Genomic DNA, 142,212 nt, shown 5'->3' on the forward strand with positions numbered 1-142,212 from the left:
TAAGGAAAATATGCTGCTGAACAACTGATAGCAGGAAAGGAAGTAAAGGTGAGTAACTAAAGGATTACTTTAGAAAATAAGAATTGTGACGTTACTATACCATACAGCACAATGCAAAACAGCTGTGATTTTAGATGAAAATGGAATAATGCTGAACAGATTTAGGGAGCTAAAAGAGTTAACTGATTACACATTTGGAAAAGAAAACACCTACACATCATTAAAACTAACTGCTGGATGATTAAGTCACATTAGAAGTACTATAAGAAGTATTTTGAGATTGTGGCTGCAAACATATTTTACAGCTTTTAAATAATGTGGTTGATTTTGTTTAATGATGAACAGTTGATGTCTGTATCTTATATATACAGACAGGTGACAAATTAAAGGAAAAACTGGTACAGGTCTGAATGTTTGACCCCTACAGTAAAGGGATCCGGTGGCTCTGTTATGCTTTGAGGGGCATTTTGCTGGCATGGTTTGGGTCACCTTGTCCCCTTATAGGGAAGGGTCACTGCAAATCAATAAAGTTGTTCTGAGTCATCACCTTCATCCTATGATGAAACATTTCTATCCTGATGGGAGTGGTCTCTTCCAGGATGACCAAGCCTCAATTCACAGGGCATGAGGGGTCACTGAATGGTTTGATGAGTATGAAAATGATGTGAATCATATGCTATGACCTTCACAGTCACCAGATCTTAATCCAATTGAACACCATGTGAGATTTTAAACTGACGTGTTTGACAGCGCTCTCCACCACCATCATCATCAAAACGTCAAATGAGGGAATATCTTTTTGAAGAACGGTGTTCATCACTGTAGTAGAGTTGAGAGACTTGCGGACTAACACACTTTATGTTGGTTTTTCCTTTAATTTCTCACCTGTTTGTGTATATTTATTTATTTATTACTGCTCCATATTACCGTAAACTGTAGTGGCTCATAATTAGAATACACGATGCACATAATTCAAACTATACTCTATACTTGATGTTTATGCAGCTCCTACATACTGAGAAAGGAAAAGGACAGAAACTACTCATTGAACTGACCTACACTGTATAAAGACCTTATTATTACATCTGCACTTATTTCCACAGGTGATATGATTTCAACTAAATTATAAACATCTCATCACTGGATTTCAGTCCATATCTGTAATGCTTTTTAACTAAACCATGGTTATATATAAAGATATATATTTTTAAAAAAACCCAAAGATTCAGTGATTAGCCCATATAAATCTCCCAGGTTCTATTCTCAAACCCTACTGTGCCTTCATGTGCTTAACCGCGCTGTCACCCAATACATCATAAACAAGCAAACCAGGTGGAGTAGAGATTTTCTAAAGAGGTGAGGTCTTGTGTTAAGTCAGTCATGGCAGAATAATCTGTCTGGAGTGTTTTCCCTAAATTCCACTTCATGTATGGTGTGATGGGATGCAGCTCTGCGCTACAGCAAGTGAAAGAGGTGGATGCATGACTATATGTTTGGAAATTATCCTGAATTTATGACAATCCTGCCCCCTGTTGGGCACCGAGGTGCACTCCAGTAAATGCCACACTCGCTGAAAGAAACTTCTTATAGTAAACAATCAAATAAAACAAACGACATGCCCCGGTTCAAAGATTGATCCAAAGTGGATGTTTTAATGACGTCAGAAAAACAATGGTACAAAGTATTACTTCTGAAAACACCCGGTAATACCTGTGACCACACATTGACGCACACATTTAGTACAGGATCTTGTTAGGCACAAAGTGGGTGGAAGGTGTACAGTGTGTGAGACTAACAGCTTCTGTCAGTACCATTGATTTAATCCGTTACCACACCCTTGTCTTTACAGTCCTCTCATGCTTCCTCCCTTGCAAAAAGTTCCCTTAGAATCTCTTTGTTGTACAAAAGCAGAATGGCAGAGACAAATACTCTTATGTTACTATAACCGTCAACCACCAATTGCTTCTACTGAGTCTTTGTCAGTTCTGTGATATACTACAGTAAGGAGGGAAGCATTAGAAGTCGTTCCAGACATGGCTTGGATATTTTAATATTCTAATGCCCTTCTCTCACTTTGCTTGGGTAAGACACCCTTCTGATGTCTGGCTCAGGGACAGCCCCGGTCACTGCAGAAGTAGTTTGGCAGGTCCAAAGTGGCCCAGGTTATCGCAGGATTTGAGCCAGCGTTGGACGTTAGTGGGAGTGGACGAGGCTGGGCCGCTTTGCAGCACGCAGCAATAGCAGGCGATATCAGCCAGGGAGAACTCCGGCCCAGCCAGCCAGGGGTTGCGGCCCAGAGTGGCGTTGAGAGCACGCAGGACAGCGGCCTTCTCCTTGGAACTGCCCTCTGCCAGCTGGAAGAAAGCAGTGTCCACCCAGCCGTCCACCAGCGTGGCAAGAGCAGGGTCGGAGGGGTAGGGAGCGAGCAGCTTGAAGAGGAAGCGCGCCACGTTGGCCTCACCTTCGATGGGGCACATGTTCTGAACGCTGAACTTCATCTGCAGTTTGGGGACTGAACAGGGCAGAGGAGAAACGGGCCTCATGGTTAACAAGAACACAACTTATAAAGCATTTCAAGCATCAAGATCATGTCAATACGCTGATTATTTTAGAATGTCAAGTTATAAATAGCATCCCCAAAACTCAATGGTATGTGTACTTAATTTCATGTAATTTAAAAGGCTTTATTGTGCAAAAGGGATACAAGATTTGTTCTTGATAATTACATCACTGTCATTTTTCAGAAAAGAAATGATATCCACCTCTTGGTCACATCCAGTAAAATAGCAGTGCCACCTCTCAAATGGCTTTATGTTTACAGTTGTTACTGTAATTACGATGACAGAGTGAGAGGCATTTTAATTAGTTTAATAATCGTAGAACAAGCATGTAGCGAAACACCTACTCAGTTTCTCAATAAATTACTTCCAAATTAAACAGCACAGTACAGTTTTTTTCATGGATTGTGTTGCTCTAGCATAAACAACTGAGCAAAAACTGGTTCAAGTATAGTGTAGATACAGAATATTTTGCCTTGTTAATTTGATTTACGAATGGCTTTGTACATGTTAATGTTTTTGTATTGCAGTCCCTATAGCATTATTTTTTAACCACTCTTCCATCTTACTTTGAGTCTTCCTACATTCCATGTCCTGTGTCCTTATTAACGTAACAAAATCCTGCCTCTCTCACTGTGCCTTACCATCTTTCCATATGAGGGTGAAGCCCAGCTGGAACAGCTGGCGGGCGTAGCTGTCCGCATGGCGTGGACCCAGGCAGGACATAAGCTGTGGTGACACACTGCTAACTGAGGAGTGGACGTGGACGGTGGAGAGCACCCGATAGCGCTGACACAGCAGGCTGTGGAGCACCAGCAAGGTCAGAGGTGGCTGTGCCGGGTTGGCGTTGATGACGATGTCACGGAGAGCACCGAGGTCCTTGTGACATGAACAAGATAAAAGAGATAAGTGCGTGTAGAATTTAAAACAAATACTGTATGAAGACATTTGTTGACTATAACTAGGCCAAGTCTGCACAAACAGGCTGTAATCAATGATAAGCAAGGTCTTCAGTAATGCCTGGATCCAGAGAACACTAGTGTTTCCTACCTTGCCCAATAGTGTGTCCAGGTTTGCGGTGCCTTTGAAGGTTGTGGAGCTGGAGCTTTGGGGGGAGAGGCTGCTGCTGACTGTCAGGTCCAGATCGGCATCTGGCGTGGTCACCGTCTTGGCCAGGCCCTCAACAGCTGCTTTCAGCTCATACAGTTTTTGCATAATCTCATCCTGTCGGGCCTCCAGAGCTTTGACTGCTGGGTCCACCTCGCCATTCTGTGGAGACAGAGAGAAGATAGCACATTTTGGCTGAAACCACAAGTGGAAATTTGAGAGCATGATGGTTTTGAGACTGGTTTTGAGATCCCCGGCAGTTTTACAACCTGGGTGAGAGTCCCAAATTGAAACTCTCCATGCACATATAACATCAAGTGCATCATCAGTATTGACAACTTATTAAACATATTCCCATTTATATGGTGTAGAACTACAGCACATATATAAATAATGAAAGCAGGACATTTCAATCTTAAAGATCCCTGCAGGCAACTATTAAGAGATGAAAACACTCTCCTTGGAACAATAATGCGTGTCTGATATGGTTTTTCCACAAAAAAAAAAAAAGGTATAATTACCATATTAAAATACTTAAAATTGCATCTGTCATTTAAAATTCAGTCTCTATGAATGTGCAAATATATTTCATTTAATTTGTTTAACTGCTGGATACAAGATGTCTCTTACTTCACTGAAAAGTCCATTCTCAGTGTATGTGCACTGGAGGCTTCACGTTGTTTGTACTGAACCATGATGGGTTTCCAAAAATCATGCTTGCAGGCCCACTCCTTAAAATCTGATTTTCAACTTTCAGTAGATGAATGTGAAAACAGCCTTCTAGTGTCAAACTCTGTATATACATCATTCTGCACAGCTCAAACATCCATCTGAAGGAACAAGAAACACAACATATTTTTGAGTGATGGAAGACTAAGTCTACTGAGACTTTATAAGACTATACCTTATGCAGATAGCTGAAGTTTGGTACCGTCAGATTAGGTTATATACTAGTAATATGTGCCAACTGTCTGACCGGAAGTGAACCCCACACTGCTGAAGCAAGGGTCTCCTATGTACCATCATTATGTGCACTTAAATAAATAATTATAACGACAGTGTCAGCAAATGCAACACAGGGTGGAGACAAGCTACTCAACAAGTGCCACCAATTAATTTTGTTTAATAATATGTTAATGTTAATGGAACAGAGGAGACGTGCAGTGATTGTTAACAGTTGCATCACCCAGAAGTGAGGTTACTCATTGCACTGACAAGCTAAATTAGCTAGCCAGCTAGCTGGGCTAAAGACAGCTCATGCTAACACACCGTAAGAAATGCGCATGTATCAACATGTGAGAAACAAAAAATGAAGTGCGGGCTACTGGAAGCGGGGGTAAAATACAAGCTAACCGGTTAAAAAAAAGATGAGGCTTGTCGAAATGAAATGAGTTAACAGTTACCTGAAACGCGTGCTCGGAGGTGCAGCTGTTCCCTTGCTGCGCGTGGATATTTGGTACCTTGTACATGCAGGTTGGCAAATCAATCTTTATGTCACCCCCACTGATGGGCTTTACCTGGTACATGGGCATGGTGGAGGACAGTTAAGTGTACTGTCAGAGACAAACTGTTAAAAACAAAATCCTGGACACAGATATCTTCTGGAGCTGTATGTTGACAGGCAGCAGCAGCTATCGGCGCTCCCGACCCGGTCACACAGGAAAGAGGCCGCAGTGACGTCACATCCGGGGAAAGTAACATGGATTAAAGCAATATAAGTACCTCTTAATTAACTGTTTAAAGGACCTCTTCTAGACATGTTTTAAGATGTATATAAAACACTCTACTTTGACTAATAATGTGTGTCTGATTTATTTTTTCCACAAAAAAGAGTAAATTATTTTGTTTAAATCCTTAAAATTACATCTCCTCCGTCTCCCTCATTAAAAATTGCAGAATCTATAAATATTCAAATATATTTCATTTCAAATGTTTAACTGCTGAACACAAGATGTCTCCTACTTCACTCAGTGTATGTGCACTGGAGGCTTCAAGTTTCCACATCATACTTGTGTAAGTTGAATATTGGACCAGGATTGGCTCCAAACTATTTGTGATGTCACAAATCATGCTCGTAGGCCCAACCCTTAAATTTTGGATTTTCAATGAGCACAGAGAAACTTTCCACTTTCAGCAGATGAATGTGAAAACAGCCTTCTAGTGTCAAACTCTGCACATATATCATTCTGCACAGTCAAGCTCAAACATCAATCTGAGGGAACAAGAAGAAAATCATATTTTTGAGTGGAGTGGGACTTAAAATATTCACACAGTGATGCTGAAATCATCCACATTCACAATATTACATCCTCTGCGTGTATTCTCCTAAATACACTAGGGGGCGCCAGAGTATCATTTCTCACATCCCGTCTTTGCAAGAGCATTAACTTTAACAAAAGTAAGAGGTCAGAAGTCAACAGAAGAGTTCACACTGGTATGAACTTCACCATAACTAAACAAAGATAGGCAATTTAAACATGATGATGTAAACTAAGATTAAGCTTAATGTCTTACAATGGCAACAAACTCAAACTGACATTATTGTTTGCATTCACCTCCATGAAAGATTAATTTAATGTTTCTGTTTTCCGATCTTGAAACTTGCTGGTGTAAAATTTACATTCACTTCTACTTTGCTGTCAGTACAATTCAACATTATGTAATTTAATCCCAGATGACAAAAGGAAAGATCCTGCATTGAGGTTTTACAACTCTTATCAGGGCAGCAAGACAGGTGACGTCACTAAATGCAATTTGCTGGGAAGTTTCAGTCCAGAAAGAGAAGTGCTGCTGCAGTTTTGTGTCCGACATCATTCAGTGAAGATTGACGTTTTGTTAAAATGATTTGGTAAAATCAACATGTTTGCAGTGAGTCAAGCATACTCCATAGTACTCAACAATTTGCTGTAAAATGAATCCAGCACTTTCCTAATATTTTGACCAAATATAAGAAAAAATGTAGTGAATTTTGAGTGCAGTCAACTTCTGCTTCCCAAATACAGTCATAGCATGGTGTAACTAAGCCATTTTATGAGCAGGTGTTTCTTACACATGAAGATTACTCTCTGTGATTTGATATCTACATTTTAAAATTTTAAATCAAGTGCAAAACTTAACATATTAGGGTTTTTTTTTTACAGAGAATAATGGATCAAAAATTGTGTATTTTTCAATAAAAATCAGGTAGACATGACTGTCCCGCATGGCAGTCAGTCTGCTTTCTGTTTTCTTGCGTGTAACCTGGCATCAACATATCTGTGATGCATTGTAGCCTAATAGATAAACAAAGCATTTCAGATCTGTCTGCTTCAGTTCTACAGCAGTCAACCTATTACGCCAAATGAAATCAGTTAGCTCAGTGTAGCTACTGTTTCAATCACAAGTGATCTTTGCACTCAATCAAACCTGGCAACACAATCCTTTACCAGGAAGCAATTAAATGAGGCCGTGACTTCGCCTGATGCAAGGCTCTCCTTTGACATGTCCCCCTTGCAGTCACCTTCTTCTCTGTCACCTCTCTGTCAGTGGAGTCAGCTTAGCATGGTTTCACACTCGAGCCACATCCTCTCCTCTTTAGTCACCACAGCAAGAGAGGTTTAATGAAAATGTGTAATTGAGTTAGTTGTTCCTACAGCTTGTTAACCCTGAATAATTCACTGTTTGCTGAAATCTGGCAAGAGAGAGGGGAGGAGGAGTAAGGTAGGGGCTGCTGGGACCAACCTGGCAGCTCTGCTGAGGTAACAGTCAGATCTGATGGCCAGACTAAAGCCTGGGATAGAAATTGAGACTGGAGAGGAGCTGAAACCTGACAGGTGGCAGTAGTTCTTTAAATCATGCAGGAACAAGGAACATGGAGCAGGGGCTGATACAGACCTTGTAAGTGCTATCATACTCAGGTACAGTACAGTGTTACTGGGTCACTCACGTAGACGGCAAGGAATAGTTTGCTTAGAGTTTCTTATGGTGCCTTAAACACAGCTTTTAAACAGCATATGGTGCACAGGTTCACTGTAGTTAACTTTGGAGATTAATATTTAAGATGCATAGTTAAGGTGCATTAAAGAGTAGGTTCACAAATTTTCAAGTCTGTCTTAAAACAAGTCAGGTGCCCCTATGAACACTGAGAGAGGTTTTCCTCGCTGTAATCATTCCTCCTGTTATTACTGGCTGTTAAAAGATCCCCTTCAAATTCACTTTCAATGTAAGTGATGGGGGTCAAAATCCACAGTCTGTCCACACAGTCATTTTGTGCAAAAATGCATTTAAAAGTTGATCTGAAGCTCATATCAGGCTTCAGCAGCCTGAATTAGTCATATCAAGTCAATATCTGTCTTTTTAGCGTCAAATTCCCTCTTTGTGTTTCAGACAGTGTTTCCCTGGAAGTATAATAACTTGGGCTTTGGCACTAAAAAGACTGTAATGTTAAAAGATATCTACTTGATTTGATTCATTTGGATGGCTGAAGCTTCATATTAGCTTTGCACATAAGGAGGACTGTGGATTTTGGCTTCTATCACTTACAATGTAATTGCATTATGAAGGGATCTTCTAATGGCCAGTATGAACAGGAGGAATGATTATGACAAGAAGAAAAAACTGTTTCAATGTGCTTTTGGGCACCTGACTGTTGTTTCAAGACTTGAAAAATTGTGATCCCATCGTTAAGGTCATTGAAGAGTTTTAACCAGGGAAGGAATTGATCAGTTTATGTTTGTGCTGGAGACGCATAATAGAGTCTGTACTGCTGTAAGGAGATTAAAGGTACATCCTTATTTGTCATATAACCCATAAAGTATACTATTAAAACATGAGGGAACGTAAACAGACAAACCAATGCAAAAGAAAAAGTATTAATTAAAGACTGTAGCAGTAGTATCAGTAGCAGTAGTAATATGGTTTATGTTGAAATGACATACATAACATAAACCATCATTTTTAGAAGCAGACACTTGTAATTTAATGTTGTCTGAGTTTCTGAATGCACCATGTGTGTAATCCAAGCTTCTTTTGAGCTGCAAGACAGCAAACACAGACCCTACGTATGTATCGGCTTTAACAGTTATGGATGTTGTAAGATGTTTACCACCAACCAAACTTCACCTAGACACAAACATTATTTAGTTGTCCTCTCCAACCAGACAGTTTGCCTCCATTATTCAGCTACTCAAACTAGTCTTACATGACTCTTGCCATCTTATCTGATTGTGCCTTCTCATTTGGAAAAGTCTGCAAAGTACCTGTTTACCTCTCCATGACAGCCATTTATCAGTCTGAGTGTGAGTCAGCACATGTAACAGCTGCTCGGGGCATTAAGCAGGGTGTGGCTTTTTAGTTCAAATAGCAAACCTGCATTAGTCCAGTTAATAGACACAGATCAATAAAAATCTATCAATTAGCAGACAAGTAAGTTTATAGGTTTGACGCAGGGTGGAAATAAATTTTGAAAAATCGCCTTCCGCAGATGCCCTGTGTGCGTGTATCAGCAATGGCCATTGATACGTGCATGGCCTATCATTCATTAATGAAGGGAAGCTGCACGCAGACATCATAAGTAGAGGCCCAGGACTAATGCTTGTTGGGGAACAGAGGCAGTGCTGTCATCCCCTGCATTATGAATAGAGTTCCTGCACAGAGCTCACAAAGCCCATTCAGTTATCCTAACACACCAGTTAAATCTTTTACGACGTTCCTCCCTGTTCAGACTATCAGGTAGCAACATCTCTGATACCTACAGGCCACTAAAGACACAGGAATGACTCAAAATATAACGGGTGTTTGTTAAAGGCAGACGCTGGCTGCGCAGTGGACGTCCAAATGGTTTCGCTTCCCTTTTCCTCGTTTGCACATCCGTTTGTTATCAGTTGAAGATGGGGTGCACATTAAAGTTTCACACAGACTTAATCAGTAAGGTGAGCCTGACACTCCTTTCTTGATATGAGTTTTTGGTGACAATGAAGTGAAGGCATTAATTATTGAAGTGCCAAGCAGACAAGCAGGCCAGGCCTATGTGTCCATCCCAAAGAGCCTATCCACATGTGTTACAAGGTATTAGCAGTGACAGACAATTTTTTCATATACATGTAAAGAAAAACTTAAGCTTGCTTACTGTATTTCTTCTAATTGTTAGTCATTTGTTTGTCATGACTAGTGATGTGCAGAGACCCAACAAAATTATTTGTATTTGTATTCGAATAAAAGTTGAAAGAGGCTTAAAAATCCTGTTTTTATTACATTTTTAATTTTAGAAAATTAAAGTGGTACAATAAGTGTTCATGAATAAACTACCTTACAAAGGAGGTCCTCACACCGGGTCTTGAACTGCAGTCTCCCAGATCATCATGAGATGACTGCGCTGACTACTGAGCTCAAACTTTACTCATCACCTCATTGCAGACAGTCCACGTTTCCAAATATGCATCATGTAGCAGGTGGATGTGACTCCCCTCATTGAGAACTGCTGACAGACATAACGGCGGAGCAGAGGAGAGAGACTGAGATAGCAATGTAACCAACCTGTGCGCTGGTATTTGACATGGCATTGACATTTTTTTCTTCCTGAAAACAAATAATTTTGTCCCCCCCACCCCCAACTACCATTGCTATTACCTGTACTACTGACTTCTGCCTTGTTAACATTTTTATTTGTAACCTCTCTCTTTAATTCTTAGAGTACAAAATTATACCTTCACTGGTCATTTATATTTATATTACAAGCATATGTTATAAGGATTATTTGTCCTGCCCAAAATGTATTTATTTCTCATGGCATGACCCCTTCTCTTTTTCTCCAAAATGTAATTATTTTGAGGGTACATGATTTACCATACCATATCTGAATTTACCTTACCCTACTGAAAATGAGTCAACAGAATTAACATATAAACATACATTTGTAGGTTGCATCTAAATTGCTGTTTTTGCCTCTTGACAGTTAATAGAGCTGCATTTTAAGATCAGTTATTTGGAAGAATTTCAGGACCTTGTCCATGTTCACCTTGCGGTCCAAAAACTGCTGTTGTTCATATTTTTTCTCACATTGTCGGCCCATCAGGACCGGTGGACACTCTTATTACACTATCATAGCCGTGCTCTCCTCACGAAAAATACTGTACAGCTACAGACTCATGCTCTCTCTCTCTCTCTCTCTCTCTCTCTCTCTCTCTCTCTCCCTCTCTCTGTGTCTCTCTCTCTCCCTCCTCTGCCCTTGAGTCCAGGTAATCTTCTGGTCACATTAGCTCATATACTGCTGCCCCGCAGCAGCACATCCAGCAGTCAGTGTCGACCTGTTGGCTCACATTTCCTTCCTGTTTACTGCTCGCCACTTCTGACCCACAGGGGTCACAGCTCCATTGCGTGTCCCCTGGCTTGTGTTACCTACTGGCTTCCCCAACCTTGTCCCGCTTTCAGCTGTGCTACCAGCATCCCCCCTGCCCCCACCCATGTCAGCATGTCTGCAGAACAGAGGGTCAAAAACTGATAACAGCAGATGTGGATATGATAATGATCTCATTAGTGCTGTCTCTGCACATGTCCCGTGTTTGTGTCTTGATACATAAAAGTGTTTAAGTAATGTGCTCAAATATGCATATAAGAGCAGCAGGAATGTTGATATTATAATAAAAGGCGTTTTTGATTTAGTTCATGATTTATTAATGGGATACGTTTTAAGAAAAACAACCAGGTTCACACTCTGGATCTTCACCTTGGTTAAAAAAAAGTTTTTATTTTCTTATGAGCAATCCATGCAAGCAATAATGGTTTTTAATTAGAATCTTGACATTACTCCTGCTCCTCCAGTATATGTATAGATGCTTGAAGCTTGCTTTTACATATTTAAACCTATTTTTTCCCCAGCAGTTCAACCTAAGAATAAATCGTCAGCACACCACTATCATTTACACATACATATGCTCAAATATACATCATCACTTTTGAATCTACACTTAACTCTCGCAGGTTGTCTCTTACTCTGTCTTAGCTCATACACACATACATAGACATTGTACTTATAACTTGCGGGAATTCAACTGCTTGTTTCACTATTGAACGCTTGAAGGTTGAAGTTGAACGGGAAGTTGCTCAACATCCTCCTGATCAGATTCTTCGCATATCTTATCAATCTATCTATAATTTTGGCATCCTGTTTCACCATGCTGTATCTTTGCAGTTTCGCTCTCTGCTGTATTCTGTACACACCGCAGCTATTTCAGTTCTGTCCATCTTGGAAGATGGACAGAACTTCACAGAAGTGTTTTACTGTGAATGTCTCTGACTGATTTATCATCTGAAATGGTTGCTCCTGTAAGTGTAACATATCAAATTGCTAATGAATCAGTGTGGTTTTATCACCTTGTTATCACTTCATAGTGACAGTAAACTGTCTAATACAATAAGACACATAAAGGTCTCTCATAAGCAGTGCAGGCTTGGACTGAGAAGGAAAACATTTAAAACCTCTATCGTCACAGCACATGATATGAATCAAGTAGTAATTGGTATGACGATACATCCTACATCTGTGACCAGGACCTCATACTAATACCAGTGTTTGCCTCATAGTTCTGAGTAGCAGGTATCTGCTGTAATAGTCAGGTTCTCCCTGTAATATACAGATAATTGAAATGACACTAAGGTGGAACCACTGAAAGAACTTGTGGCACTCTGTATTTTGGTGCCTCTAGCAGGGGGGTGAATGTTGAGGTGGTTGTTAATTTTAATCCCATGAATCCTGTAAATGCAGAGGATGAAAACGCTGTGTGCTATTTAAATTCTCTTGTTTGGGGGGAGTTTCAGAGTTGTGAGACATCTTCTGTCTGAGAATTTGGGCAAGCGTATTAAAATGGTTCCTCTTTAATATATCCTCAGCAAGATCTATCAGACAGACCTGGCAAAGGAGCACATGAAAGGCTAGCATTCTGAGCTATAGCATTCTGCAGAGTTTGCATTTATTTCCCACTGTGCATCACACACACACACAGACACACACACACACACACACACACACACACACACACACACACACACACACACACACACACACCACCTCAACTGGATGGATATATTAACAAGTTCCCTGACGTGTGTGTGTGTGTGTGTGTGTGTTTATGTGCATATTTAAGAGTCTGTGTCTGATCTCAGATTTGATTTTTTGCAAATGCATTGGGTTTTGTTGCACACGCGCACGTGTGTGTGTGCGTGTGTGTGTGTGTGTGTGTGTGTGTGTGTGTGTGTGTGTGTGTTTGTGCGTGTGTGTGTTTTGTTGCCCTATCCCAAGCAGCACCAAGGTTCAGCTGGGTTTATTTACAAAGCTGAGGTCAGGTGTCACTCGATCCAGCCGCGGTGACACTCAGGTGGCCATCAAGGTCAACTCCTCTGCTTTCTCTATAGCTCGATGGCTATAAACTCATTGACACACACACACACACACACACACAGACTTATACTGTAATGTATATACACTAAATCAGAAACCCTTTGTTTGTAGGACATGTCTCTCTCATATACCTGACATTAGCTCTCTTTTAACACTATGTTAGATAATATTAAGTGAAGATTTAAGGACACCTCTGAAGTGTAAACGGTGTGACTGTGTGTCTGCACAGGTGTGTTTATTTTGTGCATAGGCACATCTCGATCATTGTGTGCATATATAGATTCCCACCTCTTAAGGGTTAATTAGACCTTCACTTTATGCATTTATGCAACATTTCAATAACCCCCTTAAAAGCTAGATTTCCAACATACAGTATTTTGGGGGTTGTGGTGTTGTCATGTTATCCTGTGACATACAAGATCATATACAGACATACACTTGAATGGAAATAATGAAAAGAGCAAGGGGACTTGGGTTTTATTATTTTATTTTCTCATTAATTTTGGTAAATTGTACATTTATTTTTGCAATACAGCTTTACGATCTGTCTAAAATATATGGAAAAAGAGAAAAAAAACATGATGAGAATGTGGATCTGTGGACCGGGGCGAGTCTTGTAAAATAAAAATAATCTAACAAGTTTTATCTAACCAGATGGAAAATGATTGACTAAACTAAGACAGCCCTTGAAGCAGTGGAACAGGGGCAGGTAGAGGAGGTCTCAAGATGATTTGGAGAAAGGGAGGTCAGTTGTTTAGGACAAGACCATGGCCTGGAACTCTGTGGAGAAAAGAAACGGCATTAGAGAGATGTGACACCTGCTTACTGCTCTCATCTGTCTGACACCTGCCCCATTGCAACTATAAAATTTTTGCATTTTATGTAAAGTAACAATAATGACATGAAACCATAAGAAAGAAAGAAAGCAGATATGCGCTCTTATGTTTACATTATGTCAGTGACTAATCTGAATCACAAATGCTCTTTAAAACATTGTGTATGTTTCAATTTTAAGTGCCTACTGCATTTCTCTGTATTCTTTCTTAGTCAAGAGACTTGATTGGTGTCTTTTTGATTATTTAATACTTGTTACTGTCTCTCTTTCTAGCATTACTTACAGACCATGAACAACCATGCAGCAAATTTTGCATCAATTTGCATTCAAATTAAAAATGTATTTGTGGAAATTGTTTTGCTCCATAAGCACAAATGCACACGTATGTCTTTGGTTTAACGGGTTTATCAAATAGGCATGGATCCTCTCACCCTCTGCTCCAATCCGGCCATCACTATCGTCATCAGCAGCACACAGGAAGGCTTTGGTCTCTGTGTCTGTCAGAACGCGAGCCCCAGGATTAAACCTCTGGAGGAAAAACCTGGCAAACACAGAGTCACAGACAATTACAGACAAAGCTTATAGTTAGAGGCACTCCTTAGTAACTACTGGGTACTGTGCATAGCAATAACCACAAAAGCAGTAATCAGGATCCGACACTGAGGTTCAATAAGTCCTAATAGAGAATCTTCTAAATGTGCACAGGTAATGTGTGATGCAAAACAAGTAAAGAGGATGTTCAGTCAGTCAAGCAGTTGCCTTCAGATATCAGGTTGTGCTACTTAAATGTGTTCTGCTGTACAGCCAGAGAACAGCACTCTTACAATAGTTTCAATGGTTTACATTATCCCACTAGTGTTATTAGACTTGCATTTTGCTTCTGTCATCTTTCTTGAGTGAGCTGTGACCATAGATGATCGTCATAAGTCAAAGAAGCACCAGTATATGCAAAAAGCTATTCGAATCTCATAAAAGTGTTTACAGTAGTATTTTAAGGCTTTGTTGTTTTAATGTAGATCAGTTAGTGTCATAGAAAATGTGAGTTTGTGTCAAGAATTTCATGTCAGCCTTAAAAAGTTGGATGAACTAATGACAGATGGTCCTCTTCTCTACATCTCAAAAATTTCATGAAAACCATGAATGGAATTTTTAATTATTTTCCAGCAAGACATCTTATCTCTTCACCCGCTGGACTGAACCAGACTGGCAAAAGAAGCTGCTAACCCCATTGGATCCTGGGCACGACAAAAAATTTGTAGTTTGTAGAACCAGCTGCTCACTCACTTCAGCTCTTCCTCCTCAATGAAACCACTGCCATCATTGTCCAGGATCGCAAAAACTTTCTTCACGTCCTGGGGGGTCTTCTTGGTGAGGCCACACATCTGGAAGAACTTCTTGGGGCAGAAGGAGTCTGGTGCTTGAGAAGAAATAGGGAGCAGAGTCAGGAGCAGAACAAGGTGACTAAATCTTCCCATCAGCTAACCATATTCCAATTTAATTTCAATATTTAGTGTAAGTATAGTGTAGTGTGGAGTTTTTTTACCCACTAAACTAGAATTAAGACAAAGTCTCAGTATTATCAGCGAATCCCCAAAATGTTAATGTTGAATTTTGGAGACAAGTGGATTGATGACTCATAACTGAATAGGTATTATTAAGTGTGATGTAAGTCACTTAATGTTCTTGCTCAGAGGCACATAGCTTGGAGAAGATATTGGTCCTAAATTACCTGTAGAATTGTATATATTTTACAGGTTTTAGAAGCCAATTTGCTTTAATCTCTTTGTCTAATGGCTAATGCCCAATTGATGCTCACAAAATCATTGTATTCTAGGTTACATTGTACTTAACTTAGCCCTTTATGTCTTTATGCATCTTTTAATTTCTTAATCTAATAATTAAGCATGGTGACTGCAGGGGCTCCAGCAGAAATACTGTATAGAATAAAAAAAAACACACACAATGAAGAAAGCAATAATGATATTGGTGGAAGACGATACCTTGGCAGTCCTTGATAGCACTGTCGATGGCATCAGCGGAAAGGATAGATGAGAGCGACATTTTATTCCTGTAGGAGGAACAACCGTGGTGAATTATTAACACATTTAGCCAGGTACAGCAGCAAACCTTCTAACTAGGCACTGATGGAGAGCAAAAGGTATCCAAGTGAAGATACTGTCACTGACAAGTCAGCGCAATAACGGGCCAGGAGAGAGCGACCCGGTAATGCAAGTCCTTAAATCTTAATAGTAAGGGTTTTTTTTATGAAAGAATGTAAAACAATGCCATCATTTCAAAGCATACAAAGCATTAACCCCAACCGTTGTCACATCCCAAAGATTTAACAGAATAGAAAGAACTTTTCCGTTCTTGCTTCCTTTTAAGCCTTACCTAACAATTACTTCACCTGTCATTGAACTAGGCAGCCACTAAAGTGCATTAAAGTGCGCTGAATACAATCTATAGGAGCCAGAGGATCCGTCCCTGCACAATCTTTTTAGATACATTTTTTAAAAAAAGCAAACACTTTCTATCATAAGCGACTTCCTGGAATCCACAGAGCAACTTACCGTGTTAAGGGTTCTCGCCCGGTCGGTGATGCAGCAGAGAGGTTAAGGCTATGTGGTGATGCTGTCCGTCAAGGCGGATTTATATAGGTCTGATTGCAGTGACAATGGGGATTGCTTGAGTTACCTGTCTATGGATCAAATTCTAACTGCCCGCCCCTGATCCAATTTCTCAGCTAACTAATTAACCTTTACTATTTATAACGCCCAGGGGCAGAGAGACCGGACCGTGGACATCTGTAACGCCCTTGTAAATAGCAAATTAAGTTAAAAAGCGCATTCTTCCCCCCTCGTCCACCACTCCCTCCTTTCACCCCAGCACCCCTCCTCTCGCCTTTAGAATTATAGCCTACAGTACAGTAAATGCAGGTAGACTCTAATGTAACTGCAATCTCTCTCTCTCTCCTTTTTCTCCCTCTCTTGCTGTTTTTGCCCCTCACCCCTACCCTTTCATGCAGATATCCTTTTACAGGCAGCAGTCCCAAAACGAGCACATCTGAGCACTGCAAAATGCTTCTATCATTGCATTTGAGGTGAGAAACATAATGTCAACTGACATTGAAGCTTTCCATGTTAGTTTTGATGTAGTCTTGCAGGAAGAACATATGTCTTATGTCACCTTTTTCTTGGTTAAAACAAAACAGCATGTGCACCATTATTGGGTGATCTACTCTAAAAGGTGAGACCATACACGACCTCTTTGTACCTGGTGCACAGGCATACCTGCCCCAATCTACCTCTTGCCTTGGACTTAAGATATCTACCTGCCCTAGTTGATCAGCTGCAGACTCACAGCAGATGGGGTTCAGATTATCTTCAATATAAAACCAAATACACATTATATCTGCTTATCACTGAATGTCAGGGACGTCGGTGCTTTGTAACCTTCTCACCGTCTCACGCTGACAGGGGGACAGCCTCGCTAAAATGCTTTGTCAACTGTGCTGATAAAGGGACCCGAGGTCACCCTCTCCTGTCGCTGTCCTGTCCCGCCATGATGGTGATGATGATGCATAATAATGTACAGTGTCCCCGGTATTCACACGGGCCATTTAGATAAAGGTATGGCAGAGGTCAGGCTTCGTTCGTTTGTCCCATTTGGTCACTCTGTTTCTTTCTGGAGACCAGGAGCTGCACACTGAGCTCTTTTGTCTGTCTGTCCATTAGTCCAAGTTGCAAAATGATCAATTCTGCTGTTGCTCAGGACATTTGTGGCCCCCAGCGAGTCTGACACACAAACAAATTCAGGGATCATTGAGCACATTCCTAGGAGAGTGTTCACTGCAGCACACGGAAAAAGAAGGTCACTTCTCTCCATAATACAGCATGCAGTTGCACTGTGTGGGGTGGAGAAAGACATATGCCCTGGTGGAAATGGTATTTCTTACGAAAAATACCTCTTAATCAATTTACACACAACAAAAACTGATAGATTAGGCCCCACTAAGCTTTGAACCAGGCTTGCTAGAATCAGAGTCTAAGCACTACACCATCAACGCGTCCAATGACATGTATTTCCCCAATGTGTCTCCAGAAATATCATCTGCAACCGGACACTGAGGGATATCCTTCAATATAGCCAAAGGCAGGGGCACCGCAGCACCTTTCTCACATTAGAAGTCAGTCACTCCGTGCGCACGAGCGCCTCTTGGCAGCTCTCTCGCGCGCGTCAGCTGGCGACCGAGAACAACAGGTAAAGTCGGGGTGATGAGGTGTCATGACATGTGTGTAAAGGTCCTCTTAAACATTATTTAAAGGTCGTAGGACAGAAAACTTTCGTAAGCAGTAGAAATGCGATACGGTGCACAGAATTCCACTGTGGCCTGGGAAAAAGGAACCAACACATTACTTTATTTTATCTTATTATATTTATTCATAAGTTATTTCTAAAGAAACTGTGTTATGTAACAATCACGAACAGGCGCTTTGGGCATGAGTTTTACGCACAGGTGACGCACAGTGGCTTTTGTATAATGCTTTGGCAGCGACCTGCCGTCTTTCATTATTGAATAAAAGCTTGTAGTACGTCCGGTGGTTTGTCATTGTCAACCTTTCCTAAACCTAATCCCGGTGCCAACTTGTTAATGGGGCCCTTCAACAAGTGATGTCCGATAGTCTTCTGTGAGGTTCCAGTGGAGCTGGACTCCTGAGGCAAAGAGAAACTCAATCATCTCCTCCAGACTTGTGTGTGAAAAAGAGACTAAGGACACCGGATCGAGAGCAGTGGTGCGACTTTACCCACATACCCGGTGCATGATGTCATGCGCCATGTTGATACCTCGCAGACTATACTGTTACTTGGCGATCATTTATTCATTTACATTTGCTAATGTTCTTTACGAGTGTCACTCCCGGACATATAGGCCTAGATCGGTCAGGAACAATCGGACTGAACTTGCAGCTGTTAGGCTACTGTTTTATTTTTGTATATAACACACGATTTTATTCTGTCCCCTCTGACATCACATCATGTTTATATGTCAGTGTCACAAATCATTTTAAAACAATATTTTTGTTCAATGAGATTAAACGAAACTACATTTAAAATCAAACAGAAATCTCATTTGCTTTTGTTTAATCTCTACAGAATTATAGCAGTAATCAGTTTCAAGAAAATAAAGCAGTTGAGTTGAACTGGAAATAAATGATTTTATTTAACGAACGATATTTTTTTTTCAGTAATAGTTTCACGAAAATGTGAAGACTCGAGCATGTGAAACATGTTCTTTTGATTTCGTCTTTATGTATGGATGTATGATGAGTATCCCACTTTCGTGAATAGATAAATAGATAAGTTCCCCATGACTTAAAGTCAGGCTCTTCTGACTGGAGGGAATCAAATGTCTGAACAATTGTTTTCATCTCCAGATGATTTAACGCATCTGGTCTCTGTCCGCTGCCCCAACTCCCACTGTTAGTGGACGTGACTCCATCTAGTGGCTACTGAATGGAGCTGCGTGACTACTTAGTTACAGTGTTTGTGTGTGTGTGTGTGTGTGTGAGAGAGAGAGAGAGAGAGAGAGAGAGAGAGAGAGAGAGAGAGAGAGAGAGAGCATGAGTCTAATATGCAACTGATAAAATATGGGGCCTAATTGATTGTTATGATGATATGATTCAATAGCCTAACATGCCTGTAATTTAGTCTTGGCAATAATGTAACTTCAACATTAAAGCTTATTTTGTAAAGCTTATTTAGCCCATTTGAATTTTGGGGAGAGAGAGTATTAATAGTAATGGGTCTACATCGTTTTGATTATAATTGCTTTCTTGTTATTTATCCACTATTATATTCTTACGTAGGCCTATTTGGCTACATGTCATGCTAAAACAGCAAACTGTAATTGTGTGTATGTGTGTGTTAGAGAGAGAGAGAGAGAGAGAGAGAGAGAGAGAGAGAGAGAGAGAGAGAGAGAGAGAGAGAGAGCAGGAATTTGCCCTACACAATTAGTCAGATGATGTTCATGAATTAAACAGACACGGGTCATTCATAAAGAATAAACAGCCAATAAGACCGTAGCAAAAGAATAATTTATTCTTTTTTTACCGTCCGTTCCTGGAAAGTGCATCATAGATTTTACAGTAAGCAAAATTCATATTTAAGACATGAACACAACCGAGCGACATTCACAATCATCATTTCTGGACAGTGTGTTGCATAGGAGGAAAGGTCTCTTAAGCAAATGTATAAAAATTATTTATATTCAGATGAAAAGGGGGGAGGTCGACGTGGGCATTGTTGTTCCATCAGAGCGGGTGTTGGTCAGTTGCCGCTTAATGCTTAACCAAGGCAGCGAACTCTACAAGGAGGGAGAGACAGAGAAAAAAAACGAACAGCTGGCATGAGTTTCACCAATAAATATTTAAACAATGTCTTTGCAATCTCAAAGAGCAGATGAGAGCCCGTACCGTCAACGCCAATCTTGCCGTCACCGTCGGTGTCACCGGCCTTGAGGAAAGCCTTGGTCTCGGCGTCGGACAGTGCGCGTGCACCTGCCTTGAAGTTCTGCAGAAACAGTCTGCGCGAGGACAGAGGCGGTGGTTAGTTCACGGTCCCCAGCTCCCATTGGCTGAGACACACTTATGCAAACTGGCCGCACAACGGATCATTTTCTACACTGATGCAGACGTTATCTATCTATTGAAAAGCATTCATCACTTATTGGACGATTAATTAAAAATGATCAAAGATCGAGGGTATTCAGCAATTTGGAATATTTGATCACTGTTTAGTTCCCTCCATTAGATGATATTAGTGCTAAATTAGTAGCTGATGGGACAAAAGATGCAATAATGTCTTTTTTTATGGTATGGAAATCTGTGCCAAATCATTTCATCAAAAATCTAAAAACTATAGCTATGTTCTGTTGTTCAGGACAGAAGAAGACACCCTCTGCTGTTGTAGTTGGTGCGTAGCCGCAGGTGTATGTCTTACTTCAGCTCCTCCTCCTCAATGAAACCGCTCTTATCCTGGTCAATGATGGCGAAGGCCTTCTTGACGTCATCGGAGGACTTGCCGGACAGACCGCAGGAGTGGAAGAACTTCTTGTGGTCGAATGTACCAGCGTCTGAAATCACAGCGGGTTGTTAACAAACATCCACATACAGTAGCAGGATTTAAAAAAAAAAAAAAAAAAAAAAAAAAGCACTATTGCGCTGTGATTGTCTCTTAAGGAGTCACCTTTGCACGCATCCAGGGCTGCAGCGATCTCAGCATCTTTCAGACCTGCGAAGGCCATTGTGATCTGCTGAAACAAAATACAGACGTAATATTAAATGTTTAAGACAGAGTATCGCTAAGTAATAATCACGGGGGAGCCCCAGGGGAACTTTGGGGATATTGTGGATCATGATTCCCTATATAAATATTTCTTGATTTGATCTTTTAGGATAAGAACTGAATCCCATTAAATAGACACTGCATATCGATCACATCATCATTAAAACAAAAGAAATTCACTCCATAATTTGTATAACAGTCGCCAAAAAATGCAATAGAGAAAGAGTTTAGAAAGATTTATTTAAGACAAATTATTCCTTTCACTTCTTCCTGAATGGGAAGTCCCATTCAAGAGGCTGATATTGTTCCCTGCTACAACGCTATAGATGCTGGGAGGTCTGACTAGTAATCCATGTCTTCTTCAAGCAGCTGACGCTGGTCCCTCCCGCAAAAAAACCCGCAAAACTCATTTCTTTCTTTAGATGGCTTCAATGCGGTGCGAAGTCCTTGTTAAGTGTTAAAAACCATTAAAGATGCCAAACGTGATGCTGTGTCTTTGTCTGCATGGATCCCGGGTTTCTTTTCTCCTTTTCCTTCAAACTCACCTCTGATGTCTTGGTTTTGTAGGGTACAGATGATACAGACAAGACTCGAGTCGACTGCAGTGAAATTCCCGGTGCTCCCGGTGACCTTTTATAGTTTCACTCCATCGAAATCCGAGGCAAAAGATAACTGACACCGTTGAGAAGGGGGTGGTGAGAATTCGTCCCGCAGCCAGAGAGCGGTCTATTTTAAGTTTCACAAATGAAGACGCTTAAAAGGTGCGTTTGAAGAAGTCTTGCATATCCCCCCCAATGCTAAGAATAGGTCTACCCACGGCTGAGGAGGACGAATTGAAAGTGCTGCTGGCAACACACAACCATATCCAAGAGGGTGGATACTGAGCATGCATACATTAGAGCTGGAGTAAGTGGCAATAATTGGTTGTTTTCCCTCTTTTCGTGTGACAATGTTGATTTGGATGGCATGGACTATCCCATTCATAAATGTACTTCAAGTCTACTTGGCGAGTTTGGAGGAAACAGTCGTTTTTATTATTTAGAAAATCGATTTATGTCTTGAAAATGTGTGCACATCGGTCTTGGAATGTGCAAAATTAAATTGTAGTTCAAGCTGCTTTTGTTGTCGACATGTTTAACATTGGAATAGTCTACCTGTTATTGTCACCTCATAGTCATAATGAGTATGGGCGATATTGTATTTGGCAAGTGCAATAATTTGTGTTTTGTCAAATTTAGGCTGTACATTTTTTTCCAATATAAAAATCAAATCAAGCATACAGTAGTTATAATTATGATGCATGGAAAGAGTACAACTTTTCCAAATTTCAATCAGTCCCATTTTAACTGGAAAGTCAATTTTCTTTAATTTCGTATTGCACAAAGCCCCTTTTCTTTGTAAGTCCATGTACCATTCATGTTATTCTAACATGTTACTACGCTTAAAAGCACCAGGTAATGTTCATGCTGTTAGGTAATAAAGTTTAAAAAAGGGAGGAATTCTGAATAGTTTTGTCTTGCTTATAGAATAGCTTTAACCTGTAGGTGGCAGCACTGTCTTGTGCGGTATCAAATCACTTTGCCTCTTTCTGTTTTGACCACCAGTTGATGGTAACAAGCCCTGGATGTCATTTGACAGGGGTTTTACATATTGCTGACTTGCAGCTCCCATAACATTCATAAGCTCCCCTGGAATTGTAATTTGACTTTAATATGACTGATGAGCTCTTCAAATTTCTTACTAGGCCAATACATGTCTACAAGAAAATTGAATAAATAAATTGATTGATTTGTAGAACCCCTCAGACCAATAAATATCTATATCTTTGCACCAGTTTTAACTTGCTGAAAGATCCTGCTGATGCAACAGTGGCTGTTAATAGCTTTCCTGTTGCCACAGCACATCATCTAATTGACTACACAGCAGTTGTTGGAGAGGAAAAAAAAACCTTGGAGCAGACAACCTAATTACACTATGTGTGACAGCTATCCCTTTGCAAACCTCCCTGTATCCAGGAAGTATGCAAGCATAGACCGAGGGCCATTCCCAACATGTTTGCCAGCTTCTGGCCTGAGTCCAGCTAATCTCCCCTTCTCATTAACCAATTATCAAAACAAGTGCTGGGCAGGTCAGTTCAACCATCTCTCAGCACCTCCCCAGTATTTAACAACCCTGGCAGGTGCATCACTTCATTCCCAACCCACTGTGTTGACATAACCACTATGTGAAGTACAGTGGGCTGTGCACAGTTAACCAATACAAAGACGACTGACCTGAAGGAGTTCACTTTACACCAAAAGAGTATTTATTCCTGGTTTTTCACTCTTCCTCAAAAGTGCAGATGGTTTTGTACAATTTGCACAAGTCATTTTTCATAACATTTAACACATCCGAATACCATTAACAGTAAAAAAAAATGTGTTCCATGTTGAGAAATAGTCCGCAGGCAACTCATAAATAAGGTATAAAAAATATTCTTTCAGCTGATGGTTACTGAATCTTGCAAGGAGCTCGCAGTTCCATGAAAAGAAGTGGATCTTGGTCAATGGAAATTTATGCCTTTACAAGGGCAGCGAACTCTGTGAAAGGAGAATAAAACTGCCATTAGTAGTGAACAAAATGTATTCAGATTCTCATGTCATTACAGTGGTATGATCTAGTCTAATTGGACTCACTCTCTGACCAAAAGTCTTTGCAGACATTCACTTTTTGAAGTATGTGAATGGGTGTTAATAATTTAACTGTGGTGCAGATTAGTTTCGAGTCTGCTGTTAACAGCCTCAGAGTGAAATGAATATATGTGTTCTGATACATTCAGAGATATCAAGGAAAGTGAAAGAATTCTTACCTTCGATTCCGATCTTGCCATCACCATCACTGTCACCAGCGGCGAGGAAAGCCTTGGTCTCCTTGTCAGTGAGTGCTCTGGCGGTAGCAGAGAAGTTCTGCAGGAAGAGCCTGATAGGTGGACAAAACAGCAGGAGTTAAAATCATGTAGATCTCAGTTTGTGTCAATTGGTCTGTAGTAAATCACTATGCAGAGTGGGTTTCTTACAGATATTCTTGGTGTTTCTAATTGTACAGTTTGACAAGCCTGTCCATAAGGTTTCAAATGTACAAAGTCCTAAAAACCATCTAGCTTCATTAAACATTTATTTAGCTCCTTTAGTGCAGTCAGTGTGTTGTTTGACCCTCAGATTTTCAAGCTAAGACAGAAAATCCAATCCTGTTTACAAGACTGATTTTGACCTAGCTGGCACACAGGCTGTAATATTAGATCTGGTATATATTTTGGACTAGATGGGCAAAAGCACTTAGTGTCAGTTTTAAGTGTCCATTGCTTGAATGTCTTACTTCAGCTCCTCCTCCTCAATGAAGCCGCTGTTGTCCTGGTCAATGATTTTGAAGGCGTTCTTGACATCATCTGCAGACTTGCCGGCCAGTCCGCATGCCTTGAAAAACTTCTTGTAGTCAAAGGAGTCAGCACCTGGAACACATAGTTAACACCATTAGCACCCTGCATGAGCACAACACAGGACTTATGATAAGTACCAGTGTATAAAGTGAGAATTTAGAGCATTGTGATATAGGTCAAAATTCCATTTGCAATGAAATTTAATCATATGTAAATAATAGTAATAGCTATGAAAAGAGAAGTAGGTGCAGCATATTGCATCCTAATTCTGAAACGTAGTTTCATTACTATATCCTAAACGAAAAGAAGTCAAGCTCACTTGCGCAGCCATCCAGAGCTGCTTTCATGTCAGCATCACTGAGAACACCAGCGAAGGCCATTTTTTATTCTATGAGAGGAGAGAAAACAGGGTTATTATCAGCTTTACAGATATTATATAGGGGTCATATTGGTACATTGCAACTAGCCTTCTTTGAAACAAGCAAGTCTGAATCACTGATATATTGCATCTGAGAGATTCTGAAGGTCTAATATAGAGTGAGAGTTGTGTTCAGAGGATTTGATGTGCTCATCAGTGGTTACCAGTGTTTACTTTATCAAACAGAGCCAGGTCAACAGTGGACAGTCATTATCTTCAAAGTAAATTCATTATTCTATTCTTTCTATTCCTTGTCTCTAGTTTGACAAGTGAATAAAAGTTCACCCATTATTAACACTGTATTGCAAAGCGTCTAGAAATATAAAAGTGTCAGTATTTTCAGCCATTTTAAATTCCACCTGTTTATTTTGGCCACGGTTGAACAAATTTACTGATTTAATTAGCAAAGGCTGACACACAGCGTCTCCACTACTGTTTTTTATGGGCCTCAAGATATCTGATCTCAGCGCAGGCCAGACTCTGTTTATCCCAACACGTTACGCTGCTATGGCACTAAATAGATGATGCTCCCACTTGAGAGGCCAAACCACAGCACCACGAATCACTGCCATGCAATGCAGCTGAAGGGGGAAAGCAGTGGTGTCAGACGCGTCGACAGTTTTAGGTGTAATGTATTTCTTTGTCATCCGGTTAAAAGAGTATTGTAAAATAGCGCAATTATCATCCACAAAATGCTGATCCTCTGAAACCAAGTGGCCACATTTGGCCTCCTCTGACACTGATTGCATCGTCCTGCGGTCCGCGTTGTCAGCTACGTTGTTTCCATTTCTCTCTACAGTTATAGTCCACGGAAAACTCCTTGTCTGAAGCCCTTCCTCCCAGTGCAATCTGCCAGAAATCAGCGTGGGCTTTTTGCGCGGCGCACTTCCCACTCACCTTTGCGTTGCGTTGAGGCGAGTGAAAACCAAGGCGGACTCGAGTGAATGTCTCAAGCCCCTTTCCCTCTCTCTTATATATGCTTCAGCAACACCATTTACAGAGCTTTGAGTCTCAGTATCGGGTACCAAGATGCATGGGTTTCGAAAAAATGTGTCTAGTAGTCGCGACCTATTTTTAGGTGAACAAATGAGGCTACCTCCATGTGTGCGGGGGGCCTAGGCCTATAGCTAGAGGTGTGGAAACCCGAGCGCACTGACTTCAAGGGCCATGTTGCACTCCTATGATTTAGAGCCAACATTCAAAATGCTGATTTTGACGTTGCATGTTTCATCCAAGAATATAGCCTAAATTAAGTGGACAGAAATGTGTGAAAGTGCTTATAGGCCATAGTTCATATTTCCTGTTTAGAAAAACTCGGAGCCAAGTGCCATTTGATATGTTCACTTGAGGACTCGTAGCCAATTTCACTGCTGCTCACGGTCTCAATTAACGAAGGATGGTTCATTCACATAACGTTAAAGAGAAATGACCTCTTAAAAGATAAATGACGGTGTAGATCGGTGCAAGGAAGGACTGCTTAAATACCATTTTTAAAACCACTTCAACCCAAAAAAATCTCAACCCAACCGGTCAAGTCAGATGGCCGCCCACCTAGAGCTTGCTTGAGGTTTCTTCCCGTCGAAGGGGATTTTTTCTTACTAAAATGAAATAAAAATAAAAGAAAGAGTACGGTCTAGACCTGCTCTATGTGAAAAGTGCCCTGAGATAACTTCTGTTGTGATTATATAAATAAAATTGAATTGAATTGAATTACAGAATTACAGAATTGAAAACAGTTTTGCTTTTTATCTTCTTTGTGTTTTCACTATGTGCTTGTTATAATGTATATAGTGTGATTTTAATTTTACCTTCCCTGGATGTCATAAAGTCCATTCTTGTGCATTATGAACGTTTAGTGCGTCTGTCCAACTCAGCCTATGTTATGGTATACTTTTTATGTTTTTATAATACCAGCATAATATTTGATAGCCTACTCTTTTATGTGTAGCCTGCTCAGTAGTGAATTTGCCTGGTAATCTCCTATCATGTTTCTTATATAGTTAGTATTCTTCTCAGTTTCATCATGACATCATTATAGGTTATTGGAGTCAGGCTTTCAGTATTTCTGTTCTTGCAGCAGGGATTAGATTTGGAGCAATACATCCCCAAGATATGTGCGGCCTATATGCTGTCATTGACATTAACCAGCTGTAGTTTACTTAAGGCGTATAGGCTCTAGTATACTTTCATGAGGTTCGTCTGATCTTTACATGCAATGAGCTGAGTTTCAGATGAACGAGGCGCCCAAACTGGGACAAGACTGTAGAATTCCTGTCCTTAATAGGCAGTGCACTGATCATTCAGACTATTTTTTGTGTGCTATGTGAACACATGAACAAGTTAGTAAAATGTTGACAATGCATACTCTGTATTCCATGGCCCAGCTGACACATTACTAACTTAATCAAGGATGAAGCCAGTTTTTTTCAGGTTTTTTGTCAGCCTTGTGACTGATGAATGTGTTTTTGTGGCCCATATGACCTCTTCATGAAATGTAAGCCCTGTAGGCTGTTTTTGTGTACTGTTTTATTATTTAAATTGCTCATCACAGAAGCTCATCTCAGTCATCTCAGTTATAAATAACCTGTTTTTTCATTATTATGTTGGATATTTTCAGTCACTTACTACCAGTGTAGTTTTTGTATGTAAAATCTGTCTAGCAGAAGGCAGTGCTACTATAGTCCTAATAAGATGCTCTGGTTTTTATTAATAAACTTGAGAACATTAATTGCCAGATGTCACTTTAATGAAGCACATCAGTGGCCCACTCAAAGCTGGCGCTGTCTCTTTATGCCACAAGATAATTTGGTAAAAAGGCTGTAATGATTTATCATATCTGTCATCTCTAACTTTTCTTTAAAACATAGGCAGCATAAACAGGTTTGAGTAAATTAAGTGATGACAGGGAGACTTTAGTGAATATAAATTCCTGAATACCTTGGATGTCTCTACATACAGCAGTTTACATTTTTAGAAAATGTAAAAGGCCCATATACCCTGGTCTCAGCTTATCTTTATATTATGAACAAAATGAGACACTTTATGTATTGTTCATAACAAGCAGATGAAAAAAACAAGACAACAGATAGTGATATCACATCTTAAGTACATTTATTAATCAATTCCAATTACCTTATTGATTAAACACACATGACTAATAGCCAGCTTTTGCTGTCTTTCCACCAAACATCTTACTCATTATTGTATCATCAACAGGGAGAGCAGCAGGCAGATACAGGACATCTGAGGTTTCTGGTTTTTTGCATCAAACAATCTGGAATATCAGGATTTCCATAAAAAATCCATAGTTAGAAATAGGGAAATCCAGTTGTGGCCGTACATGTTTATTCTCTTTATTTCATGAGTTCACAGAATTCTGTGGGGGGGAAAAAGAAACAGTCAGTGATCCTATTAAGCACAATGGTATTCTCCAAGCAAGACGTCACTGTCATTCAGCATCATGGTCCAGCAAGATGACTAAACACACTATAAATGTTAGTTTTGGTTTGAGTGCATACTTATTTAGTTTTTTTGTATTCGCTTTACATAGAATGCAATTTCAGCACTAAGTAGTGGACAGCTCCCCTGTACAGATGGCTCTTTTTCCCATGTGCTTACAGATATTTTTTAGATGCACCCACCTTCCATCCCAATCTTGCCATCACCATCTTTATCTCCTGCAGCCATCAGAGCCTTGGTCTCAGCCACAGTCAGCTCCCTCGCCCCTGGAGAGAAATTCTGAAGGAACCGTCTGATGAGTGGAAGAAAGTATTTGCAATAAGTTACGACTTACATCATCATAGAATTGAACTTTTCTGATGGCATTTTCCCCATTTCAAGATCTGAACTTATTCTTATTCCCTATGTCCATCGTTCACTCACTAGCCCTCCCCTCTGAATACATTCATAGCCCGAATGCTGCACCATTCACGCAGTGACCTCTGCCTGAGGGCCATCACAAGGGAGTTACAACATAGATGTAGCACACATGCACAAAGCCCCCCACCCACCCACCACCACCACCACCACCACACACACACACACACACACACACACACACACACACACACACACACACTCCAACCTTACTTTAGCTCCTCCTCCTCAATGTATCCACTCTTGTCCTGGTCCAGGACTGTAAACACTTTTCTCCCCTCTACTTCAGATAAGCTGGCCAGTCCCACTTGCGCAAAGAATGACTTGTGGTTGAATGTGCCTGGAGCTACGTACGCACAGAGAGGGAGAGAGATGAGGAGAGGCAGACAGACATGGGAGTGGGAGGTCAATCAAAGAATGACAAGAAAGCAATAATGGCAAGGGGCTGAATAGGGATGTCGCATTTACTCATTCGCTCAGATGACTTTCATTCTTCAACCGGTGACATTTACCAATACACACCCTGTAGCGCATCACTGTCTTATACCATTATAGGCTATGTCATTATGCCATTGAAACAGTCAAAGCACACTGACTATTGCCCATCGGTCTAATGCAAACCTAAATGTTAAGAGCCCTTTATTTATCAAGCCATTGAGAGTGGAAATTCTGATCTAGGATGAGTTTAAGTAATTTTCTGTCACAAGTGTGCAATCACAGTATGACAAATTAAAACATAGTTGCTACCCCCACTTTTATTAAACATTTAAGTTTTGTATGGCTTCTTTAAAAAAAATCATTGCTACATGCAAAAAGAGAGTTTTGAATGTTATTTTGCCGGAAACATTGCTAACATGGGTGTTTTCTGAAATAAAGGGCATATAAGCGCTGGCATTTGATTTTTATCTGAGCATTTGAGCTGTGTCTGCTTTGTCATGCAGACATAATTGCTAGAGATAAATAATTAAGTGCTTTGGGATGTGAGGGCTGTATAGCTTGTGTGATTTGGTCTTCTCTGTGTGAATGCTCAACATAAACAATTTGGTATCTGGGTGGTAACTGCTCTCCTGTCACATGGCTGCCTGGTTACCTGCAGACTCCCTGTTCCCACTGTGTACAACACATCATACAGGTATCCCCTCTGGGAGTGGGGAGTGGGCTTATCAGAGCCTGCTCTCTCTGTAATATGAGTGTGGATGTCTATTTATTATAAGTATGTGCTCTTGTGTTAATGATGAGTGTGTGAAAGTATGTGTCTCCCTGCGTGCGAGAGTGTGTGTTTGCTGTCTGACTCACCTTGACAAGCCTGGACCGCAGTCTTGATGTCCTCGTCGCTCAGCATCCCTGCAAATGCCATGGTCCTCTGTGGCTGCCCGAGGGACACACATACACACATGCACGGAAGAAATGTAAAGTGACAGTAAATGAAACTGGTGCAGGTGTTTTGTGCTGTCAGATAAAAACAGTCTGTGTCAGATAAAAACACTCAGAACTTGTAGACTGATTAATTATTCATCATTCCTGTGTGGGTAGTCTTCAGGTACATCAGCACTGTCAAAAAAACAAGGTGCTGAGTTGTGCCTTCTATCAGTAGCGCTGTACCATTTTAACAGTAAAGTACAATAACATTAACAATAACTCAATTGCTTTCTCAGAGAGAAGGAGGGTGAGATTTCATCAGGCATGGATTCAGTTTTATGAGATGATGATGCTTTGTTTCTCAAAGCAAAAGAATTTTCTTTTCCTCAGAGAAAGTTATTGCAACTCAAAGGAGAAAACACAAAAACATCCTATTTTTCCCTCCTACATGATAACAGTTATTCTCTACTTACATAGCAAAAGAACTTTGATGCACCAAGGCACAAACATATTCACACAGAACTGCCAGCTACCACCACACAAGCATTGCCGTGCACATGAATTTACAAAAAGGTTGGTACTCACCGTGCTTCGGGTGAGGTTTTCACTCTCTGAGCCTATGATGTGCAGATCTCTGCCTCTCTTGCTTTGCGCCTAGAAGCCACCAACACTCTCTCGCAGCTTCACGATCCAGAGTGCAAGAAGCAACCTGACGTATCTGTCTTCAAACCCAGGGAGATTTCCTCCATGCCACAGAAAGCCTCCTCCTCCTTCATCAGTTAATCAGAGCGGATAATTTTTCATTCATATTGTTTTGCAAACTTGCAGGCATGAAAATATACACAAAAAATAATGACACTCAAACCTGATAATCATAAATATAAATGCATTTTTACCAGTGCTAAATGTTCATTAAAGAATTATCCTACTACTTCTGCTACAACTACCTCTACTAATGCTATTACTATTGTTTCTATTAATATCAAAAAAGAATAATATAAAATATAGAGGACAATATATTTCAGTTGCAAACATTTTCAGTAGCTGAAATGAATGTGATTTTTTATTAGTTGTTAATTATGTCTGATAATATTAAGAAAGACACTGTGTAAACACATGGAAGTGTAACCGTCATATTGTAAATTTTTAGCTATGTATAACAAAGAGGACATGTGTGGTTTTGTTTTGTTAACAAACACACAGGGAGTCACACCTCCAACCACGCCTGCTAAAAAGTAAATTATCAGGTGTTACCTGTTTGGGTGGGAAAGTCCTTAAAATAACATTTCTGTCAGGAAACACTCACAGAATTATAGTATAATGTATAGAGGTGTGGCTGCCTTCCTAGGATCAACAACATATCGCATCTTGACTTCTAGAGCATCATTCCTTTATTTGGGAATACTGCGATAAAAAACAGTGTGTTTTATTTTTGCTATATTTATTGAATCGAGCTTCCCTACGAATCTGATGCCCAACCAAAAATTCATATGAAATCACTACAGAGAAAATGAACACCTATCCATAAGAAATAGATCCCGATACCCAAGACAGCATCAGTGCACCTGTCATATTACCCTGTCCACCTCTAAAATGAGACTGCTTGGTAGTTTACGGTTGGCCATAAAGCCAAGAATAGACATCCAATAAAGACGAGTCGGATCGTCTTTCCAAATCAGTATTGCGTGTCTCACATGATTGGCAAGTGACTGATGTAAAAAAAGCTTTCTTCAGTTCTGATACAAAGCACTGGATTTACATGACTGATAATAAAGCTCGATGGTGATTGGCTGTGTGTATTTAATATGAGGCTATGTTTCGTTGTGATTGGCTGTAGTGCCCATCAATCACTTGAAGTTGACCGCCTCATTCCGTGACGTGTCGTTGTACAGGAACATGGCGCTTTGGAGGAGATGTGTTTCATGATAGCCAGGGCTTTTGATTTATTTCTTTTAGCTGTGTTCACTTAAATAACGTCAAGGCACATGAACCGAATATGATAGGTCGCGAAAGGTGATCGCTCCTTTTGTCTGTATGGACAACGGAACATTACATTTCGTAGCGGTGTTTGCTGTCGTCAGCTGAAACTGTTATCCTTGACATGCTAGCTGAAGCTAGTTAGCTAGCTAGCTGGCTAACAGTAAGTCGCTAAACAGTAAGAAAATATGCTTGTTTGTGTAGCCTACACTGACGTTAAACTAATTATCAATGATTAAAAGGCATTATTTAGCGCCATATCAGCCATTTGTTGTTTAGGACGACGATTCCCATTTAGCTAACAGCTTGTTAGCTAAGCTAGGAGGATGGAGAGCCGTCATGGATGTGTTTTGTTGCTGGCCAGTGCGATTTTTATGTCGGTGTTTTGGCTGTCTGAAGGTGCCCCTCTCCAGTATCATCACAGATCAGGTGAGACAGCTGACTGCTATCTGATACACAGCTGACTGTTTGTTTATTTACTATGACGCCTGTCTACAAGCTAATGCTTACTGGCTCGGGTGGCAGCTAAAAGCAAACAAAACAAGCCTGGCTGTATTTCCTGCTAACCAATGAACACTGTTGTCACTATATGTATATTTGTAGTGTATGGCATTTTATAATGACAAGTAATAACATATCAGGAGACTGGTAGAAATACACTTTCGACTTTTCGTCCACCAGTGCTCATAAAAAAATCCACACCGTAATCTATTCTAGTTTGATTCTGATTGAAAAGTAACACACATAAATCTGTCCCCAGGTACCAGTGTGTCTCAGTTAATGTAATACAGGTTATTGTAACTGCGGGTACAGGCAAGTTAACCTTTCAATAGGGTTGGTTTAGTCACTGACATATTACCAAGTTTATGGGACAACAGAATAGATGTTGGCCTACCAGCACGGAAACATTGGTTTCCCTTTTGTTTTCAGGTGCACCTTGAATAACAACTTTGATGTTGATCACAGTGCCATCGCACTGTGATCAACATCATAAGTCTTGTCATGGGTTTGATCATTTGTATGATGAATGAAAACTTATTCCTGGAAGAAAATGACTTGCCATTTTGTTAGTCGCCAGTGGGGTGAAATCATTTGGTAATAGACACACACTATTAATTAGTATCCAGTCTTAGTGATCAAATTAGACTGCCTTCATACATTTTAAACTAGGTGGAACATACATTGAAATGATCCTTGTTGGTGTGTTGACTTACCTTGTTCAGGTAAAAATGACAGAGACAGGAGGGAACTGATTGTATGAAAACAATTCATTTCCAGCAGTTACACAGCAGCTCTAGCAGTTCCCCAAGGGATACTGATGCGAGAGTACTGTTGTGTAACTGATTATGGATCAGCTGAACATTCTATTATGGCAATATTGATAATCAGTTGGTATTTTAAGTCCTTTATCAAGTACATTTGGTGGCTACAGCTTCTCAAATATGAGTATTTTCTTGCTTTGCTCAATTTCACGCCACTGTAAATTGCACTCTTGTGAATACTAGACAAAATTAGGAATTTCAGGATTTCACATATCTTTTTTTAGAATAATGAAGAATTTACAGCAGATGAAGTAGTTTCCGAAAATAATCTTAACTTGCAAACTTAATGTTGTGGATGCCATAAATCCACTTGGAGGCAAGGGGATAGTTTCAGTGTTTTCTTTTTGTTTTTGCAGCTTCACACAGCAAAAGGCTCAGTCAGTGTCGTCTGTCTTGGTGCAACCTGCTTCCTGACAAGAAATGAATAGACGCAAAAGTGAATATTGTGTAGCCGGGGTCGGTAATGTGTAACTGTAACACATTCCAATCTTATCAGCCCCAGTCAATGATTAGCAACAGTACTGTTTACTTAATTATAATAGGTCATACAGAAAACTGATGTAGCAATATGAGCATGCTTTTTATGCTTTTATTACATAGCAACCTGTCCTCTGCCCCACTTCCCCAGTCTTTACTTTGGAGTCATTTATCAGTGTCTACAGATATGGTACATTAATACTTGATGTTTAAAAGTTTAGATTTAAGTTAAGAGTTGTGGGTGAGAAAGAGAGAAGAAACTCCTTAAGTGACTTGCTCCGTTTTCACACATCAAACATGGGTAAATGTTGAAAGGTGAGCTTTAACAGTGGTGTTAATGTTTTAACTGTAGTAACAGTCAGCTGACAGGAACATGTCTAGACTGACACTATGGACATTGGTCTTAACCTTCCACCAAGTTGGCCAGTGATTCAGTGACTACCAACCCAGGTTACTTTTACAAACCAGCCTATCCTATATTGTCAGGGGCCAAGGATTGGAGCTCCTGTACTCCAGTTCAGTGAGCTGCTTCAGAATCCAAACAATTGCATTTTGCATTGTTACAGTGTGTTACAAATAATGCATGCAAATGTTGCCATGAAGCAGGCAAATGACAGATATATATAGTGTTGTTTTCTATTGTTTTAATAGTGAGAAGATGATGCTGATTTGTAATTGAAAATGACACAGTCTTGTAAATATGGATCCTCACAAAGGCCCGACGGCCATAATTATTGGCTGCTTCAGATACCTTGGCTGTTCATTCGACGAGGCTTGGTGCTTCTTATCTTAGCAGACGGACAAATCGTATCAGAACCCAAACATGTCAGCCCGACAATGCCATCCTCCATCCTTTATGTAACTGGAAGTACAGACATCCACTGTTGTAAACACTGGTGGGTGAAATCTGCAAAAATGGGTCAGCTCCTCCTCTGCGTGAATGCCTACTGAAATATGCAGTGGAACCGAAATAAGACCTGGCAGCTCCCTGCCGTATTGGTCCCAAAAACCAGTTGAGTCATTTGGTGGGCCCTGCCAAGTCATAATATGAACCCATGACTCAGATAAGGCCTTACCAAGGAGAACTGATCCCATGTAGAGCTGTCGTGACCCAGCTCCTGTTTTTTTCTATAATGCTGCTGCTGCAGACTCTCTGGGAGTCCTGCACTGCCTGGAACCCTGTTGCTCCACAGAAACAGACCGAGGGTGTTTTAAAAGATGTTTTTCACAGGATTGTCTTGAAGTTAAGCTTTGACTTTAATAAAGCTAATTATACTATTTACTGAACTATTTGTTGTTTCAGATAATATATGCTGCATATAATTTAGTAGGCTGTCATCATTGATGGAGGAAGCGTTTTGTGAAAAACAGCCACTCGTGACATATTATGGAGCTTACTGAAACGGGGCTGTTGAGTTTTGGTTTATGATTAGCTCGCTCCTGGTTTCATGATGCTGGACATTTTTACTAGTGCTCATTATGAAACACATTTTTTATGATAGGATTGCATTATACCAATTTCAGACAATATTGTATCAATTTGATAATTGCTTGATCTGGCAGTTGTGTGGTTTTGGGAAATAAATAAAGCTTTGGTAAAGAGATTCCTCTTCAGCATTCAGGGGTTTCCTGGTCTCAGTATGAGGCTGTGGTTGTAACTACCTGGGTGTAGTGGTGAGGTGGTGGGGGCTGTTTGCTGACATAGCAACAGTACAGTAATGCATGCAGTAGATGTTGTTGCCTGTTATTAATTTCTATGATTTGATGTTTGCTTAAACCGTACTTGCTTACAGTAAACTCTTACTGAAGCACGTAATCTTACATTTAGATTTATCAGGGAAGACCAGGCCAGTGCTGGGACAACTCAATTTAAAAAAATTTTTTTTTGCCTTTGTTCACCCTTTGTGACATTTTCTTCCCTCCAGATAATGTTAATTTCTCTGGATTGCTCCCTCCACCCCTTTTCCTCTTCGTAGGACGTGGATGTGTCATTTGGTATTTTGTGTTTTATTCAGAGAAAATGGTGATCAAATCAAGCGCTGATTGTATAGTCTGACATCCAACAATCTTAAGCAATTTAAAATATTACGTAGTCTTTTTTCACACACGTTAACGATAGACACTAGTTTGAGGTATGAGGTGGCTTCTCACATGAAGAGAAATTCTTTGGCGTCCTCATCAGTCACATTTTGTGCACTCAGTAGTTTTGACTGATTTGCATGTTAAGCAGATTCAGTTTATTTCGGTTCACCTCAGTTCTCCTTCTCTTCCTTCCACTTACAATCTGTATCATGAAGGAACTGTGTGTAACCTTTAGCAGCCCATGTAAGCCAGGCTCATCACTTACCTCCTGATGATAAATTACGAGGTAGAAAACACTTAAAGTTGTAAGTACACATCTACATTTAGAGCTAAATCCCCCGGGCCTGTGTATGAACTATGGACCCATTTCAGTGTTTCCCCAAGGGATTTTTTCAGCAGCGGTGCTGTTTTGCACGCGCAGAGCCCACAACACCAGGACCCATATTTGTGCACATGGGCAGTGCAATAACTTAGCAAACTAAGTTACTAGCTTAGATTTGTTCCAGTTAGGATTATTCATGTCCACAGACTCATGTGTGTGATAATTTGCAGGAAATTTTGACACCAGAAGGGCTCTGGAGTGAAGGAGATTTCAGTTAGGAATAAATAAGATATCAGTATTTTCAGGTAAGTTTTGCATCACAATATATCTAATTTAACTTTTCCTAAAGGCTAAGTTGCCTGTAGCGTGGCGTCTTTGACTTTGAGGGTGGTCTAGGGTTGTGATTGTACACTGATCTCATTCACAGGTTGATACATTTGTCTGTTTTAGGATTATTGTTAAGTATGTTTTCACTGTAGCAGGATTAAAAAAAAGTCAGACTGCTTGGAAGAATTTTATTTTGATCTTAAGTAGGAGACCACATTAAGCAATCAGTTTTCATCAGTGATGTCTTGGTGTACTGTGGCAGACATGAAATGAATATCAATCATGGTTGACGCTTTGGATCATATGTAACGCTCCCCAGGGAGTTTAAGTGATTGCTGCTCTGCTGCTCTCTGATGAACTGTAGTGTCTCAGTACACAACTATTCAATCTGAACAGACCCGACTGGTAGTAACCTCACTGTTCAGCCGGTCGTTGGCCTCTCTCTCTCTCAACCTTTTGCGAGATCTCGCCTCAGGTTGATTTCAAATTGGTGTTTTTGTTTATGAACAATTTAGGAGGCATGAGTTGGTGCCAGGTTTGGTGCAGAGGCTGAACACATTTTTTGTCTTATCTTTTTTTGTTAGCAAACAACAGAATAATGCATTACAGCCATTATCTGGCAAGGACTCTTAACAGGTGCATCATGATTTCTCTGCTTTGTGTAGCAGTTTAAAACTGTTCTATCACCTCCTACTCCATGTTTCAATAAGGCAGAACACACGATTCAGTTTCTTTTGTCAGATGTCTGCATGAGTATAAAATAGACTTATCAAAAAGGGCAGCTAAGGATTACAATGACTCCTGTGCTGCCATACTGAGAGCACAGATCAAGTCATATGTGCAGATTAATGATGACACCTCCTGTTTTGTGTGGTCGGATATCTTCTCTCAAAGTAAGTGATACGTTTTCAAATTTAGCCAGTTTAGTGTAGACATATTGGCCTTAGTCTGGTCGCTCATTTGTTCCCAGGGGCTCAGACTATTTGTGTTGCAGAAATACTCAATTCTGTTCTTTTTCTTCTTCAAGCGCTGATGTGAAAGCAACATGAGACAACTAGAAGAATGTTTGTACTCTGGACGTATTCAGCACACGCTTTTATCTGTCAGGAATTTGTAGCTCAGCAGAAGGACACTCAGTAGGTGTCGATTCTCCCTCTAGCAGACAGGATGTACCTGACATGCTATGACCAGTGGGAGACAGAATAAACAACAGGGGGGCACTGGGGAGGAGTGTCTCTCTCTCAAATTCTCACTATTCTTTCAGCACATTCTCTCAATCACACACATTATGCCATGTTGAGATTATGTTTACATGTAATACAATATCATGAGACGTAGTGAAATGACAAAATATCAAGTCAGAAAATTGCTTGCAACACCTCTTCTGACTGCTGGTGAGCTCAGAAGTGATAGGCACAAAAATAAATGCAAGCTGCAAGTCGCAGGGACTGACTTTAACGTCTTCTGACTGTTCACTCACCACATCAGAGACAGGACGAAATGCAAGTGACCAGTAGTCATACCTTTTCAAAAGAGCAGTTCAATGAGCAGTGACATTTGGGAGATGAGGAGACGAGGTGGACATGTGGTGAAAGAGCACGGTTACGGGCTCGCACTTACAGATAACAAAAGGTGGAGCTTTTGTCAGAATTATGATATACATGCAGTCTTTTAAATACTTAGTCCATACATTTAACCATCAGTGTGAGCTGTCAATCCAGAGAAAACATTTTTTTTTTTTAGAGAAGGCTATCACCAAGATTTACCATGCCTGCTGCTGTTGTAGGCCTTAAGGTCTTTCAAATCAAAGTCTGGTATAAAAAGGGATTTCAGCAAAGTAAATACATCCCGCTGGTATTTTCTGTCGTAGCACAAAGATGTTACACTCGATTGGAAATCTGTTGAACCTGCAGCAGCCGCATAGATGTTGTTCGGCATCGATGTAGCGAGATAGCAGCAGCTAAGCAACGCAGCGGGTGGGTTGAAAGGTTGCTGTCAGCCCTGACACTCGAACTGCTGGGCCAGCAGCATCCTCACCAGCACAGACCCACACCTGCTGTCACTACAGCTGCACCATCAGCTGCTTATCAGCCAGGAGAAACCCCCGCAACCGTCTCTCTGAATGGCTGATGAGGGCTAGAGGTTGGGTGGTCCACAGTTATTTTCACATCATGTTTGCAGACACTGTAAACATGAAGAAATCACTGTTTTCATGTTCATACAGTCAAAATTATTGTGTGTCTTGCAAAGTGTTACAGCTCGGCGTTTCTTCCCTCTGCAGTGGAGTTGCTGGTGAAATAGAGCAAAAGCTCAAGAAGCTGAATTCTAAGAGCACTGTGCAGTTTATTTTTGTTGTTGAGCTTAAATGTATCTTTGTTGTGGGTGGATTTAGAAGAAGTGCCAGTACACCCGTGGTGTGCCGTATTACTGTCAAACACACCTATGTTTATTCTTGTAACTCCAACAACGATGACAGATGCCCTCCTTTATTCACTTCTGAGTTCATTTTGAAGCACAGCTATAGATGTGAATGATTCAGCATAGTATCTGTAGCAGAGCCGAGCTCATGTCTGTTTTCTTCCTTATAGGTGGAAGCACGGGGGACTCGTTGTCCGTGTCTCTCTACCTGTCTCTGGTGGTGTCACTGACGGCGCTTGTGGCCTTGGTGGTGTTGCTGGTGAACTGCGTGACCTGCTGCAAGGAAAGGGAGATCAACTTCAAGGTGAGAGTCCCGGCACGCAGGTAGCCAGACAAGACACGACTCCACCTGCTCCCATGCAGGCTTGACGTAGAGAACAAATAGCGGGCATGAATTGTAATAGACCGTGTCTGTAAATGTGGGTTCTATTGTTAAATGTATGTCACGTCTCATAATATTCCACTCCCGACTTTTGTTGACGCAGGAGTTTGAAGACCACTTTGATGATGAGATCGACTTCACCCCGCCGGCAGAGGACACGCCGTCTATGCAGTCCCCAGCTGAGGTGTACACCCTCGCTGTGTCCCCTGTGGCCCTGCCTGGACCCCCACACCTACAACCTCCTGCCCGCATCACAGGTTAGACATATACACACTCAGATTTATACTGTCAAGATTTATACATGTGCACATATACATACTATATTCACATGCTAAACACAGACGTAAAATACATCCAAAAATTTCATGTGAATATCTAGTAGAAGTTGTTTGGTCTCTAGGATGTTATAAATAAGAGTAAATCCAGCAAATGTTAAGCAGAAACGCACGACAAGAGATTTTCTGGCATGGTTTAAAATATTGTCAGAAATCTGATTTTCATTATTTTTCTCTGTCACAGCTCCTTTTTTAATAATCCCTCAGGATTAACCTTGTCTAAATTGTGTTTTTCCGATGTCAGTTTTTCAAGTTTGGAGCCCAACTTCACTACTAAAGCCACTAATAAAGACATACTGTTATTACTTATATTTTTCATATTTATTAGACATGATTTAACAGACATACACACACAATTTTACTTTCATTTTGTGTTGCTCTTGACTGAATGTGACAGGCCCATAGTCTGGGTTTTCCATCCCAATAACTGTAATATTAAATCATTTAGCTAGATAGACGTTAACATTGTTTTGTGGTTGATTTCACAGAGGGATCCGCAGGCTTCCAGGTAGCACGCCACAGTCTGAGTTACATCCAGGAGATTGGAAATGGCTGGTTTGGCCAGGTGAGATTTGTTTTCTTTACTGTACAAGTTTTGCATAATCTAAATATTTTTGCCATTTTTACCCTAATATCTTTTGTGCACCTCTCGTGGTTGTGGTGATTCACAAATTTTGAGAAACCTATTTTGTAACTTGACTGCTCTGTTTTATACCGATACGAGGTGACTAAATCTCCTTTTTTGTTATCTCGCCCTTCTACTTCAAATCTGTTATTTTTTTCAGTGTTCTTTGCTGTAATTGTTGGCATCATTTGGCCTCTTTTAAAGAGTTACATGTAGACCTTGAGGTACACATGCTGCATGGACTTCTATTTTATATCTTGCTTAGTCTAAAGTGTTGTCATGCATCATCAGGTCCTTCTCAGTGAAATCTACACAGATCCAGGTGGAGCCAGAGTGGTGGTGAAGGAGTTGAAAGCTAATGCAAGTGCCAAGGAGCAGAATGACTTCCTGCAGCAGGGGGATCCGTACAGGTGAACAGAGAGTTTCTTTTTTTTTCTTTGAACACCTCCATGGTTGTGGGTTATTATAATCTTTCAAAAGTTTCCCATCATATGTTTTATAATTTGACATTTAATATTTATTTGATCAATGATGGAATTATATATTTACTTCACTACATTAAATATGAGTATGTGCAATGACATGCAAACAGTAAATGTAGTTAAAATTAGCCATATGACATCACTGTAATGTTAGCAGCGTCCTCCACTTTTCCTATTACACAAGTAGCGCTATTTTAAAGTTTTTTGTTGCCCTAATAAACATGAATATCAACAGCACGTCTTTGTTATTTTGTCCTCAGAGTGCTGCAGCACCCAAACATCCTCCAGTGCGTCGGACAGTGCGTTGAAGCTATTCCCTTTCTACTCGTCTTCGAGTACTGTGAAATGGTGAGTGGCCACATGCTCTGATAAGTGTGATTTATATGCACCACCAACCGCTTGTTAATATACAAAAGCTTGTTTATTGTAAATAAATTGAAGAAACTTGAATAATACCCTAAATGAATAACATTGCATTCATGTGAATGAAATTGATCTACTATTAATCTGCAGTGGAAAATCTTTTGAAATATTGTGCGGGTTTTGCTCCATTTAACATGCAGTCACTGTACATAGTAGTGTCCAAGGACTGCGAAATTGTTTATTTACTACTTGATGTTTCAGCACTTTTTCACTTCCAAGGGTTAATTAATTGAGAAATCTGAGAATTGGCTCTTGTCAGTCTGTTAAGCTCACAAATTCATAGGGCAAGACCCCTCTAAATACTGTCCAGCAAGCATGCATAGCTGACCTGGCCTATTGGCCATCTGGACTCAAAGTCTACTGTCTCAATCCTAAATTAGCCCTTTCATTCATTGAGGTGACGCAGACTCCATCACGGCAGTTGATTTATTCACTGTTTCTCTTTCCCCGCCTGTGGGGAGCTCCCTCCCCTCCCTTCTCCTCTGCTCCCCTCCTCCTGCCCAAGTGGCATAGCTAGTCTAAGCCTGGGACTTCTCACATTCCCACCTCTCCCAGTAAAGCAACAGGCTCCATTTACACTCCTCTTGTGTCAGCTCCACCAGTTGCTGTGTTTGTGCATTTTTATGGGTAACACCTTGTGTATGTTGGAGACAGCTGATTTCAGTCTAAAGGAAACTAGCTGTTCCTAAAGAAACTTAAGGGGTGTCCACCAACGAATGCAAAAACCCAAAACTGTCACCTATAAATATACACCACCTCAGGGTCATTCTTATTTACCTTAATAGGAAAACCTTAGAAGAAATGCAGAATTGTAGGTAGTCTTAGCCATTTTGTCTTTTATATTGAGTAACCAGAAAAATAAAAACACCTACAGGGGTCCTGTAATAAATACTTTCTTTTTAAATTGTTGTTGACACAAAAAATATCAGAAACATTTTCAAATATAATGTAGTTTACTAAATAATACCATCACTCTTTCATGTTTTTATTATTCTGCCTTTTCTCTTTCCACATTCCATTCCTAGGAGTCTGTTATAATTAATGTTTGACTTTGACCATAAGGTGTGTGTTTGTTAGTGCATGTTTATTAGAAAAATGTAACTTCAACAGAAATTCCTTTGCTTTTACTTGAACCAAGAGGATCTGTTGGAAGAGAGCAACACCAGAGCAGCAGCTAGTGATTATTTTCATTATGCTTTCATGTCTTAAATCAAAGGTGACAAATTCCCAACACAACTAATATCTACAGATTAGTTAGTCTAAACAACAGGCAATAACACCAAGTATTGAATTTATAATAAAAAAAACAAGTATTAAATTGAGTAACATCAAAAATAACCACACAGTTAACACACTTGTCAACAGCCACTCACTCAGTTTTCAGTCTTTACTTTTCATCTCTACCCGAGTGTCCTGTTGAATCAGATGACCCTTGTCCTTTTCTGGCAGCCATAAATTATCTTGTGTGTGTGTGTGTGTGTGTGTGTGTGTACGAGTGTATCCGTCCCAGGTGTGTGTCTGAGTTACCGGATGCCCTTTTTTTTATGGTAACCATGAATGAGCTTGCACAACCTGTGCCAGTAAGTGTGACTTCACAGTTGTTTTAGAGGGGGACGTCATATTCATCTGGTGGGTTTCAAATATTGTTTTATGTAATGTATTAGTTGCCCATGTGCACATGAGCAGTCCGCGGCCTGGTGACAGGAAATATTTCCATTCACGCTCCCTGGCGAATGTTGAGCTTTGATAAACTCCGCTTCCATCTTGCCTTCCCACCCGTCCGACCCGGTAATGTGTCCTGCAGGGTCCAGTTCGGCTCATCTTGCCAGACATTGCATAACTTTGTTGGGCATGCGTATTGTCAGCTGCCCAGGCCTGGCTGGTGTACTGGCATTGTGGTCTTTCTTAGCCAACTCTAGTAACGTCTCTGACAGGAGATGGAAATGAGTCAAAGTAACTGACTTATCACAAGTGTGTGTGAGTCATTAGGAAAGATAGCGTGATGAAGAGCAGGTCCTGTATGTTGAAGGTGATAATGTGAGAGGCTAGCACGACTGATTGATGTCTATGCTTGTTATCCTTTGCTGGATAAAGAGTTTTAAGGACTTCATCCGAGCAGGATCTTGTCTTACACAATACACATTTCCTTTCTTTTTCCATATTTAAAAGTTCCATTTGTACTACTTGGCGTATAAATCTTTAAAATAACACTTGATGTAGAAACAAGCACTCACCCTGTTTTTTGGTTGAATGTAAAGTAATAGACGACTTGTCTGTGGCCTCTTACTACTTCAGGCCATGTCAATCATCCTCTACATGTCGAAACACGAAATGTGACACTGCAGCTGCGCAGTAGACAAGGTGAATCCCAAAAAGCCAGTATACTGTGACGTTTCCTCTGACAGCCTGGTGATTGATGGTGGTTTTTTCGTCCTGTATCACCCGTGCTGGGTAACCCTGACTCAAAGCATTTTAGACATCAAAATACATCAAGCAACTGGTGCAGGGGCCACAGAATGTCACATACTGTTGTGTGAGTGACAGCTTCTAATGCATGGATATCCTGCCCGGTGCCTGGCCAGGACATTAGTCAGACCCTTCTCTGGTTCAGGGTCTTGGAAATAAGCCAGTTGATTTTGGCTTTCGAAAGTCGTTGATCCCCCTTCATTTATTACAGTTGTTAAAGCCACAATTCTTGGAAGTGCTCTTTATGTTATTGTCGTCATGTTATTTATTAGGTTATACATTACTGACCATGCTCTGCACACCAGCATATTGAGCACTGTTATTCACCTTGTGGGTGAAGTTGTCCTTACGTGCTTGGTGTCCTTTCTGACTTCTGTTGGCTAATTAGCCCTTTGAGAACTGATTTTATTGATGGTAACTTGTACGTAAATTAGAGTTAATTTAACAAAGACATTTGGTGGTTACACTCATTGCCTTGGTGGCTATGAAAAACCATCTTGTAGTACAGTATTGCTCCTTTTGAGTGTTTTACCCTGTATTTTATTTTTCTTTCAATAGCCTACTTTCTCTGTTTAGCTTACAAGTAAATATGCTAAACTTAATCAGATGATAGCCTGCTTCTAGTATCCACTAGTAGGATGGAAAACAACCACTTAAAATAGCTTGAAATGTTTTTTTTTTTTTTTTACATAACGAGATCATGTGGTGGCTGAGCAAGACACACACAGGGAACTCTGCACATTCTTGTTTATTCACGGTCTGAAGTGTTGTGGCCTTTCACTATTTAATGTTGTTTGATTAACAGCGCTGGATCCTCGCCCTGAAACCCAGACCTTATCACCTGCTGCGGATGCTTCACAAAGACAGACAGGCACAGAGTATCACTTACCATACATTCAATATAGCTCTTCTGTGAAGACCCCTTCCCAGAGCTGTGTGCCTTTGTGTGTGTGATTTATATGTGTGTGTATGCGGGGACAAATGTGGTTCAAGCAATCCGTGACGCTTACGTAAGACGACTGATCTAAGCTGCTTGTAGTGAGATCGCTCACAGAAAAGTAAAGCCTTCGTAAACACACACACACAGCACCCCAACACAGACTTACACGGTCAATAACTGCATGTGACTTGACATTTTTAACAAAAGCGCCTCGTATATTACGTGACTCTGGTGTGTGTGTTTGTGGACAGTATGTTCTTAGTAGCTCATTCCTAAGGGGAGCTAATCGGGAGTCCTTTACTCCATCTCTGTGGTGTACATGATCTCAGGAGCACACATAGGTTAAATGGCTGTTTGCTGACACATTTCGGAAGTCAGCGTTAAATAAATCGTTCACTAAAATGTGTGCTATCTCAACCCACGTCGCAAATTGTGGCAAAAAGTGCTCATAATGCATTTTGTCGTTTTTTTATAAACATTGTTGTGGAGTGTCAGGAAGACACTAAGTACAGGATACCGCATTGACAGTTTCTCAATCATTATGCATTCTGTTACATGTTGGTGAATGATGGCCACAGGTGTCTACAGAAATTCCCAACCAGCTCTGGCGTGTGAACCTGCACACAGCTGAGACCCTTGTTGTAATTAAAATTTACAGTCTCTCAGGACTCAGTCCAACCACAAAGACCCCTGTAGGCCTGTGATCTAAATAGAGGTGAACCTCGTTTCCTAGATACACTGTCTTTTATTGACTTCCCACGGCTTTGTGATCAGTCAACTGGTGAGCCGACATGCTACATGCAAAATACAACTTAATATCACTTGCTAGCCATGTGTATATACCTGTGTTTTCTTCTCTCCACTCATCCCCAAACCTTACCGGACTCAGACACAGTTTATTTCACTGACCTGAGCTGGACTCTTTTATTTATAAATCTCTGTGACACAGCATAGAGGTCCATTAAACAGGTTACCCTTATTTGGTCCTCTCACACAGACCAGTTAGAAGTGCTGAGAAGACAGGAAAAGGAGAGTCTACTGCCCCTGTGTGGCGGTCTCCGCACAATGCACTTAACTAGAAATATATGTAAAATTCCTCCTATTGCCATCATACAAATAAAGTTGCTCCGGATTTGTTGAATGTTTGATATTGATGAGATAATCCAACTGTGTGTTTGTCTGTGTGTGTGTTTGCAGGGCGATTTGCGGGGCTATCTGTCTCAGCAGGATTGGATGTTCAGAAATGCTGAGTTGCTGCAGCTGCAGAGGATGGCCTGTGAAATCGCTGCCGGTGTCACTCACCTTCACAAACACAACTTCCTGCACAGGTAGCACTTCAGAATTGCAACACTAAAGCAAGCTCACAGGTTTTAGGCCAACTAAGCTTAGGATTGTGTTTTTCATGCCACTTCTGTCTGTCAGAGAATACAACTGCTGTTGAGGGCAATGCTTATTTTCTCAGTGGCGACTAGAAACAAACACAGTGTGATGACATATTTTATTGGCACCCTCTACTCTCTACATTTTCCACTGAGCCAGTATGTCGTGTTTAATTAATTAAATGACTAAATAATAGTTGGCAATGTTAGTAAAAATATTGTTTTCCTTTTTTGTCATTTGGTTGTTTTGCTTTCTAAGGATTTAAATTTGTGAGAAAATTTGACAGAAAATTAGATGGTGTATAGTCAAATAACATACACCTAAACATTATTGTCCTAAATGTTTGGAACAAGTCATAATATTATGGTACATCATACTTTCATGATAGTATCATGGACAGTTTTACTGGGTATCAAATGACAAATAGTAAACAAGTACTCATAAATCTCGTAAGAAATGACTGTAAAGACTTAAGTCAACAGTTAGTTTTATTTTAGTCCTTACTGTCCAACCAGTCTCAGGAGTACCAGTGTTTTCCAAAAAAGGTGTGTATAGAAGAGAGGCAGTGTTTCATTTTCATTTTTACCCCAGTGAGTGCTAGTCTGGCCACTAGCAACCAGCAGGGTACAAGGGGTGTTGGGAACGTGGGGCTTCGGGGTAACATACGATGCTCAGCTCATCAGCTCTATTTTACATGCTCAGAATAAGCTCAGAGGGTTCCAATTACCCAGCTCCCATGCATTGCCACAGTGTCAGCTGTCCGCTGCCAGAGGGATATGATGATTCTGCTCTTTGCATGTAAAAGGATAGCCTCACATTAGGCGTTGTGTTTTAATCCTTGTAACAACTCAAAGGAAATTATACAAGCTTCCCTTCATGTGAGCTTATTTTACTTACAATCGTAAAAATATTTCCGAGGCACTTTTTGTTCAAAGACTCCAAACACCAAAATTTTTAAAAGAAAAAGAAACTGAATGCCACATGCTGACAGAATTGAATGAGAGGCTGTTGATGATGCAGCGCCACAGACAAAACCCTCAGGACAAGTGCTGTGTGGGCTGATATCCAAAACTGAAACCTCAGCTTTGCATTGCAAGGGTGAGAATGGCTCTGCAGACGCACTAAACACATACTGTACTGTGTCATGAATATATTCTTATCCAGAGACTGTGGAAGAAAGTACAGTCCAGTGATGGCTTTACATATATTTTCAGTACAAGCATTTAAAATACACATAAATATTGCTTTGTTTTGTTTGAGATTTTTACTGTTCTAATTGGAGTTTGGATCATCAATCAATATGAGTCATGTTTGTGAGTGTTCACTGGGTTTTAGTCCACTACCAAGAACTTTTTTTTCCACCTAAAAGCTTATATTTTTCTCATGTTTAGTCAATAATATATGGTTTCCCCAAACACAATTATGCTTTCTGCCTAGTTTAAGAGAAAAATATCAATCAAGCCTGAATCACACTTTCTATGTTTTGGCCACATTATTCCAGCACTGTCTTAGTATCATGTGATGTCATGGTATGTTTTGCCTTTTTCCTCTCTGTAAATGTTTGTAGGGCCGAAAAATAACTGGAGGGAACAATATGCAAGTCTGCACTCTTGCATTTCCTTGATCTTTAAATAGACCTGGCTCAGCGTTGATGAAAGTTTACTGTCCTTGTTCTGCTAAAAAAATAAATCCTCATCATCAGAGCAAGAGAGGATGGTGTGCTTCTGCAGAACAGAGTGGTACTTCTCTTATCATTATCTAGTTGATTCTGTGCTCCAACTCTTCCCGCACCCTGACTTCACATCACTGTTTGACAGGAGGTTTTATTCTTTGTCTTAAAAAGATCTTCCAGTTCTAAACTTTAAACTCTGAAATTCTTCTAGCCTTCAAAAACAAAATGTATGTTGTTCTTTGACTGTTCTTTTACTGACTGGAGTAGGGTTACACTAGTTGTTTTTGTTTCTAGGTGTCTAAGTCCTTCTAAATTACGTGTTAAGAGTATATTCAGAAGTTGTCTGAAGTTTTTCAAATTCTTACTCGCCTTTAAAAAATATCAACTTGGAGAAGTTTTAATTGGTTTTTAAACTTGGTGATTATTAACAGTTTTTGGTAGAGGACATAATGGTTGTGACCACAGTGTGACTCAGAATTTAAAATGAGTAGCTGTTTTCTTTTTGTCCTGATCACAGGTAAAGTCAGTAAACTCCTTGCAAAAATGACACAAACCTGCTCTGGTGTCCATGCCACTCATTAGCCTTGTAGGGTTAAGATGTTGGACCCACTTCCTTACTGCTGTGTTATCTGTATATTTGGCCCTCCGCCAACTGCAGAGGATAGGGAACTGAGTTTAAAATAAATGTCCATTTATCTTACAGAGGTTTCAGTGGGTCTGACAGTAGCTGGGCAATGTGCATGCAAGTACACTAGTGTCAGCAGTTTTTGTCGTTAGGCGAGTAAAGGGACTTGGAACTTGTGCACTGGGAATACCATGGGGCTAAAGGGAAACTAAAGCCTGCCTCATGATGAGTATCTCACTGTGAATTAAATACCATATGTCTGCTTAATGTGCAGAGAAAGCCTCAGAGCGTCTTACGCCCTCTCCTGGCAGCCCAACAAAATGTTTTCAGTGCCTGTGTTTCCCTCAAGAAATGATATCTTGTTGCTGTATTTTCAAGTCAGGAATAGCCCCTGTATGAGTCTTGTTGCAGGGGGAAGAGCTGAGGCAAAAGACAGAAGCCCTTGTGCTAATTTCCTCTAGTTGCCAAAGCCATTTTTGATCCTTGACAAAGTCCCTCTTTCTTGATTCTTGCATGGTGATCTTACCTGTTGAGGTTAAGAGCAGATGGTGAATTCTTTGATCTCGACAAGATGGATTTCATATTCATTTAACCTCAGTCTTTGCTTCAACTTTGCTTCTTACACACAAATGAAAATGCACAAACTAAACAAAAATGGCTGACTGGCGAGAACAAGTTACCAGCTGAATGTTTTCATTCCACAATCTTGCCGACAAGCCTCATAATCAGTGAATGGTTTAGTAAATCTGTTTTGTAAGTATCTAGTTGATTCCTGTGTGTCATGCTGATGTTTCTCCTCTGTGCTCTCATAGTGATTTGGCTCTAAGGAACTGCTACCTGACTGCAGATCTTACTGTCAAAGTTGGAGACTATGGAATTGGACCCTACAGATACAAAGTAAGCAGAAATCTTTCTCAATTTCAGATGTCTTTTGTGTAGAGACTCGGTGATTTCATCATTACCTTATGGATCTGTATTGTGTCAGCACAAGGACCTGGTTACATAAAGAAATATTAAAGTTAGTTAGTCATGAAAGTTAGCGACGTTACCCCTAACTAACCATGAACAAAGAGCTGTTTTTTATTAATAAGAATATTGGCTAAAAAGTGATGAGGAAATTATGTCTCATAATTACTGTTAGAGGAATAATTAGAAGGGAAACATTGCATTATAAAGTCTGTTGTGGTTCCTCTCATCTGAAAAATTTGTAAAGCATCCTAGTAGCAATTAAATTCCTCCACAAGTCACATGTAAATGAAATTAACAGAGTTTAGCAGTTTGAAGATGGTCAGTCTGGTCTGTTTTTTTTATTTGAAGAGTCTTAATTTACCAAATCTAGCAAATAATTCCCTTTTAAGATTATCAAGAACTACTTGACATTATCCAGCTGATGAACATAAGATGCCTATCTGGAGTCTGGCTATTTGGTGATATTAAATCACAGTCAAAGTCTTTCTTTGTTCTGCCAGCTCCAGATGACCTGACAGAAAATGAATCATTTACATCAGAGTCTGTGCAGTTGTTTGCCTTTGATCAGTTACGTATTTAGCTGAAGAATTAAGATCGTACTCGCGTGTTACTTGACACACTGCATATGTGCCAAGGCATTTCTGTCTGCTGCATTCCTTAAATACTGCTGATCTGTCAGTTTGTTCTGTCTGAATTTAATAGTCATAAGATAAGGTCACCCCGTGAATCTATTTCTGGAAAGAAAGGGGGAGGCAAAGTGAGAGACTGTATTAGAGCATAAATTATTTTTGCAGGTTAATAAGCAACCAAATTTATCCTGTTCTAGTGAGCTTTTTAATGAGGTGGTGTTTAAGCAGTTTATTATTATTTACAGTGTTTCTAGAAAGTTGCACTGTTAAAAAGTGGCGAATACTGTGTCTGACTGTAATCCCTTACCATGTTACTATAGGAGGATTACATCATCACAGAGGATGATGTGTTTGCACCTCTCCGCTGGTTGGCTCCTGAGCTGGTGGGCGAGCGCCATGGGGGTGTGATTACTATGGAGCAGACCAAGCCCAGCAATGTGTGGTAGGTACCAGATTACAGCTCTTGACTGACCCATAACTCATAATAAGTGTGGTTGAATCCAGTCCAAATATATTTTAAAATGACCTCATGAGAGATGTGACAGAAAGGAATTATTTCAGTCAGGCTTTGAACACACCTATTTTAAGTTTTTAAAATCTATTAACATTTACACTGCGTCATTACATATACAGTAGTAGGTATTAGAAACTGCAACTGGAGTCATGTTATATAATCAGAATATATTGTAAAAATGCAGTTTTGGAAAGACAAAATAAAGTATCACAGTAAATTGCTCTGTTGTACACTTTTGGCTCATTGCTGAGAAAAGAAGTCGTTTCTGCTAATACTGGAGCTTGTAAATCCCGAATAACTGCACCACCTAAGCATCTTTCAACACTGTACAGTCTTTTCAGTCCTCCCCCTGCCCTCACAACTCATTGGCCAAATGCTTTCTAGTCATTGATTGCAGAATCATGTAACATAATTCTAGTTACAAGAGCTGGATTTGCCCTCTGAATAATATGTTGAGATAAATCGTTTTTCATTAGTGTTTAAATTTGGCTACTGCTATCATAAATGCTTCACAAACCATTAGGTACATTTTACAGTACTGGTTTCTTAGGTTTGGATATTCATAATAGCTCAATTGACGAGGTTTCATTGTTTTGGGGTCAGAGGTTAAGGTCATTTGCTGATTCTGTAAATTCAGTAAATTCTAACAGCTATTTTATCCTAAATTGTTTGTAGGGCCTTGGGGGTCACATTGTGGGAGCTCTTTGAGAATGCTGGTCAGCCGTACCCACATCTGTCTGACCGGGAGGTTCTCAATCATGTGATCAAGGAGCAACAAGTCAAACTATTTAAGCCACAGCTGGAGCTCCCTTATTCTGACAGATGGTGAGTACCTGGAATATGTGTCATTAAATATTGAATCACTGAATATGTGTGTTAGAACAAATAGTATAAAAAATAATGAAACAAATAAAAATAATAGTAATATAAATCAGGTTTCAACAGATTTAGATTATGAGGCCATTCAAAAAGAATCTTGTCTGAATAAATGACCGTTTTCCCTCTAACTACAGGTACGAGGTCTTGCAGTTCTGCTGGCTGTCCCCAGACAAACGGGCCACAGCAGAGGAAGTGCACCGTTTGCTCATCTACCTGCGCATGCAAGGCCAGAAGGACATAGAAGAAGATTTTGAACAACGCTGGGATGCTCTCAAGCCTAACCCTTCTACACGGCAGACCACTGTTAGCCACTCCTCCTTCCCAATCTTGGAACAGTTTGCTGATGACGCCCTGCGACAAGAGATTGATGAAGTTCTTACCGTCACTGAAACTAGCAAAGGTCTCAGCTTTGAGTACGTCTGGGAGGCAGCAAAGCATGACCACTATGAAGGCAACCATGGGCGTTCAGGCATGGAAACAACGTTGAACTACCACAGCATGTTCTTCCCTGTTTCCAGTGAAGACATCCAGGCCCATTTCCCCGATCCTGTAGCCAGAGCAGTAGGCACAGAGAGTTCTAATACTCCTTCAGGAATCCCTGGGATTGTACCAGTGTTTGATGCACAGAAGCCATCCAATGGGAATGAATATTACATACAACTAGAAGAACAAGGAGAGAGCACTGTTGGGGAAAATGAGAATAGAGGGCAAGACATGGACTTCAGTTCAGGCCAGCAAGACTTTGTTGTTCTTCAGGATGTTCGTCTGGATGAATCTAGTACCGATGCAGATTTTTTCCACCAAAGTATTGACTCCAAGGATTCCTATTTACAAGATAGCCACATCTGGTCATCTCTTGAAAACGACAGTCCATACCACACCAACATTTTCACCGAGGAAGGGTCCAAGCAAGAGGACTCTCCTTCCTGGAGAAAGAGTTTTGTGGAGCTTCCAGAGCGCAATGGGAACCGTTTCAATGAAGGTGCTCCTTTAGAAGTCCAGGAAGTAGATACTGATAAAAACTACGGGGATTCTTTTTTAGGGGATTGTTCAGAAGCCACTCACCTGGTGGATTCTGTGGAGGGGGAGAACACAGACATGAAGAGGCTTCTGAACACTGAAAAACTAGCTGAAAACTTTATGTTTCTCAAAGAGCAGAACCTGATGAAAGAAGGATCTTGTTTCTCAAGTCCACAACAGAATTTTCTCTTACCTGGTATGGCGCATGAACCAGAGGAAAGATTCAAAATGAGTTCTTGGGACAACCTCGAGACTTTAGGCAGCTTAAACACAGCAGACACTTATTTAAAACCCACATCCAGTAGCACATCCTCAAGACAGGGAATTTTAGACTCTTCAAGTTCCAGCTTGGGGGAGATATGTCAGTCCTTGGTAGAAAATGAAACACTGGTGCCTTCCATCACAGTGGTCACAGAAGACAACACAAGCAACCAGCTGCCAGTTACAAATAGTTCTTCCACCGAAGACCTTGGTCTGCTCCAGTCCTCAGACAGAGGTATAGACTCTGGTTTTGATTCTACCTCAGAGAGGGTTGAAATTATCATTAGTGAAACTGATGGCCACACCCCTGAATTTTCTGAAAGTGCCACTACAGACTCATTGTGCACAGATGCCAAAATTCCCAGCCTTGAAGATGACCTTGGAACCTCAAAGGATAGTGCTCAGCCCATAGGAAGTCAAATGCCTGAAAACCTGCAAGTCCAAGCATTGTCCTCAGACAATGGACACAGTGAAGATCTAACAAGCAATGATCTGTTGAGTGAACTAATAGAAGATGCAGATATAGAACTGGAGACAACTCTATCTGACCATGAAGAATCCTTTATGGATACTAATGGGCGTCCTCTTGTCAGATCTTCTCTGTTGGTCTCTGGGCCATCTTTGGACCAGATCAGCCAGGACAGCTTACTGGAAGACAGTATGTCCACCCCTCTACCAACTGTAGACAATTCAGCCGAGACACCAGACTCATTAGACTCCCTCGACATTCACAGGCTAGCAGAACAGGGAGAAGAGCTGAACGTTCAGATAGCCCAACACAAACTCCACCCTCCTTATAAAATAGCTGACAGTGGGTATGAGACAGAGAACCTGGAGTCTCCAGAGTGGAATTCTCAGCCTAATGTTAAAGACAACTCCCCTGTAAAAAATGGCATTAGTGTTGCTGAAGAAGAAGAAGAGACAGAAGAGCCTGCAGCTGCAACCAATCTGGTTCCACCAGAAATCATCATCTCTGAAGTCGAGGGTGTGCTGGATGCTCATAGTGAGGATCCGAATGAGGGTCAGCAGCCGGATCATGTAGTCCCTGCTGAGGAACCACTCATGGGCGGCAATTACAGAGACTCAGCCTACTTCTCAGACAATGAATCAGAACCTGAGAAGAAGTCTGAAGAAACTACGGGAGGTTCTAGTGAGGTCTCGTGGATGAGGAGCTCTACTGACGAGGTCAGTGGTGTCGCTGCAGGTCTTGCACAGGAGGTTAGCGTAGAGAGAGATGTTGACTCTCTCTTTTCTCAGCAAGACTCTTCTGTAGCTGCTGAAGCACAGGCTGATGTTGGAGAAACATCCAATCCTCTTGTTGGGGACAAATCACCAGAAGTACACTCAGATATCACAGAAAAATGTGAGAAGGAATCTGTCAGCAGCCACACTGACAATGGAGACAAACAAGAGTTTTTCAAGGATGTAACGTCTCCTGAGCCAGGCCCATCAGAAGATCTCAAACCCTCAACCCCACTTCCTCCTGGTACATCATCAAAGCTGGTGCTTGAGAACGCAGTTCATGCTAAACTAACCAGGACCTACGCCAGTGATATTCATAAAATAAAAGAGCCGGACATGGAGGGACGGTACCTGGGGAGGCGGGATGGCTCGGGTTTAGATGTACAGGAGGATGGCGTGGATGCAGACGAGGAGGATGAGAACAGCGATGACTCTGATGATGACATTCGTGCATACCGGCTACACAGCTCCAGCTCAGACAGTGAGGATGATGCTGTGCATACGGTGCCACTTATTGTCTCAGATGACAGTAGTTCAAAGAACCTAAAGAGCTTGTTGAAACCCACCACCCTGAACATCGAGGCATCATCTTCCCCATTTCCTGCGAAGAGCAACGCAGACAACTCCAGAAGAGCTGTGTCCTTCTTCGATGATGTCACCGTCTACCTGTTTGACCAGGTAAAGTATTCTCTATATTCTATTGTATTTGAGATATTATGGTACAACTACTGTAATAAGAAGTGTTTGTGTGGCCATTCTAATTCAAATCTGATGTATTCTGATTTTAGGAAACCCCCACCAAGGAACTGGGTGACCACTCCTCAGGCTCAAACAGTCATGTACCAGAGTTCAGCAGCCCAGCACCCACTGCCAGCTACCTGAACCGGTTCACCAACTCTGAAAGCTCCACAGATGAAGAAGGTAACGCCAAAGCCCAACAAAAGAATGCAGCTGCTGAACTTTACCACTACATGTCCTGACTCACACTTGAAATCCCAACAGGTGGTGGTTTTGAGTGGGACGATGACTTCTCCTCCCCTGCACCCGCCTTCCTGTCCAGGACAAATAAAGACCCTGTATCAAAGGTCATGTCCACATCTGCAGCATCTCGCTTCACCTCTCCGCCCCCCGCAGTAGGGCACGTGCTGGAGCCCAGCTGGACCAGTTCCTCAAACTACTCCCGTTTCTCCATCTCGCCGGCCAACATCGCAAGCTTCTCCCTCACACATCTTACCGACTCTGACATTGAGCAAGGAGGCAAGTTGAGCATGCAGTCATAACACTTACACTGACTGAAAAAGGGATTTGCATTGAAGTCTTAATACATTTGCACCAAGCAATGTATCTGGTTGATTTTTTTGTTTTTAAATTTTACTATTCATTTCCTAGTTGAAATTCTCTAATAACTAAACTACTATTAGCAGATTTTACACTCTCTGGGTCTTAAAACACTATGAAGTAGTCATGTTTGAGTATTATTCATTAATCAGTTGATCACATGCTTCTTTGTTTGTTCACCACAGGAAGCAGTGAAGATGGAGAAAAGGACTAGTGTGATAAATGAATGGACCATTTATCATCACACTATTGAAAAATGAACCTCTACTCGCACTTTCAGGAATGGAGAATGGCTGAAAAAGGACAGATGACACGGTTTGTAGGGCAAACCGTGGATGCTTCTCTCAGGCAGAACTGCTCTTTACCTTCATGGAGATGGCCATGAGAACAATGGCTGTAAATTGACTTTCAGCAAATAAGACAGACGAGGCCCAGTCCCAGTCTGAGCCGCATCACCTCTCCAGCTACATGTGTGTGATTTCAGTTCAGTGCAATTCCACTTTGGGAAAAAAAAAAAAAAAAAAACGGGCCTAGCTTCTAAATGTTTGCTTTAAGAACTCATCAAGCGCATTCCAAGTGTTTGGCTGCTTCTTTTCATTGTGTGTCAAAGCGCACTCCCTTTTCCGGAACTTTTGCATCACCAAAAAAAAAAAGACTTTATGTTCTGAATCAATGAATTCAACACACTGGGCTGGCTAACTTACCACTACAGCCAAATAAGAATAAGCTCTTTGATTTTTGCAGACCTACAACTCAAGATCCAAACTTTTCTCTGTATCATTGTTAATTTTGCTCCCTCGTGTTGTGCATTTATTTCAGTGGTTGCCTTTTTGGAAGAGTAGTTTGTTTTTTCATAACCTCTCGTTGGGTGTAGTCACAATCTCCTAATTGGAGAGAAACTATGTACGGTATCCTTCTGTAGCATCTTTTGAATAAGAAGGGTTGAAATTTAGGAAGCGCCATCCATGCATAGGATGATTGGATAACTACCTTAACTAATAATCTCTCATCTACAGAGGTGACACACTGTATGTTCCGTTATTTGTGTTGCAAAGGAACATGTACAGTAAGTAGTTTCATATTTTTGAGACATCTCAGTAAGAATGTTGGGTATTACTTACCAAGGATTGTTGAATCAATCCTTACATGGGGTGATCCAACTGAAAATTGACTGAGAGGAAAAACAGTTAATTAATTTTGTTATGCTTCATTTTATGCTCTGAAATGTGTTGGAAGTCTCTCGGATGTTTTCGTCTCAGTGACTTGTCACTGGGTCTTAACACAGTGCCTGGTATGCTGTAAAGACAGCTGCACTCCTCCATTCACTAACACTACAAAATTTGAAATCACACGTTTAGATATGTGCAAAAAGTGGGAGATTTTATTTTTAAATGTCAGAATGAAGAAATGTATTGAGCTGTTTGTAAACAAATGTGCAATGAATTTTCATGAATTAGTTGAAATTTGTGTACGAATTCATAGGATGACCTAGTGAACGTGGCAGCGTTTCTTCGCTAATGTGCAGGGACTTTAAGCTTCACAAGAACTCACTACTAGAACAAAAAAAATCACTGCTGCTTTTATCAACTTCAGTGTCATGAACAGAGATCGTCTATTTTGCCTTTTTTTTTGTTTGTTTTATTGTGTCAAACCCAATGAACCTGTTCAGATGGCATTTTCCTCCTAAAGGAGTGCTTGCCCAGTTGCAATTTTGAGTATTCATTATCATATCATTCATAGGGCCATACATCATCTCTGTGGTTGTACAGAGTTGTTTGCGATGTATGTGTGTCATGATCAATAACTGTATAGAAGAAAAATGCAAATGATTATGTTCCCCCCCAAGGTTTTCATGTACAGCTATAAAAACACAGTTTGAGACTGTGGGTTATACAGTTTTTCCTTTTTAATGACTCAAATAGCTTAAAGATTTTGTCACCCAATGAACAGCTATACTTCACGCGTAGTAGATAGATGTCCACCCCCCACCCCCCCCATTCAGAAGGCACTGTATCTTAGACAATGTTAACCAGCAGCCTGTGCTTTCAGTTAAACTTGAACATTTATTTAAGGAAATCTTGTTTTATTTCACTACAGTATACATTTGCTTAATCTTGCACATTTGACAAATGTAACTTAATGTTGAACTGTACTGATGTATATAAATGTTAATTTTTTTGTCTGTAAATGGGAAATGATGTAACTGAGTTATAGGTATGAGGTTTCATTTTGTAACTTAAAGCTGAGTTGATCAGAGGAACATATCACTGTCATGGGCTAAAAGCAGTTAAATTAAGACACAGAAGCAGATGTGAATCCATTCTGTCCTCTAAACTTGTAGATTTTAAAAAATGGTAATATTTTTACTTCATATTGATCATGCTTAGTGTAATTGAATGAAATGTTTATAATTACACTGTTTAATATGAAAATAAATGCAAATGAACTTCTATTTAGGGTTTGTATCTAATGTGAAATTAAACGTTCTGAATGTTGATGCCTCTACAACAGCAGCTCCAAGTATCTGATCTTGGAAGCACTGACATAACCCTTAACTGACATTAACCTTAATGACTTATGTGCAGAGTTCGACATTAGAAGACTGTTTACACATTCATCTGCTGATGAGAGAAAGTTTCTCTGTGCTCACTTTAAATCTCAGTATGATTTTGTTACATCACAACTATTTTGGAAGCCAATCATCTTCCAGTATACAGCTTACACAAGTGTGATTTGGAAATTTGAAGCCTCCAGTGCACAAACACTTAGAATGGACTTTACAGTGAAGTAGGAGACATCTTGTGTCCAGCAGTTTGAACTTTAGAAATTAAAAATATTTGCATATTCATAGATTCTGGATTTTTCCAATGAGGGAGAAGTTGATGCCATTTGAAGAAATTTTAGAAAGTTAATTGAATCTATTTTGTGGGCAATTTATTATTTGAAGGAGAGTACTTTTTAGATGCCTTAAAATGTGTGGAGGGGAGCTTTAATTCAGCTGGTACATGAGCGTCAAGTCTGCATTTAATTTAAAAACAAACAATAGTATATAGATTGGTAATCTCTCCAAAAATATCACCAAATATTGCAACTACAGTTTTCATAATGAAACCTCATTCATTCATTCTTGCAGTAAATTAATTCAGTAAGTAACTTGTTAAATGCAGGTGAATTACTATCTGCTGTTAACCCACATACTCCAATAAACTATCAAATGGAACAAAATTCCAAAAGTCCAAATGTACTGTCAGACTCTGCCTTTCAAGTAGGACTGAATATGTCTCACTGGGAGGATGCAGGTCTAGATCACTCCCTGTCACCTGTAATGTTCCGCAAGGATTGGTTCTCAGCCCCATCCTGTTTACCCTCTACATACTCCCCTTTGGACTTGTAACCAGCAGACATGGGATGTCTTCTCATTGCTATGCTGATGATACCCAACTGTACATCAAAACTGCCCCAAGCCCTTCTGCACCCATGTCATGCCTCAGCACTTGTCTTAAGGAGATAAAGGTCTGGATGAGCACATACCTCATCTTACCTTTGATAGCCCTTTCCTCGTCAGTCACTAATCTGCTGACTTTTGGTGGCCATATAAGACATCTGCAAAACCTTTCTACCATCTCAAAAACATCTCTAAACTCCACCTCACTAACCCTGTCAGATGCAGAGAAACTTGTCCATGTCTTCATCTCCTCAAGACTGGACTACTGCAATGCGCTCTTCACAGGGATCCCTGGCAGGAGCATCGAGAAGCTCCAGTACATTCAGAACTGCCAGGATCCTGATGAGAATGCGAAAATACGAACATATAGCACCAATTCTGTTTTAATTGAACTGGCTCCCTGTCTCCTTCAGGATTGACCACAAACTACTACTCCCGCTACTCACATACAAATCCATCAACAGAAATTCCTAACCATCTGAGGGCAGCACAAACCCTAGTCTCTTTTTATAAAAGGCCTAAAATCTTTCTATTCAGGAAGGCTTTTTCATCTCAACTCTTATTTTCTTTATGTTGTGTGCTCTATGTTATTAATACTGTAGCACTTTGAGTTTCACTATGAATGAAAAGTGTGGTACAAATTAAATGTATTATTATTAAATCTACTGTGAAATGATGTCAGAACATATCACAGTATTTTTAGACTTTTATTTCACATTTTAATGCCCTTGTAAGATGAATGTCCAGTCATGGTGACATTTGGACCTGCTGTTTCAACAGTAACGGTCATAGCAGTTATGTGGATGGACATAATACTAACAGGAAGAACTTCTTTATTGCAGGAGCCAAGAGGTATTATGTGGTGATGTATACTGAATTGCATTTTTTTATATATATTTCCTCTGCAGCCACCTGTAATTGTAGAGCAATGTGTTTTCATATAGTATGAATATCTCAAATTTTGCCAGTCCTTTTGAAAAGGTCCTCAATATTAAGAAGGCTTTTTGTAGCAATATGGGCAAAAACACTCAATTGCAAACATATAATAGGCCCAAACATATGGAGAAACAAAATCAAACGAATGCATAAATCCATAATTGAAATCACATGCAAAAGAATGACAAGAAAATCAAACAGAAAAACAAACGAAACAACAATATTCTAGAAACCAAGACAATTTAGGCTACAGTGGGATTGTGTGTAAGAAAACAAATTTGGTACCCAAGCCGCAGCCCTTTAGCAAAGTCCCACCCTCTTAGGTTTTCACAGGATATTGTATATATAAGAATAAATAAAAGCTATTGCTAGATCCCAAAAAATCCAGTAGTCAAAGCCTAGTAAGAGCAAACACATGCACTCACTTTTTAAAATCTTATACTACCAGACATCAAGATCCATTGTACATTAATGCTCTTATGCTCCCTTTTTCTGTTTGTCATTACTGCATACTGACATGACTTCTGCCAGGGAAACAAGCCAGGGAGTAACATTCAACCATCGATCAAGTGTCAAATCTAACCAAACAACAAAGTATAAACTCAATGGTATGATTGTGCATTCCCTTTACATGAAGGGATAAGGGCGTTCAGGAATGGGTCCGAGTAGACAAATATGGATCCAGGCACAGACAGAGCTGGGGCAGAGGAGAGGAGATGGGAGGGTGCTACACACCCACAGCGTTTCCGTTTGCTTGCTTCGGAGGCCGCGGGGGGAGTGGGCTGCGCGAGGAGCCAGCAGGCGGAGGGTGAGGGGCGCGAGGAGCCTCTGCTGAGTTCCCCCTCACACTGATGTGCTCCCATCCTCCCTGGAAGTCAAACATACATAAATGACTGTAAATACCTAAAAGTGACTGTTAGAAATACCCCTGCATTTGCAAATCTGGAGACACTCACAGCCTTAATGCACAGACGTTCTCATAACTATCTGCAAACAAAATTGCATGTAACTTGACCAGGCCACCAGTAGGGGCAGTTTTAAACCTTGCTTAATATATCAAATTCTCAGTCTCAAAGGATAAAAAATACATACAGTACAATGAGTGGAAAGATTTATTTGCACTATTTCATGTCTAAAGGATACGTCTGTTTGTTCTCATTGTCAACAAATCCCATGAAAAGACCAAAACCAACAATGGTTTGATCAAACTTTGGTCATGTAGCCAGAGCCTGATACTGTATATCTTATTCCTCTGAGTCATAGACCTTCAATCAATAAGAGAACTGTTGTTTATTTTGAACTGATTCCACCTGCCGGAAATACTCACTAAACCACTAAATGTGTATCAATTTGCACTAGAAAATAGTCCTCACCAACTACACTATTTACCCCTGTTTGAGTAACGTTTGCTAAAAACTGCAGTGCCCACCTGTTTTAGTTGATTATTTAGCCTTTTAAAAAATGAAACTATGTATTTGTGAGCTGTTTTTAAAGATTTATGTCTTCAGCAGGAAGACAAGGAGAAATAGGCTTGAGGCTGAGAGCTAAAGGCTGGGTACAGAAGTTAGAACGTTTTGAGAGACGGATTAACATGTTGCTGGTTTTGGTCTTTTAATGGGATTTGGTGACAAAAAGAATAAAATGAATAACACTAGACTTATCCTTTAACTATCCTTGAGAGCCAACAGTAAAAGAAAATATTATTTCACAATGTAGACATAAACAATATAGCTATAATAATAATTTATAATACACATAGGTCATACACAGGTCAACAAAACCACGTGTTCTTTGTTCTCTTTTTCCTTAACATTGTTGATGAAATGTGCATTGCAGGGCACATGACTTAATGATCAGGGACTCACCCCTATACCATAGTCCCAGGACTGGCCCTTGGGTTGCATGGGTCCCAACCCCAGCCTGTGGCAGACAGCTCCAGGAGTCTCAGCAGGGAAGCCTGGAACCCCGTCTGCTATGATCCACACCTGGAGAGAAGGAAGACATCACTGAGCCAAACACTAAATGGGTAAATCAGGTAACGCCATCCTCACTGTCATTTAGCTTTCAGAGATGATTACATTTTAATGTCTATGGTAAATACAGTCATCACAACTAATTTCCAGACCTCACTTCCTGTCAACACCACAGTATGGTAGGCTGTAGAAATACAGACCTGGTCCAGTGGTCCCACAGAAACCTTGGTGACGTTGTTAGAGATAAGTTCCCAGGCAGAGCCCTGAGGGTAGCTCGGGGTGAGACCCTGTCTGTACCACAGGTTACCTAAATGACACCACAGGAGTTTATTGCCATTTGAGTCATGGTGACCATTTTTAAAGGGTTTAAAGTCTTGTAACAATAATTTAAAAGAATATATGTGTCTATTCTACTCACTGTTTTCATCCACAGCAAAGACAGAGGTCCGACCCACAGACAGCTGCCTAAGGGTCTGCTTTGAAGGTGAAGGGATGTGGTACCAGCATTCCCCTGTAGAGGGACAATAGCTCTTATATGGGTGCATAACAGATTTCATCTCGACTTTTTGTCTTACAGATATAATTCGTTGTAATATTATCTGTGAGTTTCACATCTTAAACTGACCTGCAGGGTTTTGCTGGGACACAGATCCTCTGTAGAACACAGCTCCATCCTTGGCGATGGCCCACACCTGATTTGCTCCACCGATGGAGATGGACTTAAAGGGCTGGTCTGTGCCTACATGTAGCCAGGAGCTGCCCTGTGAGATCAGACACACTGGAGTTAGAGAGAAGTGTTGTTTTCAGCAATGATGTTTGCAGAGAAGAGCCAAATTAAATTAAAACAATATTACTGTTGTTTTAACATTACTCTTATCCTGCTGCACACACTGTAAGTCTCTCATATTTAAGAGCTAGAAGCAACTGTTCATGTATGCTGTCAGAAAATTTTTCAACGGGTGTTCCTCACCGCAGGGTTTTGGGGGCTGACTCCCAGCCGACACAGGACATCTCCCTTATCACTGAGGGCCCAGACGGGGACCTGCTCCATCTTGCTCTGGGCCAGGCATGGCATTAATGAGATGTCACTCAGAGGGATGGGTGGGACCTGCTGCCACAGACCTCTCAATGTGATCTTACACTTCCTGTATGCAGAACATATGATCATTGTGATGTTGTTAAAAAAACTGTGATTTACAAACTGCAGAAATGTATGAGAGTGTGCAGATTACCGTGTCCATCTTCTGCGACGAACAAAATCTTTCATGGTTTTGTGGCCATGAAATGTCCTGTAGGAAAGAGATAAGTCAAACGAATAGCACATATGTCTTTCTTATAATGTTTATTTGTCTTTGAGACAACACACTGACAAACAGTTGTTACATACACAGGGAAGTCTGCAGCGTACTGCCAGCCTTCTTTGTCTGTCCCTCCTGGGACATTGTAGTCCACAGCCCACTCTGACACCTGCAACACAGGTCAGAGTATTAAAGGGTGATGAAACAAGAAGTAAAATGTGTATAGTGCAGGGATTTTGGAGGTATTGATTCTTAAGATATCACCTACCCAAGACCACTGAGGGGAGGGTGGGTGTGTGTTGCCTTTAGTGCACTCTTTCAATCCGCTCTCATCACTCCACATAGGGCGGTCGGTAGGAAGTCCTCTGGAGGAGTGAGCCAGAAATTCAATTCAAAGCATCAATAAATACACGTGCAAAGATCAAGAATAACTGTAAAAAACTTTATTAAACAGTGTAAAAGATGAGATGGTCCTACTTGTCAGAATATCCGGTCATAGGGTTCCATCTTTGATTCTCATACACATGTACACTCCTGACGTCGATCTGCTGGTGCAACTGAACTGCATCTCCTGCAACAAACAAACATGGACAAAAATGTAACATAGGCAAATGAACAGTTATATATTTGTGTATTTGTGAGTGTGTTTGTGTATGCAAGTCTCTACAGCTGCAACACATGAGAAAGTCTTGAACCATGCTCAAGCAACCGCTCACCAAACTACAAGCTGTTAGCAAGAAGTGCACTGATTCTCTCTGCATGACCGCTAGTTAATTCTTGTAATAAAATGTGACAAAAATATGACATTAATGATCATTTATTATAATAGAATATTAATAAATATAATGATTTAATGTGTAAGTGATGCTTTCAAATAGTTTGTCAAAAGATGCTGAGCTTGAGAAGCTGTAACTAGAAAATAATTTGGTATGTTTACTTGTAATAATACATTAACTGAAAAAAGGACTGGGCCCTTGATAAAAAAAAAAAAAAGTATTTCAAAGGTTTTGAATTAGGGGAACATATGGGTAGATGTCTACAAGGACATGTTTACCCGGGGTGGGCGGTTGCCCATAGTGCCCACTGTAGACCCAGGCGGTGCCATCCCACCCGATGCCCCACACCAGTCCCAGACTGTTAGACTCTACACAACACAGGTGACCCGGGACCTGCCGCCAGAACCTGCAGCACCATACAGCGGAAGCACTCATTGTTAGCCACAGTATTGTAAGCTCACATTTTAGCAGAGGAAGACAAAATGCTACCACATACACACAGTATGGAAGAGATAGCAACACAACAAATCCCCACTTTCATCAGGCAGCACAGTGTGTTAGCATGTTTAGTAACATGTTAACTTGCATGTACCAGAAGTAAGAAAATGTAGACACAAAGAAGTGATGAGAAACCACAGACCAAAACAGAAACATAAAGCAAAAAGACACCATTTGATATCAGTCTCACATGAGGTCACAGGCCAGTGTGTGTGCAGCGGCCTCCAGGGAGAAGGACGGCTCATGGACCATAATGTCTCCTTTTGAGGTTGTGGACCACAGGGCCTGTCTGGATGGGGGGCCTGTGATCCCTCGACACTCACAGCAACAGTCAGACAACAGGCTCAACTGAACACACAGCAAAAACCCAGAAACAAAAAGGAATGTGATCAGCAACAGATTTTCGCGAATAAATAATCAGTGAAAAGTAAAAAGATGACAAACTTTCAAAATCTGCTTAACACACTTTTCACTTTAATGTTTGCTGCATGCTCTGCTTGCTTTAAAATGTTTCTTTTTTGGTGTTACTGTGTAATTCTGACCCAGTCATTCATGTCCTTTTCAGTTTGTGCCGCCAGGACCAGAGGCCACCTCTCTTTGGTCCTTTGAGCTGTGTACACAGCAAAGGCATAGTGGCAGTCCCTGAGCACTGGAACCAGCGCCGTCACTTCATTTATAAACACATGAAGGTACTGAAACAAGGAGAACAAGAAAGAAAATGAAGAGAGAGAGTTGATGCACACTTTTGACAGGTCACATGGTTGTTCACAAGATAGTCACCTGTCCAGTTAATAAAATACATGATGTAATGTTAGCCTGTGAATCTGTTACTGTGCCCCATTTTAATGTATTGAGAATCAAATTTGACCTTTGAGAATTTAAATGGCAACGACTGCAAACAGCTAAACCAACCTTTTTCTCATCATATTGTGTGTAGTAGACAAAGAAAATACTGTCCTTCCTGCCATCAGACTTGGTGGACTGCTCCAGAGCGACGCCCACATCCACCCACCGCTGAGGCTTCCAGTCTCTCCACCAGCGCAGCGCACCTTTACGCACCCACACTGACTGATGAGGGAAAGAGAAAGGAGATGGGACCAAATATGTACAAATATGAGGCATGAAAATGCATCAAACAAGTGTCACATAAAAGTAAAAACAATCAGTCTTACATTGCTCCTTTCCAGCGGTTTCTTGTTGATCTCCTCTCTGTGTTCCTGCTGCTGCTGCTCGCTCCAGGCTGCTGATTGGACGGGCGTCAGTGACAAAGAACTGGTGAGAGGACCTGACAGACAGACACACAAGTCAGACAGTCATACAGACAAACAACCATAGAAATAACACATACAGTGTGTCTATACACATGTGACAATTGAAACACACACATAGACAGACAATTTACAACATTCAAACAACACAGATATACAGATATAAACTGGTATTTTTCCATGAGGTGGTTACATTATTTTGTGTATCATCATTATATCAACTCACCTGCAGATTTTACTACCTTTTTTTAATTTATCTAACTTGTGTTTTATAATATTTTGAGTAAATACTTAAATCTTGAAATCATTGCATAAGAGTTGTCTGTATACCTGTAGGACTGAGCCAGCTGATCTGTGAGTTCGCTTCTACATCGCAGCCTCCACCGGAAATCCAGGTCCAAACTGGCCCATCCTCTTCCCCAACACCCTGAGAGGTCTCCAGACCCAAGGCATAGGTGGCACCAGCGCTGCCATCGCCCGATGAGAGCCCCGCCGCCCGTGCACTTCGAGCTGCCTCTGTCCCCTCCAGATCCACGTTACTCCAGGGGACGCTGTGTCCCGTGGCTTCAGGGGTTGGGAGTATCGGGGCTAGTGAGGGCTCCTCAACCTCTTCCTGAGGTATCTCTGCGATGGACGGTTGGGGCGTGGAGGTTTTTTCGCGGTCCGAGACCAGGCTGTTAATGAAACTGTCGCTGGCGGGGATGAAGGGCTTGGGGGCATCCTGTTGGGCGGTTAAGGGAGTGTCTTCTGTCTCCAGGGGAAGTGTAGGTGTGTCAGCTCCCCCTAAGGGGACTACAGCAGGGTCTGCTGCTTCCAGGATTGGGGTGTCATTAGTGCTGTTTTGCGGGTCAGTGGGGCCTACCTCCGAGTCCGAGTCAGTGCAGCTCAAAACTGAACCTTGAGAGGCCTCTGTCAGCTGTCCACTAAACTCACAGTCATCCCTATTAAACAACACAGAGAGAATCAAAAATAGATGAAAACAGGTCAGAAATGATGGGAACAAAGATTACATTTCAAAACCATTTATACATCTCTATATAAAATATAATTTGTCAATTAAAAGATTCATCTCAATTATGTATACAGACCTGGGTGGGATAAGCTCTTTGCTATTGCCCCACTGGGCAGAAACAGGTATCCAGCCGTTCCCGCTTGGTTCAGATGGGGTCACACCCATTCTGAAATACAGGCCGCGGTCCTCGCCGACTGCCCAAACCTGACACAAAAAGAGAGAAAAAACTTAGAAAATAAAAAAGGTGAAACATAACAATCAGAGACACACACCTGTTGAACATCTCATTATTGAGCATCAGCATCACAAGAAGGAAATTCTGTTGCAAAATAAAAATGGATAAATACATGTCAAATAAAATAAAACATAACTTTTATTCACTCATCAAAGATACATCAAATGCACTAATAAGACACAGGCAACTGTTACTTTATAAGGTCATATACTGTAACCCTGGCACCTGCCACCTCACACAAGCCACATCCATAATTGCAGCCCTGAAATATGAAATATGGGATATGATGACGACGCCTTGGCCAGCTTCTAATTAGGGAGTCTCCCATATGTGAGGCCAGTGGGAATACAGTCTGGGGATATATAAGGCTGGTCTTGAGGTGCTGCTGCTGAGACATTGGCTGGAACGGCTGGCTATACTCGTGTTACAGGGCAGCCGTGGGTTAAGGACTTGAGGCTAGAGGTAGAAGGCCTGGGGGAGGGGGACAAGGGGTGAGAGACCGAAGGGGAGGAGGTGTGAGATGAGGGTTTGCAGTGCTAGCAAAGTCCTCAGCAGTGTGATACAGAGTGAAGCCCTCTCTGCCCTGACCCCAGCCCTGATCTGGCTCGTCCTGAAACCAGATCCAAAGTGAGGGTAAAGTGAATCGGTCAGAGGGAAAGCAGGCTTGGGTAAAAGCTAGTTACAGTAAGGTTTAAAGAAATCAAAAAGGATGGAATGCTTAAGTAAAATGATATACTTAAGAATACATTAAGAATACATACATTGAAAATCTGTCATATCTTGACTTATGTAGTGACGTTACATAAGCACAATTACAATGTAAAGTTGACATTGCTGTTGTCCAGTAGACTCTTGCATTATACCTAAAAGGCGAAAATCATGTCAATCAATTATGATGAAATTTGCAAAAGAAGTCATTTAACCTGGTCATTGAGTCCTACATCCACCATCATCATCTCCCCTCCGATGCTGATCCATCCTGAGCCACAGGGGTTGTGGGAATTCACGCCGCGCCTGAACCACACCTGGATACATGTGCACACCAGTCAGAAGTCAAGATATTTTACCACCACAACGAAACACAGATATTCATGGTCTAGTACATGTGAAAAGTACTGACTCACCTTGTAGTCTTTAGTGACCACCCAGACCACACTGACTCCAACAGCCACATGAAGTGCTTCAACCCCCTTTCCTGGTGATTCCACCTCTTCCCATGATGTGCCTGATAGAGGAAGAAAACACTGTTCTGACACAACATCAAGTCAAATGCTCATCTAAGCAAACTTATGTGGTAGTTTAAGTTGTGTTTTCTAAAAGATGCTGCTCAAATTACATTTAAAATTAAACCATGACATTTGACTTTTGAAAAATAAGTGTTGCTGTTGTTTATCTACATAGAGTAGTACGTGTCTAGTCTGAAGAAGAGTTGAGGTGAGTGATTAGTTTGGGGGATAAATGTGAACTACAGTGGATGCTGACCAGTTGGGCTGTCCAGGCTGAGACCAGTACGGACCAGCAGGTTCCCATCCCAGAGTAAAGCCCACAGCAGGTCTCTGGGACCAACCGATATCTGAGCCACCTCCTTGGGCACTTCTACCTCCTCCCAGCTGGAGCCCTCTGGGACCCGAGGTTGGATGCCCTCCCTGAACCACACCTGGAGAGTAAAATAAACTCATAACACTGGACTTTGTAGGATATGGTATGTAGGTATGACATGCTCCTTGGAATAAAATACAGCCATGATAAGATAAATCAAACAGGATTTACTTGGCTCAGAGAGATCTTGAAGTTTGACTCCATACGTTATATGATGTCATGCTGCCCCCATGTGGCCGAAAATGATAAGTGAACTGTTACTGCAGCGGCAGCCTGTTGCTACAGTATCCATGGAATGTTATATAATTCAAAAAGGTGTGCTTGAAATCAGGGTTTTGCACCTGAAACTTGTACAAAAGCCTATTTCCAAACACAACTTTTTCAATTATATAAACTGTTTCATAATCAACAGTGTGTTTGATTAAGACAGATGAGGCTTTATTAAAGACCAGGTGTTGTAAATGTATAAATCAAGTGTGCAACAATAGTGTAGAAGTCATTGAGGGGGGAAACACACGTTACTGTGAACAAATGTAGGATATATTCACTGCTGTGACATAATTTCAGGAACTTTTACAATCATTCAATCTTTTTTTATCATTTATTGTTGTTGCAAATTCTCAAAACCAGAGTGGAGCATGAAATTCTTCACCTTAAATTGAAAAAAGATAAAGAAAATGAGGAAAAAGAGTAGGTGAACTTCACATGCTCCAACTATTGGTCATGCAGACTGACCTGTCCTTGCTGGGACACACCCCAGAGGTAGGGGTACCTTCCAGACTGGTCACTCATCTCCCAGCCACCACAGCTGATGTCACAGAGCGGCAGCGGGGGTTTCCTGGGATTGTCCAAGGGGATCTGCAGAAGGACAGAAACTTGACTTGAGTCTTCAATCTAACTACTCTTCTCTGATAGTATTTGACAGGATGTGAGTGTGAGTGTCCAAACCTTTGCCCAGGAGCCTTGTGCTATGTATCTTCTGTAGCGGATCCAACGCCTACGACGAACACAAGAGTTCCACTTCTTATCTGGGGAGAAGTTAGCCGGGAAGTCGACTGCATATTCCCAGCCCTGAAGAGAAATAGAGTGGGCACAGTATGACTAAAAATATATATTTCATCAATCAAAATTTGAAAAATAGCAGAAACAGAAAGAAAGACAGCTATAAAGAAATAAGGAGTGTGTGTGTTCGTAATGGCATATGTTGGTTCTCACCCCAGTCTGGCTGGGTTCTCCTCCACAGCTCTGATCCACATACCAGTCTCCTTCCCACTCCCAGCTGCGGGAGGGCAGCTCGAAGCTGTGGAGCGGTTGGGGATTCATCCCAGTCACGTCGCTCCACGGCCAGCGGTCGGTGGGCAGCAGCGTGTCAGTAAAGCCATCCACTGGATTCCATCTCTGAAAACATACATACACAGAGAAACAGCACTTAAGCATATCCCACACACAGCTGTCTACACTTTAAGTGTGACAACATACAGCTTAGGCCGACCTGGTTTTCATAGGTCTCCTCCCTGTAGCGGATAGGAGTCTCGTGGGGCATCATGTTGAGGTATACATGGTGGTCACAGCCGATGCCCCAGCAGCGCCCCTTCCCCGCAGTGACGCGCTTGAGCTCTAGAAGCATGTCGTCGGTGCGCTCCCATCGCTGGCAGGCTGTGGAAACACTGTACACCCTGCCGTACACATCCACGGCCCACAGCAGCGTGATGGGCATTGTGGCCCCTGAGCAGAGACACGAAGATAGATCTCATCCATTCAAGCTGTTTAGTATATTTTGACTGTGTACTTCAGCCTTATTGATATTCTGAGGAGGTAAGGCCAGAAGTGAAGACTACATTTGCATGAAGATTCATCCTTGAACATTGACCGCTAAGACTAGGGTGATGAAATTTCTTTGGTTACACTCAGGATTCAGAATTTTAATTTTATTTTCAGAAGTCCGCCACTAAACTGAGAAGGAGAATTAAGTCTGAGTTTATTGTGACTTTATTTTCAGGTTTCTAACTTTATTCTTAAAACATTCTTCTCAAATTCTTCAAATTCAAGTTCTCAAAAATCAAAAGATTAAAGGATGGGTTCACAATTTTTCAAGTTGTCTAATGGTCAGGTGCCCATATGAACACTGAAACAGTTTTTGCTTATTGTAATCATTCCTCCTGTTCATGATGGCTGTTAAATCCCTTCCTAATGCACTTTCAATGTAAATAATGGGGGACAAAATCCTTCAGTTCTTGTTTTGTGTAAAAATGTATTCCAAAGTTCATCTGAAGCTTATATAAGGTTTAAGCAGTCTATATTAGTCAAGTTGATATCTTCCAAAGTAATAGTCATCATAATAATAGTGCAAAATCTCCTCTTGTTGTTACTGTCCTTCTGCTGCAGGGAAACAAAAAGAGGTAATTTTGTACTAAAAAGACTGCAACTTTGACAGATATCCACTTGGCTAACTAACTCAGACTGACGAAGCCTCCCTCGTATTAGCTTCAGATAAACTTTTGAATACACTTTTGTGCAAAACAAGGACTGTTTGTTCCCCATCTCTTACATTGAAAGTGCATTAGGAAACATTAGCAAACAAAAACTGTTTCATATTTCATATGAGCGCCCGAATATTGTTTCAGACAGACAAATTGTGAACCTGTTCTTCAACGTTAGAATAAAAAAGTGGCAGGACGGTTTTAATTTGAAATCTCTGACCGGAAGTTGTATTTTCATTCTGGCTGGCTGACTTGACACTTGCTTTATCGACTGATACTAATCCGCTATAGTACCTACTGCCTGACAGCCCCTATGCCTCGGCTGCTGCTATCCATCCAAACAGGCCTTTATTCGGCTCTTCTTATTATCTCACTTAATGTGCAATGGATCCAAACCATTGAATGAATGAAGCATGAACTTCATTCTCTAAAACAAATAGGCTGAACCAGTGGCTGTAAATAAAGAGTGAGAAGACCGTGGAGTCATATCACATTACATAGTTGTTGTGAGACTGCAGTATTGTAGAGTAAACTTACCCTGCAGGCTGCAGATGAGCTTTACGCGCACACAGGCGCAACAGTAAAGCCTGGATGGAAAACACTGAGGGCTCCGACACCAGCCTACCTGAATATTGGTATCCGATCCGCGGTTGTCAAGGGAGTATCAACAGACGCGTCATGACATCAGGCGCAACAGCCGATACCTGTCATCTCGGAGGCCCATGCTATAGTAGGACACATTCAAAATCAAAATCAAATAACCACAGAGGAGGTTGCTGTGTATGCGATGCGGCGTGATGACACAGATAGCTGATATGGACTACGCAAAGTCGGCTATAAGCTGTTTACATGTCCAGGAGGCAGGCAGCACGCAGCTTTCCCTCTGAGATATTCAAAAGCATTGCAATTACTTACATATAAGGCTCTGTCGCGAGCAACACCTTTGGATTGAAAAAGTCATTCATACACATTCCCACTGTGGTAATTAATTCCCATTCTGGGGCAGAGGAATGCTCTGTCCAACTCCAGGTCCGCAACAGGAAATGGAGGAAGAGTCGCTCTGATTGGTCGAAACTCGGCAGGAGTGCGGGATCTCTCTCGCCTATTGGTCAAACACGGGAGACCACTGACATTTCTTTCCCCCAATGGCCGCGCATATTTCAATAATTAATTCAGCGCCAGATGAATTATTGAAGCGCAAGGTTGGTTTTACTTGTTAGGAACATTTCATCACAAACCAGGAAATGTGTTTAAAGCAGGAATAGTCCGAGCTGCTGCTACTGCACAGACACAGCCTGGCAACATCGATGAAAAAGATGGAAATAAGTTGTCAAAGTGGTCCACAGATACTTGGAGCAGAATTTATTGGCAACTTTCCTAAATAGCTTGTTGTTTGGTAAAGCAACAACGAGCACCTTGGATAGCTCCCTCATCCCCGGGGGTCCCAGGATCAGCACCCTGGACAGCGGTGATGGTGCAGAATGTTTTGAAATGATCCACCTGAGCTGCAGGAGGATGCTCTAGATCAAAGGTGGCCAACCATGTGCCAGGAAGAACCAACAGTCTGCAGGATTGCATTGCAGCCATCACCTCAGCAGGTGATGTCACTGATGAGATCCTGGTGTTTGGATGGAATAAAAACCTGTAGACTGTTGGCACATGCCCACCTCTAGACAGACTAATCTATTGGCAGTGGTGGAAGAAGTATTCAGATCCTTTTTTAAAGTATAAGTATAAAAATGTAAAAATACTCCATTACAATTAAAAGCCCTGTATTTAAAAGTTTACTCTAAATTACCTTACAGTAGTAAAAGTACAGACTTATTATTGGCAATGAGTACTGCAGAAAATGGCTCTCATGAGTGTTATATTATTAGACTGTTAATATTGATGCAGCCGCGCATAAGTATAATTTTACTGCTGGAGCTAATTTTAACTTTAAGTTTAATACAGTGGTTCCCAACCTAGGGTTCGAGTCCCCTGCAAAGGGTCAAAAGATAAATCTGTGGGGTCCTGAAATAATCAATGGGGTAAGAAAGAAAATACAAAGTTCTGCTCCATACATTTGTATTCATTCTACGACTTTTCTCTAATCTTCACTTTTTTCTTTTTTTTTTGAAAAAACAAAACAAAACAAACAACAAAAACGCTTCTTTAAGCTTCAGACAGTTATTTAAAGCTAAAACATCTGATAAGTTTAGAGGTGAGATCTCTTTGGTGGAAATGCAAACAAACCCAGTTGCCCCAATGTTTTAGGTTAGAAATCAGTGGTTTAACACTACACAATGCATTGTATTTAATATAGCTTATCATATGTTTCTGTTATGTAAAATATGAATCTAAAAAGTAACTTGTAACTTTTCCCATCAAATAAATGTAGTAGAATAAAAAGTACAATACCTTCCACTGAAATATTGTAGACATATAAAGTATCATAAAATGGAACTTAAAAATACTTTTTACAAGTACTAGTACCATTTTCACCAAAACTTCACATCTTAATATTCTTTTATATCAGTTTCAATTCATCATATAGCCTTGTTGTGCTCCAGAAGACTTCAGGTGCTGTAGATGGAGGCACAGTAATCTGAGCCGCTGCTGGAATAAAACACAAGAGAAGAAAGTGGTTCCATCAACATTAAACATGTGCAAGAAACTCATGAATAAATGACATGTTTTTCAATAGCTTCAGAGTGTTAAAGGGTCATTTTCATTTCTAAAATATTTTTTTTTACTTCAACTAACACATTTACTTCTTTATTTTTCATTTTAACATCTAATTATGGCCTGGCCCTAATAATAATAATAATAATAATAATAACAATAATAATAGAATTAGAATAAAAGTATTTTCCTTGTTTTGTAATTTTTCGCATAATTTTGTTTTTCTGGGTATTTTATTATGCATAGATATGATCCCTTTGCCGGTTTTATACTACTTTTGATTGTCTGGGTTCCATTATCAGGAAATATTCACGTTTTTTAAATATCATATTGACATTTTATTCACTCATACACTTCGGCTCTGCAGTGCACTGCATGCAGCATTACAGCCTTTTATTTCCATGAACTGTCTCTTTAAGAAGCCTTTCTGTGCGCAGAGGCGCTACAGCAGCTCATCACATGATTCTTCTCTTGTGACAATCCAGACAGAAAGGAAAAGCCTTTCTGAGTTCCAGCTGAGTTATAAGGTGCTGTGATGACAGATCACTGTTGTTCTGGTACCAAAGGACCAACCGCAAGGAGGGAAATGGAGTTAAGTTAACCATTACCAGACTGACTCAGATCATTCCTGTCTTTGAAGCGGACATTTGGTAAATATTTGGGGTTGTTGCGCCGCCAGGGACAAAGTTGGCGCATGGAGAGGGACGAAGTTTCATTTTTGCGCAGCGTCTTTTCTTTATTTTCTTTGTTTTTGTCGCCACTGCGTGTCAACCAACGTCGCACGGCTTTTCGGGCAACAAAGGAGAAGTAGCCCGAGTGCAGTTTTGACCCTTTCTATCGCTGGCGCATTAAGTTGAAGGCAGAGAACGAGACAAGTTGAGGACGCATTACGTCGGGAGAGATGGTGGACAGCAAACCTCTTCTTCAGGACAGACCACCCGCCTACAACACCGTCCCCGGGGCGTATGAATACGGCCCGCAGCAGCACAGCTATGGGGCCATCCCCCCTCCGGCCCCGCCGCCCTACCCCTACCCCGACGGCCCAGGCAAGTAGCTCGGTTAATGTCGCACACTTCCAACACGGTCCTCACGTTTGCCAGAAAGTAAAGTACCCAGACTGGAAGAGAGGGGTCACTCCTGCCCACTTCCGTCTTCGTTTAAAACAAAGCTTGTTGCTCGCTTTGTTTTGACTCAGAGTCTGGGAACGACATATAGTGTTTTTTTTTAGAGGTGTCCGAGATTTAATGTACAAATATGGAGAAAGAGTAGCAAATACTTTTGTTGATCTGATGCTTCTGTTGCGCAAGCGCAGTATGGCGATCGCGACGTCTGTTATTATATTATTCTACAGACCAATGTCTTTGCATAAACTAGAAAACATTCGGCTTTCAAGGACAGTTCTCCATAACTGCTGACAGTCATAATCTGAATGTTGTATAAAGGGTGCCATAAATGCATCAAGGAAGTTACGCCGTTCTAAAATTAAACATTTTTTTTTATAATTTCCTGGCAATCTTCTATAATTTCCTGTTTGCATTCTCTGAAAAGGAAACTGTTGCTGTAAAGGAATAAACATTGTAAACGGTGTAGGTAGACACAAGTACAAATCAGAGGTATTTATCTGGCAGAAGGTGCGTTGACAAACGGGCCATGCAAGTGTGGTTATGGTATCAAAGTTCACTGACTCACATAGATATCACTCTAGATGTACACGTGCTAAAAAGTCAATATGGTTTGAGTGTGTCAGTGAAATTAACCACTGAAGCACCAACCCTCCAACATTCACCTCTGATTGTGTCATGACCTATTTTCTGACTTTCTCCAGCCAGCTGATATTAATCAGATGTAATTATTGAAGTCTTAGAGCTGTTTTATTATTCCTTGTAACCAATAATAATCCCAGTCTCTTTTAGCCCAATTAATCATGTTATCCTGAATGTTCAGGAGCAGAAAAACACAAAGTACATTCTCACAAAGACTTTCTATTACTGCATTAGCACGCTATAACATGACATTTGCACAAACTATACCAATAGACCAATTCCAGATCATACTGGACTAACACTCAATTTAACTTGACTTTGAGATGGCAAATACCAACCGGTATGATTGTCACTAACTTTTGTTCTATCAGTGCTTAATTAAGTTTATTAGTACATTGTGCTCTGGAACTTCCCACTTCAGTACTATCTGTGTTGCTGTGCCTGTTCACAGTGAGCCTCTGATTGTGAATATGCGTCACTGCTGAGTGTGCGCGGCCCCTCTAAAGCAATCACATTTACACTGATATTCACTCGGGTTAAAATTAAAAATGAAAACATGATATGGTGATCTCTTTAATGACTTAAAATGATATAATTATTTACAGTACATGTTCACACTCATCTCTTTTCAACCACAGGGTACCCCTCAGCCCAAATGGCCCCAGCTGTATCCCAGCAGCCCTACGGTGGAACTTACACCATCATCCAACCGTCTGTAGTGGTGGTGGGAGGCTGCCCTGCCTGCAGGTGAGTACACACACATATACACTTTATCATAGTAGTGACTGCATGTTGTTTAAGTGTCCTACTTTTGTAAGAACACTGATAAACATGCGCAGTTACAGTTCATACAAGAATAAATAGAACATGAGGTACAATGTTCACAATTATACACCGAGGATAAAGACAGTAAAGCACCAGTTCACTTAATTTGTCCACTGATGAAGACCATTCACTGCCAACGAGTGAGGTCTCTCTTTCATCACGTGGGTAACATGAGTGTCCCATGCTCACTGTGACTAAGCTGGTTTCTTAGCTTAGATCCTTTTGAAGCTGCCATCATCTGTTTCTGTCTGTGTTTCTTTATTTTTATTTATATATTTATACTATCTATATGTGTATGTTCATTGTTCCTACTATATGTGTATTCTGTCAGGGCTACAGTGTGAACCAAAGTTAAGAGGATGTGACTCTCAGTTTTAGAAAAAAAAAGTTTTACATTGGTTTCACTATGTCTGAGTCAACATCCTGTCAGTCGGATGATTTCAGCCTCAAACATGTGACGGGGCTGGTCAGGCCACACAGGGCCAAAGGTGACTGCAGGACACAATTCAAATGGAAATCAGACGTGCTCTTGTGCACTAGTTGAATTTGAATAATGAGATATATTTCCAGGAAGTTAAGGAACCAGGTGTGTAGGTTTATGATTTGCTCATTGTTGCATATTGAGCAATTACCCTGCAAGTGCAGATCTGGTGGTTTTACTTGAACTGAAAGTTAACGTGGTTATTTATGTGCTTGGTAACTGTCTTTTATAGTTACATAGTTACAAATACGGCTGCAACTAATGATTATTTTCACTATCGATTCATCTGCTCATCATTTTCTCAATGAATCGTCTTGTTTATAAAATATCAGCAAATAGTGAAAAATCCCTGTTTAGATTTCTTAGAGTTCATGGTGACATCTTCAAATGTCTTGTGTTGTCTCATCAACTGTCCAAAATTGATAGATATTCAGTTTACAATCATGAATGACACAGAAGAGCTTGAAATCCTAACATTTGAAAAGCTGCAATCAGCAAATTTTTAGCGTTTTTGCTTAAAAAGTGACTAAAATGATCGTTCAATTATCAAAACAGATTAATTTACTGTTGATTAACTTACTAATTGTTGCAGCTCTACTTACAAAAAAAGGGGAACACCTCAGTCTTAAATAGGGTTGTAGTGTAGACTGATAGAGCTGCAGTGAAGATCTGGGTATTTTCTATTAATACAGAATGAAAATCAGCATTATCAATATTTATTAAGCAGTTGGTGATGGCACACTTTTAGAAATGGATGCAAAGCAGTACTGATACACATTCATCTTATATATAAGCATCATCCACAGTCACATTGACTAAGACACTGGTGTTTCTTTAATTCTTTTTTTCTTACCTGGCTTTAGTTGTTCCACAAATCACTTTTTTTAATGATCTCATGTTTCTAAAAGTGCAGTGTTGCATGTTTACTATATTTAAAACTTTCAGCGGAGTTGGAAGATACCGGCACAGTTTTTAGAAGGCATTAGCATTATGATCATGTTGCCTGTGTCAAAAGAAGCAAGTTCCTGGCACCAGTGTACAAAAAAGTTGTGGAAATGCAAACACATGAGGAGGCGCAGCAGCACCTAGAGTGGTTCAAATATTCATTTATTATAAATGTTAATGGGGTTCATCCAGTTCGTCACTGAAGCACAATCTAATATTATCAGTGTAATTAAGGCACATTATTTAATCTATCATCTAATTATACATTGCTCTGTCACACCCTTTCATAGCATTATCAGTAAGTGTTTTCCAAAGCGTCTTTTCATTTCTCATCTCTCACTGAGGTCGAGGTTGATATGTTGCCGGGCCTCCAGCAGATTTACTGGCCTCGCTGGTCGGCATGGTGCAGTCATGAGACCACGGTTAGCACTTTGTTTACCGTGACTCTGGATTAAAGCTGCTCAAGCTCACAGCCTTCAAGACAAATTGCTTCATGTTTTGATGAGTCGGTTATTTTTATCATCAGATATTTGTCACACAGGGCAAAAAACTTTCTAGGTTGTACTTCCCTTTTCTCTTAAGACATTTTAATCTTTTTGCAATGGAATTTAAAATGCAGCATAAGCCAAATGCTGAGCAACCTTTATATCTCACATACCGATGCAGAAATCAAGAATTTGTAAAAAGAACTTCAAGTACCGTGGGACTGGGGGAGAGTGGCAACTATCTGACTGCTTTTATCTTAATGGATCTTTGTTTCTGTCTTTAGGATGATTAAAGGATAACTGTTGAGATTTTTAAAGATTTCTGTCTGTCTCTGGCCTCTGCAGTGAGTCTATGGGAAAATAGCACATTTTTACGCTCCTCAGCCAAAGCTGATTTTTGAATGGGACGAGTGAAGACATTGCAAATTGAACTTTTTGTTCTTTTTAGAATGAGGTCAGACTCACACTGAGCAGTACCTTCCTGATGGTTGATTAGTGTGAAATGTCAGGATATGGTTCAGATTGAAGACAACAGAGACAGACTGCAGATAAACATTCAGTAAACTGTTGGTAGGATTGTGTGATCACTGACAGCTAAACAGGCACAAAACCGAAAATTAAAAATCCTACATCAGTATGTCTGTTCAATGTTACCTACTTATCCTTTTTGGTGTGTGTGTGTGTGTGTGTGTTGCAGAGTTGGTGTCCTGGAGGATGACTTCACTTGTCTGGGGATCTTGTGTGCCATCTTCTTTTTCCCGCTTGGTATCCTCTTCTGCTTCGCACTGCGTCAGAGAAGATGTCCCAACTGTGGCGCCACCTTCGGCTAGAGGGACCAAACCACAGCTCATGCACACGCTTGTGCTCCCCATGCACACACACACACACACACACACACACACACACACACACACACACAAACACAAACACACACACACAAAATCCAGAATTTTTGTGTCTTTCATTTTGTTATCTTCTCTTAATATTGCACATTGCTGTTGCCATTCTGTTGTGTACAACAAATGATCAAGATGATATTACTATGAATTATGATACGAGTTTTTATTAGAGGCACGTGTAAAAAAAAAAAAAAAATAAACAAATTAAAAAAAAAATCAATTTTCATCTGCTAGTTTAGGATATATTCTAGCATATGTTAGTGTCCAGCTGTTGTCAGTGCCTTCACTACATGCTGAGTGATCATCAGAGATTCCATCAGTCATTTCTTCTGTAGATTTTTAGCTCAGTTATCTGAGGATCTGAGCAGATTCCCTCATGTTTTGTCAAGCCAGAATTAACCGAGGCATCTTTTTTTTTTTTTTGTCTTTGCTGGCACATTGCGTACATATTTTGGGTTAACATTGTACTTAGTAACATTGTACTCATCACAGCATCTGTGTAAATCACTGATATATTAGCTTTTTAAGGAAATGCATCCCTATTTTGAAATGTTTTGTTCTTTTTTTTTGGCTCAGTGTGAATGGAATATGACATGGAATAACACAACCAGTTTAAGAAGATGTGTAAAGATCCTTGGATGTAAACTGTCCCAGCTGAAACAACGGACTTCTGTTTGACAGAAAGCCTGCAGCATTTTGTTTATTTTTGTTGGTATTATTTCTAGGGGCCATATTTGCACTGACCGTTTGTTTGATGATTATTCTGCTAGGTTGTGTTTTTCCAGGGCCAATGCAGACCTCAGGTACATACAATCTGAAATGCCCTCGACTTTACAACCTCAATCACTGTTTGACTAAGGACTTCTACTTTAAGAGGACTCTTGTATTGAAGCGTGGACTTCTCCTTCAACGAGTGTCGCTTCAAGGACGCATGCTGAGAGTGAAAGCCTCAGAAATCTCTCAATAATGTGTATAATCTCTGGATTTTTATCTTAGTACGCTACTGTGTGACAAGTCGCCCAGCCCCATTCCTCCCAGCCAGACAATCAATCGAGAATGTCTATGTCCCTGTTTCTGCAGTATCTCCATGTCTTCGTCTTCCATCACAGCAAGATGTTATATAATTGTCCGCGGCAGAAGAAAAAAAAAGAGATATAAGTGGGTGGGAGGGATTTTAAAACGTCTTGCTTTAGAAAACACACTACGCACGCTCTTATGATTGAGGTTCTTACTTTTTATATATGAGTTACTGTAATTAAAAATGAATGCTACTCAAGTTTGACTGTGTGCTTGATTTGACTTTTCTCCATGTAATACATTGACAGTCGAAGTGATTCTTCACATAGATTAATGCATAATAAGGACATCAAAATGACACTGTTGAGATTAATTGTGCATGATAAGAAATTAAACAGCAAATTGAAGAAATAAATCTTTATTTTTCATACAGCAAATTGAATTCTATTAAGGGTGTAATGAGGGTCAAAGACCAAAAAAAATATAGACACTGCGGGCTTAAAATGCCATGTAGCGGAAATGATTGCACGGTCTATGTGAAGATGAGGTGATTGTCACAACTCATGTCCACAATTTGAAGAAAGCAACAGGTGAACGATATTTTTACAGTAGGTATGTATGTGTCATTAAGGCAAAGTCCTGTCTGTGTCATATAATTCTACAAAAGACAATATTTATAACATCTGTTGCATAAATGTGACAAAAAGGTTTTATGGATAAAGATCACTTGTGTTCCTTTTTGGATGCATCGCTTTAAATCATCTGCAATTGTCTCTGTTCACAGCAACGGCCGGCAACATCATTTTAATCAGTATCGACACTGAGTAGCAACATTTTCATAAGGACTTGAAGGTGAAATGTTGGGGTCCTCAACAATACATTCTTCTACTGTCCTATGGCAACAGAAAAGATTTCTAACAGTCATTTTGACGACAAAAAAGCAACATCAACAGCATAAATACATTGCAATATTTTCTCTGACCATTTTTATTCATCTCTTTCTCAAGTGCAGGTAAGAATGTGGTCATTTAAATATCACCACTACAAACAGACAGAAAATAGACATAGAAAATATATATCTTAAATATATGAGCATCTGTTCTGTAAATAAAATGGTCCCAAAATACTTCCACATGAGAGTTTACAGCTCTAAGGTGGATCCCAGCTTCAAATGGCATTTTTTCCAAGTTTTTTCTAATTCCATCCAGACCCGGAGAAGCTGCTGAACAGTAGAGGCGGGGGCTGAGCTGCATCTCCTGGGTAGATAACACAGGAGGGATGACAAGGGATTGTGGGGATCTAGGGTGGGTGGAAATATGGACAGATCAGATGACCGGTGCAGAGCGGTCGTTGGTGACGGTTGGACGTAGTCTGACTGTGGCGAATGGGTTCCCTCCCCTGTGAAAACACAGCAGAGATGAGCGGTGAGTGCATGTCTGAGCGAGAGAAAGACAGATCATCGTATTCATGTTCTTAAGCGACTTACGCGAGGTAAGCGGGCGGAGGTCTTGAGATGCCATTAGGCTGGTTTGTCTGAGGAGAAAACACAGATACATCATCACCTCTGAGTCACAAGGCCAACACTCAACTGTAATACAATATGTTGCACAGTACATAACCATGACACATTTGCACTATGAATACCTCAATCACCACACACACACACACACACACACACACTTTAGGCTGCTGAAGGATTGGACACAGCGTGGGAAAGATCAACAAGCTGTGTCACATCACGAGACTGTGTGTGGAATCTCAACCTTCTGGAAATGCGAGTCTCAATCGACTGTATGAGTTTTCCTATGATGAGGCAGAGTCAGTGCCACTGTATCTGAACACAGACACGATGTGCAGGACAGGGTTTAGCACTGAGGACGTAAATATTGTCTCCTGAATTTAATAGTTTTTTTTTCCGCAGAAATACAATTTTAATCGTATAAGTGGTTTTACATATTTTAGCAGAACTAAGCCTATTAGAAACATGTACAGCATTTATACCTTACAGTCCAACTCCACTCAAAAATGTGTTTTTCTTCTCGTTCCTATAGTTGGATGTTTGAGTTTCACTGTGCGGAATGATGTATGTCCAGAGTTTGACACCAGAGGGCTGTTTTCACATTCATCTGCTGAGGGAGGAAAGTTTATCTGTGCTCATCAAAAAGGTTAAAGGTGTTTAAGGCGTGCCCCTACGAGTATGATTTGTGACATCACAACTAGTTTGAAACCAATCCTGGCCCAGTATTCAACTTACACCAGTGTGATGTGGAAACCTTAGAAAAAAAACAAGAATTTGGACATTCATAGATTCTGGAATTTTTGGAAGGACAGATGTGATTTTAAGGATTTTAACAACAATAACAAGATAATTGAACTTTTTTTGTGGAAAAAACATAGCAGACACTAATTATTATTCAAAGTAGAGTATTTTGTATAAAACATATCTGGAGGAGAACTTTAAAATGTACCCACAATCTAGACACCAAATGAAATGGGAAAAAGAGAATGTGACCCGCCACACTTCAAATTATCCTCACCATGTGTACTTTTTAGGACTTGGTTACACCTTTGTGATTTACAACTTTTAGATGTATAAGAGAGACATCAAAAGTGACTGGAAAGTGGGGAACTTAGCAAATTTACCTGTAGCCCAAATTGCACAAATATAAATATACAGACACATACACACCCAAGACAAGTATTTCTATTAAATCAACTAAGTGTGGAATTCCTTCTTTTCGTCTGAAGTTCGAAAAATATCTATCATCCTGTCTGTGAAACACAGCAGAAATGTTAAATGTATGTAAAATAATAATATAAATCTGTCCAAAGTCGCTCCCTATTTACTATATAGTACACCAAATGTCCACCATTTTATTTAATGGTTTGAATTCTGAGTGTGAAATTTCTGCACTACATAGTGCCCTCCAAAATCTCAACAATTTAACGAAAGAAATAATGTTCATGACATGTACACTACTTTCTGCTATCAATCCAACAATGCAATGCATAGTATTTAATAGATGTGAGAATTAGTCATGTGACACTGGATTTGTGAATGAAAATGCTGAGTGACAATAACAATGAAGACACTTAATAGTGAGCAGTAAAATGAATAAGTGAATAAGTAATAAGTTAAATAGGGAGTGATTTCAGTATTGTAAACCGTAACCAGTTTGTCAGTATAAGTGCTTAACATACAGTAGATCTTCCTGGCAGCTGGGCCTGTTTTCTAGCAGCCAACCTGCAATACTGTGTAGAATCCACAAGAGGTCAGGAGTGGATAGAGTGACTGCTGTTGCTGTCAACAGTGTTTCAGCTTTGCCCACAGCACAAGTCACTGTGACCACTGGTATTTTCCCACAGGCCCCAGACAGTTTCACATCTGTCTCCCTTCTACAGATGTTTACATTACAAATCACATAGCAATAATCATGATTGGCATGTTTCTTTATTCACATGCACTCCAAATAACATTCACTGTCTCTCTACTTTTGACTGCAGTTTAACATATAGTGGCTGCAGTCAACATGCTTACCTCACAGCTCAATCAGGGAACCGAGAATTTCTTCATCTCTATCTGTTTTGCTCTATTAAACTTTGAGTATTGACAAACAGGAGTGTTTTCTTCCTTTTTGCACTGACACGCAACTTAAAAGGTCAAAAAAAACACCTTTGTCCCTTTAACTTTCTTTGTTGAACTCAATCTCACAGATAAGTTTCTCTCTCTCAGTCACTCCTTCATCCTCTAAATATCTTAATTCCTTGTAAGTCCTTATCTGTTCCTCAACACAAAACACCAAACCAGTGAGGGTACATTTTTTGTCATGGTGACAGTACATTCCAGGGTAACCCCTCCTCCACCAGCCCCCAGGAAAGCTCTCTTCTTTCCTCTCCCTCCGCGGACCCAACCTCCCTCTTCTACACACTTCTCGCTTACTTCTATTAGTGCAGACGAACCTCACACTTTTGCACTTGCCAATATTTATCCGGAGCTAATTACCTGAAGATCACATGAACTGATGCAGCATGCTTAGATTACAAAATAATGGTCATGAAAGTTGCTCACTAACAAAACACACAAGCACAAAAATGTGCTCACACCAACACACAACCTCAGCCACACTCTCATACACTGAGCTAAACATAAACCAGAGTATTAGTCTACTGTAACAGTGCAGAACTTTTTTCCCATGAGCGGGTCTTGGATTTATATATATATGTGTGTGTGTTTAAAATAGAATTCGAAGGTTTGTGAGTCACAAGGAATGAATGGAGGGTAAACTTCCCTGTAAGTAACCCCTATTTACTGTGGAAATAGAGCGAGGGACAGAGAGAAAGAGACAGCATGAGAGGTATGCTAAGTAAGACTGCTAGACAAGTGTTCAGATGTGGAGATAAACAGACAAACAATGACAACATAAAATGAAAGAATGAAGAGACAGCGACAAACAGGGAAGGTTGGTATCAGGTTCACCCAGGGTAGAATTCCAATCTAACACCAAGTCAGTGGTGGAGAGATGCAGGCCGGATGTAGACCGACAGGCCTGACAGCGGAGAGCACACGCGCACACACACACACACGCGCACACACAAGAATGCTAATCGTTGTCTGCTTGTGGGTGTGGACCAAATTAGTTGTAAATAATAAATACTGTAGAGGCAAGAAAGAGAAAAGTATCTCTCTTTGCTATCTGACCGTGGAATCTCTTATCTGAGTCAAACATCACAGCCTACCAGAATAGCCACATTGGCTGTGAGTGTGGGTTTGTGTTTTGTTTTTGTATCTGCACTCTTTTGGTTGTCAGCGTCTCCGTCTACATCTTCCTTGTATATACTTATATAAGGTTGGAAAGGTGCAAGAATGAACACATTTTACATAAAGTAAAGATCTTAGGTACAAAGTTGAAAACATGAGACTTGATTTAACTTGCAAAACAGTGATTTACGGCATGTTTTACATAATCATCCGATACATCAGTTCCAGTCTGTATATGTTAAAGATCCCCTCCAGACATGTTTTAAAATTTATATAAAATACTCTACTTTGAATAATTATGTGTGTCTGATATGGTTTTTCCACGAGTTTCCACAAAGTTAAATTATCTTGTTAAAATCCTTAAAATGACATCTACTCCTTCTCCCTCATTAAAAATTCGAGATTCTATAAATATGCAAATATATTTCATTTCAGAAGTTTAACTATTGGATACAAGATGTCTCATACTTCACTGAACAGTCTATTCTCAGAGTTTGTGCTCTGGCGGTTTCAGGTTTCCACATCACACTTGTATAAGTTAAATATTGGACCGTGATTGGATTCTAAACTGTGATGTCACATATAGGCCCGCCCCTTAAAATTGGATTTCCAGTGAACACAGAGAAACTTTCCACTTTCAGCGGACGAATGTGAAAACAGCCTTCTAGTGTCAAACTCAGCACATACATCATTCTGCACAGTGAAACTCTAACATTCAAATGTAGGAATAAGAAGAATAACATATTTTTGAGTGGAGGGGGACTTTAAGATTACAGTGAACTTCAGGAAATTAATGTAAATGAATGGTATGTATGGTCTAGGACCTAAATCTTCCATCTGTTAGAGATGAGTAAGGCTTGAATGACTGTACTTGTGAGTGTGTATGATGTAGCCACTTTCACAACTGGTGTCTGGACAATAGACAAGCAGTGTCATTGTGTACAAGTCCATTTGACCCTGACCTACCGCAACACATTCACATTTACCCAGCACAGCCTGGGGAGCTGCAAAAAGCTTTCGCAGAGGAAACCGCAACCATGGCTGATGCTTTGCATGGAATGCAAATAGAAGAACATTCGTAAAGTAAACTACAGCAATGTTGGCATGAGAGACGCTTGCAATAAGAATATTATATTATATGATAACTGCATGTTTACATTTGTGAGGATAGAGGTGTCACATATTTTGATGCCCATTCTGAGATGCTGGAAGGTTCACACCCATACTTCAAAGGATGGGTGGTGTGTGTGCACGCCCTGTTAACGACTTCAGTCATACAGACCCTGTTTTCATCTCTATCCCAATGTTACTGCTTTTTAGCAGAGTCTCCAGGAGACCTATTATCAGCACAAAAGGGAGTTTTTGTAACAAAGACGATATTCTTGACAGATACTCAGCCTCTATCTTCATCCCCTACAACCATGTGAGGATGAACAGAGTCCTGAGACTGCAGTTTTGGATAAGACTGGTTTAGCTTCTCTTACAAATTTCTAAAGCATTTTATTTCCTGAAGAAAAACAACAGGGTTTCTAGGCTTTCTTGATCTAAGTTTTGCCCTTATTCAAAGTGTTTTTGAACAGTCTAAGTAGAGGTAAAAATCCACTTAGTTTCTGCAACTGCTTCATGGATCATAGGTTAATAGATGACTGGAAATGACCAAAATGCTCTGGGCAACAGACAGGACAGACAACCAATGTTACTACATGTAACACCCAATTCCAATCCACATGATTGAACGTTTTTACACAAGTTAACTACTTGGTCAAGGACTTACAGGTGCCTTTTGCAATTAAGTACAAACCTGCAACACATCAACATAGTAAGTGTGTTTTCTTCATCTTGCAAGTTAAAAGCACCCAGAATAAACACCTGTCAGACTGTGCTTGTGCTTAATGTGTATTTTTCATGTGATAATCTCATCATATTAGATGTATCCACAGCAAATTCAGTGTTCAACTGACCCCGAGTCCAAATAACTGATTTTTTTCTGTGTATGTCAGCCGACACTCAGAGTGTAGTCAGGTTTCTGTGGCAGACATAAAAAGCTCATCTGACACCACTAACACACACACACACACACACAGACACACACACACACACACACACACACACACACACACAAATGTACTGTCATCAGAAGTCAAGATAAGGCTGCACAGCTGAGGGTACAGTAGGTATCAGGTGAGGTTATGGCGGGACTGTACAGGAGGAAGGTCTGGCAGGAGACAGTAGGTCAAATTGCTATGGACTGATTAAAACTGAGATCTAAGCCCCACTGACTGACCGTGTTGTGATCAGACGAGGAGGAGGCTGCAGAGGGCGTGGGGGAGTGCTGGTGGTTGTTATTTGTGGTGACGGTGGGCGAGGTGCTGTTCTTGATGGGGTTGCGCTGCGGGCTGTCACAATAATCCGCTGGGGGAAGGACCATGGTCGCCTCGTCTGTCTCTGTGTCCTGATGGTGCAGGTTGACCACGCTCCTACTGCGGTATGGGGCAGCAGACACACTGTGGAGGAGGAGCAGGAGGGATGGTATGACAAAAGAGGGAACAGGGTGGATGAAAAAGACAGAAATAGAGCACAGACAGATGGGGGGGATGAAAGGATGAAAGATGGAGTGGAGGAAGAAGAGTCAGGAAAAGGAGAGAAGAAAAAGGCCACTTAATCAAACTAATTACAGGACTCTGCATGAGTCTTTCAGGCTGTGCGTGTATGTGTGTATGTCTGCTCCTGTATTTCTATCTTCAAAGGCTGTTTGAAGACTGTATCTTGGGTTTAGAATTATATTTAGATTAAGGTTTAAGTAAAAATTGATGTTAGACTTATTAGAGATGATGTTAAAATTAGGGTTATGGGATGCAAAGCTAGGGCCCAATTTTAATACCACACAGATAAAAATAGGGTTCTTCATGTGGTCAGCGGAGGGACCTCATGAAGACAAGATACACAAGGATGTTTATGTGTGTTGTTGTGTCCCCCGGCACTGGTTATAGTTTAAACTTTCTGACTCCGTGACTGGTAGCAGTTGGCTGGCAGCCTCTCTGTGGGAGGTGCAGCATATTACGATCTAATAAATTAATCCGACAGGGATTAGTCTCTTTGAAGAAAAGCCTGGAGTCGACTCTGTGAACCTTCTCTCGCTCCCTCTCTCTCTCATCAGCAGCAAAATCTATTCATCAGCACACAACATCATGTTTCCTGATATTTTGCTGGGCTTGTGTGAAAAGTCCAACTTAGGATCCATTTTAACCACACAGAATTGAGTCTTTCAGTCTTTGTATGAGCGAAGGACACTTTAAAGTTTTATTCACATTTATGAATCCAAAATAAACAGAAAGAAATTAAGAAATTTTTCATGTGGAGAAATGATTGAGGACTGAAGGTTGAACGTCGGACAATAGGAATCAAAGGTTGAGGAAGGGGAGAGTCCCCTATAGGATTCGAATGGTCATCACTCTAACAGGAGTAACTAGAGGAAGCACTACCAACAATACAGCTGGCTGTAACATGAAACCTGCTAGAGTGTGTGTGTGTGTGTGTATCTGTTAGCTGGAACGTGGAGTCTCCTTACCTGTTGTTATTCACGAGTGGTTCAGAGAGTGCACGGCAGTACGATGAAGGGAACCAGCCCCTCCTGAGGAGATAGAGACACAGAGAGGAGCCAAGTTAGAGATGATTACATCTGTGGTCTATCCTACTGCCAGCCTCCTTGTCAGCTCTCATTGCACAGAAATTCTCTAAATGATTGCAGGACAGCGGTGAAGAGCTCTGTTGCTCTAACCTTTACTCAGTGGCTTTCTCCATCTCTTAATTAGAAGATACAGAGACAGAGAAGGAATACAGAGACAGTTACAGAGACATACAGGCAGATCTGCTCCTTTTTTTCCCCCCACATTGAGAATTGTCAAGATAATTTAGAGCTATTCTAGCCCTTTCTATTGTTGCATATACTGTGTGGATGCATACCTAGGTAACTATGGTAGCAAAAAGCGGTGATTCGTCATAGAAAAGACATCCTGGTGAACAGATGCTTTGCAAACACAAACATCAAATTATCACCACAGGGTACTATTTTAAATGCTTTTCTTTTAACATATCCTCCCTGTTGGTTGGAGACTGAATGTTTTCCATCTTTTCTATGGTGCAAAGGAAATCAATGACTTGAATGACTTCAAGGTCTTGCTTGTTACCTCCAACTTGCAGAGCTGACACAATTTATCAAGTGTTTGTTTAGAACTTGAATCAATCTTTGCACTTGTTATATAAATGAGTCAATGTCAGACATCAGAGACTTGAGGTTTCTAGCGGCTGCAGTTCAAGAAATCATGAAGCAATTTGTTCCTGCCCACACACACACCAAAATTAACTCAACGAGTTGAGAAACATAATGAGAACAATACAAGCTAGTCGAATGATTCAACTGACTGAAGGTGACTTTGCTTTGACAATTTATCAGTTTGACATGATAGAAATGGATTATTTCTGATTTAAAAACACATTTAAAAGAATTCACATGACAGTATGAAAAGGTTCAGGGAAATAATGAGGGAGATCTAGTCTGTGTCACAAGCTCAGTTCAAGGACTGTGTGTCATTGTGCTGTTATGGTACAAGATTGTTCACTCTTTAATAATCTTTGTGTAGCCAATCAGCCTCTCCCGCCATGTGGATAAAATGTTAATATTTACACATCTGGCTTGGAAAGTAAGTTCCCTTTGTGTACCTGTGATAAAAACGCTCTCAAGTCCTACTGGAAAATACAACTCAGTCAATCACACTGTTACTAATAACAGCTTTTATTTATTTAGAGAAGGGTTTTCCACTGAACACACGTTCTGTTTCCAGCACTGTTGTTACCGCTGGTCGCTGAGCGGCTTTGCTGAAACAACCGTGGATTAATAAAAACCTTTCTCAAGGACATCTCACTGGCACAGGTAGCCAGGGGTGTGTATATCTGCTGGAGTCAAAGTCAAAGCGAACATGGTAATTATGTGCTTAGTTACAAGTCAGTTGTCGTTATTTGTCGAATGCTGTGTATTACCATTGCCTTTTTTTGTTCACTGTGATTCAAATGTATCTCTGTCTTGCTGACATTTATTCCTCAGTTCATCCTCAGTATGTGTGGGTATCTGAATCAGTCTGGGTGTTGCCTGGTGAGTTGCTGGGGTACACTATCAAAGCTTATGTAAGACAAAGAAAGAAACCCAGTCTGAAACCCAAATGCATCAAAGCCAAACCCACCTGCGGGACAAGAAGCCTAACTCGTCAGATGGTGCGCTCTGATAGACATGATGATGTACACGTTTTTTAGCCTTTAGGCACTTCCTCTCGCCCCCTCTTGCAGCGGCGAGGCAGAAAGACCAAAGTTTTACTTTGTGGCAGCCTCCCTTTTGAAAGCAACTCACAAATGATTCCTTTCTATCCTTGATCAGTTGTTTGGACATATTTGCCAGGTAATTTCCCTTTATAGTGACGAAGATCAAAACTGATGAATGATTAAAATTCAAAAACACACTTCCAAGGGCTTTAGATCAAATCCCTTTTTTGAAAAGTCAGACATCAGAGACCTGAGGAGAGCAGGCTCGCTTGGTGCCTGTTTGTGTGGGAGAGCAGGTGGTACTCTGAACTTCTCTCTCTGCCTCACTCCAGTCCGCTATCGTACATCCCACCCTCGGGCCATACTTTACTTTGATTTTCTTATCAGTGAGTGTTCCAGCTTAGGCAGCACTTACCGAGCCTTGAGCTGTGTGCATGCGTGTGCGTGGCCAGCATGACAATCAGGCTGTCCAGTTAGGACAGTGCAGTCCAACTCATATCAATCACCTGACTCATTGGAGGATTGCAGATACATATATTGCTTTTCATGTGCAATCGTGTCCCTACTTTACATATAGTATGTGGACAAGACTTTCCTCATTTGTGTGATTAAAGTCTTTATATGACTGGTCAATACAAATGCAGCACATGCGGTTGAACTCACTTTCCGTTCTTCTCCATTTCGCCATACATCCACCCGTCTTTCTCGTCAGGGATGAGCAGGATGATGGCTTCACCCTCGTCAAAGCTGAGCAGTGTGTTGTTGTTGCCGGCGGTGTGGGGGAAGATTGTGCGCACACGTGGCCTCTTCACTATATTGTTTAGGCCCGTGGCAACAGACACAGATCTGGCCAGACTGCCCTCCTCGCTGTTCCCATGGTCTGGGAGAAAGGGAGGAAGAAATTGAATTATTTACATTTATTTGATACATTTTATCCTGTAATAGGTTTTGCAAAGTGTTGAAAGTTTTGAAAGCGATATACTAAATCCAGACCCAAGTGAAGAGAGTGTCATTGTTCCAGAAAGGCTAAAGGCCATTTACATTTCAGGAGAGAACAGACGGTTCTTGAGCACGCTTGAAGCCTCGCCAGCACAGAGGGAGGTGCTAAATGAAAACCAATGCCATATTCTTAATACCTGTGCTGTTGTTAGTCATGGTGGGTGCGCTGGTGGTGTTGTTCTCCGGAGTGAACATGTTAGCCAGAGGGCTGGTCTGAGCCTTTAGAGGTGGGGCTGGAGGTGCAGAGATGTTCTGCCACAGAAAAAAAATGATATATGAATATATATGATACCATTACCACATTGGAAACTGTGCAGGTGCTGCTATTTAACTATATTAGACTAATCTCTGTCACAACACCATAGCAATAGCAGCCTCACAGCCTCAAAAGCTAAACATGAACCTAATAAGTATATTTAGCATGAATCTAGTAAAATCCAACATAATTTAAGATCTAAACAAAACTCAATTTAGCTTCTTCATGTCTTGCAGTCATCACGATTTATTAAAAATAACATGTTACATTAATGTGAACATTAAGCTACATCATGCTGAGTAAATGTAATTAATACATGCATTATATCTTGACTAGAATTGGATTTATTGTATTCAGTATTTCTGAATACTTCTTTTCAGATCGTATGTGGTATTTTATCAACTTCAGATCTTCAAATTCTCTGCTTATTAATATGCAAATCAATACAATAAGGTGCTATGACATCTAATCACATCATCTACTCTGTAGGAGGAGATTGTGATGTAATTATTAGGTTGCCATCATGCGTCGATCTTACGATGTTCTTCCAAACTGTGTGCATAAAATAGAAAATGTTCTCCAACGCAGCAGCACGAGAACACATCTTTATTTGTACCCTCATCCCTCCCATCATACCACGCTGTGTCGTGACGGGGAGGGAGAGGGCAGCGGTGTTATGGAGACCGGCGTACGCAGTCCCTCGATCATGGACAGGATGCTCTCGGGCATGTCGGTGGCATCGTTGCACTGGTCCTGCCAGCTGCTCAGCTTTTCCGTCAGCATATCTCTGGCCTGTCCAGCAGGCGTAAGACATAAGAAAAGTTATTAAAAGAAAACATGAGTAATCAGGAGAAACAGTGAGCATATTTTCATTGCTATGGTAACAAGATGCATTGTGGGCCCTGAGATTGTGGGTTTTGGTGATGCGGTTAGATTTAAAACTGTCGGAGGTATTCTCTGTGAGGTATAATCTGATGTACTTCAAGGTCAGAACACTACAGCTCCACATTAAGTCGACTATTAAAATAGATTTTCACCAACACCACAAACATGGCCAGTGTCTTTTACCTTGTCATGGAAGTTTGCAAACTGGTAGGAAAACATGCAGTGTTTGTCCACCAGGAAACAGAAGCGTCTCTTCTCCTCCAGCAGAGCTTCCTTGCAGCCTTCTGCGATGAACAACTGCATGTCCATCTGACGGCTCGTCAACGTTTCCAGGCACTGACAACATAAACATATGCACATATACAGGTGTTCAGTACGTGCAAGTTCTCCGTCTATATACACGAGTGGAAACATAGTAAGTCGGTTTGAATGTTTTGTGATGAACAGTTTTTTGTTATGCGCTGTCTTACAAGCTGCCATGTTGAATAGATCATCACATTGTCTTATCTTCCCGTCCACATGGTTCGAAGCCTTCTAGTCCCTTTCACTGCTGATCTATAGACGAACCAGACAAGGGTATCCTAATCTCTCTCTTGCAGGGGATATGTATATAAGTCTAGAGTTTATTGTATTGACAGATTTGGTTGCATTTAGTGTTTAGTGAAAGGACAGAGCAGCAGAGGGAGGAGGAGACAGGGAACAGCAGTTGGAGGGAAGGTCTGTCTTATCTACACCAACAGCCTGGGATTATAAAAGGTCAGAAGGCTACTCAAAGGATTTTATCCTGGTGATGTGGGTGTGTATGTGTAAGTGCATGCACACAGTTTTCTGAAATCACTTAATCTTCAGCCTGGACCATTTATTTCAGCATATTTATTGTTATGGTTTATTTTATATTTCTTTCATGAACAAAAATGAACACAGTGAAGTGGTTACTGTTGAATTTAAAAGGCTTCATACAGACTTATCTCCAAAGTAACTGCAGTAAATGTAGATATGAGTGAACTGAACTGAGAAGAATGGTTTCAGAAATGTAAATGCAGCAATAATGTGGGACTATTTTGTTATAAAACTATGGCACTATAGTCCTGGTGTGTGTATTTGCTGTGTGTGTATTTGCTGATGTTGCCACCTTACGTTAATGGTTGGATTTGAATTCTGACTCATGCTATGCATTTGAATAATATTCTAACCACATGGAACATTTTTTTTTTTTTTATAAAGGACCCGACTGTTCACATAACACATATTACTTCTTCTCAAAAAAGTAATAAACGACACAGTCATTCAGAGCAAGTCAACTTTTTTAAACACCGTCTTTGCTCCCTCAATCCTTGTCACAGCTGCATGTGAGCTCCACATCGTCATCCTCATCTAACTGGCCGGAATTGGCGCTCCTATAACAGCTGTCAAAACAATAGCACACACCCTCTCTTTTCAGCTCTTACAGTTGTCCTCTCTGATAAAACCTTAACTGGCTGAGGGCTTTATTTACTAAGGAGCTGGCGCATTTATGGGTAAAAAAAAAAAAAAAAAAATTAGGCGACTTTCATCTCCTGTGTTGACTGTGTGCTCAGAAACATATTGCACATTGAAATCCATTTGGTAGGAGAGTAAAAATAAAGATCATTGAAATGTGTAATTCCCACTTATTTACTTACTTCCCTCTGGGTTTAAGTATCCACAGTAAACATGCCCTCACATCTCATACAGAGAAAATAATACTGCTGAATTATTTCTATAGAAACAGTCAGAAAGGATCATAGATAACACCAAATAAGTGAAGTAATGATATAATAGAAATTTAGGAATTGGTTAACATTTTGCGGATTCTATTATATAATATAACTTTGATTATATAAAGTATATTTGTTATCAGTAAGTAAAAAGTGTCAGTAATCTGACACTGGCATGATCTACACCTGTGTATGTGTATTCAGTGACAAAAGCACCTGTAAACAGAGGCCATATCAGCCTTGTTCAAACAGCCCTGCCTGTCTACCTCACCACATAAGAAACTACCTGGAAGTCAGGAAGTCCTTAAATGAACCCGTCCATCAAGAGTGTTCTAAAAGTTGGTGTCTCACGCGGTACCCAACGTGATTACAGGCTTACTATTGTGGCTACAGGTCAAAAAATAAACTGATGCAAATTTCTGAAACAACATACACACCTACCTGAATAACAGTAAAAATAGATCTCTTCCCATCACTGCCTATCTGCTCTCCGTTTTTTTCTGTTTGTTCCTGCCTCTGTATTTTCTAATGATCCCACTATGTTCTTCATTTAATCTCACTTTGCTGCTATAAAGGCAAGCTCTACTGCAACACGGAAGTCAGATTGGGTTTATGAGAAACTGTTGTATCACAGACCGCAGTCGCATACTGAAAACTTTGACTGACCTTCATGGTAATCAAAACAAAAGTATTATTCTGCTTTGTAAACTTCCAGAAAGTGTTTCACTCAGTTTGGCATGAAGGACTGTTGCATTATTTAACAGACAGTGGTAAAAACTGACAGACTGCACCGATCATCCATGTGATGTAAACATTTGTCTGAAAACTGGGTTTATTTTCACAAGGACTTAGAGTGAGACAAGGGTGTGGCTCAGCTCCACATTATTCCACATCTACTGTATATGAAGGAATAAACTAGCAGTTATATCTACGGATAATTATACATTATACATTATAAAAACACAGATTTTCTAAGTTTTCATTATAAATTCATCATTATAAATGTAATCAAAAATGTAGAAACCCTTCCCTCAGTATTTTTCCCCCTAGAGACATAGAGAATTTACCCCACTTCCTACTAAATATGAAATATTTCCAACAGACCACCTGATGAACACAACAAAGACCCCAGATCTCCAAATATGTATTCATCACTAGCATTCATTTAGATAATTGAGTTGTTCTATGGTGTAATTATACTATCATTAATTACGTTTTTCCTTGGAAAAACATACACCTGCATTTCATGCCAACAAAAGATCATTTAAACTGAATTGAATGGAGGGAGAGACAAAGAGAGAGAAAAGGACAGTGAACACCTTTCCAGAACTGTGGGAGTGGGCGGCATAATATCTAACGAGTAGATGAGGAAACAAAGAGGGAGTGTGAAATGCTATTTCGACGTAGAAATAGCGTTTCTCTCCCTCTCTCTCTGTCATACACTCACACACCCTCTTAATCACTTTACATCTGTCAACACTGCAGTGAGCCTGTTGCTACGGACAACCTGTGTTTATCCCAAGAACTATAGGTAAGAAAGAAAGAGGGATGGCAACTGAGAGGTAAGACATAAAGAGAAAAACACATCTCCACATGTCCCTCTTTGACACGCAAGAGAATTGATATACATCTAAATCTTTGTTAATCCTATGTAGAGAGAGTAAAACTTAGGCTGACTTTTTCTTGAGATTCTTTTAATCAATTGTCTGACACTTGTGACAGCTCTCCCACTCTCTTTTTTTCCCCCCCCATCTCTACTGTGTGATGGATCGTTCCCTGGCTTTGAAGTGTCTTTGGTGTCTTGTGAATCATCTACTGCTGTAAGCTCCTGACTCTAAGCTGTGACACCCTGTCTGTCTGTGTACCGGCCCATCTCTGTCTATGTCGGGTGTCTAAATCCTAATACCTGGCCTTAAATCAGACAAGTGAGCAACAACAGCGTGCGAACACTCATTCTTGGGTGGGAAAGGGCGGGAGGAGAGAGGGGTGGGGAGGAGAGGGGAAACAGTTGAAGGTGAAAGAGGGATAGAGATGGAGTTAAAAGTGTGAAAGTGCGGGGGAAAGACAAAACAAAAGAGACGAAACAAATGACAGAAAAAAAGTTTAAAAAGATAAATAGAGAGACAGAGTTGACATGCAGGTCTCGGGAAATTTGTCATTTCTTGGGAAGTCACTGGCACTTGATAAAGTTAAGAAAAATATTCTTTGCCACTATTTTTGTTACTATCAAGTATTTTCTCTGGGTAATGATAAATCAAAGTTCATGTAGAAGGTTAAATCTGCAATAAACCTTAAGAAGTGATGGTAACACACTCATATTCCTTCATTAAAGTGTGTAATTCTGTTTTTGGTCGTCTCCCTCTACCTCTCTCTCACTTTCAGCGTGTTTGTGTCAGTGAGGCCGTTCCCTCTGCCAGGCTAGGCTAGTGTTGACAGAATACACAAACCCTAAAAACATTCACAGACGCACACAAACACACACCTAGGTGAACAGGCTGCCTGACTGGATCGATGGTAGGCGGGTTACGTAAGATCTGAGGCTGCTGCGCTCTCGGGGTCGTGGCTTCGAGGTTAAAGTCATCTGCAATTTTCATTCTTCACGGTTGCTGTTGGGGTGTGGTGGCAACATATAATGACAACTTAAACTAGCTATAATGACTTCACTTTCCACAGTGACTAACTGTACACTGACGTAAACCGCCAATGTTAACGGTGACAAAATCGGAAGGACCAAAATGAACCATGAGTGATAGTTATTGCCAAAAAAACTCAAGGTCATTTGGTTGTCCAGATGTCCATTCGGGATCAGATAACTGGCAGCGTGAAGAGAGTGCAGCACTTGTATATATGCAGATATTGTATAGATAGTACAATGATTTATATATAGTAAGTCTAGTCAACATTCTTCCTTGTTTGCTTGCTTCTTTGTGCATCTGTCTATCTGCAAGGTGGTGCGGGGGGGAACTGCATGCAGGTGTGTTCGTGGTGTGGCTGAGCCCGACAACAAACGCAGATCTTCTCCTGCATGACTGCGCAGACCAGACACTTCAAACATTGTCCCCAACTACTGTTACACTGGCTTTGACATGGTGCGTCTCAGGTGTCAAGGTTTGTCAATGTATGTGTGTCTGTGTAATTATGTGCACGCTCATATGAATACGCCTGTGGGTGTTTGTGTGTGTATCGAGGAAAGAGCGTACACCGTACACGGGTCATGTGTCGGTAGATGTGTCTGCGTCCGTCTCACCTCGCTCTCCTTGTTTTCATACTTGGTGGCGTTCTTGCCTTGGCTCTTTCGTCTCAGCTTCTTCAGTTCTGACTGGGATCTCTCCAGAGAATCCTGCTTCACCTTGTGTTCCATCTGGTATCTCTTAAATGTGGCCTGGAGCAGAGGAAAGATCCTTATGAATGCTGATATTTGACAGAATCTCGTCACGTAGCAGAAATCAAGAGTGAGGTTGCGCTTTTAGAATGACTGGCTTGATGTAGTTTTGTTATTTCAGTGGAGTGATATAAAGATTGGGGAATGATTTTTTTTTTTTTTAAGTTACATATTACCTCCTGGGGGTTTAGACACATGACATACTTCAGTTTGTATACTCGACATAACCGAAATTGTAATGAAACAAACTTATGTCACATGATCAAGTATGCTGTAAGGTTTTATAGAATAAACTAGGGCTGGGCAATATATTGATATTATATCGATATCGTGATATGAGACTAGATGTCATCTTAGATTTTGGATGCTTAAATATCGTAATATGGCATGTGTTGTCTTTTCCTGTTTTTAATGGCTGCATTACAGGAAATTGAACTTACCAGACTGTTCTATTATTTGCCTTTACCCATCATCATTATATCCACATTACTAATGATTATTTATCAAAAATCTCATTGTTTAAGTATTTTGTGAAAGCACAAATAGTCATCCCTACAATATTGTCGCAATATCTATAGTATATCGAGGTATTTGGCCAAAAATATTGTGATATTTGATTCTGTCCATATTGCCCAGCCCTAGAATAAACCATTTCTGAAACACGTTATAATAACTGTTATTCTATTTGATGTTGTTGGCGTTTTATCAATATATCTGATTCCATAGAGTAGACTGATGCATACTGTTTAGTGCCTTGATAATGTAATAAGTGGTATCATCATATTTTTGGTGAAGATGAAAATTTGACATTAGATAATAAGAATAATGATTAATTATAATAAAACATTAAAGTTTAAATTACACATACAGCTACTTTTGTGCACATTTGCATCTGTAACACACTTGCAGGCGGCAAGCCAGAACTATCATCAACTCCCATTTGAAATAAAAAAAAACAAGAAAAAAAAACCATGCTTGATGTACCACTTTGATGAGTGTTGCTTCTGGAAAATAAAACTGTATTTTTTTCTTCTGTGTTGTTGTTGCAGCAATAACTTCCATTTACAAAATACATTAATTACCATGACTTAAGTCATAAAGACAGGCAATTATAGCACTGAATTGCAGCACTGGATGAGATTATGGTTCAAGTGTTTGAGTGTAAATGAAACACCCGATGTCATTCAATGATCAGAGTTTTCCATCCATCCATCCTCCATACTGTACCGGCTCATCCTGTGCATGATCACAATCATTATTAATCAACTACTTTACACTAAGGCTTTTAATTGTGTATTTGTGCTTCCCCATGATTCCCTGTAGTCCACTAATAAATATGAAAAATACTCTAGACAATAAACCAATGATGAGAACAAACAACATAAAAAATACTTTTATATGGAAGTGTCACGAAGGGGATGGATGAAGAGCTGCTGCTACAGAATGACTCTCTCTCTCTCTCTCTCACACATACACACACACACACACACACACACACACACACACACACACACACACACACACACACACACACGTACACAGAAACTACTCACTGTCATGTATTTGACATCCATGTCAGTCTTTCTCTCCAGCTCGGTTATTATCTCCCTGTGGAACCTCTTAAACTTCAGGTGAGGAGGAGGAGGGGACAAGAGAGAGGAGATGGGAAGAAGACACACTGGTGATTATAAACTTGATGGGAGGATGGAGGAGTGCTACACTGTGTCAGCAGCAAACAGGGAAAATATTGTAAGTCTCAAAAAAGAGGAACGCAGAGTGATCGTTTAGAGTGTATTCGTGCGTGTGTGCGGGGGTGACAGCTGAGTCCAAGGTTGCGCTTATGAATGAGTCAGAAACAAAGCGTGGGAATGCCCACAGACTTCTCTCAGTTTCTCCCTTTCTCTTTCAGCTCTGGCTCTCTCTCATTAGTATGAGGGTGTCGAAGCTCCCATCGCCGCAGCCTTGTTGCCACACAGCGCCGGCGCCCACATGGGGCAGATCAATGAACTGGAAGGCCCCGTTACAAAACACACACAGAGAGGACCACAGAGACCTTGTCACACACATAACAAACACCCCTCGATGTTGGTGAAAGGTTTTCTTCTATCGTTTTTTTTTCTGACTCGTATTGATGCTGTGACTCACCAACTGGAGTCCATTAACAAGTCAACCCACCCACTGATGCTGTTAGCAACAATGTCTCAGAGGAGTGCCTCACAACTTTTCTGCCCCAAGGGTCTCATTTAACAGGTTATTTTCAGACTGGGGTATTAATTATTTTCCTGAGCAGCAATCTTGTGCATTTTAATAAAAGAATCTTCTTGCTACTATGTCAAGATTTACTATAATTCACGGCTGAAATTATCTAATCAATTAGTGGATGGAAAGAACATTAATCAAAAACAATTTGAATAATCAGTTAATCATTTTAAGTAATTTATCAAATGAAAATCCTCTAATTATCCAGTGTGAGAATTTACAGCTTTTCTCTGTCTCATATAATCACAGTCTACATCCCTTTGAGTTTTAACTGTTGTTCTGACAAAATAAACTATTGACACTTTGGGTTCTGGAAACTTTCCATGAGTATGCGTCCACTACCTTGGTATTTTAAAGACTAAACTTATTTAACTGAAAAAATAATCAACAGATTAATCAATAATGAATATAATCCTTATTTGCAGCCCTACTGTGGGGTTAGCATTAGCATACAGTAAGCTTTCTGACTTCAGTTACAGCTGGTGTTTTCTCAGGGCATGTTGAGGCCTGCCCCCTGTTTACAGTCGGAACAACTGCTCCTACAACTCAGACCTGTTGTTTCCCTTTCTCTGCCTGTCCATGATGCTACTGTAGTCGATGTGGGGGTGGGGGGGGGGGGTTCAGAGAGTGAGAATGTCAGACGAAGTGCATTTGAAGTGAGGCAATGTAATTTGGGAGCAATTAGGTTATGCAGGAATTTTCAGGAAGTATGTATGCGCAAAACTCAAGTGCAAAAACGTATCTTGCTCTCACATTTTCCTCCAGCTCAAGATGAACCTTCCTGTGGACTTCTGAGATCCCCATCAGCACTACACCTGCCAGACAGAGAGAAGAAGAGAAGGAGGAAGAGAAACAATGTACTGGTTAATGTCTGATGAAAAACAGACTAGCAGTAATCCATTTGTTTGGTGTTATTAGCTTTTTCTTTCTGTCTTTGCTGAACAGAACAAATAATCTGATCTAAAAGATCTTTTGCAACACTGACACCAGTGTCCAGTCACAGTGAGCAGAAATGAATTAATGTATTGCTGTAAAATGATGCACGTCATTTGCAACCCAAAAAACTATCGAATGTCACCGGCAACAGATTATGTTACAAAGGATTTCCTTCGTTGAGAGGAAACGAAAATAAACACATGTGCCTGGACCAGAAAAACTGGACCACCTACTGCTTAGCTAATCAAAAAGAGCTCAGGTGGCAGGAAGCCACATATTATAACTTTCTGTCTTTGCATGTTGCTCACCAAAGCAATCAAATTAGGATTATAGAGCACAATCATTAAGTTGAAAATTGTAATTAAATTTCCTATTGACCTTCCTGCTGCAGTGATCACTGTCAGTGATTTAAAAGTGAACATAAAACTGATCAAAAATCATATTTGAATTCACAGTACTTCACAATTATTTTTAAGGATCTCTCATTAAAAGAAGCATACAACAAACAAATGAATATGAAGCTTGCTTTAACAAAAAGTAAAACGTTAATGTGCTAAAATCAAACAATAAATCCATGCTTCAAGGCTCTGCAGCATTATGCAACACTGAGAACACCAATCTGAGCCAGATGGCCTTCAAGCTGACTTGTGTCTGTTTCTATCATACTGTCTGTGGCCTGGATAGCGTTCACAGATTGAAAAAGCCCCTGAATGTGTGTGTTTACACACTCAAGTGTACGTGTTTGGCTGGTGCGGTCCCTTGACAAACACCATTTTTAACACCCCTTGTGACTGGTAGACACAGAGGGACAATATATGTGTGTGTGTGTATGTATGTGTGCAAAAAAAAAAAAGAAAAAAAAAAAGTGGAAACTTGAGACCACATGTTTTGACTTTTTCCCATACTGGGCTTTTCCCATAGGCATTTAATTTCCGTGTACAGTGAGGAAATGTCAACACTAAAAATCCCTCAGTAGCCAACAACCACAGCTGCACTGTACACAGCAGAGTTAATAATGATAAAACCTTGAGAAGTTTTTTCGAACAGAATTTCCACTGCAGTGTAAAAGCTACTGTGGCTTCTGCTTCAGAGCACATGAACATCTAATTTGATACAAATGGAGAAGCTGGGTCATCACTTGCTAAATAAACACTTACTCCTTAAATATTTTCACAACCTCAAAGAAGACTTCTCTAAAGATAAATAAAAGGCAACAGCTGTTCTTGTGACAGTATTTCTCTGTCTTCAGAGTGAAATTTACAATGAAATAAACACAATCAATAAGGTAATTCCATCACTAGTGGGGCACCTCCAATAGAAAAAAAATCCTTTCCTTCAACAGTGTTCGGATGTGCATAAATTAACTATGTAAACCAATGACAGCTGTTCAACAGGCTGCCAGTCTGATGTATCACTATGACCTGTGCATTCATCAGTATGTAAACAGCCCCTCCCCGCTCTGTCTTTCAACATCTTGCCTGCCCCACCTCGCCTTATGGTGAGACTGGCTCTTTCACTCAGCGCAATTCAAACAGCTCAGCAGATAAAGGCCATCAGATCATTGAAGAAAGGGCAGGAGGAAAGGAAATGAGAACACGTGGGGGTGATGGGCAAAGGCTTGGATAAGAGGAGAGGGGAGAAAATGTATAAAAGGAGACATATAGTGAGACAGGAAAAGGTATGCTTGAGCACTGGATATGGCAAGAAACAGACATATGGGAGAGAGAGAATTAGGGGTGATGTGATGGCTGAGGGTAAGAAAAGTCAAGCGCATTACTCAGAAAGACGCAGAATTTAAAGTAAACCACCCACTAAAAGGACCTGCGCAGGACTGAATGCCCAACATATCTGACCTAAGTCCCTTTTTATCTTGCAAAACGAACAACTTCACCTGAAAAACGTCAGCAGGTGTGGTAAAGATTCAAATACCTGACAGACTGGTTTGTTTGTAGGGCACAGAAGTAGTGAGTCATTAACATAACTAAACTTGACTAATGAAATCATAACGAATGTGATGTCATTACATGTTACTGATTGTACACATTCGCTACAGTGACATCACAGGGATCAACCGTCTTTTTCTACCAGCAGTTCATGCTCATTTGTTTATTGTTGCCATGGTCTGTACACAATGTTGCCGGGCAACAGGTGTGCTCAATTGAGCAAGGTGTGAGGGCAATAATGTGTCATGATGTAGATATCACACTAGAAGCAATCCGTCGCCATTAGCTAACAAAACCAAACCTACGGTGGATAAACCCACACAATACAGACATGCTGCCTACAGCCCTGTTTACCCAGGCAGTAAATGAGTCTGGAGTCGTGGCTGGACACACTGAGCTTTGTGAAGCAGAATTGCAGTCACTAGTACAGGGTTGATAACTGCTGCCTAAAACACAAAAAGGAAGCATATGGCAATTCAGCAAACTTAAATGAGAAGTAAAGTATTTCTTTTTAGTACTGGAGCCATATGCAAATACGAAAGTGCAAAGACTTTTATGATCAGAAATTCAGTTTAACATGCTGCTAATATAATGGTGCAGCTTTAAGACAGTTATGAGAAAGACAGCAGAACACCTACACTATGAGCAGGCTTTTTTTTTTTTTAGGCTTTGTAGTTCATGTCATAGTGTCAGTATGTCCTGTTTGAACAAGACAGCTGAGTGATTTAAATCACATCTCCTTTGCCTCTGGTGAGGTGTAAATTATGCAAGCAAACATGTCATGTTCTCCTACTCCGTCCTATAGAACAGCAAGTGTGACAAAGACAGGGGAAAAATGCTACTGTTCTTTATTTTCTTTCATAATCTATGATGTAGAGATTGGTGTGTCATGCACATCTATATGTGTTTGTATAAAGAAGACTCAGCCTTGTTATTTTGAATGAATTCTATGTACAATGATCACTTAATTGCAACTGATTTAACATAAAAAAAGTGTTATCAAGCTCCATTCTTGAGCCATGAGCTCTGTGACTACTGTGGAGCAGAGATAAAGTAGAGGAAATAAAGTTAAATACTGTAGGAGGACATGTTCTGCGAGCGAAATAGAACTGAATGTGTTCAAAATATAGAAAAGGAAAAAAATGAAAAAACCTCCCTTTTTTTGAACTGATTTTGAAAACAACATTTTGCTGGTAGCATGCAAAGCGGCCCACAGTTCTTCCACTGTTTTGACTGACTGTGGGCAAAATAATCCTGGCATCGCCGACAGCCACCTGACACACCATGCAAACATGCTTGGGTTATGTAAAGTGGGCCTGATGCCATTTGAACAGGCCAGGATGCATCAAAGGACGGCGTATGTGTGTGTTGTTTTTGTGTATGTGTGTGTGTGTGTGTGTGTCTATGGAGCGTCTGCAAAGCCCTTTCTGCTGTAAAAAGGACAAGGGTGGATGAGATTAAATTCCCTGCGTGCAACAAAATGCTGCACAGTCATAGTGTCTCATAGGCTTAGGCTAACAGTTGTGGGGGTTTTTGTCAAAAATCTTTGAGGAAAACCAACAATATATGTTAGTTTCCAGCATCATTAAGACTTTGTTTCACCTCAAACACAGTAAGGTCTGACCAGAGAAGGAAACAAGTCAGATATCTAGGTGCTTGAATGAAAAACTGCTGACATTTGAACTCTGGCAGAGGAGGAGGACAAGGAGGGAGACTAAAGGAATTAAAGGAAGACGGTAGGAGGACGACGTGCACTGGTCCTCCAATGCCTCTCAAGAGTATCTGGTTTCTGGTTGGCTACGCGTCACTGGAGCTCAGGTTTCTGACAGGGCAGCTTCACTACGTCCACGAGCAGGCTCAGAAGCAAGATGACTTTCTGTTCTTTGAAGAAATTCATTCTCATTATCATTCTTTAAACAGAGTCTTGTAATCTTGCAATTCTGACAGCATTCAGCGTCAGACGTCCTGCTTGATAATAGCGGTGTGTATAGTTCAGAATCTAGTTGCAATGCATTCAGCTTTACAGGCTGAGATCATTAGATTAGATGAGACTGTTTGTGGTGTGTATTTAATCACCTCCTGCTCCACATAATCCCTCATAATGACTCAGACTAAACTGAGCTGTCATGAGACCAGAGTGTCTCGCTCTCTCTCTCTCTGTCTGTCTCTGTCATACAGGGATTAGCAGGTACTGGAGTGTGTCCACAGGTCAGGGGTGAGTGTGACTCAGCCTGGACATCATGACTCCACCCTACACAAATCATGTATCATTTTCTGCTTATTTTTAAAAGGGGGGCTTTCTCTGTTTATTTGTGTGCAGCACTTTGTAGTTTATTGTTTTATTAATTAGACTCCAGAAATAGTCAGCAATTTGTTTGTGCCCCTCCTCTCATTTCCTCTTCACTTCCTATTACAGGAAACATATTCCAGGCTGTACTCACCACAAAAAGACCTGGATTACTGTAAACTGTTCTGATTATTATCCTCTTACAGCACAAACCAACATCCTTTGATGCATGCAGATATAAAATCCAGGTGGAAATGAGTTCAAACCGAGCTGCCTCATTTAAACAATTTGGGTGTTTTTTAAAGTTGAAATCCAACAGTATTGAGTCTTTTCATTACTTAATATTTTAAAACAGAGCACTATGTCACGATGTGCCAGTCTGTTTTCCAGAGCCTGATGGAGAAAGTGCCTCAACTGCACACTCAGAGTGTATTTTATAACCTCCAGATGGCAAATCACTGAGTGTCATGTTATTATGTTTACTCTCCACAATGTGGAAAATACAGGCTGTCTTAAAATACAGGCGAACACACAGTCACATCCTCAACATGTGCACAACACTATTTATTAAAATGATAAAGCACCCAAAACAGGATCAAACCCCTATCAACAACCTGTAAAATTAGACAAAACTGACTGTTAAAGTATCAAAACTTTTCAAACCACTTACAAACACACAAACTTTCCACTATTAGAATCCATTGTAACTTACATGAATTCAAGCTGACCTCGCCTGCAGTTCTACATTAAGGAGCAAACATACTTTTTTTAAACACTTGTCAAGTTTGCACAGGGTGAATGTTATTATTATTTGGGGTTTAGTACCACTTTAAGTGTACCAGGAGACCGACACCAGTAAAACACCAGGTGGCACTTCCTACTGTGCTGCTGAATTGAATTAGCAGTTTTTCTGTTGATCGGCAGGGGAGTTGAGAATCATACAGTGGTTAAATCAACGTGTGCCACTAGTGGCAATGAGTTAAGACGCCAGACATTTTTGGACTGCAAATTAGCTTGTGGGAACTGAAGCCTGGGGAGTTGACTAGAAACAAACAGAGGACCAAACAAACCCTGCTCCACAGTATATCTCTAAGCTTATCACACATAGCGTAGTACTTCCATCACAAACATCACGTCGGCAGTAATCAAAGTATAGCAGCTGCTGTGGTCAAGCTACAGTGCTCCTGGTTTATGTATCTCAGTGATAAAGGAGAACATTAGACAGAATAAAGTTTAACTTCATTTTGTTTACTTTCTTCCTACAAAAACAATACAATTTGCTCAACATTCAGCAGAGTCAAGGCCACATCTGCACCAGTGACTGGCTGGAGGTTTTTTTCATATTTTGTAGATTACATTTAAGGCTTTGCATGAATTGTCCGCTTGATGTTTTTTCTAGACTTTTGAATCCTTATCAGGCATCCCCAGACCCCCACTGCAGGTTTTCTGAATAAAGGTGACCAAGTGTTTTTAGAAATAAACTTATCACTCAGGCTATTTATGTTACCTTGCTTTATCTTGTGATTAAGCTGTTTGCCTCCTTGATCTTTAGCTTGAAGTCTCTCTCCACTCAATAAAGGTTTTTCTACAGTTGGATATTTGAGCCACACTATGCAGAATGATGTATGTGCAGAGTTTGTTTTCATGTTCATCTATTGAAAGTGCAAAGTGTCTCTCTGCTAATGTAAAATCTAATTTTAAGGGGCAGGGACTTACAGGCATGATTTGTGACATCACAACTAGTTTGGAAGATTCCACTCCAGAATGCAACTTACACCAGTGTGATGTGGAAACCTGAATCCTCCAGTACACAAACACTGAGACTGGACTTTACAGTGAAGTAGGAGACATCGTGTGTCCAGCACTTAAGCTTCTGAGATGAGGGAAGAAGAGTAGATGCCACTTTCAGGATTTTAATGAGGTACATACATTTTTGTGGAAAAAACATATCAGACACTGATCATATCTGATTATAATTGGCCTTTCTCTCTCTCTCTCATAAGGAGTTAACACAAGTATGCTTTAGTAAGCGTGCGCACACACTCACACATACACCAAAACACACAAACCCTCATTACATTATTTTATTTATTTTATGTCTTTGCTGGATTTATGCCTACTTTATGTTTGCTTTTTGATTCTATGGTTGCTTGTTTGCTTATTTTTGTGGATCACATGACTTTTGTATTTGCTTATAATGCATAATGAGGTGAGATTACTTTCATAAGCCTCTAGGGGTTTTCTAAACCTCACCTGCACAATTTGTTATAGTTGTTTATATATAATTCAAAGCAGAGTATTTTTATGTCTACGTGTCTGGAGGGGATTTTTAAAGAAATGTACCATTTGTCAGTTTTGTTTTTATTGATTGTGAGGCACTGCTTGATAAAAAACCACTACTATCATTAATGTTGACTTTAGAACAGCATTCATATAAATGATTACTTATGTGAAACTGTTAATGTCTGATCTGCAGAACGTACTATTCAGCCAGTACAGGTAAATTGCAGACATGAACTCTAAAGAGGCACCCCTGGAAACCAATAATGAATGCTTCTGACACTCAAGTGAGATAAACAACTATTTGAGAAAGGCAGGAACTCATTCAACAGTCTGCAGATTTCACTAGTTTATCCCATCAGAGAGCCAGAACAGAGGGCAACATGGAAACTTACCTAATTCTCTGGAGACAGGAGACACTGCAGCATTCTCCCCAATCTTAGACATTGCATCAAAATACAACTTTCCCGCCAGGGTCATTGCTGGGAAAATGATAAAATGATTATTAATGTTTATCAAAAAAGTTTGGGAGAAATATAGGTTCCCTACGGTGTGTGGAGGACCATTGGACAATGACCTACAACAAATACAATATTCAGATCTGGCCTTTGAAATCCTTTTTTTTCTGATAGTGGAAATGAGCAAGAAGAATAGCTCAGTGGTGAAAGCCTTTACTCTCCCAGCCAATCTTTAACTTTTTATGTTACAAGCATGTATCTCTCTAAACTCTAAGTTACTGTAAATGTTTATTAAGAGAGTCAAAATGCTCACCGGCCACTGATTTCTCATAGTTCTTGCCGAGGTTGACCAGGTTCCTCAGTCCTGGGTTGAACTGATCCATCACATTCTGAGTGGGTGGAGACGAAAGGAGAGAGACATTTGGTTATATCGTCATTTGAGGTTTTCATTTTTACTGAGTGAGATGACATGTAAATAAGTTAAACCCTGCTGGCTAATCATTAACAGGAGCTATGACCTATGACCTTTAGGAACAAATTCACCTTGCAAGCTATCTTAATTTGCTTGACAGAGGATGTCATAGAAAGACACACAAAGAATAATTGCAATAATTTGAGAAAACCAAGAAGAACATTCACATTGAGTATAATGCATATCAACATGTTTAACACAGCATTGTGAATTTTTAGATGGACAAAACCAACAGGGCTGGTGGTCTCCATTCAAGAAAGCTCCCTGATCAATGTCACAGAGTGGAACTATCATTTATAATCATGTCTTAGACTGAGTACTTATCTATGTAATTATGTAAAGTATTGAGCTATTCTCTCTCTTTTATGCAGTGTCTAACATAGTTGTGACAAATATCTATGAGAGGATAAGGGCTTAGCTTGAGTTCACACCCAAGCTCAGAATGCAGGAAATGATAAAACATCAGTAATCCACCTTAAGTTACACAAGGCAAACAATGTTTCAAGAGCCTTGTAATGATCAACATTCCTGATTCACACCTTTGTCAATAAATGGCATTCAACCTACAGATACTGTCACTCTGATGACAGCATACATAAGAAATGACACCCTGCATCATGCAACTGAGGAGGTTTATTAATATGAATAAGCTATGTAATTTGATTTAGAACATGTATGAATTCAGACTCCATTAGGAGCTGTCATTCTGTCAATGCTAAAAACACTGCACAGTCTCATAATTCAAGAAATATGTACAACTTGACATACTGTTGTATATCAGAATTCATATAAGATGTAAAAACTGAACTCATTGACCTTAAGACATCCTCGGGCACCACAAACAATACAACGTAGCCCTTATTTGTTGCCCTGCTCTTGCAAACACACAGTATTCTGGGCTATTGTTGATTATAGCAGCAGAGGTGATGGCTGCCGAGGAGCTTGCTGTATAATCTTACCGCACAACACACACACACAGCCAGCTAAATTATTAAACCTGGAGTCTTTTTTCCTGCATTTCATCACACCAAGGAGCTGTGGGGGCTGTCCCGAGAGGAGGCCAGTGATAAAAGCTATTCAAGGAGGCTAAATGCTATGAAGAGGGTGAGAAAAAGCAACTGAGTCTCTTTTTTCCCCTCTCAATTCTCTTTATTCACACTCAACCTTCACCGTGCCACCTGTGGAGTGAAGTATGCAGACCTGGCTGACACAGTGTGATAAGCTACATCATTTGGCTTCATTTTGAGTGGATTTTTTTTTTCTTTTAACCCAAATGAATTAACAGCACTCAATGTGAGGCAATTGACCGTTTATTAGAATTGTTTTGGAGGACAGCAATTCACTTACAAAAGCACCCACTTATCTTTATAGAAATAATTACTACATGGCACAGATGCCAGAGTAAACCACCGAGCAGTTCAGATGATGCTGATCAACGAAGGCAGCACTTTAATGAGGAAATGGCACTCCTAGGGTGGGGCTATTTTTTAAGAAATGATCAAAATTCACTGGAAGTCCACTTCTGGTTCTCAGAAAGCACAAACTGTTGATAAACTTGTTTCCACACTGTAGACTGGAAATTGTACTTATACACAGGTAAATGAAAACAAAGGGGGTATTTTAGATAACTCTAACCAGAAGCACAAGACCCTTGAAAAATAACTTGTATACAGAAAAGTGCCTGTGTTGACACTTCATTTTAATATTATCATAATATAGGCTATATTCTGCTACTTTATCAGCCTTAAAGGAAAGTAAATTGAGTCCAGGTGCGTTTGCCCTCCACTGCATCTTTGTCTTTATTGTTAGTGAACAAATCCAGCTACAACCCAAATAAACTTAATGAGTTTTAATTAAAACATAATGAGATTAAATTAAGAACACCTGAGCTGCCAATGTTGGGAACTACAACAGGTTGTTCAACAGTGGACACATGGATCTGTGCCTCAACCTGTATTTTCCCCGTTCTCGTGGGCGCACCTGTTGTGTCCACAGCCTCCTATCACACCAGCAACCCACCTTGTATGTACTTTCAGTGAGCTTGTTCACCTCCTCCGCGCTCCTCGACATGTTTAAGTTAGATCCCTTTCGACGTCCAACAAAGAAAAAAAAAAAGAGAGAAAAAGATAACACCAACGCCAAACGACAAAAAACGGGTCCACTCTCTCCAACAGCCAGAGGGGAAAGTGACCAATCCTACGAACACACAGAATTCCTCATAGCCAGCAGGAGACGCAACACGCACACATATCTACCAAAAAAGATCAAAGTGAGAGAAAGAGAGAGAGGAAAAAAAGGAAAAGTGAGCCCAGTGGAGGAGAGTCCAGCTGTCTGCTGCTGCTGCGCTCTGCGTGTGAACACGAGAAAAGCTGAGCTGTCAAACTTGTGTTGTAGGTGGTTAGTTCACAGGAGGGGAGGAGGCCTGAGGGGGTAGTAAAGTAAGAAAAGGTGGAGAGGCGTCAAGTAGACCGGAATTAAAAATAATTACCGTCTTTTCCGGTTGGCTATTTCAAATTAAATCTATTTTTGGTTGTATTAAACCGCCTGTCAAGTGACCACAATGGGCAACCTGTTGAGGAGATCTTCACACAAAGTGTGAAAATTCGTTCTGTTGGCCTGCTAAGTGTAAAATTCAACGAAAAACATAAATTAGTTGACATATTTTTAATATGTTTTATATGTTTTAGCCCCAAAACAACGAATCTTAAACTAAAGCTGGCGTGCATGACTTTTGTCTCCCCCTTCTGGCAGTGACAGTAATTACAAAAACACCGTTGACACGTGCTTCTACGTCATAGGCTCTACAGTGGCCTACTCCGTCCTATCTTACGGCCTGATAACATTTGGAAAGTCTAGAAGAGCCCCGTGAATATTATTTTATCCCCATTCAAGTTAGCAGAGAGCTACGGAAGCCGGCACAGCTGGCAGAAGTCTCTAGTGCGCCGGCTCTGCCCATAGAGCGTGCGCAGTCTGCATAAATCCGGCCAGCGCGGGAATGTCAAACCCGACACCAGATTGAAATCTCCGGTATACTGTGAAATACAGAGAGATTTGCTAATTTACTGTACATAAATATGGACGATGCGTCTCCACTCAATACCGCTATGCACAAGTGAAGCCCAACTATCTCCTTTACGGGAGCAGCCATCTTGCTTGTTTGACGTCATTTGGAGCAAGAGTTTGCGCAGTAGAGTCGGGACACGCCCCCTCCGCCGTCCCGCCGCCTGACGGAGGTTTGAGGGCAGCTGTCACAGCTGTCAATCATGAAGTCGCACCCCTTCTTAAATCGTTAAATAACCAATTATAAACAAACTTGTCAGAAAAATGAGCACTTGGACAAACATTTGCGTGATACGAAAAACCTAAAATGACAGAGACTATCTTTGGGAAAAATTTATTTGATGTATACTTTGATTGTTTAGTTTTGGCTCATGTCCTAGCCGCTAACATGGAAGGGGCGGGACTTATACTGCAACTAGCCACTAGGAGGCGATCGAGATGTTTTGGCTTACTTCTGGGGAGCTGTCATGACGTGCATATTTGTACACAGTCAATGGATTTACCTGGTGGTGATTATGTAAATTCATTTGGCAAGGGCTTGAATGTAATGACGTTCGTTTAGATGTAAAAGTTCTGCACTGCAAGTTTAAGTGTTAAAACCTATTGAATAAATGACTAATGAGACACCCTCCAACTATTTGCTGCTTTTATCATTATTATATTCTTTCAGTCACCTCTATATGGCCATATATATTTCATATCTGGCTCTGATAGGAAATGATCAAAAAATGACGCCTCGTTTTACGCTTTTATTTTGAAGGCTGTGTTTCAGCATTGTTCTGGGTGTTTCTGAGTGACTTGACAAGCGCTGCAGGCAGGTACAAAAGGTGGACAATAGACTAAATACTGGAGACGGGCGCTCCCTGGAGGCAACTAATCCATCACACAATAAACACACATCAAACCTGTTGAACACACTTTGGAACTGAGGTAAGGTTTAGATGAGTAAAACACACAATTACAAGATATTTGGAAAGTTGTGACTTTCAGTTATACCTGAATTGTCTACAGTGGATGTGATGCTCACAGTGTTTGCATAATGACAGCAGAAATTAACTTTTCCTTTTATTCCTTCATTCTTTCCTTGTTTTACCCCTATCTTTTAAGTAGAACTATATAAATGTGTGTTTACATTCAAAATCTTGAACTAGATTGAAGTTCACTGAAGCCTGCATAACCTAATTTTGATAAGATACCCAACTTCTCACTGATAAACTGAGATAAATTCAGAAACAGCAACCTGAGGCTCATTTTCATCTATTAAAAAGAAACTCACATAAATGCTTTAGATACATTTTCATCTTTATTTCCAACAAATAGCATGCAAAACAATTGTTGTATTTCTGACATAAAAAGTGACAAGTGCCCACTTGTCCTTCTTTGAGTGTCACATTGTTTTATTTGGGTAAGTTTCATGGTTTACCACTAGATGTCCCTCATGGTCAGCTGGTTTTCTCCAAGACTGAGTGAAGCCTTACAACACAAAATCAACATGTATGTACATGAAACACATTCATTAGCATTTTTATGTGTCAATATTAAGGGGTAATTTGAATATTTCTTTGCTATTTCATGAGAGTTGACACAGATCAACATGACACAATATAACCTCACATATTGATCCCACTCTTGCTGTTGTGTGTGGACATCTGGCCAACAAATTCCAAAAAGCAATGGCAAATATCATGAGTATCAGTTGTGAGAGCAAGTATGCCAAGCCTTTGCTTTGTAAATGTCATTTGATGTTAAAACTTTGGATAGCTCCCTGCAGCCACTGATTCCTGCCTACAGGATCTACAAACAGAGCTGAATGTGAAATGACATTGTGCCCTCAGGCCTCTGAACACATGCCACTGCTTTCAGCCCTCAAAATGCTGTATGGTGACAATGTAATTAGTCTCCAAAGCCACTTTGCGAGTAGGTTTCTATTTTTCTCTCTCTTGCTGTTATCTCCTGCATCACGGCTGTTCTGACAACCTCCCACTGAGTTATGTTCCTGCAGACAGGAATCAATACTAAAGGAATATCATGCTAAATAGAGCAAAATGCAGTTATAGCAACATGCAACTATAACCATCACATTTCTGAAGGCTGAAAAGTGATTTCAGTGAAAAGTGACAAGCTTTCACTAACTTATGTGTGCTCAGGTACTCTTTTGGGGTAATAATACAGTATGTTTCTAATATACTTTCTATTTGAGGAGCTTTACATGTAAAGCTCACTAAAGCTCAAAGACAGCATCCAAATAATGTTCAATTAGATTTTGCTGTGCTGTGGACAATGAGACAACAACTGAATGAAGCTTAAATGATACTTAAAGATTGTAGGAGTCAATATTAGAGCAATTTTAATTTCAGTTTAGATCAGTTTCAAAGTTGACCTGTCCCATCGGAAAAAAAATCCATTTTGTAAATTATTTAGCAGAGCTGAATGAAATAGATTTATTAACACCCTGATCTCTCATCATCACCCCTTTTACTTCATCAGTGATTGTGTAAATGAGTCGACCAATAATAAATCCTGTCAAGATGTCAACCACTATGAAGAAATTGGTGTTATTAGCACCAGCTGGAGGCAAAGAAGAGAAAGAGAAAAGAAAAAATAGATATGTTGAAACACTGTATAGTATGTTACTACGCCTTTGAGTAACACAATATACTTAAAATGGTACAGTCTTGTCGTACTGTGTTATAAGTCAATAAATAAAGAGTAATAGTTCTGTTGCAACATTCAGACAGACATTACATCTGCATGATTTACTCAAGTTCTGCATGTGCTGTGCTGTATGCCAGTGTGTCCAAGCTATTTGTGACCTCTCATTCATTGTCTCTGTTGTGTGTGTCCTCTCAAGGACAGCTTCCCATCCGTTGTGACGGATTTGCTAAGTGCAGCAAAGCATTCAAAAACAGCCTCCTTATGCTGTACTAGCAAGGCCACCTCCTTTTCAGACGTGCCATATTTTCCCGGCAGTGCTTCACAGAAGCGATGGGTAGACAATGGAGACGGCTTAAGAATTTGCTTTCCGTCCTTGAAAATGGTACATGATTTTGCAGTCTACAACCTAGCAAGTCTAATCAGCAGTAGCTGTGTGAAAAGAATATTCAGCAAATGTGTTTGATTTAACCCTCATTCTGAGAAGCACATTATTTCTTGTAGAAAATCTTTGATTGATGTCATCCACTCTGATCCCAAAATAGTGTAATGATGGAATAAAACCAAGGAAGATACAAAAATCTTCTCATTATACTCATCTTTGACCAACACCAGAGCCCAGCAGCGTGCAAGAGGACTTTTTTTTCCTGACTAGGCTGCAACGCTGGAGCTCATTACACTCACCAAGTAAGATCATAAATCTAGCCTTAATCTGTTAGGCAAACTGAAGACCTAAAGCCAGACAGCTATTTCTTGTAAACAACATTGTTTTAAAGTAACAGCTTGAGCGGGAAGTTAAAACAGGCTCCTGTTGTGTAAAGTGATGTTTTAATAGAACAACGGCATCAGCTGTAAGACAGATAGTGAATGTCATAGTGAATTTAGCAGAAAAAGAACATCTATCAAAGAGCTTAAATGACACAGTTGCCACAAAATATCCATTAGATGAGCAGTCTTCTCCAGTATTACAGTGTTTGTAGCACAAAACAAGAATAAACAGTATGAGCTGAGCTTTAACAGTCTCATTGTGATGGATACACAAGCTGGGATGTTATCAGCTTTTGCGTTGCTCTGCACCAAATTATTCCCAGAAATATTTTCCAAGTTGACGCAGACATAAGTCTCAGTCTAAAATAAAACTTGAATAGATGCTGTGCAGAAGCCTGGAGGAGATTTGTAATACTTGAGAGAAAAACTTCATATATGAGAACAGATTTTTAAACGAATAGTTTAAAGAGGGTCAAAACGATTTCACTCAGAATCTGAGCTTTATATTTAAAAGCGCTGCAGATAAAATGTCCGTTTTGTGATACCTCATGGGTCGAAGCATATTTCTGAACTAATTCTTATTCTGAAGTGAGAAGAGCAAAGGTCTGATTTTGTATTCTTACAAGGAGAAACCGCTGCGTCACCATCAAGCAGTTCTAAACCGCTGAGTCATCTGGTTCAGGTATTCTCAGTACATAATACTGAGAAAGGCAGGGGCTGATTTGATTTACAGCATGCTTACAAAGAGCGAATAAGTAAGAAGTAACAGGAAGATTGTTGTTACAGAGGCAGTTGCAAGTCACATTCCATTTTTTATCATTTTATTTTCCACTCATTTCCAATCCCAGATATTTAATAATTAATCATTCTCAGAACCAAGGTCTTCGTTGACCTTGTAAATGGGTGAAATAAATTAAGAAAGCATTCAATATGACCCCAGTTCTGGAGGTGAAAATACCTCTGAAACAATTATTTCACAACATAGAATTATGCAACACTTCATCAGCTCAAACATACACAAAAACAGGCCCGGACACCCAAGGGTACACAGCATCAGTGCAGTGCTAGCTCCTGATGATATTGCGGTCAGCGGTGTGTGAAAATTTAATAACATAGTAGATGTCGAGTGCCACATCTCACTGGATCAGCCGTGTCGGGGAAAACTGTGGTCCCCCGCCATGTATGAGCTCTCCACGCTTCACTGACACCACAAAAACATTTACGAACAGTAAACAGAGCAGCTGTGATCCATTCATCTACAATAACTGGTCTTTTTACCCAGCAGAGGACTCGTTTTATACGCTTTCTTTAAAGGCCACTGAAAATTTGAACTGTTGATTTTTAAGACTGGAATCTGGACAAAACTGGTCATCCTGCTTTGAGCTAGAAGTGGAAATCTCAGTAAAAGTCAAGGATGAAATGCACTAATTAGTGATGAATAATACGGAAAATGGCAAACAAACCCCCATGAATGATACATCCCCCTTTGAGTCAGGGGAAAAATGATCACCTTCTTGGTCTAATCAGTATAATTCTGAAAATGCCACAGATCACAAATCAACTTCTTTACCCCAAGAAATAAGAAGACAAAAAGGGCCTGAGTGTGATTCTCGGCACAGCTGCCTGGAGCCTTAGACAGGGTGCAGATTCACATTTAAAGTCGCACGCAGTTTACTATTTTCAAACACACCTCGCTGCCTGGTGGCAACAAGCATTAACATGAACATTGATCCCATAATCATTGTGTTTATGCAGAATTCCGTGTGGAACCAAGACACTTTTGATCACACCAAACATCTCAACGCTGCAAACACTCGTAATGCGGCACTGAGACATCTCGCCCACGAATCTCTGAATGAAACAAGAGCTGTCAATTTTAGCTACAGAGCTCTGCGCTCAGGGACCTTGTTTCAGGGCGTTTGAAGGCTCCTCACACACACAAAAAAACACACGCACATGCACTAATTGCTGTCTCTGTCATCACGATGCCTTCCCTAAATACTCAAGGTTTGTATCTGGGTTAATTACACCTTCCTAATCCCTCTGAATCTACGGCATGCTTCAAATCTGTTTCATGACAGACAAGAGATGCTTTGCGCTGTTTATGTAGGCTAATATCACCAGCCTGCCATTAGATGTGTTGCATTTTTCTCTTTTTGCAAATACAGCACATAATGTAGGGCATAGGCAGCAAAATGCATGATGTCTAATTCATTGCTCAGCAGCATCATCCTACAGAGACAGAATAAAGAATCAGGCAGAGAACGATTGTGCATTGTGTTCACAGAAGGTAAAGCATGTTTAAAAGGTATATTTGTGGACGTGTCTGTGCATTTTTCCTCACCTGATTAAACATGGATGTATAACTTACCATTGAGTGGGTACATATTTACACAAGCTTTCAGCTGAATTGAAACTTTCCTCAAAGGTTACTGTGGAAGGCAGTGGAAATCATGCAATGTCCTGCAATCATGTGCCTACAGTCCTTAAATCCCACGAGAGCACATGAGAGATGTTACAGGGACATGATGGCACAAACTTCATTCATGCGATTAAACTTAATTTCAGAGTTAACATCTTTGACTTTCATTCCATCTGTGTCAGAGCCATAAAACGACACCCATCTTAAGTTCATAAACCACATGTCCATATTCATATCCAGCTGGAAGACACCCGCAGCTGAAAATGCTATTAGTGAGGAAAAGGATGGCTTTAGTTGTCCATACCCTTGTGAGATATGACTTGTAGTACAAGCCTGCTATCAATTATGCAAAAATTTACTGCTGTTGATGTGAGCAACCTTGAAACTCTTGTGAGGCTTTGGCACAACGAGTCAGTCTAAACTCTTGTTGTGATCAATCATGGCCACTGTAACTCAGGTAAACGATGGGCTCCTTGGCACAAACCAAGCGTGCTTAAAGGAACCTGCCACTAAATCTCATCCGACTGTGAATATCAATAGTGTTTTACTGTCCTCCATACAGAATACGTAACTGCATATTATTTAATCGTGTCATCTGCTATTCATGATCAAGGACTGTATTGCGTAGCATATGTAATTTTTCTCCTCTGATTCAGTATATTGCCTCATGCACTTTTATGTTTTTATGTTTTATGTGTCTTATTTTGCAATGCATGCTTGTACACAGAAAACTCCCATTAGCTGTACATCTGTGCATGGCTCAACGTTTAGTTTGAACTATTACAGAGTCCACACAAATCACACAAATCACTGACTAATCCTATCCACCCAGTCACCAATAAGGTTAAACTGTGTTTAAACAGCATCCGTATATACACGTGTATATAATAAACTGCCCACTTTTCCTCTGTTAAGAGCACACGAAGACCTTGTGCATCTGCTTCATCTCTACCCAGCATCCTGTAAGACACGTGGCGTCCGCAGGAGGAACATATGGGTAACGTGACAACGCTGACCTTGAATGAAAGGCTGTTGATCTCGAGCACTCTTATTGTATCATAACGATTCCTTTCACATTACTCTCAGACACACAGCTTATTTTTCATGCTCACGGTTACTCTGTTGATCCTGCGCTCTCCCTCGGTGTCAAAAGCTCAGACAGTGAGCTCAAACTATTGTTTTTTTTTTTCTCCTGACCAATCACTGGAACATGCTCAGCCATGTTCCCCCATCTGTCTCATCAAACTATAGTCTCTTGTCTGTCTTTTGTTCAAAGACTGAAGTAATAAACGAGAGTTTGTTGCTTGATCCGAAGCAGGATGAGCTTATTTTCAGCCAGTGGGAACAGGAAGTCCATATTCATAAATAGTAAGCAGCCACACAGGGTCTATAAATAGAGACTGCAGGATTTATGTCCACAAAAAAAAAAAAAAAAAAAAAAAAAAGGGTTTATGTCCCCAGATCCCTTTCCTGATGAAAGTCACATGATCTGCTAATGTCAGCAAAGAGCGGGGCTTAATCACACCAGCAAGTGTGTGTGCATACATGAATTGGTTGAAGGGAGGGTGGGTTCACCTCTTGGGTAGGAAACATCGGCTGGCGGTGATTTCGTTAGCAGCAATAGAATGATCTAGATAATACATTTATCCACAGCCCCTCTGGGGGAAGGCGAGCCACCAATATCTGATTAGATTCCGCAAAGATAAAAGGATCATGAAGAGTCACATGTCTAGTTTATTACTTGGTGACTTTGGGAGTCTATCCTGTGAATCAACATCAGATAATAAAGTGATGACTAACTGTATTTAATCATCAGTCAAGAAGCACTGATTTGTTTATCGTACTCGTGTTTCTTATCTGAAGTGACTGAGCTGGAAATGAGGTGAGTTTTATTTTCACACCTGCTCAAGTCAGATAATATCTTGTTTCATTTTTTTTTCTCCACCGTAACAAGTTAGAAATTGCTGCTTCCTGTTGCTATTTATATGTTTTTCAGTGCAGTTTTCTCTTCAGATCGACAAATTTAAAAATAGCTCCATGTTCTTTTCAACTCCATTTCAAGGATTTTTTATGACAGATTTTTTATGACCTTGATACGGACAGGTGAACTAACAGTCTAAAAGTGTTGCATTGTAAATTCTGTTACACACAAGTAGGGAGAGACACACATTTTGCCGTTTTACAGTCAATGCTGTTTGTTGCGGGTGAACACAGATGTTTTGGAGAAAATGATAGATCACCTTTAGAGAGTTTTGTAGCTGCAGAGCTTTACTGCTTGTTACAAGACAGACAGACGAGTGTTAAATTTGTAGTCCGCACAGGTGCCTGAAAGCATGAATCAAAGAGACTGAGCGAGAGATTTAAGCTCTCGTCTTTCCAGGCAGAAAATTATATATTACAGCCTATCTTCCAGATTTATTATTGAAGTTTCTCCTGCAGAAATCCTCGATATTGTTACAAATGTAAATGGTCTCTGAGGGAATATGTTATATCCTCAGCCCCTGATGAAACAGAGAACAAAGTGTGACATTAGACAAGACATTAAGAATAGACTCTGCCAGTTAAGCACCTCATATCCTGACAGTGGATCTGTGGAGCTTTGTAATCGGAGCATGAAGAAGTGTCAGATTTGGGTTTTTTTTTATCATGCTTGAAAATATTGTGTGTTGCTTTACAGAATAAAGATGAATGAATATCTTCATCTACCATCCGCAGGTTCTTTGATCTTCAGAGAGGTGGCGTTACAAACTGTCACGTACAGCAGCTGTTTCCTCTCTGTGCTGATTAATTTGTTCATCCCTCCCTCACGTCTCTTCCTCCACTTTCTTTAAATTCTCATTCCTCCGAAACCAACATTGAGGTTCTTCGGCCCACTGAGCATAAATAACTAAAAGGAAGAACAAAAATGTTTAACCTCCTCTCCTGAAGAAAATCTGGAGTGCTGTCTGTCCACCTAAAATGAATAAATAATACTAATGGGGATAAAAAATAATGAACAATGTATTTTTTAAGAAGGCAACATATTGTGTCGAGTAACCAGAGACAGAAAAATGAGGGTATTTCTGTGCCTAATTTAAAAAAGGCTGCCAGAAAGAACCTAAGATAGGAACAGAATATAACATTTCTGATGCATAATTTTATAGAGGCAGTGATACAAGCTGAAGGGGGTTTGTGGGTCTCGCTAATAGTCTGTGACATCCAAGAAAACACAGTTTTCAAATGCCTCGGAGAGCCTCGCCTTCTGCACAGGCTTTTCTTCCATCAGGCTTTAATTACTGAGCCAAAGGACTCCAGTTTCAATTCTGAAACTTGTTTTTCTCACAGTCTTTACAGCGCTCCTTCTTTGGGGCTCCACAGGGACTCGTCCACGTGAGAGGGTGCTAGGAGCAGAATGGCACTTTAATTCTACCCTTTCCCCACACCCATCTCCTCCACCCCCCCTGCAGATCTAGCAATCAAATACATTCGGTGTGATTTGATTTTAATTATGGGCTTTTCACACACTTCAACACAACCCTGGGCAAAGTTGGAAAAGCCAGATGATCTTGTGCACTGAGAGAAGAGTGTATGGAGAGCTTTAATAAACTACACCCCAAATAATTATTCAGTGTCACTCTCTCCTGTGTTTTGCTGTTATGGATAAATTGACAAGCAGGCAACATCACTGAATTGGTAATTTGTTTTTAGTGATGTACTGTTATCATTACATGTGCAGCAGCTACTGAGATCATTTCGTCACTAACCCCCCAGGATTTTACCGGTTAGAAATCTCCCTTTCAAAGTCGTCCGCAGTGGGAAGGAAAACTCAATAACTGGAACAAATCTACTCTTCAGACCCAATACGCCAACAAAGTGTTGGCGTATTGGGTCTGAAGTGTGTATGTGCGTGTACACACACACACACACACACACACACACATTGTTTATACTGTTGAATCATACCACTGTCAGAGAGACAGATGATATCTGTAACCCTCAAAGATGATGCTTTTCAGCTCAATTCCCCTTTCAGTTGGATTTCATTAGTGCTGTGCAACACCTTCAGCAATATCATTTGTCTTATGCTACTAATATTCAACAAGCCTGAGGGAGAATGGTTGCAATTAAAGCAACATTATGCAACTATTTGACTTTAAAATAACAGCTTCAAAATCATTTTGATGGTACATTGACTTGTAATAGTGAGAATGGCACCTCTTTCATTCCTACTCTGCACCCCGAACGCCTGTTCTTGCACTATGTAACTCGGGTTGAGCAGGTGCGATCACCTGTGAGAAATCGTAATTACCTGGATGTAACTCCATTTCCTGCTGCTGCCGCTTCATATTAAAAGCTTTCCACTGACAAATGAACGGAAGGCTTTTATTGAGAAGAACTTATAGCAAATGAAATGTGTTTATCACTGAGTTAGTGCAGCTTTGTTAGTGGTGCTATTCTTCAATAAAAACAAGTTGACACAACTTGGTGGAGATATTTGGAGTTATTTGTCCAGCAGATAAGTTAGAAATACTGCAGAGAGGGAGAGTACAAGCAGAAACAGCCACAGTGAGATGTTAGATGAAGAGCTGCAGACGTCAAGCTGCTTCTACTCATAGAAATATTTTTATCAACAGTAACAACACGGCTCTGATGTGGCTGAAAGTAAAAACAGTAAAATAAGGCTGATATCTGAAAGTACAAACATCTATTAGTATCCTGTTATTATCATTTGTGGCAGCAGAGGCCGCTGTTGTTGCTGCTCAGCAGATGTTACATAGTCTTGCTTTAAAACAGAAGGTATTACTGCATGTGACAGCAGCAATGTGTTTGTCATAAGCCCTGACACAAATTTTTTGTTGAGTTCCCGTCACTGCTCATCACAAGCAGACACACACCCTCCTCCTTCTCCAACACATTTGCATTAATAATATGATAGAGGTTGAACTAGTTTGGGAATCAAACACAGGCCTCGTGTGCAGTTTCACAACAACAAAAATGATGGAAGAGAGAATCCTCGAAAGCGGCCTGGTTGTAGCAAAAATGAAAATCAGAAATTCTTCAGATGTAACATTTTATCTGATTCTTCTTACACCCGAGCACTGAAAGATGTGATGAGGAACAACAAATTACCAACTGTCTTTATTTTTGCAGTAGTCTTTTTTTTCTTCAAACTTCAGAAAAGAATCTACAATGCTTGTTTTACACAAACTAATGTATTTATCATTTATTTATCTGCAAGTTGGAATGTTTTCTTTAATAATTAATTTGTACTTAACATTTGAGAACATCAGGATGTGCAGTGAATGTTACAGTAGCAATGCAATGGAAATTAGAGATACATAAATTATGTTAAAAACTTCACACACACACACATGCACACACACACACACACACACATTTCACATTGTTGGATGCCTCAGATTGTTGTTATATTAAAATACAGGGACCCCCTGGTGCATCACCACCAACACACTGGCAGTAGCATCAACACACAGCATTGAGGAAAATGAAGAGAAGGCTCACAGTGTCCTACATTGTAGCAGCTCCCATAATCCGCATGGGCAATTTTTTTTCATTTCCACCTGGAAGCCTGCCAATCCAGAGGATTTCTCCACTGTTGACAACATTCCCTTGCCCAGATGAGAGGATGTATCCTTCCATGTGTATTATGGCTAGTCCCATAAATGATATGGCTACCAACTGGGCAAACATCTGCATCTCTGTTTTTTGATGCAGTTTTGTGATCAAAAAGGACAAAATAATGAGCTTTGTTGATCTGCATCAAAGATCAAAGTATGTTTCCTTTTTAAGAAACATAAATGAAGAATGGTGCATGACCTTGGCAGGGTTACACTCCACTCTGACTTCATCATTAATGCAGTGCAATGATATTTCAATAAAATATTCAAACAGCTGTTCAGTTATTCTGTCACATTATTGAGTCACTGCTTTAATTGTCACACCTCTGGAACTTGCTGACTCTTTTATTGGGTGCAAAAGGACATTCAACCACATGGCAGAAAGGTGCAAAACTTATAAATGGGCACTGCACATGAAAGTGACTTTAAAACAAAGATAGCAAACACATTTCTCATTTTCTTGTGTCCGTTGTCGTCTGCACTGCTAGTGTGCTGTTTGTGCTTTAAAAAGCTGACAAAAAGGTTTGAATTGTCCACAAGCAAAAGCACATATGGTTCTCACAAAAGGCAATTCACAATTTAAAACAAATTATATTTTATAAATAATTCTGCTTTTTTCTCCATAATGTGTTGTTAATGAACAAAATTCGTGAGCAGAAAAAGCAGGAAAGATACACTTTCTACAGGAAAGAAAACTCTTGATTTTACATCGAAGCATTGTTAACAAAGACACCCAAAAGAGGAACAATCACAACATGTTGGTGACATATTCAACAAGTCCTAATAATGTTGAGTGTGCACCCTCATTTTATCAACATTCTGCGCTGTCCAGTAACCTACTGCATCATATCTACTTTTTTTTTTTTTTGAACGTGGATACAAGCTTTTAAATGGCTTTTATATTTGTGTCTACAGAGGATAATAGAAACTTTGGAGGTGATACCAAAGTTAAGTCCTTGTTGCCTCTTTTACATTGCTTCATCAAAAACAAACAGGATTGAACAAATGTCCACCACAACATTAAGGACTAACATAAATTAAGCTGCAAAAAGCATCAATTTTATCCACTAAGCGGTGCCATTGATCTTTAAATCCACTGTTGATTTACTTTTTTTTTTTTTAATTATAGTATATCCATGGATCAAAACTTTTCTTCTTATTCAGCGACATTGCAACATTCATAATGTCCATAGAGTGCATCTGACACCCTTCCATATCACTAGATTTTATTGATTGTGACAGACTTTGAGAAACACCAGCAAACCAGTGGCTGCTCATCCATGCTCCCATTCATAAACAGAAGTAATTACTACCCAGATGAGGATTTAAGGATTGTCCTCGAAGGTCAAGCCCAGTCCCTGCCCTCACTGGGCACTCGGCTGGTGTCCACAGCTCTGTTGATACGCCAGTCCTGGGCAGCTTTCCGACATCGCTATTAACCTGAGCAGAGCCATACCCATAAAGCTGTTTGGGATATGGCAGCTGCTCAAGGGGCAGAGAGGTATTAAGCATAGATTTACAAGAATGAAAATGTCCTCCCTCCCTCATAATCTCTGGTCTTTTAACACGCAAGACAAGCCATACACGCATAAACATACACAGACACACACACTCTTACGTAATGTTGTCAGCACGCTGCGTTGGCTTGTTTGGACACACTCTCTGTGTGCTGACAGAAGGCATGCACTGTCACTTCTTATCTGACTCTCATTCCCCAATTGGGCTCATGCATAATATTTAGACAATCGGCCATGTTGGAATGCCGTAAAATAATCAAATTGTCCACTTTGAACTCATGAGCATCCACTTCATGTCAGTCAGATTCTGGTTCGATGCCTCATTGCTCTTCAAACAGCGAGGGTGCTCACAGCATGTAGCACTCTACCATGTAACTCAGGAATAGTGTTCCACAGCACATCAAAGCCTGCTTGAGCTCACATTCACTACGAATACAGTGCAGCATTGTCAGTATAAGGAATGCAACCAAAAAAAGCTGTTTTCAAAGAGGAGTCAAATGAAAGCAGAAGAGAAAAGACAGAAAGACAGTAGGTCATATCATTACAGTAGACTGATGCAACAGCATATCTTCTTCAGATGAGCAGATTAATTTTAAGTCTCATGTGACATCTTCGGGGTTGAAATTGAATGGACACATCAACACATGAATCTGAGTCCAGTATACGAGTCTTTGAGACTACATGACCAGACCATATAAATATGTAAAAACTCTTTCCTTTGGGATTTGACAGAAGCAACAAATAGTCAGAATACTTAGCTTCTCGATCCCAGTGGCCATAATGGATCCCTTACATCAGATCCTTTAGGAATCAAAAGCACGATCTTCACAGATCTCCAGAGCAGCTTTACTTGCACCGCCAAACACTTCCACGTTTGCATCAATCCAAGGAACCACGTTGCCAGGCATGTAAGCCGAGCAGTTGGCCAGGCCCATGATGTCCACAGGCCGCAGCACTCGGTCCCACATGTTGAACTGGCTCAGCTCGCCCACAAAGGCCTGGGTGGCGTCAAAACGGCCTCCGACTACGTCCTTCATAAAGAAGCAGAGGATCAGAGTTTATGATACAAGTTTCCTTCTGAGGAAAGTGTAAACAGACTTTAATTAAAATGAATTAATTCTGTTTGATTTTCAACAAGCTGCAAAACGACGCTGGATATTTTTAAGTGTGCTGCCACTTTAAAAGTGTTATGAAATCTCTGCTATTGTGCAATCTGCAGCAATATCACCTTGTGAGTATGACTGAAAGATAAAGCAACACAGCCCTCCTTAGGCTCTGAACTAATGTAATATGTTCTCTGTGGAGATTATTCAGACTTCACTGTACATTTTAAAAATATATACATGGTGCTGTCATGAAGATAATCGCTAAAATGACCCGCTACCGTGGCTCCCAAGGGCATAATGTTGCAGTTTAGAGATAGATGATGAGGTAATACTGAAAAGGCCACAATAGCGTGAGAAGAGCCTCTCTGCCTCCTCTCCCCTGCTCCCGACTGTGTGCCTCCGGCACTGAGCTCAGGGGAGAATACACACAGGAATCTTACCAACACATGAAAAAACACACACATGCACACTCATACAGGCACACACACCTGTTCTAAGCTTCTCTACTGCTCTCACCTGCTCCTGGCCCAGGATGATCACCCCTCCAGGTTTAATTGGGTGCCAGGGGGCTAGGTTGTCCCCAGTGCCTAGGCGCTCGCCATCCTGGTAAGCCTCCCAGAAACCATCTCTGGTTGTCCAGGTGATGCAGATGTGGTGCCAGCGCCCGTCACTCACAGACAGAGGAAGCTGGGCCACCTGGTGCAGAGTTTCGGGCAAAGGGTGAATGACATGAGGGCAGGGAGAGGAAGGGGAATATGAGGGGGCAAGATGAGTCAAGAGAGGTTTGAGATTAATTGCAGCATGTTAGAAACAAGGACAGCAATTAGAAGGGTTACAGCTTCAAAGAGACAGCCCACTGCAGAGAATTCTCCAGATGAGCCAGTGTGACATATAAAATTTAGATTACCCAGGTGAAATCAAGGGATAGAGCATCCTTCAAAGCAGTTGGATAGCTAACAGCAAAACAGTGTCCTCTTATGTGTTTGTGCTTTGTTCAGAGATCAAAGAAAAATAACTGGTTATTTTACCAACCCAATGCAATGACATCACAGTCCACTGAGGATAGCGCAACACATGAGATTGTGAACATGTACTGTAACTCATTAGCCTTTTTCTTTGGGGCCAATAGAATTACTTCGCACCCATCTGTAGTGCTGTAAACCTGAAAAAATGGGAAGAGTCACTGAAAATAAAATTCAAGTCACTTGCAATTACAGAGGTAATTGAACTAGTTAAGGACATCATGTGGCATGTTGAAGCCGCTGGGACTATAGTGAACACTGGCAGCATCATCATAAAGTCTCAGTGAGTCTGAGTAGTCTGAGCTTCACTGACTGTTTAAAGATTTAAAATGAAAAATAAAGTCCTGTCAAATATTCTGCAGCACTTAATATATGACAGCCGTAATGTTTTGTACACAAAGAGCTTAATATTAAAACACTGTATCCACAGGGCATACACTACTATGAATACATGACTCCCTCATTTTCATTTAAATGACTACAACTTGTCTCATTCTCAAAACATAAAAGGTACAATTTTACAGTTATTACATAGAAGGAATTATTAATTTTTTAACTAAGTAATAGGCCTTTTCCAAGTAGACATTTTGACTTCAGGAAAAGCAAAGGTGCAACTTTGTTCTGTGTTTCAGTGAGCCAACATGTGCAATACCAGAGGCCTGGTTCAAAGGACATTTTGTTCCTCAAGTCCACAGAGGGTGCAGACAAGGTTCTGCAGATGAATATAAACAGTTTTTAGAGGGTCATGTCAAAGGAGATGTGGGAGACCTTGCAGCCTTTTCTTTAATTTGTGGATAAAACAGCCTTTATCTTATCTCAAATTGAGGGTGTGAGTGAATACCACAGAGACATGGTTAATGCCTCACCCCTGGACCCTGAACTGACCTCTTTGCCAAGAGGGTGTCTGTTAATATGGTACTGACCAAAAGTTAAATACTGTGACAATACCTGAACTAAAAGCATAAATGACCTTTTGGGTCATTTGAACCAGGAGACCGATAACAACAACACATGGACAGATATTCATCAGTACTTTGGTGCGAAAATGTTTAAAACACACCCAAGACTCCGCCTGTTGTGACCAGTATTATAAATATGAAAGTTGACTGAGCTCAGTGAGTTGGTCTCCAGAAACTCAGGAGCCAAGACAATTTTTATTAAGACGTATCTTTTCTTTGTTTTTCGACATCATCGTCTTTTGTCTTTCAATGGTAAGACATAACATGGCTTTGTAATCAAAGATTAATGTTGAATAATGTTAAAATTAAAAGATAATTTCTTTAGAGAAGTTAGCTTTCCCATAGCATTCCCTGCTGCAATACGTTAGCCTTGACTCACACACTTCGAGCCACTATTTCTAAACAATTTTCTTTATTTTATTTTATTATCATTTATAGGCCTTATTATTCTTATTTAAAAATGTATAATCTTATGCTTTATCATGTATCCTCAAGACGTTTAGCTATTAATAAATGTCTTCATTACCCTAAGAAGTTGTGTTGTTTTCTTTGAGCACAGTAAAAAGAGGTCACTGCTCAGACAAGATCTTGCGCTTATGAGACTGATTAACTGAACAAATTGAGGATTAAATTCAAGCTTTAATGTTTCCTCCGGACATTAAAGGTTACTTGTAGGAGGTAGAGTCCTGACGAGGTTTATATTAATAAAAGTACTAATATTCAAACAGAGAACAAGTCAATGAAGTCTCTGCCTCCAAGCAAGGGTGATACAAATGATGTCTGTTAATGTGGATTAGTTGTAAAGAATGAGCTCTTCCAGTAAAAATCCACTCAAATAAAGCATGTTAAACATATTAATTTTGAACGGTAATTGGAAGAATGTGGAATAATCTGCATTTAATTACTTGAAGTCTCTGTAAAATTTGTATAATTCTATTCCAGATAACAGCAGATTTATAAAGCTGGGAGCATCAGATTACACATGCACACTTGCCAAGAAACACAGCGATAATGTTGTACAAGACCGGCTGAACTCATTACAGATTAAACTCCTGGCGGTCATATTTGATAGGAAAATGGAGATGCCATACGAATATTTTACTGAACTTGGAATTGAACTCGGAAATGAAAATTATGAGAGAATCCTGATTAGGATGTTACTTTGACGATAAAGATTCCCACTTTGTATAGCTACCCACAAATACAAAATACAGAAGACATTGCACTTTTTAATTTTGTTGAGGCAGCTTTCTGCTTCCCTCTCAGTATGCAGCCAAATGAACAGCATAAACAATGTTCCCCAGTGGACCCTGTTATCGCTGTGAACAAGTTCAACACATGGATGTGCTGCTGCACATGCCATAATCATATTCTCTAGTCTCGTCTTGCCCTCCTCCATCTTGCTTTCGCTCTGTTGCTTTCTTTCTCAGTTTCCAGCATATTATGACTTCCTTTTTCCTGGCGTCTTCTGATCTTTCCCCCTCTCTTCTCAGCACTCTATCACGCCCTAAGCTCTGCAGCTTTTTCTATTTCCTACCCCTTTCGCTCTTTCTTTCTTTCATACTCTCATCCCTTTCTCCCACTATCTTTCTCTCATCTGTCTGACTTGAACACATGTATAATGCATGGTGAAGGGAAAGCTGTGAGGAGACCTGCCTGTGCCAATAACGCCCAACGTAAACAAGACAGTGGGAAAAAAAATCCTCTCCAGTGTGGTAATATTCTACCAAAAAAATCCCCCCAAATCCATCATTATACTGCCGCAGAAGGAACTGTGCTATCAGCAAACAGAAATTCTGTTATTATAGCTTACACTAACTTAACAATTACAATTCTTTCCCTTTTAAGACTAAATGCCATAAAATATTCATGTATGTTTCTACCACTTTGTTTTCTGTTGTGTTAATTGAAGTCCCGTTGACTAGAAGCTCACAGTATGCGACTGTGTAGCTACAATACAGTGTCTACAGAGAGGAAAGAAGATGAGGCCTTCAAACGAGCACACATGGCAGCTTAAGTTCTCTAATGAATTACTGTTATTCTTGGGGGTGTGTGGAATGTAGGTCAATGATATTAAATGTTTATAAGGTGCAAAATTAAATATTCAGAGCTGATGGTCAATGAATCTCGTCTCAGCTGTATCGTTTTTGTATTCATATGTACATACAGTAACTATTTGCTTGTTTCACACTACAAACAGACAAAGAGAATGTATACATGTGTTCATTGCATTTAATTAGAGTCACTGTCGATCTACCTTCACTGCCGTCACTACAGCCAGCAGTGTTGCCTGGCAAATAATAAATGATTCTGAGCTTCTAACTCTTTCCTCTTTAGAAAATCAGGGCAGAATGAAAGTATCAGTCTCGCTCTACTCTCCTTCAACAAATCCTGAAAGAACACTGTTCTCATTATGGACCAGCCCAGTGTCAGGCCAGGATCAAGTGGATGTATGTAGTACACCTGCTGATCCAGTAGAGGATACTGTGTCAGTGTCATGTTTTGCCTTGTCTAGACGTGACAAGTTTACGCATGTTTACTTAATGCCAACAACTCCATCTTGCGGCTATAGTAATTATGACCCGGAGAACTGATACAGTTCAGATAACATCTATATAAGGTGATTTGGAGGTGGCAGTTTGGGTGGATGGTAGATATAGCTGCAGGAGACTACTGTTCACTTCCCGCTTCCAACCGCGAGTGTCAGTTTTTTAAAAACTATAACTATGACTGTTGTGGCATGTACTGTTGCCATGACGATGAAGGCTGCGTAACTTTAAGGAAGTAACTTTAACCCACACCACATTTCAAATGATTATTTTAACCCAAACCATGAAACCCTAACCAAGTGGTTTTTGTGCTTAAACCTAACTAGACCTTAACCACATTGTTGTCACACCATTAAACATAATTATTTTTAACAGTGATTTGTTAACAGTTTTGGAAAGTACAGACAAATTATGTTGTCCTGCTGATTACTGCCGATGGAGGCGCCATATTAGAAAATGCTCCTAATGTACATGCATGTACTTTTCATGCCTAGGCAAGGCACAATGTGACACTGACATGGTGGACTGGAGAATGTATTACACACTTTGGCATGATACCAGGTTTTATAGACCTACCTTATCATTCACTAGAAGCTCAATGGGGTTGTTCCCCCATTCAATGAGGACTATCTCGTTGGCCTGTCCTGGCACGCCGTAAGAGAATGGGGTTCCTATGCCAGGGCTGGCACTGGACTTGAGCCACATGCACACAGTGAAGGCGTACATTTCTGGGAGGCTCTTCTTGATGCGTCCATACAGGTAATTAGTGCGCAGAGGGAGGGACACTTTGAAATCCTCAGGTGACTTGAAGGCATTGTTACCTGTTGATAGAAAATGACAACATGGTTATATGTTTAAAGTTAACTTTGCTGTGTTATGACATCAATTAAGTCTTTTTTTGTCCTCTTCTGATGTTAATTTTAGTAGAGGTCTCTGAGAATGGTGACCACAGTGATTGCAAAAATTTGACAGGAGGATCAAGTGTAAGACAAGGAGGGGGAAGACAAGGGTGAGGATCACTGGGAAGATGCAAAGTTAAAGCTCTGGTGTTGGTCATGGATGGCCAGCTGCTTCTGATACAACATCAGTTGGAAAATAGGAGAACTGTTTAGCTGTGGGATTTATAAGTCATTCTGTAAACCACTCTGCAAGAGTAAAAAACAATGTGCCATATGGAGTCCCAGGACACAAAAATACAGTACTCATTGTTATTATTATCATCAGGCTTTTACATCAGTGCTTTAGTTCACTTAAAGGGGATGGATCATGCATATTTCCAGGTCTATATTTATATCCTGGGGTTCTACTGTATCTCTTTGCATGAGATATTACAAAGTTGCAGAAAGAATGACTGAATGACTGACTTCACCTGTTGATATTCTACTAATGTGTGAGATAGTTTCCAGTAGGCTCGTGCCCCTCCTATTGGGGTGAAGGTTATCATTTCTGAAGAGATCTCTACTTGCCCAAAAGGAATCAAAATGACTGATGAAGATGTAACCACTGGCAACACAAAAATTTTGCAGCCACTGATCAACACTATAAAGACAACTGCAACCACTCACAGCCTTTCCTCAGAGTGGGAATTGGACCAGAGAAGATACACTGTTCACCCAGGCTTTAATTTTTTTTCTCTGAGTAGCTCAAAGGTCTGCTGAAGCTTTATAGATTGTCAGAACATAATGCCATTTGTGCCTATACAGTATGTATAATAACAGTGTGGACAGTGGGATGATGGTCTAGGACAGGAGGGATGTTTTCAACAATATCCAAAGTCTTTACACCAGAAGAACAGTAGGTAATTCCCTTCTGCAATTCCACAAATCTGATTATTGAATCCCCAAGTAAGAGGAACTCAGGGTTTCTGCAATTGCTGTTGTACACGGCGAGATTAGAGGGTGCACCGTTGGGAAAGAGATCAAAATGGTCAGCCTCGTCAGCAAGAGTGACCAACACGACTATGTCCGGAAGTTGTGCAACCCATTGCTGTGGCGGGCACCACTCTGCAGCAGAACTCAATATTCAATGGCTCTTGGCTCTGATTTAACACCAGACAAAACATCAGCTGTAACCAACCCGGCTAGTCGTACCACGAGTTGGGGTTTGATGGCTTGGCTGTTGCTACAGCTGGCTAGCTAAAAACAAAAACAGATGCGACCAAACTTTGAATCAGCGGAAATACTGGGACTTGACAAGCCATGAATGGAATCAAAGAGCTTGCAGGTAATGGCACAAAGCCAGGCAAAACAGTAAAAAGTAACTTAATAAACAAATATAGACTTGCAGATTCTGTCAGCATTTGACAGCATTTGTTCAGGTTGTGCTTATGTAGTGAGTTGTCATTTAATGAAGCTGAAAAAAAACAATTTGGTACCTTTTCCCTCTTAATATGGAATAGCCACTTATTAGATTATTAATACTGAAGCATCATTGTCTAAGCAGCATGTTACTGTGGTAGCTGCTAACAGAGTTATATAGAAGTAACATTGCAAATGAAGTGTTGAGAGCAGGCTGAAGCCTGGGCATTTGACTTTTAGGGAGCATTTTTAAATATGTTCACCTCAAGTTTTGAAGCTTTGACCATGTTTAACAGACATCATAACAGTATAAAAATAACAGAAAATCACAAAAAGCATGATATATCCTCTCTAAAGATTAAATATTGGGTCAGTTAGAGCCAAATGGATCAGTTTAAACATTTAAAAGACTAAAGAAATTAACAAGGAATTGAGTTAATATAAATGCTAGATCACGCCTGATCAAGACAAGCAGTGAGTGAGAGAGATGCTTATTGAAATTTCAAAGAGAAAATGAGGATAAAACTGGTGAAAATGAGTTGAAAACCACACACATACTACTTTGCAGTGGGATTTGCACTAGGGAAACATGCTGCATATTGTAATAGGACTGAACCACAGTTTTATCTGTGTTGAAAAGAGTATTACTGTCTCAGGGTTTCCATCAGTGTACTGCAAGCCCGGCAGCCCATTGGGCCTGAGTTGACCCCCTGCTGGGCCTAAGCATTGGGGAATTTATTTTATAATGTATTTTAAGATGCTTTTTAAACTGTAGTGTAGCTCATTTAAGGAATAGCTCAACATGTAGCGAGTTAGAGTTGAGAGAGAAAGAGAGAGAGAGAGAAAGAGAGAGAGAGAGAGAGAGAGAGACAGAGAGAGAGAGAGTGTACATGATAGTGAAGTTGCAGCAACCAGAGCAAAGCATATGAAGTTAGCAGTATAGCTGTGAACAGTGCTGTGTGTACAGTTTAGGCTATTTGTCGGTGGATAAATGCTACAACTCCTCAAGACCCGAGCCAAGTTCCCATTTCTTGCTTATTTCTGCCAAAAATAAGCACAGAGACCAAGCATAAATGGAGCGACCATGTGGGCAGAGGGACGCAGCGCACAACCTAACTGGGCAGCACAGCATAAATACTAGAGCTTAACTGTCTTAACTATTTCTATTCATTCTCTATGGTAGTCCTTATTGCTATGGATGTAATTCTCCCTCCAACTACAATGTGGGTTGCAATGGCAGAGTGGCGCTGTCTGTATTTCTGCTTGTTGACTCCGTGGGAAGTGAAGACTGCAGAAGTAGCGATTCAAAGTTTATGACTAACTTTGCTAAAAACTTTAGCCAAAATATGAGATATTTGTGTCTTCTTGTGTTTGTGGTGAATGAAACTCGCCAGATGAGTCCAGACTATCCAAACTCACTTTGCTGTGAGTTGAGCAGGACATAAACACTGACAAAGAGAAAGTGGTTGGAAGGTTTGCCACCATGAAGGAGAGGAGGATGAAATTTTAAAAAGAGAATGTGATATGTAAACAGTTTGTTAACCTGTTCGGATTATTTTGTTCTTTGGAGGATGGTGGAGTACACAAATGGAGTACACTAAACAGCAGAGTGCTGCATGCTGTCCTCAGTGCTGAAACATTTGAACTTGAGAATGCTCCGTCCACTCTGTGAGTCTAGCTCCGCCCCTGAGGCCCAGGGAGACATGAGAGCAGCTGCTCGCTAACATCTACATGTGTTTACAGCAGAGAGCAGGAGAGAGGACAGACGTCTCACTCTGCTACTCTGGGCTGCTGCTGTGGACGGTCACAGAGCAGACACATTCAGTTTATAATTGTAGTGTCTGTCATTCAACTAATTATTGATAACATGCTTAGTATTTTACAGTGTTTACAGAGTTTTTTTATTTGATGAACATGGTCACTGATAAGCGAAAATTAACTAAATGGGTTTCATTTATATATTAACAAAAAGCAAGCGGTGGGGGCAGTGGGGAAGTAATGTAATTGGTGTATGCCCGTATATCACTGGTATCACCCCCTCTCCCCCACCCCCCACGCCTTTCCTAACAACTTTTCTCACAGAACCCCTGCTGTCTTTACATATGAAGAATTAACTTAACCATGTATCCTCAAACAACCACATACTGACTCACCTGAGCCTCCAGTGAGGGATAAAATATGTTCTAAAATAATTTTCCTTTGGGCAGAGATCTTATTTTGATGTCTACCATCAAAGTGATACCCCAGAGTATGGACATTTCTCCAATATTGCTTAAAGTAATTAAGCATTTAGTGTTGTTTTCCAAGCCATATTTTCCAAACCAGGAGCTGCGATGAGAATGGCTCTGAGAAAAACTATGTTGTGAGATTTTTCTTGCATCGTCAGAAATTTTCACAGGGATTGACTAATTATTGCTAAATCTGGCTGACAACAAAAAAACAAAACAAAAACACACAAAGTCAGGCGTTAATCGTGGCCAATATTTGACAGCACCCATTGTATCACTTACTTTTCTCAAGTTCGGTGATCCTCTCCAGGAGGGAATTGAGAACACTCTCAGTGCGTTGGCGGTGGGCCGCTGTTTCATTGTAAAGCTGGCTCTTCTCCTCCTCCAGCTCAGCCACCTTCCGGAGGAGCTGGGTCTCCAGTGCCCCCAGACGCTGCCGCAGCAGCTCCCGGAGCTCTGGTGGCAGGGGAGTCAGGGCCGAGACACTACCAGCTGACACATTCGTGCTGGGGAGATGCAAACTCTGCTGCTGGGAGGCGGAGTGGGAAATATTGCAGGGAACAACAGAGAGACAGGTGGACGGATCATAGATAGATTCAGGAGCAAAGGGGAGTGACACATACGAACAGTGACACAGTTACTAATCCAGTTAATTGTGTAGGCTACACTTAAATGGGCATTAAATCTCCATAAAGACCTAAACTTGCAGTAGATGACTGAGCTTATCTACCTTTTAGGTCTGTTATCCTGTTAGCGACATTGTTTTTTATACAGCATATCAAAATGAAGACAGTGTGTTCCTGTGGCAGACTTTGATTGGTGACCTGCCAAACACCCATGGCTGGGCCGGGTATTAAAGGTAGGCGCCATGTGTGACGTCACCCAGACTTCACACCGGGCGTGATCACAGATGGTTTTCGAAAAGAGGACAACAACTGTACAGGCCCGAGTTGTGCTGCATTCACTGTGCTGCAAAATGCCCTCAGATGTTCATTTCTAAAGCCGTGTTGATGTTGCCCCGCTGTCTGGTTCACTTTGGGATCCAGACACAGTGGCACATTCACAGAGTTTGATTAATCCTTTCTGACACAATGGAACCATCTGAATAGCTCAAATGAGAGATTCCGTGGTAGTCTGGCACTGAAGCAAGCATTTGCAAGGTCCTGAATGCAATATTGTTAATATATGCACATGGCTTTGATTAGTGAGAGAGGTCCCACTCCAGGGAGCCATATGTTAGCAGCAACAGCAGTCTTGCAATGGTCATTACGTTAAGCAAATGCAGATCAATAGATATGTGATTAAAATGCAATATAATATGTATCCTCGCAGCTGCAGTATATCCTTGATTTGATCAGGGTATTAAAGCTTCCAATCAAGGAGAGAGGAAGAGGGAGGGGGGGGGAGGAGGGAATAAAGAGATGGATGGCTCGGCAATGCAGCATAGCCTACTGTATATAGAAATAACCTTGAATTTAAATAAACAGCACTGTGATTCTTTATGGTATCAGGGATGTCAGATGGTGAAAATGCACTACACTGTTGTTCTGACGTAAGAGACAAAGCCAAGGTTTGTTTCCATCTTCCATTGTATGCAAAGCCCTTCACTATAGGTGACCTCAATATCAGTTGACTGTGATCTCTGAGCCTTGTGGAATTAATGCACACAGCAGAGGTGAAGTCTCCTGGTGCTCTACACAGAGCTAGTTGTGATTCAGTGCTCTCATGTCAATAGGGATATGAACGACTACATCATAAGCATTGGATTCCATTTAAATTTTCAATGCTCTGATGCAGGTGAAATTTGCTGGAATTAATTTCATCAGCTGCTTTGAATAATTAGTCACATGACTGCAAATAAAATAATATGTGGAACACATACACACACACCACACACACACACACACACACACATACACACACACACACACACACACACACACACACACACACACACACACACACACACAGTAACTCATAAATTATTCAGGGTTGCATTGCAAATCCCTGCACCACATGCATGATTACACCGTTGACAAGATTTTTTTTTGTTGTTGTTGCTCATTTCTTATTGATGTTTGTTTCACCATCAGAGTCATTCTTCAATGATTGAAAAGATTTTGATGTCACATACCTATTACGTGACCCTTCGATCTCACGGTTCCCCGTGTGAGCTCAGAGTATCCTCAGACGTGTTTGCAATGCTTTATGGTAGGGCAATTACTGGTGAAAAGGGCTGAAAGACACCACTATGGCGCGTGGAGCTTTGATAAAAATATACTTCAATTGATTATGCAGTTATAACACGTGAGGTGGGTAAAAAAGTGATTTTCCGTTACGCAGGAGCTGCATGTTTGTGCCACCTTACCTCCAAGTTCTCCAGCCGACCTTTGAGACTCTGCATGGTCTTGCCCAGCTGGTCTATAGTCTCTCCGGGGTCCCGGGGCAGGTCCCCCATTGTGTTCTTGCTGTACTCCTTCCGTCTAGAGCCCTGACCCCGGGACTTGCCCTGCGACGACTCGTCGGCTGCCGCCTCGCAGCGCGCCAGCTTGGAGTTGAGCTCCTTGATGGTTCCCTGTTGGCTCACGATAGTCTCCTTCTGCTGTAGAATGGTCTCCCGGAGCTGGATGATCGTGTTCCGCAGCTCGTCCTCCACGGAGCTGCTGCTTTGGACACGGTTCCCCGTTGGACCATACCCGCAGCCCGGCTCTGCGCCCGGGGGAATGGCGTTACAAACGAAGCGGCTACCTGTAGCGTCCTGGGTCCGCACCGTGCGTCCACTGACCAGGTATAACAGTCCAACTACTAAAGTCAGCATCCCGACCAGATATATAAATTCCACGTATTAAAGCGAAACAAACCAATCCTAAATGGCAACCTCAATGTTTGAAATCTCCGGTAAAATGATCAAATAAACTTCTTTCAACAAAAACTCATTAATTCAAGTGTTTGCGGACATTTCTGGACTTCCAAAGTGTAACAAAAAGGCCAAACAAAGTCTGCTGTGTTGCTTATAAAAACCATGAGAAAAAAATCTAATCAGAATCCGCAGTGAAAAATCATAAATCATACATCCACCAACCACATGGTCGGTCCTGTTTAAAAGAATACACCAATAAATCTAAATTCTTACTTTCAACAGGCGGACATTCGGCAGATTGCAATTTGAATTTGTTTTTTTCCTTCACTAAAAAAAAAGTTGTAATGATTTGTTATCTTGAGAAAAAAAAATCCACAGAAAGGTTGCTGAGAACTTGCCTGTCTTGCCTCTCCGCTTGGTTGGATTGTCAGTGAGTGGTGCTGAAAAGACAGCGACGCTGCTCAGCCAGATTATTATGGGGAGTTGCGCACTAGCGCTTCCGCTCATCATCTGTGCGCTCCGGTTATTCAGCTTCAGCGTACGTCATCACTGAGTCCCAGTGGATCCAAGTCATGTCATGATTATGTTTCATCGACTTTTTTATAACCAGTTTAATGCGCTGATGCTTAAAGATGTCATATATGTCCAACAGAAACACTTTAAGAGTGAGACCTCCAAATGGTTTTTCAGTTGTTCCCTGTTTTGATATTTATGCTGGTCTCTAAGGGGCTATATACGGAGAATAATATGATTCCCAAACAACTCATCATTCAACAATATAATCTGATACATAACTTAACAGCTGTCTGGATCCTGCACTGGGGAAATGTTGCGCCGTCTATACTCCTCAGTCTGAATTGTTTTTTTCCTCCCACAGGACACTTGGTCTGAGGTCAGACTTTAAGGATGAGTAAATCCAGTTTAAATCCACGGTTCAAATGGGAAGTTGATGGTGTGACTCGAATTTTAACCAGTTCCCTATGCTTCCTTTAATTTACACACACTGATCTGCATAAGGATGATTCAATTTTTTACACAGCGTGCTTCTTGGCTTTGGTGAAACTGTACACTCTTGGTGTTTGAACTGAAAATCATTTTTGCTTTTTAAATCTCTCAGAATACTATTTAATAAAATGTAACTGAGCCATGTTGCTGTACAGGTTCATGTAATCAAATTAAAGATATAATTCAGATCTTGCTGTAAAACTTTTATGATAAATGGTTAGATTATAACCATCAAGGTCATGCTGAATAAAGTTATAGGTTGGGTCTAGTTTGCTATTAACATTTCATCCTGATAAAGAATAATAAAGCATCAAAGAATGTATGAATGCAAAGTATGTGGAGGCCACCAGTCTTTGATACAGGTTGCTCTTTGGAACAGTTTCGCTCTTTTTCTTTATTTTTTAAAACTGATTTTAACTGAGTTTTCTTGAAGGCCCAGTCAATAACAGATTTTCATTCTATCTGGCTGATGGGAAGCAGTGCTGCCGTGATTATTTTATTTGATATAACAACTTCGTTCACTGAAAATTATAAAGGCAGCAAAGGTTTATTGGATATCTTGTTCCTGATTATTTGTGGCTCAGTTTGTGTGAGCTTGTGGCCAATGTAATACTTTCATGGTTGTGACGTGGGACAAATAGTACTAAAAATAATCCTTGGTGTTTGTTTTAATCTGGTTGGAAGGAGGTTATTCTATAACTATTAGATAACAGCTTTTACATGAACAACAAGTGAAAAAAATGGCATTCCCAATTTGTGGTTCTGTCTGTTTTAATTTTTCAAAGTGTCGGTTGCAGTCCAAGTGGGACAAATGTATCCTTCCAAAGAGGAAAGAAAGTGCGTGCAAACCTAAGACTATAATGTGACAACTTTTTCTAATATTCAAATCCAATCCCTCCTGACATAACCCCGATGTGGAAAGATGTCAAACCTTCGAAGAAAACTATGATCTCAAAGCCTTTACAGTTTGGGATCTCTTCTCAAAATAACCCAAAGAGAGAGAACAATATTTGGAAAAAAAAGAGAGAAACCTTTCTGCCACCAAGTACGTAGCAGTGCTATGCTGTTGCATGTGCCACATGAACTGATGTTATTCTTTCTATATATTTAGAAATCTGCAAGTAAATGCTTGTCGGTAGCAGATGAAGCCATTAGCTTTCATGATGACAGACAGTGAAGAATATCACAGCAGTTTTTGTTTAGAGCTCTCCTCATGTTCTGTCAAACTAAGACAAGGGAGCAGGCATCTGTCAGACACCTGCTAAGAATTGTAGAAAACAAAAAAACTTCAGAGCCAGACGTTGGCTCAGTTCAGATTATGAACCAAGCTCAACACAGCTGTTATCAAGCACTTCGACATCTCTCTCTAAAACTGCCCCATCAATCTTTATTTCCCCAAAATGTTTCCCTTAACATCTGAAGCAGTGATAGCTCATGTGAGATGCTCTCTCAAGGTGGTGTGCAGTATTACCGTGCTGTCCATCACAACTGTCATCTCCTATCTGTTCGCAGGGCCTGAGAGCTAAATGTCAGCCGGCATTAATGCATACTCAGCGTACAACGGACGCACAGTGCTGGGACTGACAGGGAATGGCCAGTTAAAGTCATTGCTAAGAAAGGCAGTTTCTAATATGACAGGCCCCCTGGGAAAAAGGGACAGACAATCACCATGGCAACCTTATCTCCTCCCTGATCCCCGCTCCTCCCCTTCCCACCTCAGTGAGCGAGGAGCTGGCAGAGGTGAAGTGGGAGTACTGACGGAGCAGAGATGACAACTTTCACTTCAAAGTTGATGGGATAAATTTATTTCCCTTTCATGTTGCAACTGGTGAGCGCTGGGGTGAAGTAACTTTACTTTTTTAAGTGCTTTCAGCAAGGGTTAAAAAGTCAGTCGGGATTGAACTCTTATCCTAAGTAGAGTTTCCCATCTAAATTAATACATTTCAGAAGTAGGTTGCTTCACTCACCACTTCACACAAGGTAATCAGGATTTTTGTCCGTACAAAACAGAGGCAACGATTTAGTGCCTAGAGAAAACAGAAAAAATTGCTGTATGCTTTGATGAAATACAGCACAGTAGCACTGAAATAAATACATTTCCTAAATGTTTTGGTTTTGTTGAGATGCAACCCAATACAACAACACAAACTACAGCCTAAAGATTTACCAGAATTGGATCAAAACTCTCTGACACAGTGTTTAAAATTATACATAAACATTTAATATGTCAATCACTTATCTTCACTTCTACTGTTCAGTGTATACAGTATATGACCCATCGAGTGAGTGCCTAACCTCATCAAGCAGCAAAGGCGAAATATACTAAGATTTGATGACCTTAGTATGATGAAACTGTACAACTATTTGAGTTGGTATTTAAATGTATATGAGAGCACAAATTTACAATGAAATAATGAATTCATTCATATATCTACATGAATTTTAGGATTATTGGTGATGTGATGTCACTATCAGGGCCCTTGCAGCTCTCATCATCAGTTATTACTAACAGTGACTAATCAGTGCTTTTCAACAAGCTCAAGGGTGAGGCCTATTGCTACACAATTTACAATAGGCCACCTTAAAGCTTCATACATTGTTTTTTGTCCCCAGATCAGCCTGTGCATATTTCCTTCACCAATGTGGCAATTCACAAGTTTATGGTGTTTACTTAGTCTCAAAAAACATAACATTTGATCACTGACATAGTCGAAGACAAGCAGTTGTGCGAGAGAACAAAGGGAAACATAAATAATGATAGCAGCTGATTCTCTGTTTTTTACCACTTATACTACATTTATGAAAAAGTGTTAGACATCATAGCAAAAGTCTTAACGCTGTCTCTAAACCCACTTTCAGATTTGTGAAACCTTTTTTTTTTTTTAAATCGCTGTTTTTCAGTTTTCACAAATAGAATGAAGGTTTCAAAAATCTGTGAAAATGACTCTCTGGAGTCTCCTTGTTAATCTAGTCCACATTTGACAAGCCTAAGTAAGTCTAAGCCTAATGTGGTCTGGATGGAGATATATCAGTGAAATCACCTGTTTTTTCTATTTTCATAGCCAAATTAAAGATTTCAAAAATCTGCACGTGGGTTTAAACAGGCTTTTGCTATGATGTCTTACCACTTACACTTTTGGACAAAAAAATGGAGAATCAGCCGCTGTCATTATTTACACTACGTTTCTCTTTGTTCTCTCTGGCGACTGCCTGTCTTTGATTGTGTCAGTGATCAAACCAAACAGCCAATGGTCATGGTCAGTATTCAAAGTGACCAATCAACAAAGCGGACTGTCTATTCCATCTCTGCCTCCAAAGGCTCAAAAGTCAACTTGATGAGCAAGGGAATGTTGAGCAGTTGCGAGTGTGTAGAGGTGGTCGAGCTTGCACAGCCCATGCTCTCAGGACCGCATTTGGGCATGCAGAGCAGAAATGCTCCTTTATTAGGATGCTTTTTTGCTTGTGGATACTGTTCTGTGCTCTTATGTCACATGATTTTTATGTGCGCGGGTTTCAAGACTAATTGAACGCCATGTGAGTTATGTTCCACCTGTTGAGTGTGATGATTGTTCAGCGGATACTCCACTGTGCTGAACATCCGGTCCTCTGACTGGAGCCATACTCACACCTCAGTCACAGTCCCATGGTTTGATCACTCAGCTAGTCACAGTGTCCAAACGCTGAGCATCTCTTGTTCTGTCACCATCCCTCCATCCTTCTATCCATGCCACCTGCTGCTGACTACCTGATCAGCAGCATGCTTGTAGCCATCGGTCCTGTGAATCAGAGTCCAGCAAAGCTGCCAGTGTCCTGAACAACTCCCACACAAGCAAGGACACCACACATGCATTTTACACATGGCACACAGAACAATACACATGATCCTATATGTGCAAAAGAAAGCAAGAGTGACACAAAAGACACTGCAGCACATAACAAATGTGAAATCTATGAGTCAGATTTTGTAACACCGGATATCATACGCTTCAGTCACATTTCTGGATAATGCGTTTGCATGCGCACATGCACACACACATACACACTCACACATACACACAACAAAAGAACAAAATATCAAACAAAAACATGATAGATAGACGCACACACACACTCCTAAAAATATTACATTCACAGTATTCAAAACTGAAACAAAACTCCCTTCATAACAGCTTGTAATGATGTTGTGGAGTTAA

The 142,212-nt window shown here is 40.5% G+C and overlaps 10 protein-coding genes and 1 long non-coding RNA gene across 19 annotated transcripts; 3 read left to right on the forward strand and 8 right to left on the reverse strand.

Annotated features, from left to right (window-relative positions):
• Positions 1-1,624: 1,624 nt before the first annotated feature.
• Positions 1,625-5,359, reverse strand: aimp2 (aminoacyl tRNA synthetase complex interacting multifunctional protein 2). Of its 3 annotated transcripts, XM_044332174.1 has the most exons (5): positions 5,069-5,157; positions 4,296-4,495; positions 3,609-3,827; positions 3,203-3,437; positions 1,625-2,512 (listed from the first exon to the last, which is right to left on the reverse strand). In XM_044332174.1, the coding sequence occupies exons 3-5, from the start codon at positions 3,771-3,773 to the stop codon at positions 2,124-2,126; spliced, it is 789 nt and encodes a 262-aa protein (XP_044188109.1). In that variant the 5' UTR covers positions 3,774-3,827; positions 4,296-4,495; positions 5,069-5,157; the 3' UTR covers positions 1,625-2,123. The 3 variants fall into 3 exon arrangements, with proteins under 3 accessions (XP_044188109.1, XP_044188107.1, XP_044188108.1); XM_044332172.1 differs by lacking the exon at positions 4,296-4,495 and having other exon boundaries at positions 5,069-5,359; XM_044332173.1 differs by lacking the exons at positions 4,296-4,495; positions 5,069-5,157 and adding an exon at positions 5,183-5,346.
• An 8,159-nt stretch (positions 5,360-13,518) lies between these two features.
• On the reverse strand, positions 13,519-16,685 carry pvalb8 (parvalbumin 8). Its single transcript, XM_044331684.1, has 5 exons — positions 16,444-16,685; positions 15,874-15,941; positions 15,158-15,290; positions 14,305-14,414; positions 13,519-13,818 (listed from the first exon to the last, which is right to left on the reverse strand). Exons 2-5 carry the CDS (start codon positions 15,932-15,934, stop codon positions 13,793-13,795), a joined length of 330 nt encoding a protein of 109 aa, XP_044187619.1. The 5' UTR covers positions 15,935-15,941; positions 16,444-16,685; the 3' UTR covers positions 13,519-13,792.
• A 3,264-nt stretch (positions 16,686-19,949) lies between these two features.
• LOC122967634 (parvalbumin beta) lies at positions 19,950-21,869 on the reverse strand. Of its 2 annotated transcripts, none has more exons than XM_044332383.1 (5): positions 21,763-21,869; positions 21,119-21,182; positions 20,873-21,005; positions 20,347-20,456; positions 19,950-20,237 (listed from the first exon to the last, which is right to left on the reverse strand). In XM_044332383.1, the coding sequence occupies exons 2-5, from the start codon at positions 21,174-21,176 to the stop codon at positions 20,212-20,214; spliced, it is 327 nt and encodes a 108-aa protein (XP_044188318.1). In that variant the 5' UTR covers positions 21,177-21,182; positions 21,763-21,869; the 3' UTR covers positions 19,950-20,211. The 2 variants fall into 2 exon arrangements, with proteins under 2 accessions (XP_044188318.1, XP_044188317.1); XM_044332382.1 differs by having other exon boundaries at positions 21,119-21,185.
• Positions 21,870-23,499: 1,630 nt separating this feature from the next.
• On the reverse strand, positions 23,500-26,050 carry LOC122967633 (parvalbumin beta-2-like). The gene is made up of 5 exons (XM_044332380.1): positions 25,948-26,050; positions 24,952-25,020; positions 24,572-24,704; positions 24,066-24,175; positions 23,500-23,796 (listed from the first exon to the last, which is right to left on the reverse strand). The coding sequence occupies exons 2-5, from the start codon at positions 25,010-25,012 to the stop codon at positions 23,771-23,773; spliced, it is 330 nt and encodes a 109-aa protein (XP_044188315.1). The 5' UTR covers positions 25,013-25,020; positions 25,948-26,050; the 3' UTR covers positions 23,500-23,770.
• A 2,086-nt stretch (positions 26,051-28,136) lies between these two features.
• On the reverse strand, positions 28,137-31,050 carry pvalb5 (parvalbumin 5). Of its 2 annotated transcripts, none has more exons than XM_044331527.1 (5): positions 30,871-31,050; positions 30,223-30,289; positions 29,140-29,272; positions 28,692-28,801; positions 28,137-28,426 (listed from the first exon to the last, which is right to left on the reverse strand). In XM_044331527.1, exons 2-5 carry the CDS (start codon positions 30,281-30,283, stop codon positions 28,404-28,406), a joined length of 327 nt encoding a protein of 108 aa, XP_044187462.1. In that variant the 5' UTR covers positions 30,284-30,289; positions 30,871-31,050; the 3' UTR covers positions 28,137-28,403. The 2 variants fall into 2 exon arrangements, with proteins under 2 accessions (XP_044187462.1, XP_044187461.1); XM_044331526.1 differs by having other exon boundaries at positions 30,223-30,295.
• Positions 31,051-32,141: 1,091 nt separating this feature from the next.
• Positions 32,142-57,844, forward strand: lmtk2 (lemur tyrosine kinase 2). Of its 2 annotated transcripts, XM_044330884.1 has the most exons (15): positions 32,142-32,425; positions 32,542-32,691; positions 39,381-39,514; positions 39,696-39,849; positions 40,416-40,492; positions 40,844-40,962; positions 41,295-41,382; positions 46,061-46,191; positions 49,353-49,437; positions 50,459-50,580; positions 51,328-51,477; positions 51,666-54,732; positions 54,843-54,975; positions 55,057-55,311; positions 55,578-57,844. In XM_044330884.1, the coding sequence occupies exons 2-15, from the start codon at positions 32,589-32,591 to the stop codon at positions 55,604-55,606; spliced, it is 4,647 nt and encodes a 1,548-aa protein (XP_044186819.1). In that variant the 5' UTR covers positions 32,142-32,425; positions 32,542-32,588; the 3' UTR covers positions 55,607-57,844. The 2 variants fall into 2 exon arrangements, with proteins under 2 accessions (XP_044186819.1, XP_044186818.1); XM_044330883.1 differs by having other exon boundaries at positions 32,142-32,691.
• A 1,686-nt stretch (positions 57,845-59,530) lies between these two features.
• On the reverse strand, positions 59,531-73,692 carry tecpr1b (tectonin beta-propeller repeat containing 1b). Of its 4 annotated transcripts, none has more exons than XM_044332306.1 (26): positions 71,828-73,692; positions 71,538-71,637; positions 69,925-70,157; positions 69,648-69,830; positions 69,381-69,503; positions 69,168-69,290; positions 68,316-68,490; positions 67,958-68,058; positions 67,757-67,858; positions 66,675-66,802; positions 65,917-66,527; positions 65,491-65,603; positions 65,231-65,386; positions 64,861-65,010; positions 64,509-64,666; positions 64,099-64,226; positions 63,522-63,615; positions 63,313-63,409; positions 63,134-63,213; positions 62,979-63,035; positions 62,717-62,891; positions 62,372-62,507; positions 62,165-62,257; positions 61,947-62,053; positions 61,639-61,758; positions 59,531-60,641 (listed from the first exon to the last, which is right to left on the reverse strand). In XM_044332306.1, exons 3-26 carry the CDS (start codon positions 70,147-70,149, stop codon positions 60,501-60,503), a joined length of 3,576 nt encoding a protein of 1,191 aa, XP_044188241.1. In that variant the 5' UTR covers positions 70,150-70,157; positions 71,538-71,637; positions 71,828-73,692; the 3' UTR covers positions 59,531-60,500. The 4 variants fall into 4 exon arrangements, with proteins under 4 accessions (XP_044188241.1, XP_044188242.1, XP_044188243.1 ...); XM_044332307.1 differs by having other exon boundaries at positions 71,450-71,637; XM_044332308.1 differs by lacking the exon at positions 71,828-73,692 and having other exon boundaries at positions 71,538-71,814.
• Positions 73,693-73,893: 201 nt separating this feature from the next.
• On the forward strand, positions 73,894-80,250 carry bri3 (brain protein I3). The gene is made up of 3 exons (XM_044330584.1): positions 73,894-74,622; positions 75,978-76,086; positions 78,773-80,250. Exons 1-3 carry the CDS (start codon positions 74,478-74,480, stop codon positions 78,903-78,905), a joined length of 387 nt encoding a protein of 128 aa, XP_044186519.1. The 5' UTR covers positions 73,894-74,477; the 3' UTR covers positions 78,906-80,250.
• Positions 80,251-80,393: 143 nt separating this feature from the next.
• Positions 80,394-111,073, reverse strand: baiap2l1b (BAR/IMD domain containing adaptor protein 2 like 1b). Its single transcript, XM_044330583.1, has 14 exons — positions 109,976-111,073; positions 107,798-107,873; positions 107,422-107,508; positions 100,334-100,395; positions 98,875-98,946; positions 97,187-97,321; positions 92,387-92,539; positions 91,955-92,110; positions 91,200-91,314; positions 90,727-90,943; positions 88,319-88,381; positions 87,035-87,254; positions 81,478-81,524; positions 80,394-81,389 (listed from the first exon to the last, which is right to left on the reverse strand). Exons 1-14 carry the CDS (start codon positions 110,024-110,026, stop codon positions 81,317-81,319), a joined length of 1,527 nt encoding a protein of 508 aa, XP_044186518.1. The 5' UTR covers positions 110,027-111,073; the 3' UTR covers positions 80,394-81,316.
• LOC122966401 lies at positions 85,406-100,669 on the forward strand. The gene is made up of 3 exons (XR_006398389.1): positions 85,406-85,525; positions 85,953-85,962; positions 100,591-100,669. It is a non-coding gene; the product is annotated as an uncharacterized LOC122966401 (long non-coding RNA).
• Positions 111,074-122,801: 11,728 nt separating the features above from the next.
• On the reverse strand, positions 122,802-137,466 carry LOC122966155 (neuronal pentraxin-2-like). Its single transcript, XM_044330155.1, has 5 exons — positions 136,523-137,466; positions 134,437-134,683; positions 130,206-130,450; positions 125,616-125,795; positions 122,802-125,024 (listed from the first exon to the last, which is right to left on the reverse strand). The coding sequence occupies exons 1-5, from the start codon at positions 136,970-136,972 to the stop codon at positions 124,797-124,799; spliced, it is 1,350 nt and encodes a 449-aa protein (XP_044186090.1). The 5' UTR covers positions 136,973-137,466; the 3' UTR covers positions 122,802-124,796.
• Between the last annotated feature and the right edge of the window lie 4,746 nt (positions 137,467-142,212).

The sequence above is a fragment of the Thunnus albacares genome, chromosome 17, assembly GCF_914725855.1.
Source record: "Thunnus albacares chromosome 17, fThuAlb1.1, whole genome shotgun sequence".
NCBI lineage: Eukaryota > Metazoa > Chordata > Actinopteri > Scombriformes > Scombridae > Thunnus > Thunnus albacares.

Bases quoted from the DNA above. Each gene is read 5' to 3' on its own strand.
- aimp2 (XM_044332172.1), bottom strand. From the start codon at position 5,197: ATGCCCATGTACCAGGTAAAGCCCATCAGTGGGGGTGACATAAAGATT. The intron at 3,438-3,608 runs GTAGGAAACACT...TCATGTCACAAG, and splicing joins TGGACACACTATTGGGCAAG to GACCTCGGTGCTCTCCGTGA. The intron at 2,513-3,202 runs GTAAGGCACAGT...TGCCCTGTTCAG, and splicing joins CACCCTCATATGGAAAGATG to TCCCCAAACTGCAGATGAAG.
- pvalb8 (XM_044331684.1), bottom strand. From the start codon at position 15,934: ATGTCGCTCTCATCTATCCTTTCCGCTGATGCCATCGACAGTGCTATC. The intron at 15,291-15,873 runs GTATCGTCTTCC...TTTCTTCTCAAG, and splicing joins TGCTATCAAGGACTGCCAAG to CACCAGACTCCTTCTGCCCC. The intron at 13,819-14,304 runs GTGAGAGGATCC...TTTTCTCCACAG, and splicing joins TGGCCGGATTGGAGCAGAGG to AGTTCCAGGCCATGGTCTTG.
- LOC122967634 (XM_044332383.1), bottom strand. From the start codon at position 21,176: ATGGCCTTCGCAGGTCTGAAAGATGCTGAGATCGCTGCAGCCCTGGAT. The intron at 21,006-21,118 runs GTGACTCCTTAA...CTGTGATTTCAG, and splicing joins AGCCCTGGATGCGTGCAAAG to ACGCTGGTACATTCGACCAC. The intron at 20,457-20,872 runs GTAAGACATACA...GTCCTCGCGCAG, and splicing joins ATTGAGGAGGAGGAGCTGAA to ACTGTTTCTGCAGAACTTCA.
- LOC122967633 (XM_044332380.1), bottom strand. From the start codon at position 25,012: ATGGCCTTCGCTGGTGTTCTCAGTGATGCTGACATGAAAGCAGCTCTG. The intron at 24,705-24,951 runs GTGAGCTTGACT...TATGTGTTCCAG, and splicing joins AGCTCTGGATGGCTGCGCAA to GTGCTGACTCCTTTGACTAC. The intron at 23,797-24,065 runs GTAAGAATTCTT...CTCCTTTCACAG, and splicing joins TGGCAAGATCGGAATCGAAG to AGTTCGCTGCCCTTGTAAAG.
- pvalb5 (XM_044331527.1), bottom strand. From the start codon at position 30,283: ATGGCATTTGCAGGGATGCTGAGCGACGAGGACATCAAGACTGCGGTC. The intron at 29,273-30,222 runs GTGAGTCAGACA...GTGCGTACGTAG, and splicing joins TGCGGTCCAGGCTTGTCAAG to CTCCAGGCACATTCAACCAC. The intron at 28,802-29,139 runs GTAAGGTTGGAG...TCCACTCATCAG, and splicing joins ATTGAGGAGGAGGAGCTAAA to ACGGTTCCTTCAGAATTTCT.
- lmtk2 (XM_044330883.1), top strand. From the start codon at position 32,589: ATGGAGAGCCGTCATGGATGTGTTTTGTTGCTGGCCAGTGCGATTTTT. The intron at 51,478-51,665 runs GTGAGTACCTGG...CTCTAACTACAG, and splicing joins CTCCCTTATTCTGACAGATG to GTACGAGGTCTTGCAGTTCT. The intron at 54,733-54,842 runs GTAAAGTATTCT...TTCTGATTTTAG, and splicing joins CCGTCTACCTGTTTGACCAG to GAAACCCCCACCAAGGAACT.
- tecpr1b (XM_044332306.1), bottom strand. From the start codon at position 70,149: ATGCCCATCACGCTGCTGTGGGCCGTGGATGTGTACGGCAGGGTGTAC. The intron at 69,831-69,924 runs GTCGGCCTAAGC...GTATGTTTTCAG, and splicing joins AGGAGACCTATGAAAACCAG to AGATGGAATCCAGTGGATGG. The intron at 62,508-62,716 runs GTGAGGAACACC...CTGATCTCACAG, and splicing joins TCAGCCCCCAAAACCCTGCG to GGCAGCTCCTGGCTACATGT.
- bri3 (XM_044330584.1), top strand. From the start codon at position 74,478: ATGGTGGACAGCAAACCTCTTCTTCAGGACAGACCACCCGCCTACAAC. The intron at 74,623-75,977 runs GCAAGTAGCTCG...TTTCAACCACAG, and splicing joins CCCCTACCCCGACGGCCCAG to GGTACCCCTCAGCCCAAATG. The intron at 76,087-78,772 runs GTGAGTACACAC...TGTGTGTTGCAG, and splicing joins GGAGGCTGCCCTGCCTGCAG to AGTTGGTGTCCTGGAGGATG.
- baiap2l1b (XM_044330583.1), bottom strand. From the start codon at position 110,026: ATGTCGAGGAGCGCGGAGGAGGTGAACAAGCTCACTGAAAGTACATAC. The intron at 91,315-91,954 runs GTATGATGGGAG...TTTCTGTGGCAG, and splicing joins CCCCGTCACGACACAGCGTG to AACATCTCTGCACCTCCAGC. The intron at 88,382-90,726 runs GTGAGTTCAACC...CTATCTCCTCAG, and splicing joins GAAATGGAGAAGAACGGAAA to GAGGGGCTGGTTCCCTTCAT.
- LOC122966155 (XM_044330155.1), bottom strand. From the start codon at position 136,972: ATGCTGACTTTAGTAGTTGGACTGTTATACCTGGTCAGTGGACGCACG. The intron at 134,684-136,522 runs GTAAGGTGGCAC...TCCGCCTCCCAG, and splicing joins GTCGGCTGGAGAACTTGGAG to CAGCAGAGTTTGCATCTCCC. The intron at 125,796-130,205 runs GTAGGTCTATAA...ACTCTGCACCAG, and splicing joins AGCTTCTAGTGAATGATAAG to GTGGCCCAGCTTCCTCTGTC.